The following is a 144,179-nucleotide window of genomic DNA, read 5'->3' as shown; positions in this document are numbered from 1 at the left end:
AAAATAAACTAATGAAATCTTGCCTTTTGTGACAACATGGATGGGCCTAGGGGCTATTATGGAGAGTGAAATAAGTCAGATAGAGAAAGACAAATACCATATGATTTCAGTTATCTGTATAAGCTAAAAAACAAAATGAATGAACAAGCGTAGCAAAACAGAGAAACAGAATCTGAGATACGGAGAAAAAACAAGTGGTTGCCAGAGGGGAGGAGGGAAGGGGGGATGAGTAAAAATAGATGAGGGAGATTAAGAGGTACAAACTTCCAGTTACAAAATAAATGAGTCACAGGAATGAAATGTATAGCATGGGGAAAATAGTCAATAATAATGTAATAGCTTTATATGGTGACAGATAGTAACTAGACATCATGGTGATCATTGTGTAATGTAGAGAAATATTGAATCACTATGTTGTGCACCAGGAACTAACATAGTGCTGTAGGTCAATTATGCTTCAAAAATGAACAAACAAACTCATAGAAAAAGAGATCAAAACCAGAGGTGAAGGGCTTGCCTGGTGGTGCAGTGGTTGAGAGTCCACCTGCCGATGCAGGGGACACGGGTTCGTGCCCCAGTCTGGGAAGATCCCACATGCCGCGGAGCGGCTGGGCCCGTGAGCCATGGCCGCTGAGCCTGTGCATCCAGAGCCTGTGCTCTGCAATGGGAGAGGCCACAACAGTGAGAGGCCCGTGTACCGCAAAAAAAAAAAACAAAACAAAAAACAGAGGTGGAGAGTTGGGGGAGGGGGAATTCAATGAAGGTAGTCAAAATGTACAAACTTCCAGTTACAAGATAAATAAGTACTAAGGATGTAATGTACAACATGATAAATATAATTAACACTGCTCTATGTTGTATATGAAAGTCGTTGAGAGTAAATCTTAAGAGCTCTCATCACAAAGAAAAAAATCTTTTTTCTTTTACTTTGTATATATCTGAGATGATGGGTGTTCACTAAACTTATTGTGGTAATCTTTTCATGATATATGTAAGTCAAAATCATTATGCTGTACACCTTAAGCTTATACAGTTCTCTATGTCAATTATAACTCAATAAAACTGGAAGAAAAAAACAAAGTACACATACACACACATGATTAACTATAGCCCATGACACACTTTCTCTAACACTGAGCCTTCATGTTTAAACATTTTAAATCAAATGTGGTTTAAATAAAATTGGATACTTTAAAGTTTAAATAAGTTGGTTGATGTTCCAAAAAAATTTGAATTCTATTCACTATCCCTGTTTAATGTTGAAAACCAGTAAGAATTCCAGTCATGCTAATTTTATCACAAGCTCAAAGCAGTAAAGCCTGTAGATGATATAATTTGGTGAGTAGTTATTATCTGAATGAAAAACTGCTTTGGCTAATATTCTAAATTTATTTTTGGTCACTGTAATAATAGTTTCCAAGTGATAATAGAGTTAACACTATGACCTCCCATGAAAATGCTGAGTGTCCTAAAGGAGCACAATGCATTTACAGCTTGCTGTGAGTCGAGAGATGGGGGGGAGGGTAATTTTGTTTTAATAACAACTTTCTTTATCTTGATATTTTCTTTCACTGCCCTTCCCATTCAAGTAGACAGACTATCCCAAGAGGGCTGTAGCAACCACCTAGGAGCCTCCTCCTGGCTTTGGTTTCCAAAAGCCTGAGGCTCTACCTAGGAGGTGGTTGAAGAGAACTGTTGTGAACTGAATGTTTGTGTCCCCCCAACACACACACACCCAAATTCATATGTACTGAAACCCTATGCCCCAGTGATGGTATTCAGGGGTAGGGCCTTTGGGAGGTAAATAGGATTAGATGAGGTCATGAGGGTGGAGCCCTCATGATGGGATTAGTGCCCTTATAAGCATCATGAGAGAGCTTGCTTTCCCACTCTGCTCTTTGCCATATGAAGAGACAAGGAGAAGTCTGCAGTCTGCAACTCAGAAGAGCATCCTCACCCGACCCCAGCTATTGCTGGCACCCGACCTTGGACTTCCAGCCTCCAGAACAGTGAGAAATAAATTTCTGTTGTTTGTAAGCCACCCAGTCACCCAGTTTATGGTATTTTTGTTGTAGCAGCCAGAGATTTAAAAATCTCTTGTCTTAAAGACAAGGACTTAGCCAAATTTTAGAAGAAGGAAGACTTTCCCTGAAGATCAAACAAGTGTTCCTTAGACTGTAGGAAGGGGAAGTGATGAGGGTACAGGGCTCAGTAGATTCCTAAACAGGGGTCCCTGCAGCATGCTTCCTGCCAGAGCCAGCAAGACCCCAGAGAGGAGATGACTGGTCTAGGCAGGCACCTGACTGTTGACCCCACAGTAGTGGGAGAGCCCCCAGACCTGAAGGACCCCTGTGGACAGGAACAGGGGCACCCCTGTGACATGCTGCACAGATTGATCACTGTAGCTCCTCCCAATAAATCTCCACAGACTGCTTTTCCAACAAGGTGGGAGCAGCCGCTGAAGTATTGGCTGGCACTAAATATGGTTGTTTGTTTGCTTGTTGTTTTTTTGTTTGGGGAGGGTTTGCTGAGCACATAGAATTGAATTCCCCAAAGTTAAATATGTATATGATGTAACTCCCCCATGCTACCCAGAAAGGGGTGGAAAAAATGCTCATAGCTACAGCCAATGGACACTACAGGCAGGACAATTTGGCAAATCCTATCACCAGCTTTAAAGCATGCAAACTATTAGACCCTGTACCTCTACTTCTATAAATCTATCTTAAATAATCCATCTGTACCAAATACTAAATCAAAGATTTAGGAACAAGAATGTTTGGTGGAGCATTGTTTATAATAGAAAAATATAGTAGGAAGCACCCGAACTGTCCAGTCGCTGGGTTGGATCAATCACGTGAAGTTGAAAGCTCTCTCAACTGACCTAACTGGACTGACCCTCTTTTCCTCCATAAAATCCACTGACTGAGGCTGTGGTCCCTCCGGGGGGCCAGTGGGCTCTGCAGATCAGTGCACTCAATACTCCTGCTCCCACAGCTGAGGTGTGTGTTTACTAACAGCCTGTGGGATTGTCCAAAGTGGTTTATGGCAGTTGTACCGGTTATTTGCATTCCAGAATATACTTAAATATTATGCAGACTGATGCAATATGGGTGCAGAGAGAAAGACTTCATTTCTATGAAAACTACTGGAACAGAGCAGGACCCTATGGGAGCCTTCCCAGGACAGAACCCCTCTATGTCCACTGCCTGCTTTTTGTCTGTAGAAAAACTTTAGTCAAAGAATAAATTTAATCAGAGAAGTGAGAAAACACAAAAGCCAAGGAAAACAAACAAGACCAAATAATAATAGTCATTAAATAAAGTCAAGAACTTTTAGTTCCTCCTCAAGGACTATAGATAATATTCTGAGCCGTATCCTTTGAGCTGCTTTTTAGATACTGAAGCCCCCACCAGGTGGAAAAAGTTACCTACATGATGACCAGACAGTAGCCATGACATCATCTGCCACAATTCCAAGAACTGGCCTCAAAGAAATGGGAACAAACTAACCCTGGAACTAAAGACTATCTGTACTTAAGCCAATCAAGATGACGCTGATCAGACCACTGCATGACCAATTTCAAGATGACGGTCAGAGCTGACTGTGCTGTTCTGCCTGTAGCCTCCTCCCTCACCCTATACACCCCTGAATCTCCCTTAAAAAGCTCTTGCTCACTGATCAGCAGTGGGGCATTGTCCTTTGAACATGAGTCCACCCTCTCCCCTGGCTGCCAGCCACCAGAATAAAGCACACTTTCCTTTTCACCAACCTTGCCCCTCAAGTACTGGCTTTCAAGCCGTGAGCAGCTGGACCTGTATTTTGGTAACACTACCTTGAAAGCCTTGGAAGGGCTTCGTAAATCATAGTTCTATAGCTGTGGAATGAGATGTGGGTGAGAATAGTATACATGAGTGAGAAAGATTATGAGAATTTTGCCCCAGGATTGCTTGGCTGTGTCTTTTAAGTTCTTACCTCACTTTAAAGACACAGAAATTAGAGGTATAGATGACATTATGGGTATGGTCTAGGTTGAACTAGCCAGCATAGTCTTAAAGAAAAGCCCTGGACTCAGTGCAAAAGACTGGTGAATGAATACACATCCTTATGTTGTTGTTTGAACTAAAATTTATAAGGTTATATGTGTAAAAATTTCTAGGATTCCACAATCTCATCAGCTTTTTCTATGGATTAAGCCACTGCTGAGGCCTTGGATGAGAGGGACACAGCCACACATTCATAGAACAGAATGTTCTTTGGTCGTTAAAAAGGAAATTGCAGAAGAATGTTTTTCATATGAAGGTGTCCTTCACAGTAAATTGTTAAGTGAAAGATTCGGCTTAAAAATACCCATAGTATACAGCCATTTGTATAAAAAATACATGTGTATTAAAAATTTTAAATACCTTTTAAAAAATGAGTGGTGGGAATATAAGTGACTTTTCTTCTTTGTATTTTCCATATGTGCTTGTATGTCTACAATAAATACTTTGTGGGAAAAAATTACAATAAAAGCACATTTTGGTTTAGAGAAAATGCACATCTACACCCAGGTCCCAAGAGAGAGAAAGGAGAGTGTGGGAAGGATGTTGATCGAGGGGATGGTACTGCACAAGGAGCCCGGGAGATGGGGTGGGTGCCCTGTGCCAGTGGCCTTCTCTCCACCCCCTGGCACTGCAGGTGTTCAATAAGAGCTTGCTGATTGATTCATTTTCCACTGAATTTGCTCACGGACTCAGGGTTGGCTAGGCGCAGCTAGGCAGTGATCACTTGGGTATCTCATGCAGTGACAGTCGGATGGCCATGGGGCTGGGGTCATCTCAAGGGCCACTTCACTGAGAGTCTGGCACCTGGGCTGGGAGCTGGAAGCCGGGGCTCCTTGGCAGCAGCCCCTTCTCCTCTCCTCTTCCTCCTCCTTCTCCCCTGGCCCCCTCCATGTAGGGGTACCTGGACTCAGCTGGCACCTGAAGCCTCCCTGAGTGAGGGCCCCATGACAGCTGCGTAGAAGCTGTTTGGCCTTTTATAACCACCCTTTGAAGTGATCATTTCATCCTACTCATAGATGCAGTCGCAAAGGCCCACCCTGGTTCAGAACAAGGGGACATAGACCCCATCCCTTGATGGGAAGGATGTCGAAGAATTTTCGGCCATGTTTCAAACCCAGCGATTCCAGGTGTCTGCCACACCCCTGGTCTGTACAATGGAGGGAACCGGCCCAGACATTGATCCTCTCTGCACTCAATTCATCTACCTTCTCTCTCCTCCTCTCAGCCCCCCTCCCCAACTTGCAATTCTGTTCCCATCCTGACTAAACTCAGCTCCTCTTCTAGATTTAACACCTGCTGCAGGTTCCCTGGGAACCTCTGCTTCTTTTCCTTCCCCCAAATTCCCCCAACTCAGAGCCAGGTTAGATGCATCGCTCTGTGGTTCTGGACCCCTTGTACATATCTCCAGTGCAATGCCAGCCAGCAAACACCATCACCACATTTGCCCTCTTACCATCTCCCTTCATGGAGCAGCTCTACGGTATAGCCAGCCCTCAGATCCCACAGGCCCAGCTCTGTCAGACTGGCTCCCTGCAAGCTGTGGGATCTTGAGCAAGTCATTTATCCTTAGTTTTCTCATTGGAAAAAATAAGAATGATAATCTCACCTATCTCAGAGGACTCTGGTGAAGCTTCGCAGAAATGATGGATGTCAAGTCTTATATGTGCTCAGTAAATGTCTGCTATTTCCAGCTGTCATTGTTATTATGAATAATTGTCCCTGAAGGTAGGGACCATGTCTGGTGTCAGTCAGTCTTCCCTGGAGCCCTGCCCATCCCCTGGCACACAGAAAAGGCTCTGTAAATCCTTGTTCTCCCTTTTCTAGTTTTTTTCTTGTTGTTGGTTCTCTTTGGAGATTTTTGGCAGACTCTTGACCTTTTCCCATACCTGGCCCAACCCGTGGTTCAGAACAGTCGCGTTAGCCCTTTACAGAATTACCTTCACAGTCCAAGTTACAGCATTGCCAATTACAAGGATGTCCTACTGGTTCCTAATATAGATTTAAAATATTTAAAATCCTGCATTTCTATTTATGCCTAGACCTTTCTGGCCCCTGTCTGAGGTGTCTTCTCCAAATATACAATTCTAGTGGGAAAGGTACAATTTTCCCAAAGGTTCCAACCTACCGTCCACACAAGGACTGAACTGTAGGCTGGGGTCCTTCAATAGGAGGACCCTGGAAGGAAGGAAGCTGGTTGCTCAGAGTTTGTCAATATACTCACGAGGACTAGTTACATAATTTGTGGGACCCAGTGCAAAATGAAATTACATGCCCCTTGTTCAAAAACAGTTACTAATTTCAAGACAGCATCAGCAAAGCATTAAGCCAACGCTGGGGACCTTCTGAAAACCTATGCAACTCTACAGGTCATACGCTCATGAAGTTGGCCTTGATATTCACCTGAAATCAGCAGAAGAGAAAAAAAATGCAGTCATTGAAGATAAAATGCAATTTCATCGAAGATGAGCCTCAGCAGTTAAATTTGCTTTCACTCCAGGAGTGCCCCCTTCCTCTGACTCCCATCCCATGCCTCCCACCTCTCGCTCCCTGCCCAGGTTCCAACCGCAGTGGCCTCCTTGGAGCACCTGGAACATGCTTGTTCTTTCTTGGTTCTTCCTGTCCCTTCGGTCAGGACCACCTTCCCAGACTCTTAACACAGCTGGTTGCTTCTCCTCTTCAACTGTCAACTTAAATCACCCCCACGGCCTGCTACAGGCACCCTGTGATTGTTCTGTACCCTAGAACCTCCTTTATTTCCCTCAAAACCCTTATGGCCATCTGTATTTTTCAGTTTATGATCTGTCACTCCCACCGGAGTGTGGTCCCCTAAATGCAGGAAATCTTGTTGACCTTGCTTACTGCTGATTCTCAAGTAATCAGAACAAAGCCTGGCATGGGGAGGGGGAAGGGATAAATTAGAAATACAGAATTAACAGATACACACTGCCATATATAAAATAGGCAAACAACAGCAATTAACTGTATAGCACAGGGAACTGTATTCAATGTCTTATAATAACCTGTAATGGAAAAGAATCAAAAAAAAGTGTATACATATATATATAACTGAATCACTTTGCTGTATACCTGAAACTAACACAGTATCATAAATCAACTATACTTCAACTAAAAAAACCCTCACATAGGAATAAAGACACAGACGTAGAGAATGGTCTTGAGGACACGTGGAGGGGGAAGGGTAAGCTGGGATGAAGTGAGAGAGTGGCACGGACATATATATGCTATCAAATGTAAAATAGATAGCTAGTGGGAAGCAGCCGCATAGCACAGGGAGATCAGCTCGGTGCTTTGTGACCAGCTAGAAGGGTGGGATAGGGAGGGTGGGAGGGAGGGAGACGTAAGAAGGAGGGGATACGGGGATATATGTATACGTATAGCTGATTCACTTTGTTATACAGCAGAAACTAGCACACCATTGTAAAGCAATTATACTCCAATAAAGATGTTAAAAAGCAAACAAACAAACAAAACCCTCTCATACATATCACAGGAGTTTGTAGGGGGCTGAATAATGACCTGCAAATATATCCAGCTCCCAATCCCTGGAAACTGTGAATGTCCTTATATGACTAAATGAAGCTTTACAGATGTGACTGAATTAAGACGTCAAGATGGGAGGGATTATCCTGGATTAAACACATGGACCCTCAATGCTGTCACAAGTGTCCTTTTAAGAGGAAGGCAGAGGGAGATTTGACACAGAAGAGAAGACCACATGACAGAAACGGAGGGAAACAAGAGTCTGAAAGATGGAGGAGGAGGCCACAGGCTGAGGAACACAAGTGGTCACCCCTGAGCCTCCAGAGGGCTGCCAGCACCTTGATTTTGACCTAGTGAGACCCCTTTAAGACTTCTGGCTTCCAGAATTATAAGAGAATAAATTGGTGATGTTTAAGGCACCAAGTCTGCAGTAATTTGTTGCAGCATCCATAGGAAACTAATACAGTGTCCAATAAAAATGTGCTGAATAATTGATGGTTAAGTGACTCTGTGGTAATTCATTCAGTGAATATTGTCCAGAGCTTCCCAAGTGTCTAGCAACATACAAAAGGGGTTAAGGATAGCTCTTGCCCTCAACATGCTCAGAGTCTCATAGAGAGGCTGTCAGAAAACTTGGAAATAATCAGGCGAAAGTAGAGAGCCATACAAGGCCAGAACACATCAAAGCACTGAATTGGCAATGCTTGTCAAAGGATATTTTATCCCCCTTATTTTTCTTTATGACTACACCCTGTCCTTCCTTTCCAATCGCCACAATCTTTGATGCCTTTCGTTTGTTAGTTGACTACTCTCTCCCCTTCTAATGTCTAAGCTCCATTCAAAGTATGAAAGTGTCTATGTGTCAAAAACCAGATGTGAGACAGAATTCTATACCAGAAAAATAATCTCTAAGTTGATTGCTAAATTAAACATACAGGTCAGGGCATATAGTTACTCAGGGAGGAGAGCTCTGTGTCGGCTCCAACTTTTGCGGTGAGAATCGAGGGGCAGGTGGCACTTGTAGTGGGTGTTTGAAGACCTTTGGGCATGGACTGAACCGCTGGGTGGGTCCTGGCCAGGGTCAGCATATTAGTCCCCTAGGACTGCTGAAACAAAGAACTACAAACAGGAAGGCTTAAACAACAGAAATGTATTGTCTCCCAGTTCTGGAGGTGAGAGGTCTGAGATCAAGGTGTGAGAAATGTTAGTTCCTTCTGGAGGCCCTGAGTAGCATCTGTTTCAGGCCTCTCCCCTGGCTTCTGGTGCTTTGCTGGAAATCTTTTATGTTCCTTGGCTTGTGGCAGCGTAACTCCGATCTTCACGTGGCGCTCTGTCTGTTTCTTATCTCTGTGTCCAAATTTTCCCCTTTTTATCAGGACACTAGTCATATTGGATTAGGGACCCTCCCTACTCCAGTGTGACCTTGTTTTAACTAATTCCATCTGCAATGACCCTCTTTCCAGATGAGGTCACACGCTGAGGTACTGGAGGTTGGGAGTTCAATGTGTGAACTTTAGGGGGACACAACTCAGCTCATAGCAGCAAGGGACTCCTCTCCTGCCAAGCATATAGTGGGGACCCACTGGATTGGCCCATTTTGCCCTTGCTGTGGGCACCTCCTTGCATCTGTCTAGAGGACCATTCCACAGGCTTGGCTTTATTCAGAAAGTTTTCTTCAGTATCTCCCCCTATCTTTGTTGCCCAGAGCAGAACAGAGCTGGGCTGCCCAGAAGCCACCCGCACCAGCACCACAGCCCTTTCATCGTGGGACTTGGCCTCAGCAGACTCCCCAGGGAGGAGAGCTATTGCAGTGGCTCTGAGAGCTTTCAAGTGGAAATTTCTTACCCCGCTGGGGACAGCTCACCTTCAAGCTCCAATTCGAGGAGGCAGCTCCTGGGGCTTCTTCTGACTCCACTGGCTTGGGTCTCACCTCCTTCTTCTGAGAAGCCCTCCCCAGCTGCCCCTGGTCTCCCAGGACCCCTCCACAGGTGATTGGTGTGTGTCTCCTCACACCCCTTCTCATCCCACACACTCATCACAGCCTGTTGGCTTGTCTGCTTCCCCACAGGACAGTGAGCTTGTGGCAACAGAAACCAGGTGTCAGTCACTGCTGTGTGCTTGCACCCTGCCCAGAGCCTGGCCCCCAACTGGGCCAGGGGACGGCAAACTACAGCCCATGGGCCCAATCCATTCCACTGCATGCTTTCATTGGCCTGCAAGGATGATTTTTACACGTTTAAATGGGTGGAGAAAATTCAAAAGAAGAATATTTCATGACACAGGAAAAGGACATGAAACTCAAATGTCAGTGTCCATAAATAAAGTTTTATTGGAATACAGCAATGCTCACTCATATATTGTCTGTGGCTTCTGTAAAAATTTTTAGCTTTACTGAGGTATAATTAACAAATAAAATTGTAAGATAGTTAAACGGTACATTGTGATGATTTGAAATATGTATACATTGTGGAAGGATTCCTCCCATCTGGTTAACCAACACATCCATCACGATATTTATATATACGTACTTGGTGAGAACATTTAAAGTCTACTCTCTTAGCAAATTTCAATTATACATACAGTATTAGCAACTATAGTCACCATTATGCATTAGATTACATTATACAATAGATCCTCAGACTTTTTTCATCTTACAGCTGAAAGTTTGCACCTTTGTACCAGCCTCACCTTATTTCCCCCACCCTATTTGCCCTCACCTCCACCCCTGTCTGGCTTCTTTAGTGCTACAAGGACAGAGTCAAGCAGTTGGGATGGAGACCATCTGTTTCACAAAGCAGAAAATATTTACAATCTGGCCTTTTACTGAAAAAGTGTGCCAACTCATTTCCTGGACACTCAGGAGACATGTTGACCGCCAACTAAACGATTGGATACGTGGTCTCTGGCGCTCACGCAGCTCAGGCCACCTCGTGCTGTTAGCTATTTTTATATGTGAGATCCTGGGGGCAGGGACTGGGTCTTCTTTTCCTTTTTTGGCTCCTGCACAGGGTCAGCAGGTCTTGGAAAATGTTGATGCTGATTAGTTGCCTCAGACGTCAGGGAGCAGGGATGCTGAGGATAATGTACTGCACACTGACACCTGCTCATCTTAGAGGAAGGTGTAGACTGTCTACACAGTGAAACCGCTTCCGTGAACATCAGTGACCACTTCCTTCCAGTCTGCTTAGAGTCTGAGGTTGGAGAAGCCAGAGGAGAAGGGTTCTGAGACGCTGAGGCTCCCTCACCTCGAGGTCAGGCATCCAATGTCTCCGCTCAGGGAGAAGCGATCCCTCCACGCACTTCGAGAAGGGGCGTGAGGTCCACAGACCTGCAAGAAGCACGTGGCTTGGGGGTGGGGAAGACGAACACAGCACCAGGAAGAAAGTGTGGACTAGATACTGGCAGGGCTGCACTGAAACCTCATCTGTGATTCTTCCTAACTCTGTGACTTGATGCAAGCTGCTGTTTTCTCAGCTGCGAAGTGGAGACAATAAATCTCTCCCCCTTACGGGGCTGTCCTAAGAGCTAAGAGACACAATTGTGTGTAAAAGGATGTTGAGAGATTTCCCATATCCTAGGAATTGGAACCAATACTCAGTCACTCATTCAATAAGTGCTTATTGAATACCTACAATGTATCAGGCACTGTTCTAGCCTTGGGAGATATTTCAGTGAACAAAACAAAGAACATAACTTCGCGTCCATTTCATTCTCTGTGAGGCTGTAAGCTATAGAATTCCCAGGAGTACAGGCACAATGACACACACTCTGCTAGCTCCGGAGCCATCCCAGCACCTGCTTGCTCCTCTCTCAGGGACACCTGCTTCGTTGGGAGCAGGTGACTTTTAGCCCTGTTACCATCCTGTGGCAAAGCTCTGGGTCTCTGTGTCAGGTTGATGGGAAGCGAAGGGATGATAACGGTCTCTTTTGGATGTTGCACCTCCCCGGAAATGAAGGGGAGAAGTAGCTCAGGGGGGCCTCTTTTGTGCAACTACACAGTTATGGCATTTCTAGCTCCACCAAAAGAGCTAATGTTCGGCAAAATCTCTATCTCAAGAGCCGATTCAGGGAGGCAGAATTGCCATTTGAATGTTGTCCTCAGGACTCTTTTCCATGCACTGGTGGCTCTCACCCTTTGCACAGCCCCACTCTGTGACAGCAGAATGTTGAAAAGGGAGGAGGTTGCACTGCCAAGGGGTCTGGCACCAAAGGCCACATACAAGCTGCACCCCATAGACGCCCAAGAGATGAACTCACTCCCCAAGCAGCTGTGCAGCGGCTGCCGTCTGACATGGCCTTCTCCTTAAAGGTTCGAAGTTGAATTCCCAGTGCGCTGGAAGGTTCCACGTCTCTGGAATCCTTTTCCCTTCCTAGCTTGCTCAAGTGGAGTGCATTGAACTTGGAGGACATAGTTTTTCGAAGAAAGAAAGAGAGAGAAAGGAGGGAGGGATGGATTGAGAGAGAAAAAGAGAAAGGGTGAGGAAGGAAGGGAGGGAGGGAGGGGAAAGAAAGAACAAACTAGTGGGAGGGAGGGACTTTTGTGTGTGCGTGTGTGGTACGCGGGCCTCTCACTGTTGCAGCCTCTCCCGTCGTGGAGCACAGGCTCTGGACGCACAGGCTCAGCGGCCATGGCTCATGGGCCCAGCTGCTCCGCGGCATGTGGGATCTTCCCGGACAGGGGTACGAACCCATGTCCCCTGCATCAGCAGGCGGACCCTGAACCACTGCGCCACCAGGGAAGCCCAGGGGAGGGACATTTTAGCTTAGGTCTCCTCAGGCTGCACGTGCCTCACATTAAACATGGGACCTTGTTAGCAGAAGTGAACTCCATCTCTTGGATTCTTGGCCTCACCCAGAACTCAGGTCCCAGCACCTGAATATTTCCAGGAGTTTCTGGGATGTCTTTGTGAAGGAAGAGTTGGTCCTCTTTGCAGCCCAGTGGTGGCTGCCCTTGTCCTCATTGTTAGCAAGCCCCATTAGGAGGGAGGCTGCACCACTGGCTAGGGGCCACAGCAGGGGACCTGCCCACGCATAGCTGTGTCCTGGAGGCTGGCCTCAGAGCCACCACGTCTGCATCCGAGGCTGCAGCCTCAAGTACGCAGGTACCTCCAGGGCCCAGGGCACCTGCTGTCAATGCAGGGCTGTGGCAGAAATAAGGAGGCTGCGCTCTGTGCTCTTTCTTTACCCCTGAGAGGGACGCTGAGGATGATGTACGGCACACTGACACCTGCCCATCATAGAAGGTGTAGACTGTCTACACAGTGAAACCGCTTCTGTGAACATCAGTGACCCCCTCCTTCCAGCCTTCTTAGAGTCTGAGGTTGGAGAAGCCAGGGGAGAACATTTTCATTCTTTTACTGAGGTGTGACATAAATACAGTAAAGAGCACAAATCTTCAGTTGATGAGGTCACTGCTGTTCTGACCTCTGTCACCGTGGAATCCGTCACCTGTTCTTAAAACTTTGTATCAAGGGGACCATGTGATGTGCGGTCTTTCATGGCTGGCTTCCTCTCCTCAGCCCGTGAGATCCATCGTGTTGTCCATCAGTTCACTGCTTTTCCTTCGCTCTGTAGAGTTTCCTAGCAAGAGCGATCAGACTGCTAGGTGCCAGAAGCAACCCGCCCCCGACCCACCATGACGGTGGAGAAAAAAGTGATCTTCCTTTGCCTCCATCCTGTGGCGGCAGCTTCATAGGGCCACTCAGAGAGCTTGATTTGAGTTTTGGAGCTGGAGGGGAACCCAGCGAAGCTTCTAAAGGTGAGGGACTATCCAGTGGAGAGAGGCGGCTGCCTTCACAGCAGAGGAAGACGCTTGAAGGTCAGAATCTTGTCAGTAGAAAAGGGCAGGGGTGGAGGAGGACAGAAAGGGAGCAGCAGCTCATCATGGCAGTTGCCCCAGGACCTGCACTTTGCAGAGTCTTCCTCCCTGAAGGCAGACCCAGGGGAAGCCACCCTTCTGAGCACCAGGAGGGTCCTAAGGCATGGCTTAGTCAACTGGCATTAAACTCTAAAAAGTGCGTGAGGCTTATGTCTCACTGTCACCAGCGCTTATCAACCTCACCTATGATGGAGACCAGAGTGGACTCCTCTTCAGCTGTTTCACAGTGCTCTGCAAGTTTCTTTTTGCCTCTCTTCTGACTTCTCTTCTCCTTGAGGACCATTCTTTCTATCCATTTAAACCTCATTTGACTTCTCTGTAAATGGTCAGTGTACCCAGAAGTTCATGAAATGTGATTCTTTTCCTCTTACACCTTGCATTCCTCAAACAGCCCTGCTTGTGATTAACATCCCATGTTTATAATCCCCCTTTCTCTGCCCAGGAGTCAGGGATGCAAGTAGACCCAGCTAGCAACAGCCTATCCCTCCCAGGGCAGCGTCATGGCCAGGTAATCATCAGGCCATGACCAGGTGATCGACTGATAAATAACCTGGTTCATATTCTTATACTAGGATTTCAAAGAAAAAGAGATTCTTTGAAAGTCATTCATATACTCTTGACTGAAGCATAGGTCTCTTCTATCTGGGTAGATCATCTTCTTTCATCTCAAGACTTTGAAAGAGAAGTGGAGGAAATGAGAGGGAGAAAGGGGACAGCCTCCTATGGCGCATATCAGATGAATCAACCCCAGTAATCATGGAGTGTCGTATGTCACAGCCAAATTGCTCTCACATTCATAGGCTTCATTAATTCATTTTGCAAATATTTATTGAGCATGTACTATAGGCCAGGCACTGGAGATAGAGTAATGTGTTAGTCTGGGTGTTTTGGGTAGATGCCAAAACAGGATTAGCTGTGCAAGAGATTCATTAGGACACGTATGGGGGAGAACGAGAAGGGACCCGATGGGAGGCTGGGAGAGAAGTCAGACCTCAATGCAGGTCTGATGCCAGGTGAAGAAAAGACAGGGAAGTGTGAAGGTTAATTTTATGTGTCAACTTTGCTGGGCCACAGTACCCAGATACTTGGTCAAGCATTAGAAGTTTCTGTGAAGATATTTTTTAGATAAGATTAACATTTAAATCAGTGGACTTTGAATAAAGCGGATTACCCTCTATAACGTGGGGGGCTGCATCCAATCGGTTGAAGGCCTTGATACAAACAGACTGACCTGCACAAAGGAAGAGGGAATTCTGCCAGCAGATGGCCTTTGGACTCAGACCACAACTCCTCTCTGGGTCTCCAGCCTGTTGTCCTACCCTGAAGATTCTGGACTCACCAAACTTCCGTAACAGCGTGAGCCAATTCCTTAACAATAAACCAATCTCTGTCGTGCACACATTTGCGCTGTCTCTCTCTCTCTCACACACGCACGCACACGTCCTGTTCGTTCTATTTCTCAGGAGAACGCTGACTCATCCAGGAAGGAAGGAAGGTAAGAAGGAAGCGTCTTAGACTGAGTACAGTTCTAAGAGGGTTTGGCAAGGAACTGTTTACAAAGGTGTTGAAAGCCTGAAGGAACAAAAAGAGGACACTGAGGTAACACAGAGGTGAGTAACTAAAGGCAGCAGCCACAACCTCTGGAGGAGTAAAAGGGGGGAAATGGTGCTGTGAAAACCTGGGAGCTCAGAGCAAGGCCCCACAGACTGGTGGGATGCCAAGGTGTCCCCTCCACAGCTGATATTTGGGTTCCTGAGGAGAGGGACATCCTGGCACTCAGGTCTCTGAGGAGGGGTCTGAACCTACTGGATGTCTGGAAGGCCGAGAGAACATGGCCCAGTGGATAAAGGAGTATGGCAGGTTCTGGTACTCCTAATGCAACATGGCGAAGCTGCCGCTGGGGGTACTGAAAGAAATTGGAATCCGGACCCATAACTTCTGCTGCTACTAGAGAGACACTAACAGGAACTGGGAACAGGGAAGGTCTCTTCTCCTCCCCTCCTGCCTCCCAGTCTCCCTTCAGTGCCTCCCATTGGTGGAACCGAACAAGATTGACAAGGGAGTCTGGGAAATCGAGTTTTCAGAATCCTAGCTCCAATATCCCAGAGCACAATATAGAAGGGTGGGCTTAGGACTGAGAGCCATTAGGTCAATAATGCCAGGAAGCATTAAGGAATTAGTGAGAAAAAGGAAAATCACACATGGGGACAGAAAATGGAGACAGGAACAAGGCTCCTTTCTTCAGAAATGCCGTGAAGGGCGTCCCTGGTGGCGCAGTGGTTGGGGGTTCGCCTGCCGCTGCAGGAGACATGGGTTCGTGCCCCGGTCCGGGAGGCTCCCACATGCCGCGGAGCGGCTGAGCCCGTGAGCCATGGCCGCTGGGCCTGCGCGTACGGAGCCTGTGCTCCGCAGCGGGAGAAGCAACGGCAGTGAGAGGCCAGCGTACCGCAAAAACAAAAACAGAAATGCCATGAAATCTTCCACATATACTATGGGAGAGCATAAGTTTGTGAGTTGTCGTTACCCTTTTATTTTCCTTGGCCCTCTTGAAGAATCCAGTCCATTCTCATCAGGCACAACTGAATGTGTTACGTGGTCCCACACCATTTCCTCTCACGTGTACTCCCAGGATTGAAGTCTCAATGTGTCTGCCATTCCATCTGTATCTTTATAAAGCATCTTCCCACACAACGCTATAGCTTATCGCTTCTCAAGACTGGAGCCTTGTCCTCTTCCAGAAATGGAAAGCACAGGTATGTGAGCCAAACCCTCAGAATCAACTACGCTCTTGAAGGAGATAAAGCCCTTCCTCCTGATCACCACAGTGGCCACACCCATGACCGAATCCTCCTCAAGACTCATGCAGAGTGCCTCAGGCCATTGGTTGGAATGCTACGGCCTACATATAACAGAAGACCCAACTCAAAATATTTTATTATTATTTTTAAATATTTATTTATTTATTAATTTTCTTATAAGTCATCCATTTTATACACATCAGTGTATACATGTCAATCCCAATCTCCCAATTCATCCCACCACCACCCCCCACTGCCCCCCCGCTGCTTTCCCCCCTTGGTGTCCATACGTTTGCTCTCTACTTCTGTGTCTCAATTTCTCCTCTGCAAATCGGTTCATCTGTACCATTTTCTAGGTTCTACATATATGCATTAAAATATGATATTTGTTTTTCTCTTTCTGACTTACTTCATTCTGTATGACAGTCTCTAGATGCATCCACATCTCTACAAATGACCCAAATTCGTTCCTTTTTATAGCTGAGTAATATTCCATTGTATATATGTACCACATCTTCTTTATCCATTCGTTTGTTGATGGGCATTTAGGTTGCTTCCATGTCCTGGCTATTGTAAATAGTGTTGCAATGAACACTGGGGTGCATGTGTCTTTTTGAATTATGGTTTTCTCTGGGTATATGCCCAGTAGTGAGATTGCTGGGTCATATGGTAGCTCTATTTTTAGCTCTTTAAGGAACCTCCATACTGTTCTCCAAAGTGGCTGTATCAATTTACATTCCCACCAACAGTGCAAGAGGGTTCCCTTTTCTCCACACCCTCTCCAGCATTTGTTTGTAGACTTTCTGATGATGCCCATTCTAACTGGCGTGAGGTGATACCTCACTGCAGGTTTGATTTGCATTTCTCTAATAATTAGTGATGTTGAGCAGCTTTTCATGTGCTTCTTGGCCATTTGTATGTCTTCTTTGGAGAAATGTCTATTTAGGTCTTCTGCCCATTTTTGGATTGGGTGGTTTGTTTTTTAATATTGAGCTGCATGAGCTGTTTATATATTTTGGAGATTAATCCTTTGTCCGATGATCCATTTCCAAATACTTTCTCCCATTCTGAGGGTTGTCTTTTGGTCTTGTTTATGGTTTCCTTTGCTGTGCAAAAGCTTTTAAGTTTCATTAGGTTCCATTTGTTTATTTTTGTTTTTATTTCCATTACTCTAGGAGGTGGATCAGAAAATATCTTGCTGTGATTTACGTCAAAGAGTGTTTTTCCTATGTTTTCCTCTAAGAGTTTTATAGTGCCCGGTCTTACATTTAGGTCTCTAATCCATATTGAGTTTATTTTTGTGTATGGTGTTAGGGAGTGTTCTAATTTCATTCTTTTACATGTAGCTGTCCAGTTTTCCCAGCATCACTTATTGAAGAGACTGTCTTTTCTCCATTGTATATCCTTGCCTCCTTCATCATAGATTAGTTGACCATAGGTGCATGGGTTTATCTCTGGGCTTTCTATCCTATTCCATTGATCTATATTTCTGTTTCTGTGCCAGTAGCATATTGTCTTGATTACTGTAGCTTTGTAGTATAGTCTGAAGTCAGGGAGTCTGATTCCTCCAGCTCAATTTTTTAGCCTCAAGACTGCTTTGGCTATTCGGAGTCCTTTGTGTCTCCATATAAATTTTAAGATTTTGTGTTCTAGTTCCATAAAAAATGCCACTGGTAATTTGGGATTGCCATTGGTAATTTGGGATTGCATTGAGATTGCATTGATAGGGATTTCACTGAATCTGTAGATTGCTTTGGATAGTATAGTTATTTTCACAATATGGATTCTTCCAATCCAATAACATGGTATATCTCTCAGTCTGTTGGTATAATCTTTCATTTCTTTCATCAGTGTCTTATAGTTTTCTGCATACAGGTCTTTTGTTTCCCTAGGTAGGTTTATTCCTAGGTATTTTATTCTTTTTGCTGCAATGGTAAATGGGAGCGTTTTCTTAATTTCTCTTTCAGATTTTTCATCATTAGTGTATAAGAATGCAAGAGTTTTCTGTGCATTAATTTTGTATCCTGCAACTTTACCAAATTCATTGATTAGCTATAGTAGTTTTCTGGTGGCATCTTTAGGATTCTCTATGTATAGTATCATGTCATCTGCAAACAGTGACAGCTTTACTTCTTCTTTTCCAATTTGTATTCCTTTTATTTCTTTTTCTTCTCTGACTGCCATGGCTAGGACGTGCAAAACTATGTTGAATGATAGTGGCGGGAGTGGATATCCTTGTCTTGTTCCTGATCTTAGAGGAATGCTTTCAGTTTTTCACTATTGAGAATGATGTTCGCTGTGGGTTTGTCATATATGGCCTTTATTATGTTGAAGTAGGTTCCCTCTATGCCCACTTTCTGGAGAGTTTTTCTCACAAATGGTGTTGAGTTTTGTCAAAAGCTTTTTCTGCATCTATTGAGATGATCATATGATTTTTATTCTTCAATTTGTTAATATGGTGTATCACATTGATTGATTTGCGTATATTGACGGATCCTTGCATCTCTGGGATAAATCCCACTTGATCATGGTGTATGATCCTTTTAATGTGTTGTTGGATTCTGTTTGCTAGTATTTTGTTGAGGATTTTTGAATCTATATTCATCAGTGATATTGGTCTGTAATTTTCTCTATTTGTAGTATCTTTGTCTGAGTTTGGTATCAGGGTGATGGTGGCCTCATAGAATGAGTTTGGGAGTTTTCCTTCCTCTGTAATTTTTTGGAAGAGTTTGAGAAGGATGGGTGTTAGCTCTTCTCTAAATGTTTGATAGAATTCACCTGTGAAACCATCTGGTCCTGGACTTTTGTTTGTTGGGAGATTTTTAATCACAGTTTCAATTTTATTCCTATGATTGGTCTGTTTATATTTTCTATTTCTTCCAGGTTCAGTCTTGGAAGGTTATACCTTTCTAAGAATTTGTCCATTTCTTCCAGGTTGTCCATTTTATTGGCATAGAGTTGCTTGTCGTAGTCTCTTAGGATGCTTTGTATTTCTGCAGTGTCTGTTGTAACTTCTCCTTTTTCATTTCTAATTTTATTGATTTGAGTCCTCTCCCTCTTTTTCTTGATGAGTCTGGCTAATGGTTTATCAATTTTGTTTATCTTCTCAAAGAACAAGCTTTTAGTTTTATTGATCTTTGCTATTGTTTTCTTTGTTTCTATTTCTTTGTATGGGTCTTGTTTTGTATCCATTCAGCAAGCCAGTGTCTTTTGGTTGGAGCATTTAATCCATTCTCGTTTAAGGTAATTATTGATATGTATGTTCCTATTACCATTTCCTTAATTTGTGGGGGGTGTTTTTGTAGGTCCTTTTCTTCTTTTGTGTTTCCTGCCTAGAGAAGTTCCTTTAGCATTTGTTGTAGAGCTGGTTTGGTGGTGCTGAATTATCTTAGCTTTTGCTTGTCTGCAAAGCTTTTGATTTCTCCATCGAATCTGAATGAGATCCTTGCTGGGTAGAGTAATCTTGGTTGTAGGTTCTTCCCTTTCATTGTTTTAAGTATATCATGCCACTCCCTTCTGGCTTGTAGAGTTTCTGCTGAGAAATGAGCTGTTAACCTTATGGGAGTTCCGTTGTATGTTATTTGTCGTTTTTCCCTTGCTGCTTTCAATAATTTTTCTTTGTCTTTAATTTTTGCCAATTTGATTACTATGTGTCTTGATGTGTTTCTCCTTGGGTTTATCCTATATGGGACTCTCTGTGCTTCCTGGATTTGGGTGGCTATTTCCTTTCCCATGTTAGGGAAATTTTCGACTATAATGTCTTCAATTATTTTCTCGGGTCCTTTCTCTCTCTCTTCTCCTTCTGGGACCCCTATAATGCAAATGTTGTTGCATTAAATGTTGTCCCAGAGGTCTCTTAGGCTGTCTTCATTTCTTTTCATTGTTAATTCTGTTCCGCAGCAGTGAATTCCACCATTCTGTCTTCCAGGTCACTTTCCATTCTTCTGCCTCAGTTATTCTGCTATTGATTTCTTCTAGTGTATTTTTCATTTCAGTTATTGTATTGTTCATCTCTGTTTGTTTGTTCTTTAATTCTTCTAGATCTTTGTTAAACATTTCTTGCATCTTCTCGATCTTTGCTTCTATTCTTTTTCCAAGGTCCTGGATCATCTTCACTGTCATTATTCTGAATTCTTTTTCTGGAAGATTGCCTATCTCCATTTCATTTAGTTGTTTTTCTGGGGTTTTATCTTGTTCCTTCATCTGGTACATAGCCCTCTGCCTTTTCGTCTTGTGTGTCTTTCTGTGAATGTGGTTTTTGTTCCACAGGCTGCAGGATTGTAGTTCTTCTTGCTTCTGCTGTCTGCCCTCTGCCCCCATATAACTTCTGAAACTTTCGCGCTGCACTAGTCTCAAAGCTCCCACCCCTGCTCCTCAGGCCGGGTCCCCATGGGAGGCGGGGCTGCATCTAACTCAAAATATTTGAAACCAATTGTACTCAACACTGGCTGTCCATTCAAATCAACCAAAGAACTCTTAAAAAGACATCTTGCCTGGCATAAAAACAAGATTGAGAACCAATGACTAAAATAATAAAGGGATTTATTAGCTCATATAATATGGGGTCTGGAGGAAAGGCTAGGGATGGTTTATTTAGCAATTTCAACAAGGCTCATGAGGGAGCTGGGAAGGTTCTGTCTTTCTGTTCTGCTGAGGAGGGCATCCTTGGCATAATGATTTGTTTCTTCATCTTTGTCTTCTCATGGTCACAAATTATATGCAGCAGCTCCAAGATGCTCCTCACACAACAATATCTAAAGATGGGAGAGAATGACTCTTTGAGCCTTTTTTAGTATCAAGTTTATCTCGTATTTTAGTGGCTGCAACTGGGTCACATACTTATCCTTAATCTAAGTACTGGTAAAGGAGATGGAATTATATGCCTGGCCTAATCTAACCAAGACCCATCCTCTGCATCTGCAGAGGGGCTTAAAATACAAAGCACAGAAGGAAGAGGGCCATGTCTCTTGGGTAGGCAGCCAACAGTGTCTGACACCATTTACCCAGCATCTTCATGGGCTCCTTCTCTGGCCTGTCGATTCTACATAAAGCCTTTAAGTAATTCTAGACCCTGAGTTACACACAGAATATAATTCTCATGGAATTTTTCATGGAATTACGGCATTTATAGGGTAAGGCCTCAATGCAAAGTCTAAATGCTAATGAAATCTGGGTTTTCGCAAACCTCACATACTTCCAAAGCAACTGGAGAATATCGCTGAAGCAGGAAGATTTGAAGAGTTTCAGATTACCGAAAGAATTCTCCTTGAGCAGTAATACAGAAAATGTGCTTTAAACAGTGGCCAAGTGTAAGCACCAACCTAATTCTTGGGCTCAAAGTTTTTTATGTGACTCAGGTGTTGTTGGTTTCTGGAATCATCTCCTGGCAATATATTGTGGCATTTATTCCCTGGCACATCATAGAGAAAGGCTTTTTTCTATGAAAATTGTTTTCCTAAATATGACCCATCTCTGCAGAGGCAGGCCACTTGGAAGGTAATTGATTTATACGTGCTCTTCAGAGACGTGTTGAGGTTATTCAATAAGATGATAGGAAAGACAGAGCCCCGTACTTCTAAAAATGCTACATGTAGGCAAGTGCTGAGTGAAATTGCATTAAAGCTCCCAACATTTGCAGCTTCTTCCTTCACATTGCCCTTGGGCGGAGATAAGGACTTCCACAGCAATTGCTATCACTACCTTGTTGGCCTGCACTTGAAAAGAAAACAGTTTTCTTCCAAAATAAAACACCATCTGATTTAGTAGAAACAATGACCAGTTTACCACTAGGGAAATATTTTTATTTCAGAGGTTGGCCACTGTATAATTTCCTTAAAATCCTTAGAGATGTGTTATAATGATATTAAGTCCAGGAAAAATAAGTGATTAAAAGGTGGAATGGCCAGATATTTAGCGACCAGTCAACTTGGATGCAGAATGACATCAAAGGCATAAATTACCAAATTCCATCCAGTGACTCAGAGCCCTTAAGGATAGCCAGAGTGAGTATCAATTCCATTCTCTGACTTTTATTTGCCATCTCACATGCTAATAGATAAAATTAGCAGCCATTTAAAATTAAGAGTTAGGAAAGTAACGAATCTCTTCCACAGACAACGTAGTAGATCAAGGGTCTTGCTCGATGGTTGGTTCTTGATCACTTAACCACTTAACCACTCAGTTTTCTAGAGAGTAAAAAAGAACAATGACAAGGAGAATAACTTATTACCATGGGGGTGAGAGATACATCGATGTTTTTTTAAATCAATGATCTTTATTAAGCGCCTGTTACATGCTGTATACTGTGCTAGCTCTTCTGGATACTATGGTAGACCAGTTAAGACATGGTCCCTCCTCTCATAAGGGTTATGATATAGTGAGGAAGATAAGCATTAATCAAACACACAATTAAATGTAAAGTCCTAAACATAATAAGTCCTCTTCTTAGGAAGAGGAAGACAGTGCAAGGAAAAAAAAATCGTATGAGAATTAAACTTATCTGAGGAGATCAGGAAGGTTCCCTGAGGAAGAGACATTGAACTGAGATCTGAAGGAAGAGAAAGACTTAATTAGGTAGAAGGGTAGAGGGAGAATGCTCTGGCAGAGGTAGAAGAGGACACACACACAAAAGACAAAAAGATATATGATGCTTGCTGTAGTTAAAGTTGATGCTAAGTAGCTATGACAAAAGACCCCCAAAACACAACTCACATGGGAGCAATTTATTTATTTCTCTCTGTAACAGCCACCTAGGATGAATGGAGCTCTGCTCCATTAGGTCATTCAGAGACTCAGGTTCCTTTCGTCTTGTTGCTCAGCCATCCCCCTAGAAACACAGGGTGTTCTCCTTATCTACATAAAGATGGTTCACCACAAAAACCATATCAGCATTTCAGCCCAAATCAAAAGAAGAAAAAGAAGTCACTAGCAATCACCACTGGAGAGGACTTAATCCCAGAGCCAGATGCAGCTGCAAGGGAGGCTGGGAAACGTGGCAACCAGCAAGATGGCCATGCACTCTAACAAAACTTATCTGGCAGTGAGAACAAGCTCTATGCTAAAGGGGAGAGGGAAAGAATGGGTATCAGGATACAATAGCCTCTTCCACAAAGCAAAAGCACTCCCAGCATGCAATGCTATTTTCATTGAACTGGCGAATATAGGTGAATATCAGCTGTTGCCTTGGTTCAGTTGAAATGACTACAGCATGAAGATCATTTCTTAATTTTATAAGCTTCCTAGAAGTGTCCTTGTTGCAACTCCCCATCTTTGCAGATCATGAATGAAGCATCGAGGAAGGAGCTCCCAACACTTTTTACCATCTATGAAGTGCATACTATGTCAAGCACTGTTATGTGCTTTGCATACATTATCTCATTTGAACCTTATAGCAATCCAGTTTATAGATGAGAAAGCTGAGGTAGAGAGAAATTAAGATCACATTAGGTCACATAACAGGCATATGATGGATTAGAACTCAGATCTGATTCTAAATTCCATGCTTTTAACAGGTACACTGTGTGACTGCTCCTAGAAAATATGACTCTGATGAAGGAATTTAAGAACTAATGCATAGTCTATATCCAAAAGAAACTAACCCACTATACTGAAAAGATATCTACACCCCCATGTTCATTGCAGCATTATATACAATAGCCAAAACATGGAAACAACCTAAGTGTCCATCAATGGATGAATAAATAAAGAAAATGTGACATATATATAATGAAATATTACTTGGCCATAAAAAGAAAGAAGAAATCCTGCTATTTGCAACAACATAGATGGGCCTTGAGGGCATTATGATAAGTGAATTCGTCAAACAGAGAAATACAAATACTGTATGATATCACTTATATGTGGAATCTAAAAATAATTGAACTCATAGAAATAGAGAACAGGTTGGTGGTTGCCAAGGGCAAGGCAGTGGGGGTGGGGTGGAAGAGTTGGGTAAAGGTGGTCAAAAGGTAAAACGTTCAGTTATAAGATTAAGTTCTGAAGATGCAATGTACAGCATTATGACTATAGTTAACAATACTGTATTGTATATTTGAAAGTTGCTAAGAGAGTAGATCTGAAGCTCTCATCACAAGGAAAAAAATTGTAACTATGCGTGGGATGGATGTTAACTAAACTTATTGTGGTAATCATTTTGCAGTATATACATATATCAAATCATTACGTTATATGCCTTAAACTATTACCATGTTATATGTCAATTATATCTCGATAAAACTGATGGGGGAGGGGAAAAACAAATTGACGTATGACTCGGCAAAGAACAAGGAAAATAAAAAGAACTAATACAGATATAACTGGTTAAATTCTTTCTATTTTATGTCCTGAGGAATATTCTGGTTTAGACATCTGACTTTTCGTTTCTTTACCCTTAAATGCTGGCTTATACCAGGTACTGGACATTGAATACTGATTTTTCAAGGAGTGAAACTCTCAGAACTGATTGCTTCTAATTCACTGAAAGAAAGAAATTTAACCTTTTTTTTTTTTTTTTAGCCATTCAAAAGTTCTCAACTTCACTTCTTCAACAAACATTTACTGATCATCTATTTTAGGCACAGTGTTAAGCACAGGCTACAAAGATTAACATGGCCCAGACCCTGCCCTCAATATGCTCTCAGCCTTACGGAGGCAAACACACCAGCAGGTGTTGCCATTAGCAGTACTGCCATGATACAGTAGTCAAGGACACTAAAGACTGTGTGGGAAGCAGGATACGTGCTAAGGACAGGAAAGGCTTCACAGGCAACATGTTATTGGAGGAGTCTTGAAAGGTGAGAAAGACTTAACTAATAGAGAAAGACAAGGAAGGCCTATCAGGCAGATGGAAGAGCATTTAGCAAAGGCACAGAGGTATGACATATATGGACACCTGCTTTACAACAAAAGCCCTATGGAAATTCAGTAGAGAACTGATGGTCTTTTTGATCATTGATGCTGAGTCATGGGATATTCATATGGGAAAAAAAGAACTTCAATCTCTACCTCCCACTGTACACAAAAATTAATTTATGATCGATCATAGAACTAAATGGGAAAGTTAAAACGATAAAGTATGTAGGAAAAAATGTAGGAAAATATTTTCATGACCTTGGGGTAAGCAAAGATTCCTTAAACAAAACACAAAAAACCCCAGTAACTTAAAAAAATTTGAAAAATTGAATTAAATTAAAATGTAACACTTTGGCAAAAACAAACAAAACATTGAAAGAGTGAAAAGGCAAGCCACAGGCTGGAAGATACACATTGTATCCCGCAAAGAGCTTGCATCCAGACTGTAGTATGAACTCCTAAAAATCAATAAGAAATAGACATAATGGGCAAAAGAACTGAACAGGCACTTTACAAAGAAGAATATAAAAGTGGCCAATAAAATGTGAAAAGGTGTTTAACATCATTACTCATCATAGAGGTACAAGTTAAAATCACAGAGAGATACCACTACCACAAGGAGATACCATTATACTTTTAAGTGGTTAACATTTAAGATTAGTAACATCAAATGTGGGCTGCAAAGTAGAATAACTGGAACTTTATTTTGTTCTTGGCGGGAGTGTAAATTGGAGCAACCAGTTTGAAAAAGTGTGGACAGTAACTACTATACCTAAACATACATACATTCTATGGCCCAGCAATTCCACTCCTGGATCCATACCCAACAGAAACATGTGCACCAAAAGATTTGTACAATAATGTTCATAGCAGCATTGCTCATGGTAACCAACAACTGGAAACAACCCAAACGTCAATCAGCAGAAGAAGAAATAAATAAATTGTGGTGCAGTCATATAATGGAATACTACTCGGCAATGAAAAATAATAAACCAGCATACCATATTGAAAGAAAGAATTAAGACACAAAACAACACATGCTGTATGGTTGTATTTATATCAAGGTCTAAAGCAAGCAAAACCAATCTATGGTGATAGAGGTCAGAATAGCCGTTATCTTTAAGGGGTACTAACCGCCGAGGGACTAAAGGGAGCCTTCAGAAATGACAGAAAGGGCCTATATCTCAATCTGGATGGATACACATGTATGCATATATGTGTGTAAACATGTATCAAGCTGTACAATTAATATCTGTGCACTTTACTTGAAGGGACACCTCAATTTAAAAAGCATTTTTTAAGTCCGGAGGTGTGAAACCACCTGACAAGTTTGGGGATTATAAGTGCTCTGGACTTATTAGAATGTGTGGTGCTGAGGACAGTACGGGAGGAGATTCGTTCATTTAACGAGTGCCAGGTGTGGTGCCTACTATGGGGCTCTAGCAGTCTAGACTCAAGGGCTACTGCCCTCATGGACACTGCATTTTAATGCAGGAGAGAGCAATAAGAAAAATAACCAACAAACATGTGATTTCAGGTGTAATGAAAAAAAACACACGAAATCAAGGTAAAAAGATAAGCGTGACAAGACTTGCTATTTTCATGAAGGGAGGTCCAGGAAGCCCTCTCTGACATTTGGCCCATAACCTGCAGGAGCTGAAGGAGGGAGCCATGTGGACATCCGGGGAAGAGGGCTCCAGGTCGAGGGAATAAGAAGTGCAAAGGCCCTGAGGTGGGCTATGGAACAGTGCAGAAGCCAGAATGGCTGGTAGAATGAGAGAGAGAGAAACGGTAAGGGATGACATTAGAGAAACATCAAGGGGCTAATCACAAAGACTCTCCAGGACCAACCAAGGTAAGGGCCTGGGATTTCAGCCTGCATACACTGGGACTCCGTGGGGGTCAACGGGGTGCAGAGTCTGAGCAGGGGAGTGACATGACCCAAATTAGGCTCTCTGAAGCACGTGGAAGCAGAAAGACATGTTGGTACATGACGGGAAAAGTCAGCAGGGGTATATGGTCGTTAAAGACCTTATAGCCAGGACGTTACTTGCTCAGATTCATATTTTAGAAAGATCCCTCTGGTGGGTGTGGAGAATGACCCTGAAGTGGAGAGTGGGTAGGGAGGAGACTGTTGGCAAGGAACCAGGTGAGTGGCCATTAGAAGACCCAAATCTTCCCCAGGATCAACATTCTAAGCATCTATAAACAGCTTGTTCTAGACAGATGGGTGTGCTGACGAGTTGGGAGTTCTGGTTAACAGGATGCCCGATGCCAGAGAGCTTTCTCGACAGAATCCGCACAGCAAAATGACAGCACGCTTCTCAGCCCTTCCTCACAGCGTTTTACACGGAGGCAAAATGAACAGCTGCCCGCGACGTGGACTTTTTCCCCCTTTTCTTCAAACAAAATAGTAACCGGAGCAGAGCACAGCAGAGCCGGGAGGGTCTGGCTGATCTTTTGGGTTTAGCCCAGTTTCCTAGCTCCTAGTCACTCCCATGTGCCCATGAGGAGCTGGTTTATGGCACATGAATGAAGACCAGCTGTGAGCGAGGCAAGCGAAAGAAGGGTCATTATCATAACATCTCATCTGAATTTCATTCTAGCGTGTCCAAACAACAGAGGAAAATTGAGAGATTAAATTCACTGAGAGTCAAATGGAGCTTTCTCAGTTTCAAAGAGATGTTGCAACTCATCACTGAAAAAATCACAGAGGCCTGGGGGCAAACAGCCATTTGCAAATACCACCTGTCAGAGAAGACCTCTTTCTGGGTTCAAGCTCAGGAGTTTAGTGTAACATTCAAAGGAGTGCAGTACAAATTCTTTATTGTGCTTTCTGAGGGGGGCTGGGGAATAGGTTTTAAACATTGAACAAGTATAAGCAAACCAGAATACTGCTTATTACACTCAAATGCTGTAGAAATAATACGAAAGGCGCTCCCTTTCATCTGAAAAGCAGGGAGCAGTGGGCTGGCTATAAGAAAATAACAGGGAATTCGGAGTTGGACAGATCTGGGTTCACATCCCAGCTCTACCATTTATCAGCTGAATGACCTTTGGAAATTTATTAAACCTCTCTGAACCAAGTTTCTTTCTGTAAAATAGGGATAAAACGCTTACCTTTCAGGGTTGTTGAGAATACTAAACTAAAAAGTGCCCATAAAGCATTGGACACATAGTAGGTACTCAATAAAACAAGATATTTAAACAACACCTTACCATCTACATAATGCTTTCATATGTGTAATTGTATACACTCGATAACAACAAAACGTATTGGAAACATCAAGTAAAATGGTCATTTTGAATATTCCTCCACCAGACCTCCTACATGATGCTCCAAAGGCCCATTGTCACAGGACCTTCTTCCATGTGAGACCTCATGCCAGCCCAGGAGGCATTCGCAAGAGTCTCCAGGTCCCCAAAGGCCTTCAAAGGAAATAATGAGGTCTCAGGAGCTATCGTTGGTATTTTAAGAAAAGGCCAACAAAGGCTTTGCCTTGTATAAATCTGCACAGACTATCTAAAAGGTCAAGTGTTATTGCTTCTGTCTGGAATTAAGACAGTCCAGGTGTTAACTCATACTGAGCAGGACCTCAGATTCTTTGCCAGACATGTTCATGTCTTTGATGATTACAGATAAGCAAAGTGAATTATACATTTTTTCTCAGATTGTCTTAGTACATTCAGGTGACATAACAAAATACCATAGACTGGGTGGCTTATAAATAACAGATATGTATTTCTCACAGTTCTGGAGGCTGGGAAGTCCAAGATCATGACGCTGACAGATCTCTGGGGCTGGTGAGAGCCCGCTCCCTAGGCAGCTATCTTTTCTCTGTAATCTCACATGGGAAGGGGCAAGCAATCTCTCTAGGGCTCTTTTATAAGGGCGTTAATTCCATTCCATTCTGCCTTCATGACCTCATCACCTCCCAAAGGCCCCACCTTCTCATACCATCACCTTAGGGGATAGGATTTCAGCATATGAATTTTGGGGGATACAAACATTCTGGCCACAGCACAGATGAAATTTTTCTTATGGAAGCCAGAGGTCAGCTGGGGCCTCCCTGCTCCTCTGAGATCTGGGGAAACCTGGCTCAAGTCTCTCAGTTCCATAGTGTGAGAAAGTCCAAGGCCATTGTTGAGGTGTCTGCAGATCTCTGGGGCTTTGGTTCCCATAATGACCTCACTCTCTGTCTCCCGTGCTGCCTCCTCTTTGACTCCATTTCAATCTGGGGCTAAATCGCCATTTACACACACATACACTGTCCACTCACAACATGCGTGGATTTCGTGAGTTTAGTTGACCTCGCTAAGGTTTGGGGGTCAGAATGATGGGGGTCACGGGCAAGGACCCCTCCTCCCTCTGACTTCACACTAAAACCCCCTTTCTTTTCTGTCTCCCTCTTGCCTCCATTCCTTTCTCATTTCTCACCTAGTCTCAGCCAAGAAATCTAGCCACATCCTTTGTAGCTAGAGCATAGCTTCTTTCTCCCTCCAAATATGGCTCTCTTCCTCCAATGAATGGCAAGAAATAAAAAGTTTTCCCACTTAATTAAGCTTAATATAAATTTCTTTGAGGAAAATCATCAAGAAAAGGGGTCTTTGCAATCAACAAATGGACAGAAGTCCTAAATAGACATTTCTCCAAAGAAGACATACAGATGGCCAAGAAGCACATGAAAAGCTGCTCAACATCACTAATTATTAGAAAATCAAAACTACAGTGAGGAATCACTGCACACCAGTCAGAATTGCCATTATCAAAAATCTACAAATGATACAGGCTGGAGAGGGTGTGGAGAAAAGGGAACCCTCCTACACTGTCGGTGGGAATGTAAATTGGTGCAGCCACTATGGATGTTCCTTAAAAAACTAAAAATAGAGTTACCATATGATCCAGCAATCCCACTCCCGGGCATATATCCAGGAACAGTCTAATTCGAAAAGATACATGCACCCCAATGTTCATAGAAGTGCTATTCACAATAGCCAAGACATGGAAGCAACCTAAATGTCCATCGACAGATGAATGGATAAAGATGTGATACCTATATGCAATGGAATATTACTCAGCCATAAAAAAAGAATGAAATAATGCCATTTGCAGCAACATGAATGGACCTAGAGATTATCATACTAAGTGAAGTAAGTCAAAGACAAATATCATATGATATCACTTATTTGTGGAATCTAAAAAAATGACACAAATGAACTTATTTACAAAACAGAAATCGGCTCACAGACATAGAAAACAATCTTATGATTACCAAAGGGGAATGGGGGGGAAGGATAAATTAGGAGTTCGGGATTAAGAGATTCACACTACTATGTGTAAAACAAATAACCAACAAGTACCTACTGTATAGCACAGGGAACTATATTCAATATCATGTAATAACCTAAATGGAAAAGAATCTGAAAAAGAATATATTTTATATATATAACTGAACCACTTTGCTATACACCTGAAACTAACATTGTAAATCGATTATACTTCAATAAAAAAAAAAGAAAGAAAAGAAAAGGGGTCTTTGCAAACAGAAATATAGGAATTGTTAATCTAGGGCAGTGGTTCTCAAAGTGTGGTCCCTAGACTAGGAGCAAGGGCATCACCTGGGAACTTGCTAGAAATGCAAATTCTTGGCCCCGCCCCAAATCCTTGGAAGCAGAAACTCTGGGGATAGGATCCGGCACCTTTCATTTTAACAAGGCCTCCAGGTAATTCTGCTGTGTACTAAAGTTTGAGAAGCATTGATCTAGAAGGAGGAGTTTGGCTGTAACAAGGTGGGGATTCCAAACCCAATGCCCATAGAGACAGGCGGTAATAGAAAGGGTAGTAGGCAGAAGGGAGTGTGGTGGAGATGGGAGTGAACTGTGGCTGATTTTTACCATGTGAAAAGGGAGATCCAGGATGGTCAGTTTTTCTAAATTTGTAAGAGAAGACAGAAATCTGAATTTTTATGTGCAATCTCCAGATGTTTAAATGTTAGCAACAAATTCGTTTTGTCCTTCAAGTTTGATTCAAAGGCTTGCAGGCGCTGCCAACATCATCTCCCTGTTTAAATTAAGAATCACAGGTTTCCAAGCCATGCTCCTGGATCTGCTACTTTCAGTTCAATTTTTAAAGCACAATTAGAAATGGAAAAGTAAAAAGAAACAGAGACTCTCATTTAACGTGGATTTTGTGTCAAACTTTAAAAATGGGTTTTTACGTTAATACGGGACTGTGGAGTAAAGAGCACATAAAATGGCAGTGAAATGGCAGTTGGACTAATGTAAGGTATTGTTTCTAGGCAGCCTTTTTATTTCTGTCCTTATTTTCTCAGAAGTCACCAGGGAATCCGTTTCGTTCCCCATATCATGTTTAAAGCCAGGCTTATAGAATATATGCAGTGCTCAGCCATCGCCATGGCAACCTATCTTCTCCTAATTCCTTTTCTTTTCTAAAAATAAAGTGCCCTTTCTCAAAGTATCTATTACCAATTTTTATTTAAATTTCACTTTTTGCAGAAGTTCTGTCTCCCTTTGACCTGAAAGCTATTTTTGTTTTGCTCAAGAAGAGATGGTGATAACACACATTCTGGACATGACTATCAGCTATCTCCAAGTGTTACATTAGAAGACTAATGAGAGCTACAGACACTGGCCGGGTTGGAGGGTGGTTTTAAAACAACCCCACTGATTTCATAGAGGGGGTCATGGTCATCTTCTTATAGTGCAGAAACCACTTGGAACAGTGTTTCTCCAGTCCGTTATTATGTCTGCTGCTTCCAAAGAACAGTATTTCTACTACATAAAAGAATATTCAGACAAAGAGATGGGCTGAGGACCCAAAGCCCAAACATCTGATGGTGAATGGAGCCTTGGACACTCACTCCTTTGATCCGTAACCAGAGAGTTCTCTCTCCTTGGTTCCTTGCCCTCGTTGCAGGCTTTCCTTTGCCTGCAGAGGGGTCTTGAGGGTCCGCTTCTGAGCCATTAGAAGAGCTGCAGGGGAAGGAAATGTTGAACATCAGCCTAAATTCTGCAGCCTTTGTACATCAAAGACCAGGCCTTGATCAAAACGCCCATGAAAAGTGATTGCTTGGAACTTCTGCACCGAAAGGGAAACACTCTATTAGACTGTCCTTTTTGGGGCCATTTGCCATGCTGAGATGCTACAGAGATGCTACAAAGCTTGGGTATTGTCATGAGATAAGATGAAAAAATCTGCCCAAGACAAAAAAGACACATGGCTGGGATTCCTGCCTTCTGTGAGTCCACACCCAAACAAGGCCACATTCATGTGTCCAAGCAAATGAGCAGAAGATTTCGGAAAGTCACGGAGGCGTCCGTGCCTCTCGGGAGGATGTGTGCTCGGAGTTTTCTCCACCGTTGGCGAGCCATCCACACTCCTACCTCTGCATCTCTACCATGGCCAGCCTGCTCCTTGACTCCAAGCCTCTCTGTCAAGTCTGTGACGGTGAAAAAGGTGTGTTTCACCCTGCCAAGCTAAGTAACCAAGGCAGAAATGGGAAATGTGACTGATTCATTTACACCATAAACAGTTTGTGTTTGGGGCACAATGGGTCTAATGAGAGTCTGAAAGCTTGCCCATTACAGATAATACAGGGTTAGCTGAAAACATTACTTTCTTTCTCTTCCGCTTGTGATTTCAAGGGCTAGTCCTGTCCAACATTCTGTCCTACTGTAGTGTTGTTCACTTGGGTGATGGTCCTTTGGCACAGCTAATCTGGAGCCTGAGCTCTGTGGTGTCTTTGCTGAGGGAATGTCACCTCAGTAAATGTCACACCCGACTGTGTGCCATGGCTTGGGGCCAGGCTGGACATGATGGGTCAGCCACTTGGGACTCAAAACAGATGATTGAGGATTGCTTCTCTGGACTAGACAGCAGTCAAGAAGTCCAGGGCAACAACTGGGGTCCTGACCATATCTTCAGATGGACAAGTTGCTACCGCAGAGGGCACTAAACTGTGGTAGTGGCACTGGGCAATCCAACCATGAGGAGGAGAAAGTCCAGGTCTGGGACCTTGCCCTGTGGGAGGGTGGGGTCACCAGCGCAGAAAGGAGGAATGCACCGCGCTCTGACCGCTTCCCCCTGCGTCTCATAGCCTGATCCCTAAAGGTGCAATCACACACTCACCAGCCGCAGCTTGCCTTTCGCAACACTTTCTCTAAGGTCTCATCGTAGGCCTAATAATCTTCATGTTAATACTTGATCTTAAAAACACTCGTTGACCCAAAAGAATGCAAAGCGGGGCTCAGATATTTGTACACCTGTGTTCATAGCACCCTTATTCAAAATTGTCAACAGGTAAAGCAACCCAAGTATTCACCAACAGATGAAAGGAGAAACAAAATGTGATACATACATACAGCGGAAGATCATTCAGCCTTAAGAAGGAAGGAAATCCTGTCACATGCTACAAAATGGATGAACCTTAAGGACATTGCGCTAAGTGAAATGAGCCAGTCATAAAAAGACAAATACAGTATGATTCCACGTATATGAAGTACTAGGGTAGTCAAATTCACAGAGACAGAAAACACAATGGGGCTTTCCAGTCGCTGGGGGAGGAAGAGAATGGGGAGCTATTGTTTAATGGGTACAGAGTTTCCATTTTTCAAGATAAAAGGAGTTCTGGAGATTGGTTACACAACAGTGTCAGTATACCTAACACTGCTGAACTGGACACTTAAAAACGATTAAGATGGTAAATTTTATGTTATGTTTATTTTACCACAATAAAAACAAACAAAAAGGAAAAAAGCACTTGTTGAGTAATTCCCCTTTGTTTCCTCAGCTACTCCACTGAGATGCACTGAAGCTCTGGTCCTGATACCAGAACTGCTATTCATAAACCCAAAGACACTGTGAAGCTCACAAAAACTTCCTGAGCCTGACTTTCTTCATGGGTACTTGGGAATAATAATAGTGACCCTGGAGGATCATGTGAGAAGAGTTCTGTGAAATAAAACGTGAATAGCACTTAAGAGATAATGAGGATTATGAAGCCATTATACCCCACACACCACGTAGCACAAGATCTCGCATCTATTAAGGGTCAAACGTAGGAAATGAAGGGATGGATGAAGAGGTGCGCCCCGGACAGCCACTGACCCACTGTGTTGAGACAGAACAGTGAGGTTAGTGAAATTGGTCTTCAGGCTCCACCTGGGTACCTGGTTTGGGTATCTTCCTACCCCCCTAGACTCTCAGTGCTCTCATTCACCCCTTCCCAGAAAATTAGGTAAAGTTTTACACTCAGATCTCCGTTCACAGATAGCTTCAGTCTCGTCTGCACTGGGGAGAACAGAGCGCTTACCCAGAAGAATAAATGCCGATGATGGAAGTTCAGGCACTAACGATAGCATAATGTGGAAGACGTGCTGGGGTAGGGGGCAGAAGAAAGGATTGTGACTTCTCAGCAATCTTTGAATCACAGCACACAGGCAGATGCTAGGTCCACCACCGTTCTGCCAATGGGGAAGTCAGCAAGGAGAAACAAGGTCCTTATCTGTAAGTCGTGCCACCATTCTGGTGATAAGCATCACAGCTTAGGGTTAAGAGCAAGGACACAGGAACCCAACTAACTGGATCTGGATTCTGGCTCTGCCACTTAGCAGCTGTGTGGTCTTCCACTTATCATTTAACCTCTCTGTGCTTTTCAACTTTAAAATGAGGATGGTGAAAACAGCACCCACCTCATAGGTTTGTCATAAGGATTAAACGAGTCTTTACTTGGAGAGCTCTTGGCACATAGAAAGTGCTCTATAAATATGTTAAATAAAGCCCAGGAAAATTTGTAGCCCCCAGATCTATTCCCTGGCTTCTCCATTTGCTCTCCCTCCCCATTCCTCCTATCACCCTCATTCCCTGTGTGGAAAATGTACTCCCCACTCATGCCCTGACCACAAACAGATAAATCTTTCAGACTAGATTCCTGGCTGCTAATAAAGCTGGCTTTCAGACCTCATTTCCTAGTTAGTTGCCTTATTTAGAGACCTTGTCAATTTGCATTACATAGAAATAATGCAATAGGACTTCAAAGCTAGTTGGAACCATGCCCTGCAGCCCATAGCTCTGAATCGTCCAAAGTGGATTGGGATAATCGTAAATTATTTGAGAGCATGAAACTTCTCCTTTGCCGATTCTCTTATGATCACCGGGCTAGGACACTTTTGGGGGTAACTGTATAGAAATAAATGCCAAAAGTGTGCTATTTTCTAACTACAGATGGAAGGTGAGTTGAAATTAAATGTTTTCATCATAATGATTTGGGTTATCCTGTTGTCATCGCTGCTCTTGTTCATTTCTTTCTCCTACTTCTTTTCTTATTTTTTTAATCTAATAAACCTGTTTGAGTTTTAGATAAAATAGTGAGAATGCACAAATGCAACCTGCACCCAAATTTTAAAATATATGTATTACAAGCCCCTCGAAGCCTCATCATGACCCCTTCTAGTCGCTACTCCCCCACCGTATTTCTAAGGGCACAGAAGAGTTTGGACTGTTTTGATACTTTACATGAGTGGAATCTTACACAATGTATGGTCCTGTGTCTTTTTTCACGCCACATTGGGTTTGCAAGATTTGGCCACTTGATTGTTACGTGTGGTTGTGGCTTGTTCACTCTCACTGCTGCATAGTGTCCCGCAGCGTGATTATACCACAATTTATTCATGTATCCTAGTGCACGGACATTTGTGGAGTTTCCAGTTTGGGGCTGTCTTGAATAGGGCTGCTAGCAACCTTCTGATACATGTCTTTTGGTGAATGCGTGTAATCTATCTTGTGGGTACGGTTGTTTTAGCTCCCCCTTTTTCTAACAAGCCTCCCTCCATTTGTCGCAGTGAGGCAGGGTAGCCCAGAGTGGGTGGAGGGTAGGAGGAAGAAGGGAAGGGGGACCCTGACTGCCTGACTTCCAGCCTCCACCTCCCTTCTTCCCCACCCCATCCCTCATACTTGGGGTTCTGTCCTACCCCAGCCGGTGGCTGCCTTCCTGCTGACGTGCTTTCCTGCAGCTCCTCCCTGGAGCTCCAGCTCCTGTGCAGAGGGGCTGCCACAACCTCTTTCACTCCCCTGCAGGTCAGAGCTCCTGGGACCTCAGGTGAGTCCTCTGAGGGCAGACTCCCAGCTCCGACCGACACGCTGGCCTGTCCCTGTCTTCACTAGATGCCATGATTCTCCTGCTCTGCCAGACTTCCTTCCATCCCTCATAGCTGTGGCTCCCGGGCTTTCATCACCCCAGCAAACTTGTCTTAACCACTTTTAGAGTGTAGGATTTGGGGTCAGGATATCTAGATTTAAAATTTGGTTCAAGGTTCTAGTTGTGTGATCCTTGCAAATGATTTCATCTCTCTGCATCGCAATTTTCTCATCTGTGTTAACAGTAATAATATACACTGAGCTCATAACATGACTGTTGAGTTAAATAAGATAATACCTTTATTATTCTGGTAGTCGCTATTACCTATGCTCTGTATTATGTATGCTGCTTTTTGCCTTCTAAAGACGAATCGTTTTAATTCTTCAAAATCAGCCAGTTCTTATCATAAAAATTACTCTGATAATGCTATGGAGAAGTAGTCACAATCAGTCTGATTCTTTTGCCCTTTTTTGAATAAAATGTAAAGGCAGAGGGGTTGGGAAGTATTCACGATATACTGTTACATATTTTTAAAGAGGCAGGATAATAATTTATATATATACATACACGTAGTTTTCATTTTAGAAAAATCAAAGAAATGTATAGAGAAAGACACTGCAAAGAAAGATATAAAAATATAGCAATATTTCTCTCTGGATGGTGGTATTCTGGGTGATTTTTATGATATCCCTTATATTTTTCTATAGACGCTGATATATATAGTTACACATATATATGTAAAGACATACACTTTTATACACATATACACATAAAACAAGCCTAGTCTGACCAATGGAAAGGAAATCAAATTAATGGGCTGGTTATCTGAGGGTGGACTCAGGAAATGGTTTAGCATTAGCCTCCTGGGTTTCACTTGCTTTTTCTGTGCAGAACCAACTTGGGTTGCTGCCATGCAATGGGGGTGAGGAGTAGTGGGTTTGGCACCCAGGTGACTCATTGGAACACCTCTTGGTACCTGCACCATTTTGACAGTAAGTATATGAGTGCAGCAAGCCCAACCTGAGAAGGGTAACAGGGGCACAGACCCCTCAGGGATGCAAATCTTAGTCAGACCACCAGGCAAGCCATCCAAGAAGCAGAGGTGCTGGCTGAGGGTGAGAGGAAGCTGAAATGGATGGTAGAGAGATGATGATGAATAGCAGTCATGATTCTAAGACGAGATGCAACAGCAAGGACTCTAGCTTGTCTTCCTCACCTTCCTCTTCTAAGCTTCCCCCTGGAAAGAGGCCCCCTGAGCTGTGGAAGGAGCTGCTTCCAGAAAGTACATGAAACGTGGATCTCACTACACAGGGTAGTTGCTGTGATGCATCACCTATGTCCCCTTTCGGGAACGGCTTGTGGTCCATCTTCTGGGAGTGCTGTTGGTGACTGCCTTTAGCTGTCAGCCCTTCAGGACAAAGAAGTGACAGCACCAAATATGTGTTTTAGAAACATTTCTCTGACAGCTGTTAAAAAGAATAATCTAGGGCTTCCCTGGTGGCGCAGTGGTTGAGAGTCCGCCTGCTGATGCAGGGGACGCTGGTTCGTGCCCAGGTCCGGGAAGATCCCACAGGCCGTGGAGCGGCTGGGCCCGTGAGCCATGGCCGCTGAGCCTGCGTGTCCGGAGCCTGTTGCTCCACAACTGGAAAGGCCACAACAGTGAGAGGCCCGCGTACCGCAAAAAAAAAAAAATAATCTAGATCTGTACACATCCACACAGAGAACTATCCAAAACAAATCTTGAGGGTAAAACTCAGAATGTAGAAAAATATATCTAGAATGTAACCATTTGTGTAAACCTTGGAACACATACCAAACACAGCCATATATTGCTTGGATATCCACATATATGGATATATGTGTGTGTGTGTGTGTGTGTATCAAGATATACAAAATGAACACAATAGACACATTTGCGTTCATTTTGTACATTTTCACATGCGTAAATATTTTGAATTAGGTTTTTTTGTTTGTTTTGTTTTTCTGCTGTATAACAAGTAAGCCCAGCACCTTAGGGGTTTACAATAACAAATGTTTATTTTTACTCACATTACTTGGAGCCTGCAGGTCAGCCATGGCTCTGCTCAACTCTGCCAGGCTCTGTTGTACTGTGATGAGCTATGTCCTGCCTCTAGGAAGACCAAGAAGATGAGGAGGTAACAAATTACTGTGGGAAAATAACACGGACTACTCTACACATCAAACTTCCGAGGGCAATTGCCCCTGGAAGAGCAGGAAAAATGAAAAAAGGAGTTAGTGAATAGAGGGGTTGTTATCTAGAACTGTGGCATAATTTTAGGAAAGGTTGGATGCAAATATGACAATTCTGGATGACGGAAATAGGGATGATTGTTTAATTATCCTTGGGACTTCGCTTTCTACTTTTGCAGAAATGATAGATTGATCTGGGAAGACATTAAAGATGGAGTTGGGAGGGGGCTATTAGGAGGTAGAATTCCAGGTAAAATGATAAAGACCTGAACTATGACAAAGCATAGAAATGATATCATGGGGACTTCCCTGGTGTCGCAGTGGTTAAGAATCCGCCTGCCAATGCAGGGAACACGGGTTCAAGCCCCGGTCCAGGAAGATTCCCCATGCCGCGGAGCAACTAAGCCCGTGCTCCACAACTCCTAAGCCTGCGCTCTAGAGCCCGCGAGCCACAACTACTGAGACCGCTTGCCGCAACTACTGAAGCCTGAGTGCCTAGAGCCCGTGCTCCGCAACAAGAGAAGCCACCGCAATGAGAAGCCCGCGCACCGCAACGGAGAGTAGCCCCCGCTCGCCACAACTATAGAAAGCCTGTGCACAGCAAGGAAGACCCAATGCAGCCAAAAAATAATTAATTAATTAATTTTTAACAAAAGAAATGATATCATGGAGTTACTTAAAAGCTAGAGTTCACGAGACTTGATGATCAATTACATGTGAAGAGTGAGAGAGAGGTGAGTCAAGAATGCCTCCAGAGATGAATCCATGGTGATGGCAGGGCTCCCGGCTCAGGTGTCTGGGTGAAGGAGTAACCATTCTCCACCCCAAGAAACAGAGGAGAATCAGGTCATCAGGTGGGTGGGCCAGGAGGAGGTGATGCCTGTCATCTCAAGGCTTGGTTGATAACTCTGAATCATTATGATTTTACTTTTTTCCCTGTTCATTTGTTTACTTATTTGTTCCTTTGCTTATTCTTTCCTACTACTAGTTTACAAACCAGGGGTACATACATCTAACTTTAACTGTTATTTTTTATAACAAGGCCCTTCACTTGAGGCTGTGAGTTCTGCAAAGATAAGGCCAATGAAACAGTGTAGCCTGGTCAGGAGTGAGTTGCTCTGAAGAAGAAAATGACCACAGTGACAATTCAGTGACTGACCAGCACATGCATACTGCAGACTTCTTAACTCTGCTTAGGACATTCCTTTACCATAACTAAATACATGTATTTGTTTATTTGATATGAACTTGGAGCTTCTTACAGAGAGATGCTTCCATGAGAGCCTGCTAGACAGCAAAACAAGTCTTATAATTTAGAGTCTCAGTCCTTGTGACCTTTTGATTTGGGTTTCATATTTGAAACCACTGTTCATCTCTCTCTGTCGTTTTATCTCACCTTCAGCCAGTCTTGAGGGAGTCCCTCTGCCCTTACTCCTAGGACTTCCCAAAGGAAATTTTTAAACAAGCCAATCAATATTTAATCTCCAAATTGTGAAGAAAAAATCTCTCCAACCACTTCACATGATGAAATAACAAACAAAAGAAAAATAAATAGCTGCATTTGGCATTATGTATAGAAATAAATCCTAAACAACAAAAGGATTACTTTTTCTGATTAAAAGCCAGCCTGACATTGCATCTGGCCATGACTTAGTTCTTCCTCAATCAGCTGTGCTTGAGGAAGAGACTAGAAGCTAATAGCTAATTCTCTACCCACCCTTCCGTTTCCATCTTTCTCCATAGCCCTTCTCCACGATCACCTGCATCTCTAGCTCATTATTTGCAGAAATGATAGATTTCCGCAGTAAAGTGCTCTAATCTTACTCCACTTAAAAACGGTACTGGAAGAACCAGTGGTCCTAAAACTGCCTGGAACTCACCTGCTGCTTCCATCCCAGCAGTACGGAGAACATAATAGAAGAAATGCCGGGCTTGGAGACCCAGTCTCTCCTTTCCATTTTGTGGTTTTGAGCAAATCACATAACCTTTCAGAGGCTTGATTACCTCATCTGTAAAATAGGGAGGGTGATATCCACAATGCAGATGTTTTTATGAGGATCGAGTGAAATAAAGTATGTGAAAGTGCTCGTGTTTGTTAGAGCAGAGCTTCTCAGACATGGATTTGTGTACCAATACATGGGAATGGAAAACAGGCTCATTCTCTAGGTCGGGGCTGGAGCCTGAGGTTCTGAATGTCTCACAATCTCTCCAGTCACACCAAAGCTGCTGGTCCATAGACCATAACTTGAGTCATAGGCTGTTTTCTGTGCTGTCCATTATGGTAGCCACTGGCCATTTGTGGCCACTGAGACATAAATTAATTTAAATTTAAATTCATTTAAAATCCAGTTTGTTAATTGCAGTAATGACATTTCAAATGTTCAATAACCATCGGTGGCTAGTGGCTCCCATATTGAACAGCACAGATCTAGAACATTTACATCAATACAGGAAGCCCTACTGACCTTTACTGTGTTAGAGCATCACAGAGATGTTAGAGAGCCGTTCGACAACACTCAGACTGTATGTACTGAGCACGTTCCATGAGCCAGAAAATTTTCTAGGCCCCTGTGACATAGCAATGAGCAAAATAGATAAAATTCTTGCTCTCATGGAGCTTACCTTGTAGTGATTATTGATTTGAAAACATAAGAGATCATTATTAGATGGACGTAGACATGGCTGCTGTCCCATAAATAGACTCTAACTTTATTTTATGACAGCCTCGCAGTGGAACTCAACATTCCGTTATATCTCCCCAGAGCACAGCCACTCAGATAACCATAAGTGAAGAATTAATCTGAAGATTTTACTGAAGATTTCTTTTTTTTTTTTTTTTTTTTTGCGGTACGCGGGCCTCTCACTGCTGTGGCCTCTCCCGTTGAGGAGCACAGGCTCCGGACGCGCAGGCTCAGCAGCCATGGCTCATGGGCCCAGCTGCTCCGCAGCATGTGGAATCTTCCGGGACCGGGGCACGAACCCGTGTCCCCTGCATCAGCAGGCGGACTCTCAACCACTGCACCACCAGGGAAGCCCTAAAGATTTCTTAAAAGATGGTAAGGGGAAGTTTATATTACATAACAGAGAGCACTTTTACTATTAATTTTCTTTTTCATTTTTCAATTACACAGGTGGTAAATGACAAATAGGATTTTACCTGCTTCCCACTCCTAACCCCCGCAAAATATCCCATATATTTCTTCCTAAGTCTTTCTCTTCCTGGCCACCCACTACAGAGATCTCCTGCAATATATCTCTTTTTTTATGATCTCTGCCCACCTCCTCAAGGTGTGCATCCCTATACCTCTTACTTCTCTGGGTCCCACAACGGCTTTAATTAGAGCAAGAGCCGAAGTCCGCCTGCCCTCACATTGTTGACAATAGAACACTGATGGTGTGCTGGGGCCAGCTCAGAACAGCTCACAGGAGCCAGCAGTGAATATCTCTTCCCAACTCTGCATTCAGTGACCTCACATTGGAAAGCTCGCAGTTGGCCATGGTGGAGGTATTTACACCACAGCAATTGGCACATGCATTAAATCAGGGCTCCCTCATTTCCCCCACCCCCAGAGAGCCAGTTGTTAAACATTTACTAGCACACCACTGGGTGCAGAAATTGTGGGGAGATGACATGGTACCCAATGTAATTTAGAATTACTTGGAGGACTCTTATTTTGCAGTCCCAGATGCTTCTTTCTCTTTGTTTTCTGCTATGGGGTCTGACCTGGGAAACCTGCCTCACTTCTCTGAGGGGGACCCTTCCTGACAAGATACAGGAGAAGCAGCCAAACATTGCTTGGTTCAAATGGTTCAAAGTCACCATTCCATGGCTTAAGACAGTGTGATCTCCAGTGCCAGAAAAGATACCAGGGAGATAATGAGACATGAACCAACACCCCACACACATCCCACTCCTGATAGGCTGCACCTCTTACCTGTCTGCATGTGTGCTTCCGTGGGTTTGGTGGTCAAGCCAGTTGAACTCATTTCTCCTGTGAATATTAAACTGAAAACCAAAAATGTGCAGAGGTGATAAGGGAAAACTGGGCTTACTTTTCGTATCTCACAACTGTCCTCAGTGGGCCATAACCATCATAAGAACACTCTAGAAGTAGGGAACACCAAGAACTAGGTGATAGTCACCTCTGCTCAGAACCGGGGTTGGGGGTGAGGAATTGAACACAATGATGTGAAAGTCATTTGGGAGACTGACAGAAGCTCTGGGTGTGGCAGCCCCTGGGTGAATCAGCATGCTTGTAAGAATGTATTAGTGCTACGGGGCGGGGGGGAAATGTCTTTATAAGGTGGCCCTCTTAAAGGTAGATCCAGACATAGCATGTCAACATGGAACTCCATCTCTCTATGTCTCCATTTTCCTATCATGAAATAGAAATAACAGTACTTTCCACATAGAACTAAGATAAGGTTTAAATGAGATCACATATGCAGAGCACTTAGAACAGTGTCTGGCACATAGGAAATGCTTAAAATATGTTAACTGTTTGGAGCTGTGATTGTGGTTTTTGTGCTTGTCTTATATTCTATTTGACCAGTAGGGTACGGTGCCAGCAGCATCCTTGAGGACTGGAAAGTCGCTGAGATGATTAGATGTGGACAGAAACAGCATTGATGGCTACAGTCAGTAGATAGATAGCTATTTTAGGCAGCTCAGGAGGCTATGATAAAACTACCATTGACTGGGTGGATTAAACGACAAACATTTGTTTCTCACAGTTCCAGAGCCTGGGAAGTCCAAGATCAAGATGCAGATTCAGTGTCTGCTGTAATCCCTTCCTGGTTTGCAGACAGCTGCCTTTTTTGCTGTGTCCTCATATGCCTGAGAGAAAGAGATTATCTCTCTGGTATCTCTTTTACAAGGGCACTAATCCCACTCGTGAGGGCTCCATGTTCATGACCTAATCACTTCCCAAGGATCCCACCTCCAAATACCACCACATTGGAGATTAGGGCTTCAACGTATGAACTAGGTGGGAGCCTGGGGCACAGACATTCAGTCCATAGCAAAGGCAGAGTCAGAAGTCACCTTATCGTGCAGGCCTTCCCTAACCACTGCTAAAATATCACACGCACACACAAACACAGATCACTGTCTTCCCTATTCTGCTATGATATTCATCACCTCCTGAGACATTATAAAGTTGTTTGTTTGGGGTCTTCCTTTATTGTCAACCTCCAACCTGACTACGAGCTCCACAAGGGCCAAAATTTTGCTTGTTTGCTGCTTTATTTCCAGAGCCTCTAAATGGAGCTGGCAATACCAGGTCTCAATAAATAGTTGTTGCCCAAAGGAATGAGCGAACGAATGGGCATAGTGTTCTGTGCCGTGGTCCAGTCCTTAGGGAAAGATGAGTAGTGAACTTAAAAGGAACAAAGAATGCCAAAAGGGGCACTTTTTTCAATCAAAAATTCTGTGTCATAGGGGAGCAGGGTCATATGTGGCAATAAGTTTGGGGCAACGAACACAGCCATCTCCAGAATAAAGTAGCAGAGTGTGGTATGGGTACAAGGCTGCTTTTGTGACATCCGCAGAGCCTGGGGATGGAAGCAACAACAGCGGCAGGGCTGGGTGGTGACCTAGCACCAGGAGAGCATTCCGACTCATTAGATGGCAGTGGCAGGCCTTTTTGCAAGGGCAGAGCTGGGACTCAGACAGCTTTAACAGCTAAGGCCGTCGCCTTCAGCTGGCACATCATGGTGGAGCCAATAGCTCCTGTGGATGATGGCAGCAGCACCCTGGATGGCAGGTGCAACCATACACTGCAGCACCTGAGCTTTAGTGGGTGCCAGACCCTTTAGTGGCAGAGCCAATGGGAAAGCCACAGGAGCACCAGCCTCAAAACTCCCCGGGGCAGGGCTTCCTGGTGGCGCAGAGGTTGAGAGTCCGCCTGCCGATGCAGGGGACACGGGTTCGTGCCCCGGTCCGGGAAGATCCCACATGCCGCGGAGCAGCTGGGCACGTGAGCCATGGCCGCTGAGCCTGCGCGTCCGGAGCCTGTACTCCGCAGCGAGAGAGGCCACAACGATGAGAGGCCCGCGTACCGAAAAAAAAAAAAACTCCCCGGGGCAGAAACCACCAAAGAGAGCTCCAAAGAAGATCCCATCAGCTGACAGATGATACCCAAGAGTAGTGCGTTCATGGATAGCAGCACTCGGAAATACTCCAGAAGGCCCACGGGAATATCAGGAGGGTATCTTAGAGAGAACTGAAGACCCCGTAACTGTGCAGGGGGCAAGAGCCAGAGGAACGCTGGTCTTGTTGATAGAGCCCTGGTACAGAGGAGAACACTGGGATTAAACGTCGTGCTTGGATCAAACATTGTCTGTCGTCCATAACCACCTTCGTATGCTCTCAGCAAAGCAGAAAAATTCCATTAGGTTCTGCTGACAAGAAGCACACACCAAGGCTAGGAGTGGGGAGGAGAGTAGATGCCATTTCTTTGCTGGTCCTGTTAGTAGTTAACCAGTGGGAAGGCAAGGACCACGGGCCCCTTCTGGGGCAGCAGCAGATTTCTGCACTGTCTGGACTCTAGGGAACATCATGCCTCGCTGCTTTCTGCTCCCACAGCACCTCCCAAGCATTTTGTGACCTAACTCCTACGTTAAATTTCTCTCCACCTAATATCCTAGAGGGATTTCTGTCTTCTGACTGATAACCCTGACTGATAAAAATATGTATCATCCATTTGTTTAATGGTTTATGGTTTTTTAAAAAATCTTTTAATTATCTTATTTAAATTCTATAACAATTCTGTAAGGTTGCAAGGACGGGGATCATGGTGACCATTTTTATGTGGCGGATAGAAAAAGAGAGACTAGCAGGAACCTCATTGCAGGTCCTGTCTTTTCTTCTGAACAGCTGAGTGATTATGGCCCACTTACTTAATCTTTCTATGCCTCAGTTTCCTTTCCACATGAAGCAATTGGGCTAAAATCATTAGCTTTCAAACAGTTTTTATTGCAACTCACAAAAAGAAAAATATTTTATATCACTACCCAATACTTACATCTGCATGTATATAAAAAACTAAAATTATAGTTTCATGAAATAAGATGCTTAAGAATCACAATGTACTCTGATTTTTTTCTATTTATTCTATTTATTTTTTAAATGCTCCTGGTAATTATTATGTACTGAACGTGTGTGTTCCCCTCCAAATTCATATGTTGAAATCTTAACCCCCAATGTGATGGTATTTGGAGGTGGGACCTTTGGAGGTAACTAGGTCATGTAGATGGAGCCCTCATGAATGGGGTTAGTGCCCTTATAAAAGAGACCCCAGAGAGCTCTCTCACTCACTGTCTCTCTACCATATGAGGACACAGAGAGAAGTCGGTGGTTTACAACCCCAAAGAAGGTTCTCACCAGAATCCAAACATGCTGGCACCCTGAGCTCGGATTTCCAGCCTCCAGAACTGTGAGAAATAAATTTCTGTTGTTTAAGCCACCCAGTCTATCTTAATTTGTTTTAGCAGCCTGAACGGACTAAGACAGCAATCTACTACATAGATTTCAAAACCCAAATACTTGGGAAAAGTAACATCCATTTCCTGAGTCTCAGTTTCATCATCTGTAAAATGGGAGAAATAATACCTCCTTTATAGGGTTATTGAAAGAATTAAGTAACGACTAATTCTGGCTCAGGTTTTAGCCCAGGGTTGATGCTAGATTTATCCCTGAAACCCAACTGACAGGATTAGATCATACCTGGTAGTATGATTACATTAAAACAAAGAAGAGGGTATGAAAACAGCCCAGGGGAAAAAAAAGAAACCTTAATTGTTTACAATATAAGAACACCAGCTCTGCCAAGTAGTTCAAAACCTCCCCTTCAGTTGCCAGGAATTCAACGTAGAAACACTCCTGAGGCATTATACATGCTTGGGCATGTAAAGTTGAAAGGAAAACAGCTCATATTGGGAATGGATATCATACCATCAAGCGGTGTGCCAGTATACATGTAAGTGAGAAGTAGTCTTATTTGACATGCTTACGCAGCATCCCACTGGGGTATTTTACAGTCCAAATGTCTTTACAGGTTTCTAGTTGCCAAATACCTGCCTTCTGCTTAACGGTAATGTTATTTCAATAGTTTTGCTCTCCAAGAGGTTGTGAGAAAATTGGATTTTTATAAATCAGCTATCGTCCCCGCACTGGCTTAAATTATAACTTGCAGAGGTTTTGTTTCTAATTCCTCATTCGTTTTCAACCCTAACACTTCACTGAAAGTGTCACTGCCTCCTCTAACCTACCTGCATCAGTCAGAGTTCTCAGCTGAGAAAAATAGAAAACATTCTAGCAGTTTACACAGAGAAAGGAATGTATTAAATGATACAAGGTCACTTAAGGAAATTCCTGGAGAGCTAGACTCACATCTTGTTTTATTTCTTTAAGAGTACATACTGTGGGCTTCCCCGGTGGCGCAGTGGTTGAGAGTCCGCCTGCCGATGCAGGGGACACGGGTTCGTGCCCTGGTCCGGGAAGATCCCACATGCCGCGGAGCGGCTGGGCCCGTGAGCCATGGCCGCTGAGCCTGCACGTCCGGAGCCTGTGCTCCGCAACAGGAGAGGCCACAACAGTGAGAGGCCCAGGTACCGCCAAAAAAAAAAAAAAAAAAAGAGTACATACTGTTATGGGCAGTTACTTCATTTATTTGTTTCCAATTAATTGTTGGTCTTCTCCTTTTGGAACATAAAAGCCATGAGCAGGAATCTTGTCTGACCAGCTCCCTGCACCCAGGACAATTGATGGCATACATTGGGTGTTTAATAGGTATGGACTGAATGAATGATTTAAACCTTAAAGGGTAAGTAAAAGTTTGTAAAGAAGGAAAATAGGGACAGGCATTCTAATCTGAGAGAACAGAAGAGTGTGTGTAATTAGCACTAATGAATAAAACAGCTCGACACTTCGAGAAAGAGGCGAAATGTAGGTAGGCAGAGGTCAGGAGAGTCCTGTGTGCTGTGCTGAAGAGTGGGAACTCATTCCTGCGGGGAGTGAGGAGCCATTGGTAGGTTCTAACCAAAGGTGAAAGGAAATACACTGAAATGCGACCAACCTGCAGAGATAAAGACAATGGAAGGAGAAGGTACTTAATGTCAGGCTGAAGACCTTGGATTGGATCTGTTACAGGCACTCTTAAAAAGCCAGGTCATTACATGGGTTTGGCAGACACTGTGTAAGATGCTTTGGGGTAGAGAGAAGCTAGAATCAAGGAGACTAATGAGGAGATGCACATATCCCAAACAACATGTCACTAGGGTCTAAACAAAGATGGTGTAATTTACAATGAGAAATAAGGAGCCACGAGACACTTTAAAGAACCAAGAGGATCTGGTAACAGATCGGCTATTGGAGTCAAAGAAAATGACTGGGTTCTGGTGAGACCTCTTTTCCGGACTGCAGACTGCTGACTTCTGCTTGTAACATTCCCTGGCAGAAAGGGGGCTGGAGAGCTCTCTGGGGTCTCTTTTACAAGGGAGCTCATCCAATTCATGAGGGCTCCATCCTCATGAACTAATTACCCCCCAAAGACCCCACCTCCAAATACCATCACATTGGGACTAGGGTTTCAACATATGAATTTGGGGGGGACACAAAATTTCAGTCCATGGCATTGGCCCTGACCCTCCCTTTTCTCCCCTGGCTCCTCCTGCCTCTCCTTGGAGCCTGGTTCTCCAGCCATCCCTCCATTTCTGTGGTCTATCTCACATCCTTCAGATACCTTCACTTTCCACTCAAGTTAACCAGACTTATTTCTACTATTTGCAGCCAGGAACCCTGACTATCCCAGCACCTAATAAAGAGATTTATAAAAATAAGTCAAAAAACAAAAACAAACAAAACCCAAGATATTTGATTGTTACCTGAAGAACTTGAAGTTGTGAAAATAAAGAGAGAAACTTCCTTCCAAGCATATAGTAGTTGCACCTATACTTTAAAAGGCTCCCTGGCAGAAATCCCTGTATTCAGAAGGAATGCTCACAAAAAACAGCGGCTGGAATAATAGTAAGATGCCAGCCCATCCTGCTCCAATACTCCTTATATTCCTGTGGTTTAAACCAGAGCAGTAATATCCAAGTCATTGTATGGAATGGATACTGATAGCAAAGAGCTGAGATGTAATTCAAAAGTCATAGAAGACCCCTAGAGATAAAAGCTGGGCTGTTATATGGCAGCCAGGAGAGATAAATTGCTACAGAACGTAGAAGTTAAATTCTTAAAAAAAAAAAAAAAAAAAAGGTGGGGGAGGGAAGGTACTTAATTGGTACAGTATATGATGGGACGTGTCTTCTAGGATTTAATAAAGTTTAGATTATGTGAATCAAATTGTGAGGCCATTTGCAACATCAAGTTACTAGACAGCGTTTTTCAAAATGACTCATGTTACCAGGAAGGGCTGTAGCACAAATGATTCCCTGCATTATCCCTGAAGGGGGTTCTGCTGGTCAGGAAGCAAAGCTCCTGGAAAACCTATTACATGTATAAAATATGGGTTTGACGGTCCCTTCTAGCAGTGGGGAAAAGAAGAAACTTAGTGAACATAACAAAAAAGCAGGTGAAGGTGACCACTTCTCATCATCTCCTGGTCCATCTCACACCTGGGTTTCTGCAATGGTTTCCTAATGTCTCCTTGTTTGTGTTCTTATCCTTTTTTTTTTTTTTTTTTGTGCTCTTATCCTTTATGTCTATTCTCATCACAGCAGCCAGAGTGATCCTTTTAAAACCTTTATGATTCTAATCAAACCCTCCAATGATTTCCCACCTCACTCAGAAAAAAAAGCAAAGTCCTTACAATGGCTTAGAAGACCCTAATGATCTGTCAGTATCTCCCTACACACACCCACACACACACCCACAACCACACCCACACCCACACACACGCCTCTGACCTCACCTTGTGCTGCTCTCCCCCTTACCCACCTCCAGCTGTTCTGATCTGCTTATTGCTTCTTGAATAACACCAAGCTTGAGCTGTTCCCTCTGCCTGGAACCCTCTTCCCCAAGATACCCACTTAACTTCTTCCATCAACCTTCCTTAAGTCTGTGCTCAAATGTTATCTTCCTCACCAGCCCTACCCCATCCTCTCTATTTAAAATTGCAACTTGTGGACTTCCCTCGTGGTTCAGTGGTTAGGACTCTACGCTTCCAATACAGGGGGCAGAGGTTCGATCCCTGGTCGGGGAACTAAGATCCCACATGCTGCGTGGCATGGCCAAAAAATAAAAATAAATAAAATCGCCACTTTCTGCTCCCCTGCACACTCCTGACCCCTTTCTCATGTTCTATTTTTCCCTCATATGTGTCCTCTCCTAATACACTATATACTTTACTTATTGTTACATTGATTTATTATTGTCTGTCTTCTCTTCTTGAACCCAATAAGTGCCATGTTCACAAGAATTTTGTGTATTTTTTCCTCTACTGTATCCCTACAGCTTAGAACAGTATGTAGCATTTAGAGGATGCTCAAAACAGGAATGAATGTCTCAGGGGAGATATACAACCAGGCAGAGAATAGAGAAAGTCTTCCTCAGTTTTTAAAACTCTAAGCCACTAAGCAATAGGAAGGGTAGGGTGTAGACAAAACGTTTGGAAGAAACTTGAAAGGGAGAAGGATTCCTCCCTGCTCACTTATTAGAAAAGTATTTGAGGGCATTGAAAAAGAGTGATGAAAGCAGAGAGTTTGGTGAGTTCTGGAGAGTGAAATCTATGTCTTGCCTTATGGACTCAGGCCTCAAGACCCCTGAGGGGGATGCCTGGGTGCTGCATCCATGTAGAAAGGACCAAAACAGCATCTCAGAGAAGCACACACCCACGAGCGAGCAGAGCAGCAGAGAGAGGTACAGGACCAAAGATTGCCACGTGGACAGAAAGGAGGGATGTCTCAGTGACAACCTGTGTCCCCAGATGTCCCCTCCCCAAACCTGACAGTATGAAACCAATCCCTCCGCAAAGCCTTCATATAACCCTAAGAAAGTGAAGCGATCCCAAAAGACATTAAATTTTCCCACCATCCCATTGGGATAAAAGTAGAAACCATAACTAAGTTAAGCTGTGTAAAAATAAAACTCTATTTCTGCATGCCAAAGCTCTAACCTGCCTTATTTTATTTTATGTCAAAACAAGCACTAATATTTTAAGGCATGGAATGAATTTTAAAGACATTTTGATCATGTGCCAGGCAGAGACCAATTTTGTCCCCAGGAGTCTGGGACAGGCACTCGGCTTCATCCTCTGCTGACCTTGTGTGCACTTCTGTAGGGAAAGCAGAGAAGCGTTAAACACTGCACGCAGCTGAGTAATTGCCATGGCAACCAGAGGCCCATCACCTGAGCTTTATTCCAAACTGCTTTATCAGGAGTGAACTGCAGACAATCTCAGAAAATGAAAGATGGATATTCATATTCTCACTCTCTCTTTTTTTCCTCCTTTCTTGTGTTTTGATACTGGAGTTCTAAAAGTGGCCCATCCCTTCCCCTCCTAAATTATTCTCAGTGCCTTTTATTTCTGTCTTTGATGTGCCGTCTGATTCATGAATGTTCGTGCTTGATGAGGTGAGGGATTGGGATAGATTTAGCACACGGCAGTTCCTTGGGTGTGACCCCCCGTGTCACATGTTGGCAAGGCTGGCAGAATGACGGTGTGTCTCTGCAGAGGTCACACTGGGGCAAGCACGTCTTGGTCTGTTGAAGGGGATCCATGACCCTGTCACTCTACTGTCTGGAGGGGACCATAACCAAGATAGAAAAGTTGTCATGTCAGGCAGTTTCTGGACTTGAGGTGGCGTTAACGAATAAATGACGACTTGTCGACCAGATCTTTTTGTGGGTTTTTTTCTTTCTGATCTATCATTTAAAGTGGAAGGCAGTAAACACGAAATCATGTGAAATACGGTTCAGGTGATGGGTTCTTCCGTTGCTATGGTGATAACTCAGCTATGAGTCAATGTCCCTTCTAAAAACAGTTCTACCACCTTCATAAGCCTAAGAATCGACTACAGAGCATGTCTAAAATGTTTATTCCTAGGACCCTTTATTCCCCAGGATCTGATTCAGAAGAGGTAGATAGGGCCCAGGAATTTGTGTTTTTAAAAAACACCTTCTCCCCAAGCGGATTTTCTTTCGTATGGTCTTCAGAACACACTATGAGAAACAATACTTCCAAAAGCTGCCCCTGTGAGTAAGGTTAGTCTCCACCAGTACAGGTGTGGTGACATGCCAGCGGGTACCAGCTGATTTGGAGGCAGAAGAGCACGGCTCCAGTAGGGTCTGCTACTTAAGTGGGTGCCCTTGGGCTAGTTATGACCTCAGTTTTCTCATCTATATTTCCTTTATGCAGGGATACTTGGACTACTTATGAATGAATAGCTAATACAAAATCACTAACCCCTGAATATCAAACGTATACACGGGCAGGCAAAAAAAAAAAGTTAATTCTAGTCTGGTTTGTATGAAAATAGACATTATTTTTTTCAGAAACGTTGCAATAATGATTTTTCTCAAGTGAAAGGAAAGTTCAGTCTCCTAACTTGATGTTGAGATTGCGTAAGAAATGTGTTTTTATATCTCTGAGTCTCCAGGGCAGGTGTGATAAGAAGTAATATAGATTTTATGAAAACTTTTATTACTTTGCCTTAAGGGGATATACATATACATTTTGGTGTGGAAGATGTAAAATCATTACATATATGGTTACATTGGGCTGCAGAGAAATGGACGGAATTGATTTAATTGTCGGAACTGAGCTAAATCTGTCGCTAATTATCCCTTGAAAAAGAACAACCTTATAGGTCAGTTATAACTTATAGACAAAATTATGGGTTTCAAACAGAAAAAAAAAAGGAATCATGGAATTTTAGGTTGAAAAAGACCTAAGAGGTCCTCTATTCCATTATTTACGTTCACGGATACTCAGAACTACCCAAATTATATTGTACTAGAGTTTTATCTTGCTGATTATAATGAAATAGGTTTCCCTAGTATTCAAATATCTTTGCCATTCAGGTTTTATTTATTTGTTTGTAATTTCTTTGCTTTTTAGTATTTGGATTTGACTTCTATTTTTCAAACTCCATTTGGGGTTTTTTGTTTTGTTTTGCTTTAGAGAATGGAGTCAGATGAAGCAAGTTGTTTGGAATAATAGAAAAACAAGCTGATACCAGGACTGTGGAAAAAAGAAAGAAAAAACAATTTTTTAAGGGATAATAAGGCTGTCTTAGTCACCTTGAGCATAAAACACCATAGACTGGGTGGCTTAAAGAACAGACATTTATTTCTCATAGTGCTTGAGGTTGAGAAGACCGAGATCAACGTGCCAGAAGATTCCATTACGGATGAGGGCCGTCTTCCTGGCTTGCATAGGCTGCCTTCTCACTGTGTCCTCACATGGCAGAGAGAGAGAGATCTCTGGTCTCTCTTTCTCTTCTTACCAGTCCCATAGTGGGGGCTCCATCCTCATGATCTCATCTAAATTTAATTACCTCCCAAAGGCCCTATGTACAAATACCATCATATTGGAAGTTAGGGCATCAATGTATGAATTTAGGGGGAGCATAAACATTCCATCCATAACAATGGCCTTGTAGAAAGAGCATTTGATGTGGCTCAGAAGACCTGAGCTTACTGTTTCTTTTCTCTTGACCTTCCCACAACATCTAATGTGACCTGGCTTAGGAATCGTCTTCAGCTGGCAGATCTGGGTATCACCTTCCCTGGCCATTGATGACCTCAAGCCAGGCCTTTCAACATTTTGGACAATTACCTTATCTGAGACACAAAAGGGAAGGACTGAACACTCTGTATAAGTTCTCTGGCTTCCAAATGCTATGACTCCATGATCAGCTAGTGTCTAGCTCCTGGTAAGCCCTCCAAAATGTGACCAAATGAATGAATACATGGATTGCGTGCCTATGGAGAAAAAGAAATCCTCTGGCCTCTAGGAGCTTCCCAGATCCTTTATCAAAAGTCACAATTTTGAGATAAAAGAAATTATCCAGTTGAGAAGCACAACTGTTGAGGTAGACATACAAAATTGTTTTGGTGGAAGACGTTTCCACTTCTTTCCTTTTAGCAATTGCTTTTTTACATAAATCCGAAAACCAACACATTTTCCTGAATATTTGATAAAGCTTACTGTTTCTTTTCTGTTGACCTTCCCACACATCTAATGTGACCTCGTTTAGGAATCAACCATCTTCGGCTGGCAGATCTGAGCATCATCTTCCCTGTATTTCATGCTGGTCTTGTCTGAATCTCTGAGCCTCTTACAAACCCTGACATTTACCTAGATATTTACCATCAACACTCCATGCTTTAGTTAACTCAGTGCTTGAAACAACACTATATCATCTTCAGATGAGCTTTCCCACATTTTTTGGGTAAACAACTGTAAGAAAATATGCCTGTAATTGGTATTTGAGTTGTGCTGAAGAAGAGATCCACAATATAATACGGTGCCTGGCATAGAGTGAGCCTTCAAGAAAGGTTTGTTGAACGAATAAATAACTGGCATCTAAGTATTCTTACCAAGATCTCTCTTTCCCCACTGCCTGCAAACATCCCTTCACTTGCTGGCCATGCCTGCCCCAGAACTTGGAGCCCATGTGTTCACCACACACAAAGAGGTGGGCCCCAATTTTACACTGATTCCGCCATACCTCTAATAGCACTTATTCTTCCAGCAGGATTGTACTTCTGCCATGTGGACTTCACCATGAACATGGCCCCTGGCTGGCAGTGTATTCTTCCTTTGAGTCAGAGCTTTTCATCAAGAATATAAAAAAGAGAGTAAGGAAGAGGTTCATTTTTCCAGACCCTGTAGGGTGTGCAGCCAGTACTTTTCCAATTTGCAGAAGGGAACATCAATCTCTATTTTATTAGAATACCTTTCCTGTCATGGCCCAATGTGCCCAAAGCACCATTCTGTCCTATACAATCTACCAAGACTTTTGCTCGTAAAAGTACCTTAAAATTCTCTTTCAGAGAGGACTGGCCCCAGTAAGGTGATGGGAAGTAACAGACTTCATTCAGAGGCTTAGACCATTCATTATACCCATGCACATCATCCCCTATGGTGGGTTAAATGGTGTCCTCCAAAAATTCATGTCTACCTGGAACCTCAGAAATTTGGAAATAGGGTCTTTGCAGAGGTAATTAGTTAAGATGAGGTCATACACTAGTAGAGTGGCCCCTCAGTCCAATAACTGGTGTCCTTATAAGAAGAGGAGAGGACACATACAGACACATAGGGAAAGAGGCCATGTGACAATAAAGGCAGTGACTAGAATGAGGCAGGTACAAGCCAAGGAATGCTGAGGATTGATGGCCACCTGGGAAGAGGCCTTCAGAGGGAGCATAGCCCTGCGGAGAACTTGATTTTGGACTTCTAGCTTCCAGCACTGTAGGATTCCCCAAATAAAATTATATTGAGGTAAGACACTATTGTTCTGCATTCTGTACCATGACACCACTGGCCATCAAAAGCTGGGACCATTGCGAAAGGAGGAGAAAGAGAAGGAAAGAGATCGAGCACACACTGGCTCAACAGAAAAGCACTGAGCTAGATATTTAGGACGTAAACATACATAATCTTATTTACTACCCAAATCCAAACCCTGTGAGATAGTTTATCAATTTACTATGCTTTCAAGAATCAGACAAATTTGATAGATAAAAAAGGCAGTAAGGACATATGTATATTGAATAATAAAATAAATTAAATAGAAAAAATTATTTGTACATTAGAGAAAGAGAAAAAAATCTGATATCTCTTATGTAGAGAATAGACATTTTTATGTCCATGAACACATATCAAATGTAAGGTAAGTCTCCCTGAGAATTTATAACCAGATGCCACAAGTCACAAGAAGAACTGTGAACAAAGAAACTGGTCATCACATAGGTAGATCTAAGCAAGCATTAGCAACAGTAGTAACGAATGACTTTTTTGAGAGATAGAGATACAAGGTGAGATTAAAGTACTTGTAACATGCTACCACATAAAACTGGAGGATTTTGAAGTATGCAGGGAAAGGGTGGAAATATTAAATTTAAAATAGGCTTAAATTGAGTATGTCTCTTACTATTAAGAATAACTGCTAAAGACACAGAAAGTGATTCTGAAACTTCCAGATCAGTAGAGAGAAGCTAAACGGAATATATTCTCCTCAAGGGCAACTTTAACTCATCTCTGCCTTTCAGTTCACACCACAGTGAGAGCGAGCCAGCCAATGGATTTGCTACTCCCCGTCCCTGCAGTTGAGGCAGGAGGGGTGGGGGTAGTGTCACGCCCTTTAAACAGTGTCGGAGCAGATTCTTCCCAGAGAGATCATGGACCTTAACAATATGCCTGTTGCATATGGTTGAGTGATGCTGCTAATGTGAGCCCCCATGACTATAAAGATTGTCTCTGTATTAAAAGCAAATAGAAGATTTTGATTTCCCAAGAGGCACCTACACCACAACTCTCAGGATGAGATTAACTTGCAATAAAAAAAAAAAAAAAGAATACGATGTCCTCCACTATACATACACCTACACACACACATACACACACACACACACACGAATGCACAAAGAAACCACCCCACAGAACCCCGAAGGTGTAATCTGTGTGGCACCATGTGGGCAGAAATGGATGTGTGAGCGAAGCCAGCACAGAAAGTGTCTCCAAACACTTATGCATCCTCCCACTGCCTTCCAAAAACATTGTGTTGCATTTACAGCTTTGAAACTGTAATTAACACTTTTACTCATGGGAGAGTAGGTCCTGAGAATTTTAACAGGACATACTAGAAACAGATTCAAATCTCAATGAGCAAAGGTTTACCAGAAGGATAAACCAAGTGCAGCCACCATTTCCTGGTCTCCTGGGAATCTGGAGACCAGCATGGGCGTGGGCCAACCTTTCTTTAAATCCTGCTGCCATTGTCGTCATATCCCTCCATCAGATTGGAAAATTAAACCCCACCGAGTACAGCTCTAAGCAATACCATGGTGAAAGCCCCCAAAGTCTATTTAAATGACTAGGACCTAAAACCTTCTGGCTTTCTGCTCTAACTTCGCCAGCCACTCTCATGGCTTTGGGATTTGCAAGAGCGGTGTCCCTCCCGCGATGCTTGTGCTTGGTTGTCCAGGTTCGTGCTGCTCACCGCATGACAGGCCAATAAGTAGACAAGTTGCTGGGACAGGGAATAGCGAGCAGACACAGAAGATGGTAGACGACTGTCCCAAAGAACCGTCTTGCCCAGATTTGTACGCTAGTTTCTTTTTAGGGCAAAGAGGGGGAAGTAAGGCTGTAAAGTGAAAAGGCAATAAGCTGTGCAAATATTTCCTCATTCCGGCCAGAGTCCAGAGGGGATGTGTTCATTTCTTCTTTCCTGCAGCCATTCACAGCCATTCAAACACCCTAGTCGGGAGGTTTTCTGTGAGCTAAACGAAGGTATTTTAACTTAAGGCTCAGGCATGGGAGGCAGAGTTCCCAGAGTTGGGCCATTATGTGTACTTTAAGCTATAGGCAACGTTCCTTTAGTGTAACAAAAGCAACAGAAAACAAAGGTAAAAGTAAAAGAAACAGATCCGTTATGGAGTCAGGTTTGTTCTTCAACTGTTACAGCAGCTTTCAGGGTGTGAGCTCAGGGATGCCGTGGAGCAGGGGTCCCCAAACCCCCAACTTTGCTTTGCACAGCAAGCAAAGCTTCATCTACCGCTCCCCATCGCTTGCATCCCCTGAACCATCCCGCCCCGCCGCCCCCGTCCGTAGAAAAATTGTCTTCCATGAAACTGGTCCCTGATGCCAAAAAGGTTGGGGGCCGCTGCCGTGGAGCTCTCCTGGGCCCCAAGTAAGTCTCATGTAAGTCTGCCATGATGTCTGAAATCCCATGTGAAACTACAGGTATTTACTTAGGAGGGAGAAACACATGAAGTGTTATGCATATGGCATAATCTTGGAAGAAGATGCAGAACTGGCAGATTTGGGTAAAAGGACATAAAGGTCCAGAACAGGAGACGCTGCCGAACAGGACAGGATAGAATCCTGAGCCCTGAGCATGGGGGAAAGGAGGCTGTGTGAGTCAGAGGGGGAGGTGGGGACAGGAAGGTGCTAAAAAAGGCAAACCTCACCCACTTAATTCTTCTACATAGAACTAGAAATAAGAAGGATAGAGTGTGGGTACTGCTGGGGAAACCACAGGTTAAATTATAGACCTTTGCCCTGGAACAGTTGCTTTATGTGAAGATGTGAGAAATATATTATTTTTATATTAAAACAAATAGAGATTTGCTTTGGGGATAATTGCAAAATCCATGTGACTATTTTTTTATTGAAGTATAGTTGATTTACAATGTTTCACGTATACAGCAAAGTGATTCAGTTATCTATCTATATACACAAGTGTGTGTGTGTGTGTGTGTGTGTGTGTGTATGTTTTTTTTCAGGTTCTTTTCCATTATAGGTTATGACAAGATAGTGAATATTTTTCCCTGTGCTATACAGGAGGTCCCTGTTGTTTATTTCTTTTACAGCAAAATTGAGAGAAAGGTAGTACAGAGATTTCCCATATCCCTTCTGCCCCCAGATGTACACAGCCTCCCTCATTTTCAGCATCCTTTTCCTTTTATATATAGCACAACAATCCAAACTATTATCCAGAGGTGGAAAGAGTTGAGGATGTGACGCTCTTTGATGGTAGGTTGGGGAACGTCTTTCAACGCACATCATTCAAACTCCAGTCCCCACACTTGAAAACTGGTTCCTAGTGCACAGACTTGATAATTTGCACTATGTAATACATGCTGAGCCACGTTCCTTGGAATCCCCTTCTGAATTCCACAGACAACCTTGCTGCTGGCCACTCAGCCTGTTTATATGTTTTGTATGTGGTTGTGTGTATTTGTTAATCCCAAACTCCTAATTTATCCCTTCCTCTCCGCTTTCCCTTTTGGTAACCATGAGTTTGTTTTCTATGTCTGTGAGTCTATTTCTGTAAATAAGTTCATTTGCATCTTTTTTAGATTCCACATGTACGTAATATCATATGATATTTCTCTTTCTCTGTCTGATTTACTCCACTTAGTATGATAATCTCTATGTCCACTATTTTAAAGAGAAAAACCCAGGAGGCTCCAACTTCAAATGTCCTGCTTACGGTGGACCTCTTGGGTGGTGACCTGGACTCAGATTTTCTCAGCTCAGTCACCTCCCCTCCTCTTGCTACTGAGTGTCACTATAACACCTGGAAAAGCTACTCGCTGATGAGCTTCATGAATGTGAAACTAAGAAGCCTTGTGCTGGGAAGCCATATCAGAGCATAGCTCAGTACTAAGAACACAGGTTCTTTTCAATCAAAGTTCTTGAGACATTTTTTTCTAACTGAAATCCTATCAGGGACTATAAAACGAAAGTAAGCCTGCCGTAAGCTTGCACAGGTCAGAATGCAGGGTTTGAAACACAGCCCGTTTCTGTCAGAGCCATTTGGGGTCTTCTGTTTCTTCCTTTGGAATCAATGAACATCCTCCATGCTTACTCAGTGTGATGTATCTAAAGATGTACTCAGACCCACTTGAGGTAACCGTGTTTCTAAACACAGGTCTCCTTTGCCTGGAAAGTTTAACACATGCAGCTTTGCCTTTCAGTTCATCTCTGTGTTATTAACAGTCTGCGTGGTTGGGAAAGTGGAAATGAATGGTGTAGAAGGGAATAGAAGACCTGTTGTTAAGTCCCTAATCTGTCTCTTACCAGCTATGTGACTTTAGGTGGATCATTGTATCTCTCTGAATTTTGTTTTCTCATCTGGAGGATGGGGATATGAATTGCTGGGTTGCTAGCCCCGCAGGGTTGCTGAGAGGATCAGAGAAGATCATGAAAGCACTGTGTGACCCGTAGAATTTGTGGAGCCCATTCTGATGGGAGACATCTCATTGTTTGTGGACCATCTGTTCCCTGTCACACCTCATTTCTCAAATTTGTGAGGAGCTACCAACTCGTCTTCTACTTTTGCTAGTTTATCTGTTCTTAACTGGTTGAAAGAAGATAGCATGCCAGGATGCTGAGATTTCCAGCTATGCCTTTTACTATCTAGGTATCCTTGGGCAAGTTATGTAACTTCTCTGAGGTTTTCACCAGGAAAATGGGAGTCATAATAGTTAATGTGTAGAACTGTAAAGATTACAAGCAGCAGGCACTTGGTACATAATAATTACTTATTATTTTGATGTCCTTTCTCCCCACCTCTGTTCACAAGTATTTCATGAGGGTCTCAAAAGATGGCCTAGATCCTTCAGTTTAAAACCCTCTCTCAAGGAGTCTGGGACACCTCTCATTGACACTGTACTGGATATCTCCCATTTGAGTTGTATTAATAGGTAGACTCTTTAATAGATATAGGGCTATTTAGGTTATCTATTTCATCTTGAGGGATCTTCTGTAGTTTGTGTCTTTTGAGGAATTTAGAGGTGAAAGTGCTCTTAGAAACCATGTAGCAAAGTGGTTCTCAAAATTGAGGGTACATCAGAATCCCCACAGCCTACCCCCAGACACTAGTTGTAACAAATATTATAATGGAGAAAACTGTAGTAAGTATTAATGTTTTTCTTTCCCCCAAATTCCTGTTTCATGAAATGTTAAAATATTACATAACTCATAGACTCACTTTTGTGAAAAGACAGAAATCTTAAGAAAACTATTTGTTGCAAACCGTAATTAATGAAGTACCATCTGTGATATTCAGTGTTCTTTGCATAAGCTGTGACTAGGCTATTTTTCATGCTTTTTAGCACTTATGGGAAAGAGAAAAGTGTGTAACCAAGCAGAAGTGTGGCATGAACTATCTGATTGGCTACATATGCAATGCAGTTGAGAGATTTTTGTCTATTACCTAGTGTAAATATATTCATTTTCACACTCTTCGAGAAAACTTGATTTAAAATCTATATGCAACTCTATATTCTCCAACTAATCCTAAACATTGTCCCCAGGTCAATTCTTACAGAATACCTGCTTCCTTTTCAACCCTCAGGTAAAAACTCCTTAACTTGGGATTCAAAACCTTCTCTGTGCCAGTCCTTCCTGAGCCTCCAAATCTAGCTCTCATGACCAGCCTACTCTTGCTGCTACTGTCCAGCTCCCATCCAGCCAAATTCATGTTCTAATGGCCCCCAGAGCCCCGCCTGGAATGCCTCTCCATAGTCTATCTCTGCTCTCTGGTTGTCAAAATCCTACTGATCCTTCATCCAGTGTTTTCTCCCATATGCTCTCAATCCTTGTTATTTAAAAAACATTTATAGAGCTCCTAAACTTTTATAACCTTAAAGTATTTGGGAAAAAAAAAGTATGGCACTTCAGTTAACTGTGATATATTTATTTTTTAAATCAGGTCTATTAAAGTATAATCTACATATGGTAAAACTGACTTTTTTGTAACGGTGTAGAATTCTATGAGGTTTTATGCTTTTTTTAAAAAAACTTTTTATTGAGGTATAACCGACATACAACAAACTGTAAATGTTGAAAGTGTAAAATGTGATAAGGCTGACATACATATACATTGATGAAACTCTTACTACAATTAAGATAATGAGGGACTTCCCTGATGGCGCAGGGAAGAGTTAAGACTCTGCACTCCCAATGCAGGGGCCTGGGTTCGATCCCCGGTCAGGGAACTAGATCCCACACGTATGCCACAACTAAGAGTCTGCATGCCACAACTAAGGAGCCGGTAAGCCACAACTAAGGAGCCCGCCGGCCACAACTAAGGAGCACATGTGCCGCAACTAAGGAGTCCATGAGCCGTAACTAAGAGTTGGTGCAACCAAATAAATATTTTTTTTTAAAAAACACATCATTAAGAAAAAAAGATAATGAACATATCTATCACCCCCCAAGTTTCCTCATAATCCTCATAATCCCTCCTACTCCTCCCTGTATCATCCCACTCCTCTCCCCAGGCAACCAATGATCTGCCTTCTGTCAATATAGATTAGTTTGCATTTTCTACAGTTTTATATAAATGGAATGATATAGCATGTGCTTCTTTTTGTTTGGCTCTTTTACTCAGCATAGTTATTTTGATATTCATCCATGTTGCACATATATCAATAGTTCATTCTTTTTCATTGCTGTATAGTATTCCATGTGTGGATATGCCACAGTTTATCCATTCAGCTGTTGATGGACATTTGGATTGTTTCCAGTTTGGGACTATTACAAATAAAGTTGTTATAAACAGTCATGTCCAACTCTTTTTTTGAAGGTACGCTTTCATTTCTCTTTGGTAAATACCAAGGAATAGGGATGCCTAGATCATATGGGAGGTGTAAGTTTAACTTTGTAAGAAACTGCAAAACTGTTTTCCAATGTGGCTGTACCAATTTACACTCCCACTGCCAGAATATGATAGTTCCAGTTGCTCTACATGCTAACCAACACTTGGTATGGTCTCTCTTTTTAATTTTAGCCATTCTAATTTAATTTTAATTTGCATTTCTTTAATGAATAAACATATTGAACATCTTTTCATGTGCTTATTTGCCATCCATATAGCTTCTTTGGTGAAGTGTCCATTCAAATTATTTGTCCATTTTTAATTTGTGTTGTTTTCTTATTGCTGAGTTTTGAGAGCTCTTTTTCTGGGTGCAAATTCTTTATCAGATATAAGATTTGCCAATATTTCCTTCTAGTCTGTGGCTTGTCTTTCCATTCTCTTAACAATGTCTTTCAAAACGCAAAAGTTTATAATTTTCATGATGTCCAATTTATCAATTTTTCCTTTTTTGGAGTGTGCTTTTGGTGCTATAGCTAAGAAACCTTTGTGTAACCCATACTCACAAAAATTTTCTCTTATGTTTTCTTCTAAAAGTTTTATACTTATAGGTTATGCATTTAGGTCTATCATCCATTTTAAGTTAAATTTGTATACAGTGCAAGGTATGAATCAAAGTTGGGTTTTTTCTGTTGTTTTATTTTGTTTTGTTGCATTTGATATTTAAGTGTTTCAGCATGCTGAAAAGATTATCCTTTCTTCATGGAATTGCCTTTGCACCTTTGTTGAAAATCATTTTCCATATACCTGTGGTTCTATTTCTAACTTGCTTTTCTGTTCCATTGATCTATTTGTCTGTAATGATGCTAATACCACCTTGTACTGATTATGGTAACTTTAAAGTAAGCCTTGAAATCAGGTATGTTAGTCTCAAATTTGTTCTTTGTCAACATGTTTTGACTATTCTTAGTTCTTTGCATTTCTATATGAATATTACAACCAGCCTGTCAATTCCCACCCAAAAAAGCTGGGATTTGGCCTGGGATTGTATTGAATCTATAGATGAATTGGGAAGGAAATAACATATTAAGAATATTGAGTCTTCCAACTAATGAACATAGTATATCTCTCCATTTATTTAGGTCTTCTTTAATTTCTCTTGGCAATATTTTTAGAAGTCTTGTATATATTTTGTTAAATTTATCCCTAAACATATATTTTTGATGCTGTTATAAATGGTATTGACTTGTAATTTCAATTTCCATCTGTTAATTGCAAAGATATGGAAATACAAATGATTTCTGTATATTGAGATTCTACCCTGCAACCTTGCTAAATTCACTTTTTAGTCCTGGTAGCTTTTTGTAGATTCCATAGAGTTTTCAACATAGACAATTATGTCATCTGTAACTAAACATTGTTTTATTTCTTTTTCTTGCCTTATTGCACTAGTTAGAACATCTAATACAATGTGACTAGAGGTAGTGAGAGCCAGCAATCTTGCCTTATTCATGATCATAGGGGAAAGCACAACTGTATCAGTTTCTCACCATTGACTATATTAGCTACAGGCTTTTTGTAGGTGCTTTTATCAAATTGAGGAAGTTCCTTTCTATTTGTAGTTTGATGAGTGGTTTTTTAAATAAAAAATGGATGTCAAATGCTTTTTCTCAGTTTATTAAGATGATTTTTTGTTTGTTTGTTAATATGGTGACTTATATTGATTGACTTTTGAATATTTTAACAACCTTGCATTCCTGATACAGGAGCTTAATGCTATAAATGTTCTTCCAAGTACTACTTTAACAGATTACCACAATTATTTTTATGCTTTGTTTTCATTTTCATGCAGTGCAAAATAATTTCTAATTTCCGTTTCAATTTCTTCTTTGACCCTATATTGTTTAAAAGTGTGTTATTTAGTTTCCAAATATTTAAGGGGAGGGGTGTTGAAATATCTTCCTGTTATTGATTTCTAATTTAATTCTATTATAGTCATAGAGCACACTTTGTGTGACTTAAATCTTTCTAAATTTGTTGAGATTGACTTGATGACCCAGAATACGGTCTACTTGGCCTTTCAAATTCTTGATGCTGTTATACTGGTATTGATTTATAATTTCAATAGAAATATGTTTAATATGCATTTGAAACTTGTTGTTGGGTGGAGTGTTCTATAAATGTCAGGTTGATACTGGTTGTTCAAGCTTGCTATACTCTTACTGATATTCTGTCTTCTTGATATACCAGTTACTGAGAGAGGTCTATTCAAATTTCCAATTATATTTGTGGACTTGTCTATTTCTCCTTGCATTTGTTTTTGCTTATGTCCTTTTGATGAACTGACCCCCTTATCACTATCAAACAGCTTTTCCTATCCGTGGTAATATTCTTGGCTCTAAAATCTACTTTATCTGATATTAATGCAGAATTTCAGCTTTCCTTTCATTTGCATTAGCATGGTATATCTTTTCGTGTACTTTTACTTTTAACCTATTCATGTTTTTATATTTAATGTGTGTGTTTTGTAGGTAGTATGTATCTGGGTCTTTTTTATCCAGTCTTAAAATCTCTGCCTTGTACTGGGGATAGTTACATTTAATTTAGACCACGCTATGGACTGAATTGTGTGCCCCCAACCCCCAACCCCTGCCAAATTCATATGTGAAACCCTAACTCCCAATGTGGCTATCTTTGGAGACAGACCTATAAGGAAGTGATTAAGGTTAATGAGGTCATAAGAGTGGGGCCTTAATTCAATACAGCTGGTGTCCTTAGATGAGGAAGACAGGACAGAAATTTCAGCCATGTGAGGACATGGCAAGAAGGCAGCCACCTACAAGCCAGGAAGAGAGATCTCATTAGGAACCTTGATCTTGGTCTTTCCAGGCTCCAGAACCGTGAGAAAATAAAATTCTGTTGTTTAAGTTCATATAATACAATTACTGATGTGGCTAGGTTTAAATGTACTGTACTACTTGGTTTCAACTTGTGCCATCTCTTCTTTGTCTACTTTTCCCTCTTTTCTGCCTTCCTTTTCTTATTTTGATTTTTTGTTTGTCGTTGGTTTTCATTTAGAGGATACGGGGAGGTGCAGATATATTGTTGTGGGACTTCAGAGATAGGTGACACCTAATTAGGAAGCACTTCGTGAGGGAGCTGGATCCGAAGGGGTCCTAAGCTTTGGACATACAGAGGTTGAGGTTAGGAGCATCCAAGGCTGACAGAAAATCACACCCCAAACCTCAACGGTGCACCGAATATTCTGAGAACTAACACTTATGTTTGGCTGGCACAAAGGTGACATAAAGGAAATAACGTAAAGGGTGGAACTGAAAGTACGTTTGAACCAAATGCTGGCAGAATGAAAATACCTGAGACATCAGTTCAATTTATAACAAACTCCATTTGATTTAAGTACTATATATGTTTTTTGAAATTTTCCAAAATTAATAACTTGCCTAGAGTCTCCTCAGCCAACACCTAATTTTGAAAGTCTTTTCATGGGAAGAAAACGCACTTCTCTAACTTTTCCTTTGTTTACTCTGCCACTAGCACCCTAAATTATTACTTGCACCTGAGTTTTACCTATATATGTTTTCCCCTAGATAAGAAAAAAATATATAATATCAGTCAAAATATAATACAGTAGGTAGCTCTGAAATAGAAAATTAGTGAGAATGACCAAGCAATTCCTACAAGAAAAGTAGGAGTCTGCAAGTCTCTGATCTGGTAGGATAGCCTTTTAAAAAGCAAAAAGTCTTCATTACATAATATGAAACACTAAAACATCTGTTAAATTAAAAAAAATTTTTTAATTGAGATATAACTGACATATAACATTATGTTAGTTTTAGGTGTACAATGTAACAATTCAATATATGTATATATTTCAAAATAAGCAACATAATAAAGCTAGTTAATATCCATCATCACACAGTTATATTTTTTCTTGTGTTGAGAACTTTTAAGGTCTATTCTCTTAGCAACTTTCAAATATACAATATAGTATTATTAACGATAGTCACCATGCTGTACATTATATTCTGATGCTTTATTTATTTTATAACTGGAAGTTTGTGCCTTTTGACACCCTCCACTTATTTCACCCCACCCCTCACCTTCCTTTGGTAACCATCAATCTGTTCTCTGTATCTCTGTATCTATTGTTGTTTGTTTGTTTTTAAGATTCTACACATAAATAGAATAATATTGTATTTGTCTTTCCCTATTTACTTCACTTATCATAATGCCCTCAAGGTCCATCCATGTTGTTGCAAATGGTGGGATTTCCTTCTTTATGGCTAACTAATATCTATATCTGTATATATCACATTTTCTTTATCCATTTATTCATTGATGGACACTTAATGTTTCCAAACCTTGGATATTGTGCATAATGCTTTGGTGAACATGGTGGTGCAGGTATATTTTTGAGTTAATGTTTTCATTCCCTTTGGATAAATATTCAGAGGTGGAATTACTGGACGTATAATAGTTCTATAATTAAGTTTTGAGGAACCTCCGTACTATTTTCCATAGGGGATGCCTCAGTTTGCATTCCCACCAATAGTGCACAAGGGTTTGCTTTTCTCCATAACCTCACCGACACTTGTTATTTCCTGTCTTTTTGATAATAGTCATTATAACAGGTGTTAGATGATATATCATTGTGGTTTTTGGTTTGTATTTCCCTGATGACTAGTGATGTTGAGCACCTTTTCATGTACCATTGGCTATCTATGTCTTTTTAAGAAAAATGTCTGTTCAGATCCTCTGCTCATTTTTAAATCAGATTGTTATTGTTTGGTTGGGGTTTTTTATATGAATTATTTATATATTTTGGATATATGGTTTGCAATTACTTTTTCTCATTCAGTCGGTTGTCTTTTCATTTTATCAATGGTTTCCTTTGTTGAGCAGAAGTGTTTTAGTTTGATGTAGTCCCACTTGTTTATTTTTACTTTTATTGCTTTTGCTTTTGGTGTCAGATTCAAAAAATCGTTGCCAAGACCTATGTGAAGGAGTTACCGCCTGTTTTCTTCCAGGTGTTTTATGGTTTTCAGGTCTTATATTCAAATCTTTAACCTGTTTTGAGTTAATTTTTGTGTATGGTTTAAGATAGTCATCCAGGTTCATTCTTTTGCATGTGGCTGTTCAGTTTTCCCAGCACTATTTATTGAAGAAACTCTCCATTCCCACTGTATATACTTGCCTCCTTTGTCATAAATTAATTGACCATCTTTGTGTGGGCTTATTTCTGTGCTCTCTATTCTGCTTCATTGATCTATGTGTCTGTTTTTATGCCAATACAATTTTGACCACTATAACTTTGTAATATAGTTTGAAATCAGGAAGTGTGATGCCTGCAGCTTTGTTCTTCTTCCTCAGATTGCTTTGGCTTTTCAGGGTCTTTTGCAGTTCCACACAAATTTTAGGATTGTCTTATTTCTGTGAAAAATTTCATTGGCATTTTGATAGGAATTGCATTGACTCTGTAGACTGCTTTAGATAGTATGGACATTTTAACAATATTAATTCTTCCAATCCATGAGTGTGGAATATCTTTCCATTTATTTGTGTCTTCAGTTTCTTATATCAATGTCTTATAGTTTTCAGTACACAGGTCTTCCACCTCCTTGGTTAAACTTATTCCTATGTATTTTATTCTTTTTATGAAATTGTCAATGGGATTGTTTTCTTAATTTCTCTGACAGCTTGTTGTTAGTGTATAGAAACACAACCGGTTTTTGTATATTGACTTTGTATCTTGTAACTTTACTGAATTCACTTTTTAGTTCAAACAGTTTTTTTGGTGGAGTCTTTAGGGTTTTCTTTATATAATATTATGTTATCTGCAAATAGAAACAATGTTATTTGTTCCTTTCCGATTTGGATGCCTTTTATTACTTTTTCATACCTAACTGCTCTGGCTAGGACTTCCAATACTATATTGAATAAAAGTGGCAAGAGTGGGCATCTTTGTCTTGTTCATCATCTTAGAGTATAATTTTTCAGCTTTTCACTGTTGAGTATGACGTGAACTGTGAGCTTGTCATATATGCTCTTCATTATTTTGCAGTACATTCCCTCTATACTTACTTTGTTGAGAGGTTTTTTTTTAATCACAAACGGATGTTGAATTTTGTCAAATGCTTTTTCTGCATCTATTAAGATGATAATATGATTTTTATTCTTCATTTTGTTAATGTGGTGTATCACGTTGATTCATTTGCCAATGTGAAACCATTCTTGCCTCCCTGGAATAAGTCCACTTGATCATGGTGTATTATCCTTTTAACATACTGTTGACTTTGGTTTGCTAATATTTTGTTGACGAGTTTTGCATCAGAGTGATGATGGCTTAATATTGTTAAGATGGCAACAGTCCCCAAATCAATCTACAAGCTCAACAAATTCTGCTGAGGGAGGAGCTTCAACATAGTGGAAGAGTAAGACATGGAGATCACCCGCCTCCCCACAAATACATCAGAAATACATCTACATGTGGAACAACTCCTAAAGAACACCTACTGAACACTGGCAGAAGACCTCAGACCTCCCAAAAGGCAAGAAACTCCCCACATACCTGGCCGTGTGGATGACAGGCTCATGGTGCTCCAGCCAGGTGTCAGGGCTGTGCCACTGAGGTGTGAGAGCCAAGTTCAGGACATTGGTCCACAAAAGACCTCCCAGCTCCACGTAATATCAAACTGCGAAAATCTCCCAGAGATCTCCATCTCAACGCCAAAACCCAGCTCCACTCAATGACCAGCAAGCTACAGTGCTGGATACCCTATGCCAAACAACTAGCAAGACAGGAACACAACCCCACCCATTAGCTGAGAGGCTGCCTAAAGTCATAATAAGGCCACAGACACCCCAAAACACACCACCAGACATGGACCTTCCCACCAGAAAGACAAGATCCAGCCTCATCCACCAGAACACAGGCACTCATCCCCTCCATCAGGAAGCCTACACAACCCACTGAACCAACCTTAGCCACTGGGTACAGATAACAAAAACAATGGGAAATACGAACCTGCAGCCTGGGAAAAAGAGACCCCAAACACAGTAAGTTAAGCAAAATGAGAAGACAGAGAAACACACAGCAGATGAAGGAGCAAGGTAAAAACCCACCAGATCTAACAAATGAAGAGGAAATAGTCAGTTTACCTGAAAAAGAATTCAGAATAATGATAGTAAAGATGACCCAAAATCTTAGAATGGAGGAAATATAAGAAACATTTAGCAAGGACCTAGAATAACTAAAGAGCAAACAAACAGTGATGAACAACACAATAAATGAAATTTAAAATTCTCTAGAAGGGAATTATTTGTAGTGAGGTGGATGGACCTAGAGTCTGTCATACAGAGTGAAGTAAGTCAGAAAGAGAACAAATACCGTAGGCTAACACATATATATGTAATCTAAAAACAAAAACAAAAAATGGTCATGAAGAACCTAGGGGCAAGACGAGAATAAAGACGCAGACCTACTAGAGAATGGACTTGAGGACACGGGGAGGGGGAAGGGTAAGCTGGGACGTAGTGAGAGAGTGGCGTGGACATATATACACTACCAAATGTAAAATAGATAGCTAGTGGGAAGCAGCCGCATAGCACAGGGAGATCAGCTCGGTGCTTTGTGACCACCTAGAGGGATGGGATAGGGAGGGTTGGAGGGAAGGAGATGCAAGAGGGAGGAGATATGGGGACATATGTATATGTATAACTGATTCACTTTGTTATAAAGCAGAAACTAACACACCATTGTAAAGCAATTATACTCCAATAAAGATGTTAAAAAATAATAATAATGAACAAATTCTGTTAATGGATATGAAGTTTCTATTGGGCATAGCAAAAGTGTTTCTAAATTGATTATAGTGATGGTTGCCTAACTGTGCATATGTTAAAAGCCATAAATGGCACACTTTAAAAGCAAGAATTGTGTGGTACATGAATATTACCTTTAAAAACTGTTACGTTAAAAAAAAGAACAACTCTGGATTTGTTAATGACAGTCATTAATGACCTCAGTGAGAGCAGCTGAGTAGTGGTAGGGGTTGAAGCCAGACTGAAGCGGGTCAAGAAACAAATGGAAGATGAGGAAGTGGGCAACAAACATCACCTGCCCTTTCAAGATGTTCTGACAAAGGAGATAATGGAGTTCTAGAAAGGGGAAGGTTTACAGGGACTGTGATGTTTTAAAAAGGAGAAAGAGAGAAAATCCAGTAGGGAGAAAATGTTGGAGCCCATAGAAACTTGAGTTTCAAACACTGGAAGAAGATCTATCTTCTCTGATTTAAAACAGGAAAAAATTTTCTTCCTAATATCTGTCTAAATATGACCTTTCCTTCCCTAAGATAACGTGATGGCTTTCTCCAAGAGTTCCCATCATTTACATTTTACCAATTACTCCTTATTAGTCAGGATTCAGGTAAGGGAAAGTATCACATTGCAAGAAATATAGCCTCCACGGGTTATAATTTAATCATTATGTAATCCTTATTCTTTTATCTCCAGAATTGGGCTTTAACACTGAGGACGTAAAATGACAGCATCTCTCAAAAATGTTAAAATTTTAGTCAGCCAAAAATAGGACTAAGGCCATCAATATGGAAGGATGTACAACTGTGGTTATTTTCAAATCAATAAACTTTTTCCCCTAATATCTGAGCCTAGATAACCATTTTAGAACTCTGGAACATATCCATAGATCATTCCAATTTGCCTATTCCCTAGAATTTAAAACTATCCAGTAATGGCCTTTTACCAAAACTTAATTTCTGGGTTCATTATTTTCCAAGACTGAGTCCTCCTGTGGTAGTTCTAAAATCTTTGTTATTTTTCTGAATGCTTAAATTCAATTCCAGCTGAAAGCTCTTGATAAAAATCCCTTATATTGGTCTTCCCTGGTGGTGCAGTGGTTAAGAATCCGCCTGCCAACGCAGGGGACACGGGTTCGAGCTCCGGTCCGGGAAGATCCCACATGCTGCGGAGCAACTAAGCCCGTGCGCCACAACCACTGAGTCTGTGCTCTAGAGCCCGCGAGCCACAACTACTGAAGCCCGCGCACCTAGAGCCCATGCTCCACAACAATAGAAGCCACCACAATGAGAAGCCTGCGCACCGTAACGAAGAGGAGCCCCCACTTGCCGCAACAAGAGAAAGCCTGCACGCAGCAACGAAGACCCAATGCAGCCAAAAATAAATAAATAAAAAAAATTTTAAAGCCCTCATATTAATAAAGAGTTGGTGGTGGAAACTATAGTAATGTGTTATCTTTATTAATTTTCCTATTTCTAGGCCATAAATTATATCCTGATGGGTGATCTGATCCAGGGAAATACCATTCAGATATGTAAAAGAACAGTGGTACCATAGGGAACTGGTTCAGATGTGACCCTTTTGGAAAGGAAGAACTTCTAACCTCAGCAATTATTCATTGTAGGCAGCCTTCTTGCCATATCTCGTTTTCATCAGCTGGAAGCCCAATAATGTTAGTTTCGGCTGAACAATTTATATATGGATAGAACACTTTTTTAATCATGGTAGAAGACAATTGTTAACCTTCCTGATATAGAAACGTTGGCACAGAAGCCAGAAGTTATACGGTCCAGAAATAATTTTGCTACAAAATATATGTAGCTTCTGATGCAGTGTTATGTCATCATTCTGCCCTTAGCCATCCTGACTCATTCTTTGCATTGGTGTTCACATTGAATTAACATAAATTCAAGACAAAAATCTCTCCATATCACCTTAGGAATGCTGGCTCATTAATTTTTTTGCTGTGTTAATAGTCCCTTATAATTCAACTTTACTAATGCATGTAACATTCATTTTAAACAACAGTAGCTTTATTTACAGGAGAAACACTAAGAGGAGATTTGACATAGTAGTTAAGAACACATACTCCAGGGCCACACAGAAATCTGCTGTTACCCTTATACCCATTCCTTTATAAATAATGTGCATTTGGCTCCCGAGTATGTGCTCTTAACCACTGTATTAAATGTGCATTTGAATCCCAGCTCCGCCATTTAATAGCTTTAGAATTTGGGCACGTAATTTGACTGCTCTGTACCTCATTTTTTTCATGAGTAAAATGGGAGTAACAGCATTTCGTAGGACTGCAATGGGAATTAAATGAATTACTCCATATCAAGTGCTCCAGAACAGTGCTGGGTACATACAACACCCTCAGTAAACGCTAGCCACTGTTATTAGTTCTTATTTTAAATTAACTAAGAAAATAATTCACAATATAAAATTTGAACCTAAATATTGCATACAGTTTAGGAAATCTGATCGCGCTTGAGGAAATTCTCGCAAGCTGAACGAGCACTGGCGTATCATGGAGAACCAGGGGAGGTTCAAGCCTGAAGTGTAGGAGCAGGTCTTGTTTCCAGCCTTACCAACCAGCAGTGTGACTCTGGGCGTGGCCTCCTCCTGTCCCACGGAGAGATTCATCTACATAGTCTCTGAAATTACTTCCAGCCTCAAACAATCTATTCCTTGAATTCACATTTTTTGTGTTCTGTCAGCTAAGTAGTACTATTTGTATAATCTGAACAGAAACAAATAAATACCTGTAAAATAGTTTTCATAAAGTTAAAAAAAGGTAAAGTAACAGAGATAGAGCCCAAAGCCCAAAATATGAATGTGAGCGGCCTTGGCCCTTTAACGCATTTCGTTGTATGAACACTTCAATGAGAATTCCACTAAATGCTGGAGAGGAGAGCCTGTCTAGGATTGTACAACGCACAGTATTGGGTCCAGCCTAGCCTTCTCAGGGCTGACCACAGGGGACTTCTGGCCTATGACTCCATTTCTAATCCTGATATTCTTATACTGACAACATGACAGCCCATAAACAGCTTCTCAGGAAAAAGCAAAATTGATCATATATCATTTCAAATAAAATTAGAATAAAGACTTGATTTCTAAGACTCCTGGACTTCTGGAAAACTTTTTTTAACTGAGATGACTGAAACAAAAACTCCTGAAAAATAACGGAATGACGGTGTTTTATACACATTTATTTTAAAGCATAATATATAAGAAAAAGTAGAGTGTCTCACAAAGCATTTGATAAAAAATAGCTTTAAGTACAAATTTTAATCTCCAAAGTCTCTACCAAGGATAAGTATATACAACTTTAGTCATAGAAGTGCAATTTTAAAGGCAGATTTCAGACCTCTTAAGCTACATGATAGCTAATGGCCAGGACATTAAAAATGTGCATTCATAAAAATTTGAGGAAATTCGTGAAAATGTTTTGTAAACATTATAAACAAACATCTACCATATAATGTGGGAGGTTTCATAATCTGCTTACAAATGCTTAAATCCTGTCTTTTATAACATTATCTTATAAAGTTATTATTATAAAGTTTTAAACATTCTGGTTTAGATTTCCTTATGTCACATTCGCTAATATCAAGCACAGGTCTGTACTACACATATATATACACTACTTTTTCCCTTGCATAATGTTCCTCCCTAAGAATATCTTTAGTCTGAGGAAAACTCAGAGCATAGCAAAATGCTGCTTTAACTGCTTAATTAAATGTTGAGTGTCCACATGATCTGGAAATGCTGCTTCAGACTTTTGAGCAGCAATGTAGCTCCTCTGTAGATCTCCCATCTGTAAGAAAGACCAGACCAGAATAAGACCACAGAATGAGAACCAGAAAAAAAAAAAAAGACATAGTATCTGCACAATGCAGAAACCCAAGGTGAATTGCTTAATTGTGCTACTTTGATTTAAAATTTTTTTCACCTAGATTACAACTCAATCTTGAAAAAATATGAGAAAAGTAAAATAACCAATTAATAAATAATTTCTGCTCTATTACAGTTGTCTAATATGAATTCATAAACCTGTGTTTTCTTTTCCTGTCACTGATAGTTATCATAAAAATAAACTGATATCTGCATGCTAAAACAGCCAGCTCGGTAAGAAAACTATTTGTAATGTACCACAGACAATGACATATTTTGATTAGGGTATTATCTTTTAGACAGAAAATTCAAGTAAAAACTATTGTATTTAAGATACAATAACATGTTCTGGGAGCTTTTAAGTGGTTGCTAACACAGTAATGTTGGGCAGATAACCTGGTTTTAAAAGTTTATAAAGGACATATCTGATTTTCTTTTCTTTTTTTTCTTTTTTTTTTTTTTGCGGTACGCGGGCCTCTCACTGCCGTGGCCTCTCCCATTGTGGAGCACAGGCTCCGGACGCGCAGGCTCAGCGGCCATGGCTCATGGGCCCAGCTGCTCCGCGGCATGTGGGATCTTCCCGGACCGGGGCACGAACCCATGTCCCCTGCATCGGCAGGCGGACTCTCAACCACTGTGCCACCAGGGAAGCCCAACATATCTGATTTTCAATAAACTTTGTGTTAAAGTCCAGTCTCCAAGGAAAACACACACAGTAACCGAATCCATATGAATGTATCTTGATTCATGTATACATTTCTACAAAGAGAAAGCTTTTTAGTGTGTACACACCAAAAAAAACCAAAACAAATCTAGATCATTCACTTCTGGTAGTTTTTTGGTAACATGCATATGAATTAAAAACGTAAGTTTCCTTTTTTAAATCATAGCATTTCTTTTCAACATGCAATTTTCTCTTATGGAAATGTAGCCTTTGGCTTAAAGAAATATTTCATTTGCATTATATATTATTAAAATGTAATAATAGTCCTGAAAGAAAGTAATCAAGGCTTCTTTGTGGCTTAACTAAGTGGCAACACAGTGCAGTGGAAAATATGTGGGAATCCTTGGGAGCTGGGCATGAGTTCTGCCATGGGACTCCAGGGAAGTCTTTTAAGTTCCAGAAGCCCTGGGTTCCATTAGAATATAAGCTGCATGAAGTACAGGTTTCTGTTTTACTCATTGCTAACATCCTCTGTGCCGACAACAGTGCCCGGTACGTAGCAGAGGCTCAACAAATGAAACATCAGTTGCATGAAAAAATGAGTAGGGGAGGTAAGTGTTACCTACATTGCAGGGTTGTTGAGAGAATTAGCGGTTCAGAGACCACCTGGAACAGTGGCCAGCACTTAACACGCACTCAAAAATGACAACTTATGAATAACAGCTTATTTTATTTTTAAAACAGAAATGAAAGTGCAAATGACTTCACATTCATGCTATGAAAAATGATTTTTATAATGTCTTTTGGTCTATAAAGAAAGAGTCTTTACATCAGCAAACATTTTTAGCCATTTCCTTATCCTCAAAACTCACCTTCCATGTTAAAGTAAGGTTTCCAAGTAAAAGTCATTAGATGACTTTTGTTTGTTTCCTCTTATTGTTAAAATGGCACATGATTCCTTTTAGCTCTTGGATGTTAACTGACTTGTAACACAGTATCAGTGGTTGCATTTTTCCCGTATTGTTCATAGCTAAAACAGCTTTCACTAATATCCCTAATTTTACAGCATGCCAGACTTGATGGCAATATGACCTACAAATAATATACAGGATTTCCTTGCTGCAAACGCTAATTACTAAATCCTTCCCAAACCAGGAGTTAATGAATAGTTTTTCAATGATTAAATGTCATATTTGAAAACATAAAATAATTCTTCTGCAATCTATAATGGTGTTAAGTTTAGCTAATACTCAGTGATAAATATACTTAAAGTGTATTAAACTGTCCCTCGAAGTGAAGACATATGTGTACATAATAATTAAGTGTTGAAAAAAATAATCTCTCAGAAGTTATGGGTAGAATGTCCTTATTTAACTGCACATTTTTTTAAAAGCAAGAAATAAACAGGTCAGATGATAAATTGACAAAGAAAGAGAATACCTTATCAGAAACTGTTGCAAAATTAAAATGCGGTTCATACATGTGGGGTGCTAAAGATGAAGCAGTTTGTAACAGTGCTCTTGCCTGTGTTAAAAAAAAAAAGGAAAGAAAAGAGAAACCAAAGCTATATGAGCATATATTAGCACTGTATTTGTGATTTTTTTTGTTTATTTTGGTAAAAGAATACTTTACCCAGGATAGGACTTTAATAAACATAACCCTGTAATAAATAAGATGAATTCCTCATGAAATACAACTTACTGATAACCAGGAACTACCTATATCTTGCCAAAATTATATTAATAATAAAATGCTTCAAAATATGGAAAAAATGATGGAATCCAAAAGTTATGTGAGAAACACTGATCTTACAAAGTTTATATTTCAGTATGATGTACAATTGAAAAATAATGCTCTCAATGCTAAAAAGTCTTATTAATCTAGTTTTTGTTGATGTTGATTGATTTAGTAGGCTTCTAATTACCTGTTCTCTAATGCAACAACAAAAACCACCAAAAAACCATTGTAAATTCAAATCCCCAATTTCTGTGCTGGATGACACTGAGCAAGCATTTATTATACTGCTGACCTGAAAATGACAACTGAAGGCGACTGAAAATGACAAGCTTTCTGTTCTCTAAAGTACTCAAAAGACAAAATTCACATCATTTTTTTGTCCCCTCTAGACTCAAAGGATCACACATTGCAGAGACCACTGAGAGACACGAGATGCCCGTACACTCATTGTTAAGATCACAAACTCAGCATTCCAAGCTGCCGAACAGCCTTTCAACTTGTAGCCGATCTTCTATGTATGACCTTGAGGACAAATTCTTTTATCTTTTTTTAATGGAAAATAAATAATAGTTTAAATAGGATAGTGGATATTAAATTTTGTTTTATGATTTGTTATTTTTTTTAATTGAGCTATAATTTTTAATAATAATGAAACCCTTCACCAAAACATTTCAAATCAATTGTATGCTGGAGAAACTACAGTAGGTAGGAGGGAAAGAAAATCACCAACATGGAAACAGAGAAAATCATAAAGAACACTTGCTTCAAATGGACACAGGCAAAGTTCTATGACAGAACAAGTTCCCAGTTTAGGGTAGTTAGTTTTTGTTTAAAAAATACAAATCCATCTTATTTACTTCGGGAAAATTTTGTGAAACAAAGGCAGCATCCAGTGACGTTTCTTTGCTTGTTTTATTAAGTTTATCAATGTGCTTAGGAGACCAGGCTGGAGGTTAACATCCTGGCATGCTGCTCACTACGTCTGTGACCTTGGGTAGTTACTTACCCTCCTCTAGTCTGTTTCTTCATCTGTAAAACAGAGAATGTAATATCTATCGATGTTGATTGCCATTAATATTGTATGAGTGTATTCAGAATTTTAAACTTGTTATGTAAATAATAACAGTAATAATAAAACAATTTATTAAGCATCTATCCTGTGCTTTTACTACACCAAGGGCTTTGCATGCACGATCTGCTCATCTTCACAAGGACACCTTCGGGTCAGTACTGTTATTACCCTATTTTATTTATTATCCACTCATTCCACCAATACTAAGCACCTACCAAGTGTCAGGCAATGTTTTCGATACTGAAAATATAGCAGTTAGAAGACAGAGAAGGTCCCTGCTTTCATGCAGCTAGCATTCTACACTCTACACATAAAGATGAAAATATCTGGTAAAATGTTAAGTATTGTGAAGAAAAAAATAGTAGGAGATGTGATAGCACCTGAGGGCTCCTTTAGACTGATGTTCAAACAGGTCTTTCTAAAAAGGCGGTAATTAAGCTAAGACCTGAATGATAAAAAGAAAAGAGTCATTTCAGGATCTGAAAGTATTTTCCAAAGGCACTACAGTAAGTATAGGCACTGCCCAGCAGCAAGCAGCTAATGTTTCTGGAAGTCAGTAGTGAAGGAGTAGTGGCAAAAGATACAGTCTGGCGGGACCCAGAGGCTAGATTAGGTGGGGCCCCGTAGGCTAAGGTTTGAAGTTCAAATTTTATTCCAAGTGCAGGGAGAAGCCTTTGGAGGATGCTAAGCAACGTAGTAATAAAATAATCTTGTTTTTAAAAAATATCCTCTAGGCCAGCGGTCCCCAACCTTTTTGGCACCAGGGACCGATTTTGTGGAAGACAGGTTTTCCACGGGCGGGGGTGAGGGAGGGGGGCACGGTTCAGACGGCGATGCAAGCGATGGAGGCGATGCAGAATGGCAGATGAAGCTTCACTCGCTCAGCCGCCGCTCGCCTCCTGCTGTGCCGCCGGGGTCCTAACAGGCTTCAGCCCAGGGGTTGGGGACCCCTGCTCTGGGATGCTCTGAGGGAGATGTATTATAGGGTGCGCCTACTTGCTGATGGAAGTGGAAACAAAAGCAAGAGCTAGGAGACCCTTGTAGCCACCCAGGCAGGAGATGAGAGCAGCTTGGAGAAGGGAGCCGGGAGGGGAGGACTGAAGAGGTTGGGGGTAGAAATGACAGGGCTCACTGCACAGCACGGAGGCAAAGGGTGGCAGGGAAGGCACTCAGAAAAGACAGGTTTCGAGGGTGGGTCCTAGGATTTCGGCTTGAGCAGCTGGATGGCGGATGTGGGGCGGTGTGAGTGGTGGAACAGTTCACGAAGACAGGGAAGCCTGGGGAGGTGCAGATTTGTCCTAATAAAATCAAGTGCTCTATTTTGGATACTGAAAGGTTAAGTAACTTGTCCAAGGTCACACTGCTAACATGTGACAGAGCTGGGATCAAACCCAGGCCAGTCAGACTCCAGAACTCATTTTAAAATTATAATGTAAAGAGAGCTGCACGTGACAGCTTTTCTTTGAAGAAAGAAGACTGTCCACAGTAACCCAGTAGTTCACTGACCTGTTCGACGTGGCCCTTCCGCATCTCCAGCACGGCCAGGTTGTTGTAGGCCTCTGCGTGGTTATTGTTGTTGACCAGAGCCAGCCTGAAGCACTGATGGGCCAGATTTGTATCTCCTATTCCCTACAAAAGAAAAGCACAAACTCGTACACACAAATCCATTCACTTCCCCCTGCCACCTCCGTCCTCCTTTCCTCATACAAATCTTGTGGCCACCACAGAATAAACAACATAGTACCAACACAGGAGTCAAGTGTGAATTGTACATAAGAGGATTTAACCTAAGAAGATAAAATGAGCGGCAGTGACCCCTAGCAATCTCCAAATTGCTACAAAGACTGTAACCAAACCTGGATTTCCAATATCTGAAAACTTCTTCAAACTAACATGTGGCTACCTTCTCTATTACAGAAATTATATTACAGAAACACCATACCACAGCTACATGTCCCAAGTTGTACCAGACGTCAGCTATCTCTTCTTCATTTTCAGCCAGAGAAAGGGCACGTTCAAATGAGGTCAGAGTCATATCATACTGCTGGGCATAGAAGCAACAGAGCCCCAGGTTGTTGAAAAGCTGGCAGTTATAGACACCCATCTGCAGGAGTCGCCTTTTGGAAAAAGAGCACACATAGTTTGGTGTCAGACCAACTTTATAAATATTAAGACATATTTTTTACGAAGTTAGAAATGAATTCACTTTATAATTTTTAATACCCTCCAAAGAACACAAAGTATTATAGTAAATGAAAAATATTTTAGAGCAAATACAAAAGCATGTCTTTTGTAATGGTACTAGTCATAGGAAATGCATCCAGAGGCAAGGTCAGAAATAACTTACATCACTTTTTTTTTCCCCAAAAGCTTTGTTAGAGAATCAAAATAATCAATAAATAGTCACATAAAGTAAAACCCACACATTTTTGCCTCATACAGCTTTGGTGCTTGTAGGTAAATTTCTAAGAGCTTCTAGTCAAATTTGAGGCCTGTGTTTAGCATTTACCACCAAGTTTTCAGCTGAGTTGGATGCTGTTTTTGGTTATTTGTATTGTGTGGTTTAGCTGCATCTAACGACCTCCGATGAGCTTCTACTCAGGAAGACAAGATTGTCAGAGGATCCCCGTGTTATCCACTTAGCTTTCACACTGCAGCTCAAAAACCTCATTTTGCTTCTATGTGTCATTAATCCCAAAGGATGAGAGTTCAAATAAGCATATGAAAATCACCCCAGCTGCCCCGAGGAACCCATGGGGGTAGGCGAGTGGAGTCAGCTGTATGTGCACAGGCTATATTCATATTACTGTTTTTTGCTTCAACATATATTTGGAAAGAACTCTTGTCAGCTGCCAGTTATCTCCTTGTATACTACCCAGGGGCTAAAGAGGAAATCATAATTTAAAAATTAATTTCAGGAACCATCTATAGGATAAAATAAGTACGTGTTCAAAGAACCAGTGAGAATAATTTGTTTAGATTTTGAAAAAATATTTGGACAAGAGTTGACAATACTTCACAAAACCGGAATCCTGTTTAAGGTCCTCATCAGGATTAGGGCCTGGGGCCCACTGCTCTTTGCAAATCACATGACTATTTTACCTTCAGGGTCTTGATATTATGTACAGTGGTATTAATGGAGGCAGTGATGTGGAAGTGCTTCTAGGAACTGTTAACCTGTTATTGGCGGATAACAAAACGGCCAATTTATACAATGACAAGGTGTTTAAAACTCAGGCAATTATCCAGGTGTGTTTCTGCAAGATGCCAAATACTTGTGCATTTCCAAATTATTAGATATAGCTTTAATATTCATAAAACATCTGGGTGCTTGAATTTTTAGTCTCATAGACATGGCCTAAACATTATTTCTCTACATTTTCATCCCATCTTTATTACTGTTGCATCACTATTTCATAGGAAAGCAGTTCTACAAATTGAATGTAAAGTGTACCTGTAAAACCGGAGAGCTACTTCTGGTTGATCAGAGTAAAAATGGTTGCTTCCAATGCATGCAATGGCTTCCACATGAGTATTGTCCTGTTTCAAAACCTCTTTGTAGTATTCAGTGGCTGATGAAATATTGTTCATTTCCTATTCTCCATCAAGACAGAAGAGCAATACTGTATTAATATTGGACAAGAAATTATTTTTATTCTGACTGGTTTAGATTATTTTATTCAATTAAATATTTATTAAGAGCCTACCATATGCCAGACTCTGTTCTAGGCCCTGGGGACACAATGTGAACAATAAGATAAAATTACAGTCAGCCCTCTGTATCTGCAGGTTCTGTAACCACGATTTCAACAAGCCACAGATCAAAAATTTTCAGAAAAAAATTCCAGAAAATTCCAAAAAGCAAAACTTGAATTTGCTGCACTAGCAAGTATTTATATAGCATTTACATTGTATTTATAGCTAGTTATATAGCATTTACATTGTAGTAGGTATTATAAGCAATCTAGAGATGATTTAAAGTATACAGACGGATGTGGGTAGGTTCTATGCAAATCCTATGCCATTTTATATACGGGCCTTGAGCGTCCATGGATTTTGGCAACCAAGGGGTCCTGGAACCAATCCCCCCTGGATACGGAAAGACGGCTGTACTGTCCTCAAGGAGGTTACATCTGGTAGGAAGACAAACAAATGAACAACTATCTAAGAGGAAGTTCTTTCAGTTTTTCACCACTGAGTATGATGTTAGCTGTGGGTCTGTCATATATGGACTTTATTATATTGAGGTATGTTCCTCTATGCCCATTTTCTTGAGAGTTTTTATCATAAATGAATGCCGAATTTTCTCAAAAGTTTTTTCTGCATCTATTGAGATGATCATATGTTTTCAGTATTCAATCCGTTAATGTGGTGTATCACATTGATTGATTTGCGAATATTGAAAAATCCTTGCATCCCTGGGATAAATCCCACTTGATGATGGTGTGATCCTTTTAATGTATTGTTGGATTTGGTTTGTTAATATTTTGTTGAAGATTTCTCCATTTCCTCTAAGATCAGGAAAAAGACAAGGATGCCCACTCTCACCACTTTTATTCAACATAGAGTTGGAAGTCCTAGCCACAGCAACCAGACAAGAAAAAGAAATAAAAGGAATCCAAATTGGAAAGGAAGAAGTAAAACTGTCACTGTTTGCAGATGACATGAGACTATACATAGAAATTCCTCAAGACACCACCAGAAAACTACTAGAGCTCATCAATGAATTCAGTTACATTACAGAATACAAAATTAATACATAGAAATCTGTTGTATTTCTATACACTAACAACAAACTATCAGAAAGAGAAATTAAAGAAACATCCCATTTACCATTGCGACAAAAAGAATAAAATACTAGGAATAAACCTATCAAAGGAGGTAAAAGATCTATACTTGGAAAACTATAAGACACTAATGAAAGAAATTGAAGATGACACAAACAGATGGAAAGATATACTATGTTCTTGGATTGGAAAAATAAATACTGTTAAAATGACTATACTACCCAAGGCAATCTACAGGTTTGATGCAATCCCTATCAAAATAGCAATGGCATTTTTCACAGAACTAGAAAAAATAATTTTAAAATTTGTATGGAGACACAGAAGACCCTGAAAAGCCAAAACAATCTTAAGAAAGAAGAACAGAGCTGGAGGAATCATACTTCAGACTATACTACAAAGCTACAGTAATGAAAACAGTATGGTGGACTTCCCTGGTGGCCTAGTGATTGGGATTCTGGGCTTTCACTGTGGTGGCCCGGGTTCAATCCCTGGATCCCTGGTCAGGGAAATCCCGCAAGCTGCACGGTGCAGCCAAAAACAACGACAAACAAACAAAACCAGTATGGTGTTGGCACAAAACCAGACAGACATATAGATCAATGGAACAGAATAGAGAGCCCAGAAATAAAACCAGGTACTTATGGTCAATTAATCTACCACAAAGGAGGCAAGAATATACAATGAAGAAAAGACAGTCTCTTCAATAAGTGGTGCTGAGAAAACTGGAGAGTTACATGTAAAAGAATGAAATTAGAACATTTTCTCACACCATATTCAAAAATAAACTCAAAATGGATTAAAGACCTAAATGTGACACCAGAAACCATAAAACTCCTAGGAGAAAACATAGGCAGAACACTCTTTGACATATATTGTAGCAATATTTTTTTGGATCTGTCTCCTAAAGCAGGGGTCCCCAATCCCCAGGCCATGGACCAGTATCGGTCCGTGGCCTGTTAGGAACTGCTCCACATAGCAGGAGGTGAGCAGTGGGCGAGCGAGCAAAGCTTCATCTGCAGCTCCCCATTGCTCCCCATCACTCGCATTACCACCTGAACCACCCCCCCGCCCCATCTGTGGAAAAATTATCTTCCACGAAACTGGTCCCTGGTGCCAAAAAGGTTGGGGGCCGCTGTCCTAAAGCAAAGGAAATAAAAGGAAAAATAAGCAAATGGGACCTAAATAGACTTAAAAGCTTTTGCACAGCAAAGGAAACCACTGACAGAATGAAAAGACAACCTAATGAATGGGAGAAAATATATGCAACTCATATGACTGATAAGTGGTTAGTATCCAAAATATATAAACAGCTCATACAATTCAACATCAAAAAATAAACAACCCAATTAAATAATGGGCAGAAGACCTGAATTGATATTTTTCCAAAGAGGACATTCAGATGGCCAACATACACATGAAAAGATGCTCAATATCATTAATCATCAAAGAAATGCAAATTAAAGCCACAATGAGATATCACCTTACACCTGTCAGAATGGCTGTCATCAAAAAGACCATAACTAACAAATGCTGGCAAGGATGTGGAGAAAAGGGAACCCTCGTACATTGTTGGTCAGAATGCAAATTGGTGCAGCCACAGTGGAAGACAGTACGGTGGTTTCTCAAAAAACTAAAAATACAACTACCATATGACCCAGCAATTCCACTCCTGAGTACATATCTAAAAAAAACAAAAACAAAAACACTAATTCGAAAAGATTCATGCACCCCAAAGTTCATACAATTGCTAAAATATGGAAATAACCTAAATGTCCATCAATAGATGCATGGATAAAGAAGATGTGATTATACACACACACACACACACACACACACATAATAGAATACTACTCAGCCATAAAAAAGAGTGAAATTTGCAACAACATGAATGGACTTGGAGTGTATTATGCATAATGAAATAACTCAGAGAAAGACAAATACTATATGATGTCACTTATATATGTAATCTAAAAAATACAACAAACTAGTGAATATAACAAAAAAGAAAGACACAGATATAGATAACAAACTAGTGGTTACCACTGGGGAGAGGGAAGGAAGGATGGGCAAGACAGGGACAGGGGATTAAGAGACACAAACTATTATGTATAAAATAAGCTACAAGAATATATTGTACAACACAGGAAATATAGCCAATATTTTATAATCATAAATGGAGTATAACATTTAAAAATTGTGAATTATTATGTTGTACACCTATAACTTATACAGTATTGTATATCAACTATATCTCAATTAAAAAATTACATCTATTAAATTTATCACCAATTTCATCAATACTATTAGTATTATGAAAATGGTTTTGACCCTATAGACTCCTAGAAAGGACTTCCCCAGGAATCTCTGAACCACACTTTGAGAAATGTTGATAATTAGAATGATTTGGGGGCCTTTCTTCCCACTCATTCCCTCATTCCCATGAGGCAAATGAGTATGGCTGTCTCAGCCCCTTCTGGGTCTCTTTAGAAGTCAACTTTCCTATAAGATGCCCACATTCTCTGCCCTGCTGTGTAGAGCAGGCTCTCCTGGGTAGGGTACACTCATGTCTGTGACAGGATGGATTAGTCTGTGTAACTCAGAGATAGAACAATATTAAGTCCTTTTGGTCATAATCTAGAGCCACATGCTCCAATTCTGCTTTTATCAATAATAAAATTAATGGTTTATCCTCCATTTATGTGAATCTTGTATCTATTTTTCAGTTGGTTCTCAAATTGGAGAAACAGGAGTGTTATTTACTAGTCCCATAAAACCCTGATATAACGTCCACAGATTGATCCAAACTCATGCTTTATATGTATTTTTTTCACATGCTTTATATTTGAAATTCTTATTCAAAGTGCTTCCAGGATTTGGTTCCTAAAGAGAAGAGGCTTTTTCATTCATTGCTTATAGCTGAAAAATACCTAAACTTTTTTCAAAACACAGGGATGTTGATACATTTGTTAGTTAACTCTGAGTTAATTTTCTCCTGAATTCTACACTGCTTTTATACACAACTCTTCCACGTTAATATTTTAAGAACACAAGAACCAACTGAAAAGTATAAAAAATAATTTCAATAGAAGTATATTTTCTATTTTTTGGTAAAACAAAAGCCTTGTAAAACTAAAAGGAAACAACAAATGAGTATCTGAACTCACCACCCTGTAATCCCCACCCCTATACGTACAATAAGTCCTTCCCTGACATGGGCTGTTTGTGTCCTCCCAAAATTCATATTGAAGCCCTAATCCCCAATGTGATAGTATTTAGAGGTGGAACCTTTGGGAAGTAATTAAGACATGAGTGTGGAGCCCTCATAATTGGGATTAGTGCCCTTAAAGAAGAGACACCTGAGAGATGATCTCTCTCTCCACCATGCAAGGATAGAGCAAGAAGGTATCCAGACCAGGAGGATCCCTCACTAGGAACTGAAATGGCCAGCACCTTGATCTTGACTTCCTAGCCTCCAGAGCTGTGAGAAATAAATTTCTGTTGTTTAAGTCACCCAGGTTATGGTATTTTGTTATAGTAGCCCGAGCAGACTAAGACTTTCTCCTTCCAAAGAATAATCTTCACACTCAGGATGTGACCTGACCAGTGAGCCTTAATGGCCCCATGAACCATGGGGCCCCCTGAACATGACTTATCTGGTTTCCAGGGCAACAGCACCCCACAGTACAAGGCTTCATTCAGTGTTACAGCTGCCAAACTTGGTGTATTAGTCTGCTTGGGCTGCCATAACAAAATACCATTGACCGAGCGGCTTAAACAATAGAAGTTTATTTTCTCACAGTTCTAGAGGCTAGAAGTCCAAGATCATGGCGTCAGCATGGTCAAGTTCTAGTGAGGACTCTCTTCCTGGCTTGCACCTTCTCACGGTGTCCTCTCATGAGAGAGAGAGAAACAGACAGAGGGAGAGGGCTCAAGTGCTTTCTGTTGTCTCATCTTATAAGGGCACTAATCCCATCACAAGGGCCCTATCCTCGTGAGCTCATCTAATCCTAATTATCTCCCAAAGGCCCTATCTCTAAATACCCTCACATTAGGGGTTAGGGCTTCAACATATGAATTGTGAGGTAGGGGGAGGGGACATGACTCAGTCTGAAACAGGTGGTAATGTCCAATTCAAAGAAGACTCCAGCCTCAATGATCAATTGTTTCAAGGCTTTCAGTTCTATAAAATTACTTTAGTAGTCTGTATCTGTTAATCCCATACTCCTAATTTGTTCCTCCCCCACTCCCTCTCCCCTTTGGTAACCCTAAGTCTGTCTTCTATGTCTGTGAGTCTGGTTCTGTTTTGTACACCTGAAATTAAGATAATATTGTAAATCAACTATACGTCAATAAAAAAGAAAAAAAAAGAACATTTTAGAATGCTTGTATACTTGATTGATGGGCATGGACTTAATTTATGTATTCTCTAGGAATTTTAGACTGAAACTAACATGTTTTTGACAACCTTACATGCAGTTTTTCAAACGTGTTATTATAAAATACGTGCTGATGTTAAATAAATTTAAATGCATGTTTCAAAATCTCATAAGTAATTACAAATAGCCTCTAAATGGCTTGTACCAATGTACACTTCCAGCAACAATGTTCATACATGACCTCTGTTCCTCCACACCCCTGACAACCTTAAATGCCACGGAACTTATTCATCTTTGTTAACCTGATTAAGTAAAAAATGACATTATTGTTTGAATTTTTATTTCTTTAATCATTACTGAGGTTAGACATTCAACACACCAGGTATTTACATTTCTTTTTCTGTGAATTGTGGATTCGTGTCTTTTGCCAGTTTTCTTATCCTGTCTCTTGTCCTTTTATTATTGGTTTATGTGTATGAGGGGCTTGGATGGGAAACCACCCTCCTGGGCTCAGGAGAGCTGGAGACACAACTGTAGCCTGGGGATCCCTGGACACCGACCGTTTTCTCCTTCTGAATGCAATGAGCCTGTGCTGATGCTGAATTCAGCTCAAAACCCAGCGAGGCCCTGTGTTTATAAACATTCCCTTCAGAGGAGAAGCACAGATGGTTTGGTTGAGTTGTTCCAGATGTGTGTTAACCGGCGCCGGTATGAAAGGGCAGCGGGGTAGCTGAAATGCAGCTGGGGTTTGGCTGTTGTCTCGTCTCTGGGGGGACTTTACTGGCGTGCAGACGGTCAGCAGCCACTGTGTGGGCTGGAAGGACAACAACGGTCACACTGTGATCTCACCTCCACAACTGCTCTGAGGAAATACCGAGTTTCCGTGTTTACATGCTTGACCAAAATGAGAATTTATAAGTGTGTGTATGCACAGGCATGTGTCTTCTCATCCAATTGTCTTCCATCAATTGGAAACCACCTGAAACCCAGCAATTGTTAAGCAATGTATAAACTGAGGAAATGAAAAGAAGCCCTTTTTTCTGTCCCAGGTATGGCAAATATGTGCCCTGTTTGATATTTTTACCTTTTTTTGTTTGGGTTTGCTTTTATTGGTATTTTTGATTTTACAATATAGAAAAGTTAACTTTTACATTCTCAAATTTGTCAATTTTTTTCTGTTATGGCTTTCTGACTTAGTATCATGTTCAGGAGGGTCTTCCCCATTCCAAGTTTATACAGATAATTCATCTGTATTTTATTCTGGAACATTCATGGTTTTAAATCTTTGAGGCACCTGGTAGCAATGGGTTCTTTTAGTATAAGAAATCATTACTCATCCAGCTCTATTTCTAAACTACTAAATAATCCAATTGGTTTAATAGACAATCTTAGCACATAAATTTTCATATGTATGAATAAACACAGATTCTATTTTTGTCCTTTAAATAATATCTCCAAGCATATAAATGTCACTTCAAGTGTATAAACAACCGTGGTATCATTTAAGTGATTTTATAGTAGCTATTAGTGGTTATTTTTGAACCAATTCACAGAATATTAACTCTAATTAGATTTTTAGTTATTTAAAACAAAACTGCAAATAAGGAAATGAACTTTGCAATGATCCTCAAACTCTGTTATACTTCAGAATCACCTAGTGAGCTTGCTAAGCAGACAAAAATGTACATCCCACCTTCCAGGACATCTGATTCAGAAGGCAGAAAATGGGCCTCACTCTCAAAACACTCCCAAAGTCACTTCTATTCACAGTAAAGTTCAAGGACCACAAGAATAATATTTCCTAGGGTAATGTTTCTCATTCCAAATACCTTTTAACATAGAACAATTCAAATAAGGTTTACCATACAAAGATTTCCAGTGTATTCCTTTTCTCCTTATGTGACAATGGATTGAGGGTTAATTACTAAAGTTTGTTCCTGAGCGTTGCAGCCTACACAACATATGCCTTAAGGGATTTCTGCATGTCTATCATACTTTTCTCTGGAGGGATTCTTTCCCTTTATGTTCTTTTTTTTAATTTATCACTTTCATTTTGGTCTTGTTTCTTCTAAATGAACATGTTGTGCTGCCTATTGTTCATTGCTTGTTCTGTACAGAAACTTGTTTAAAATGATTTATCCTTGCTAATTTTATTTGGTTGTGGTTTTAATTTCTCTTGGGGCCTTTTGTTTATTCATTTGAAAGGAAGACCTTTATTTGAACTGTTCTATGTTAAAAGATATTTGAAATTAGAAACATTTAAATCCCTATCTCATACCATTCTCTATACCCTTCTATATGTTTGAAATACTTCATAATAAAAACTTAGTTTGACTAATGCATACACTAAAATCTCTTATTCTGTTGGTAAATCACAGGCTAACAATCATAATTTTATAAACTGTTATCCTTTATAAGACCCCAAGGGACTATGACCTTACTTAAGTAGCATATAACCTCAATTTTACATCAACTTTTTGAAGGATATGAACCTTACCTCATAGATCCTGGCAATTCCACAAAGTAGGGCTACTTCTCCTGGAAACTTATCTAAGCCTTGTTTGAAAAGATTTAAAGCAGTCACAGGTTGATCCAATGAGATGTAAACCTAAAACCAAGATACATTTCGATAAAAGTACTGGTTCTTAAAATAATAGCATTTGTTATGACAAGTTTATAATTATTGCTTAGTAACAAATTATCTCCTAGATATTATAGTAAAAAAATTTCAGAAATCTGTTGGATTAATTTCCAATAATGATACTATACTTTTATCTCCACATGTTGTATATGAAACATTCATTCATTTATTCATTCAGCAAACACTTACTGTGGACTTACTATTGTCACAGAGACTGGCCAGGACTAGAAAAGAAAGGATCAAGGGAAAATCTTTCTAGGATGGAACAGACATAAGTATATCTATAGGCTGGCACTAAAGACCAATTATGAGGCTGATTTTGAAGATGCTGGAGAAACAGGGGACGACCCATGGAAGAAGGTCTGAGAAGGAGCAGCCGGGGAGAGCCTCTGGAGATGGCGGTTTGGGAGAAGGACCCTCAGAAATAGAGGAGAAACAGATTTGTAGGGTACAGGGTCAGGGAGTTGAGAGGGCTGGCACTTGATAGTTTTTGCTTAATTAGTAACTGGAACATTAGCGTGGATAAACCATATACTTATTAGGAATTTCTAAAATAAAAGAATTATAGTTTTATGTATAGAAACATAAGATTATGACATTTTTTTACTTCATGATCTTGGATCCTCTGTTTCTTCCTAAACATTCAGATTGTGCTTTGAAGAGGCCCAAATGGATACACAGAAAACTGCTTGCAGTGTTTACTGCTAAAGTGTGCGATTAGAGGGAAGGGTATGGATGAAAACTTTTCAATTATTACCTTATATGCTTCTGAACTGCTTTTTAAAATATAGTGAGTATATAATTCCATATACCAAGTAATATAAAATATTTAATAATTTTTAAATTAACAATCTAAAATTTTAAGAAATAATGTGGTTCCTAAAATCTGCTTGGTCTCTATTACTGAGCAATAATTCCTTCACATATTAAAGAAAATAAGTAAATTGTACCTCTATATAGTCACGTAGGCAACAGTGGATTTGAACAAATCAACTTATGAAAAAATAGTCAAATTAGAACTATTAAATATGACTCTAGTCATATTTAACAAAAGTTAAAAAGTACATTTTTTTTAACCACGTGGCAAGTGATTATCAATTAAGATGATAGTCAAATACTGTGACCTGAGTTATAATTTCAAGCTGTCAGAAAAGTTTACTGTGATGTTTAGAAAACTCTTTAAGAATTTTAACATATAATGTATAGAAGATACTTAGAACCAGATAGTTTCAAATATTTCTGAAAAACCACTATAAACATACTAAGATTATCACAGTAAGTTTATATCGCAGAACTTCCATTTTGTTTCTTTTTAGTATGCAAATGTTAATACCATATTTTTTTGAATTTTCTTTTATTTATTTTTTTATGCAGCAGGTTCTTATTAGTTATCCATTTTATACGTATTAGTGCAATACCATATTTAGAAAGTAGTAGCACTTCCTTTTACATCTCATCTTCTTTTCAACCTCCTTTACCACACCTTTTTTTTTTTACCACACTTCTTAAATTTAAAAAATTCTTAAAGATATAGCAAGATGATATCCTAACCACCACTTCAACAAATGTTCCTTTAAAGTAGCCTTGGTGAGGGTAAAGAAGTAACTCTATTCCAATACTGAAAATTCTAGATGGCCCTTCACTTCTGCTGTGGTTTGTGGATGGCACTACAGGGCAGTGAGTCAGCTCTGGAATCAGGAATTCCTGAGTTTGAATGCTGGCAAATAGCCATGTGAGCTTGAAAATCTTAGTTACCCTCTTTAAGTCTCCCTTTCCTTAAGAGTACAAAGGAAATGTTAAAATCTGCCTTGTGGTGTTCCTATGAGGGTTAAATTGCATATGGAACAGACCCGATAGAATACCTTACCACTGAGTAGGTGCTCAGTAAATGGGAAATATTGTTTTTGTAATAATGCCAGAGCCAAAAAGTGAAGGACCTACATAAAAACAATCCCTGCTCTCTATAGTCTGCTTAGGTGGGAGACAAGTGTGCTGCAGAAAAGTGCCTCTCTGGGGCTTGTTATCCATAGAGGTAGTAAGCCTGTGGCATTTTCTTCTGTTCTAATGGGCAATATTTCAAAGGTGTTGTCTTATTTTTCACGGCAATCAATTTTTCCTGAGATGGATATTCTCTGTGTGTTCTCACCTTTTCCCTTATTATTAAAAAAACAAAAACGTAAGTCTGAACACATTAACTTGTCAAATATTCCTAAAGAAACTGGTAACTCTCCCCATGCACTTGTCAGAATTTAAACATTTACGCTGAGAAGACAAATTCCACTCAAATTAAGAATACTTACTTTTGCCAAGTAGAGAAATGTATCTACCATTTCCTGCTGCTTCAGGGCTGATTTAAATTGTTTTTCTGCTTCACGATACATTCCTAACCTAAGAACAGCCATTTAAAAAATTAGACATTCAATTTAAAATAAATACTACAGCATTTATTCATACCTTGAGGATATGAATTAGAGACAAATTACATCTAAGAGTAAGCATGTAGCAAAGAAGGTGGTGTTATACACACATACATATTAACATGTATGTTTATATAGTTTAGGAAAAAGATTCCTGTTTTCCCATATTCACTGCCTAATGCTTAAATGGTATGTAGAGTCTGTCTGAAGCCTAGTCACAGCAGGACTCATAGCTGCCAGGGAGCAAGGTCACACCAGTTCACCACCCAAAGAGCTTATGATCAGCTGACATATGTCACATGACCTCAATAAATGCTTAGAGCCTCCATTTGATTGGAAGAACTGAAGATGACATTTCTTTGAAAACATCTGCTTTGAGATAAAAGCCCATTTTTTTAAAGTGAGGTATAATGACATACAACATTATATTAATTTCAGGTGTACAACATAATAATTTGATATTTGCATATATTGCAAAATGATCATCACAGTAAGTCTAATTAACATCCGTCACCATACATATGTTAATATAGTTACAGAATATATACTTCATTTTGTTAATATAGTTACAGAATATAGATATAGTTACAGAATTTTTTCTTGTGATGGGAAATTTTAAGGTTTACTTTCTTAGCAACTTTCAAACATGCAATACAGGATTAACTATTGCTGCAATGCTGTATGTGACATTCCCATGACTTGTTTATTTTATAACTGGATGTTTGTACCTTTTGACTCCCTACACCCACTTGCCCACCCCCTACCCTCCAGCTCTGTCAACCACCAATCTGTTCTCTGTATCTATGAGCTTTGTTCTTTATCTTATTTTTTTAGATTCCTCACACAAGTGAGATCATACAGTATTTGTCTTTCTCTATGAGACTTATTTCACTTAGCATAATGCCCTAAAGGTCCATCCATACCATTGCAAATGGCAAGACTTCATTATTTTTCATGGCTGAATAATATTCCATTGCATATATACATATATATACACACACATATATATATATTACATATATTTCTTTATCCATTCATCTGTTGATGGACACTTAGATTGTTTCCATATCTTGGTTATTGTAAATAATGCTGCAATGAACATGGTGATGTAGATATCTTTTGAGTCAGTGTTTTCACTTTCTTCAGATAAATACCCAGAACTAGAATTGCTAAAGCATATGGTAGTTCCATTTTTAATTTTTTGAGGAAGCTCCATACTGTTTCCCATATGGCTGCACCAACTTACATTCCCACCAACAGTGCATGAGGGTTCCCTTTTCTTCACATACTACCAACACTTGCTATTTCTCATCTTTTCAATTATAGCCATTCTAACAAATGTAAGGTGATATCTCATTGCGGTTTTGGTTTGAGTTTCCCTGATGATTAGTGATGTTGAGCACCCTTTCATGTACCTGTTGGCCATCTGTAATGTCTTCTTCAGAAAAATATCTATTCAGAGCCTCTGCCCATTCTTTAATCAGATTTTTTTTTTTTACTATTGACTTTCATGAGTTTTTTTTATATATGTTAGATGTTAACCCCTTTTGGATATATGATTTGCAAATATTTTTTCCCATTTGGTAGGTTGCCTTTTCATTTTGTTCATGGTTTCCTTTGCTGTGCAGTAGCTTTTTGGTTTGAAAAAGTCTCACTTATTTATTTTTGCTTTTGTTGCCTTTGCTTTTGGTGTCAAATCCAAAAATTCATCACCAAGACCACTGTTAAGGAGCTTACTGCATATGTTTTCTTCTAGGAGTTTTATGATTTCAGGTCTTATATTCAATCTTTAATCCATTTTGAGTTAGTTTTGTATATGGTGTAAGATGGTGATCCATCATTCTTTTGCATGTGGCTGTCCTACTTCCCAACACAATTTATTGAAGAGACTGTCCTTTCCCCATTGTACATTCTTGACTTTTTATAAATTTTTTAAATTAATTAATTTATTTTTGGCTGCATTGGGTCTTCGTTGCTGCATGCGGGCTTTCTCTAGTTGCAGTGAAGGGGGCTACTCTTCGTTGTGGTGCCTGGGCTTCTCATTGCAGTGGCTTCTCTTGTTGCAGAGCACAGGCTCTAGGCACACGGGCTTCAGTAGTTGTGGCATTCAGGCTCAGTAGTTGAGGCTCATGGGCTCTAGAGTGCAGTCTCAGTAGTCATGGCGCGAGGGCTGTTGCTCTTTGGCATGTGGGATCTTCCCAGACCAGGGCTCGAACCCGTGTCCCCTGCATTGGAAGGTGGATTCTTAACCACTGTGCCACCAGGGAAGTCCCTCTTTTGTAAATTTATTGACCACATGTGCATGGGTTTGTTTCTGGGCCCTGTATTCTGTTCCATTGATCTATGTGTCTGTTTTTATGCCAACAGCATACTGTTTTGATCCCTATAACTTTTTTTTTAATTTAATTTAATTTATTTTTTATGCAGCAGGTTCTTATTAGTTATCTACTTTATACAATCCCTATAGCTTTGTAATTTGGTTTGAAGTCAGGGAATGTGATGCCTCCAGCTTTGTTTTTCTTTTCAAGGTTGTTTTAGTTCTTCAGGGTCTGTTGTGGTTCCCTACAAAGTTTAGGATTGTTTGTTCTATTTCTTTCAAAAATGCCATTGTAATTTTGATAGGGATTGCACTGAATCTGTAGATTGCTTCAGGTAGTATGGACATTTCAACAATAATTCTTCTAATCCATGAATGTGAAATATCTTTCAATTTACTTATGCCTTCATCAATTTTTTTATCAATATCTTATAGTTTTTGGTGTACAGGTGTCTCAACTCCTTGGCTAAATTTATTCCAAGTTATTTTATTTTTTGATGCTATTGTAATTGGGATTGTTTTCTTAATTTCTCTGATAGTTTGTTATTAGTGTACAGAAAGCAACAAATTTCTGTATATTCATTTTGTATTCTACAAATTTACTGAATTCACTTATTAGTTCCAATAGTTTTTTGGTGGAGTCTTTAGGATATTCTATATATAGTATCATGTCATCTGTAAACAGACAGTTTTACTTCTTCCTTTCTGATTTGGATGCCTTTTATTTCTTTTTCTTGCCTAAACGTCTCTGGATAGGACTTCTAATACTATGCTGAATAAAAATGGTGAGAGTGGGCAACCTTATCTTATTCCTCATCTTAGAGCAAAATCTTTCAGATTTCCACCAATGAGTATGACTTTAGCTGCAGGCTTGTCATGTACGGCCTTTACTATATTGAGGAACATTTGCTCTACACCCGCTTTGTTAGGAATTTTTACCATAACTGGATGTTGAATTTTGTCAAATGCTTTTCCTGCATCTACTGAGATGATCATGTGATCTTTATCCTTCATTTTGTTAATGTGGTGTATCACATTGGTTGATTTGCATATATTGAACCATCCCTGCATCCTTGGAATAAGTCCCACTTAATCATTATTATGATCCTTTTAGTGTAATGTTGAATTTGATGTGCTAATATTTTGTTGAGGATTTTTGCATCTATGTTCATCAGTGATATTGGCCTGTAATTTTCTTTTCTTGTGGTGTCCTTATTTGGTTTAGGTATCAGGGTAATGCTGGCCCCATAAAATAAGTTCAAAAGTGTTCCCTCCTCTTCTATTTTGTGAAACAGTTTGAGAAAGATTGGTATTCATTCTTCTTTGAATGGCAGAATTTACCTGTGAAGCTCTCTTGTCCTGAATTTTTGTTTGTAGGGAGTTTTTAAATTACTGATTCAATCTCCTTACTAGTACTTGGTCTGTTCAGATTTTCTATTTCTATGACTCAGTCCTGGAAGATTTTATGTTTCTAGTAATGCATCCACTTCTTCTAGGCTGTCCAGTTTGGTGGCCTGTAATTGTTCATAGTAGTCTCTTATGATCCTCTGTATTTCTGTGGTATCAGTCGTAACATCTCCTCTTTCATTTCTGATTGTATTTATTTGAGTACTCTCTCTATTTTCTTGGTGAGTCTAGCTAAAGTTCTGTTAATTTTGTTTATCTTTTCAAAGAACTAGTTCTTGGTTTCATCGATCTTTTCTACTGTCTTTTTAATCTCTATTTCATTTATTTCTGCTCTGATCTTTGTTATTTCCTTCTTTCTACTAACTCTGGGTTTCATTTGTCCTTCTTTTTCTAGTTCCTTGAGGAGTAAAGTTAGGTTGTTTATCTGAGAATTTTCTTGTTTCTTGAGTAGGCATTTATTGCTAGGAACTTCCCTCTTAGGACTGCTTTTGCTGCATCCCGTAAGTTTTGGTGTGTTGTATTTCCATTTTCACTTATTTCAAGGTATTTTTTGACTTTGCATAAACCCATTTTTAAACTTTAAACAATTTTGAGGTAAACAGTAATTGCCACTCGAGTAAAACAGCTGTACCGTTTTATTATTCTACAAACATTTTCTTTTCCTTTTTTTGTATCTAGTCTATGAACTTCAGACTTGTTCCTTGCCTAAATATAACTGTTCTGGTGTCAACACGCACTTCTTCTGCCCAGGGAAATGAAATCAATCATTAAAGCGCACTTCAGCCTGTCTTTAATAGATCTGTTGGGTTTTCTCATAACTACTCATCCCCAGACATCTAAGAGCTACTTAGCACTTTATGACAGTGCTTTTATTTTGTAAAATAAAGTCAAAACAACATACAATATGGTCCATTATGTTACTTTCATTCTTGAAAGAATAGCTTTGTTCTTTTTTCCTAACCTAAGCCTCAAGTACTGGCATGGCTATACCCAGCTATTTGGGACAACGGACAATGTGGGACAATGGACAATGTGGGACAATGAGGTTAAAAGTGACCCCAAAATCTGGCCTAAAGTTAGAGGATGTGTGATGTAGTAGAAGCCCCTAGCACTTCAAAGGTCCCACAACTTTTACAAGGAGTATTCATAAAATGTTATCAGAGAACTCTGAAGTTCTGAAGAACGGCTTTATATTTATATACAAAGCTTCAACTGAACATTCAAGTCTTAAACACATGGCTGAAGTTCAGTCACTGAATTCCATGAACACCTAATTATCCATGAGAGTCTATATTTGTAACTAAGTTGTCTCTTTCGAAAAATGATTTAAAAGGGATCACAATAACAAGATACATGTAAAATAAGAATATGAAAACAGAAATAGATTTATAAAAAAAATGGAGAATAAACAAATTAAAAAGCAAACAAGCAATCAGAGCTATTGAACCACCTGGAAACCAAAGAAAGGAAAGAATGAGTCATATGTGTTTTATTACTGTACCCTTAAGAGATCATTTCTTCTAGCCCTATCAAAAAGGAATTTATCACATGGGTTCCTGTGCAGAGGAAATGGAGTGGCCACCGTGTGTAAAGAAAGTCTAGGAATAATGAAAACATCAGTCAAGTTCACAAACACAGGACAATATCAAAGAATCAGAGTCCAGAGATGATCTCCACCAACTGCCAACTTTTTCTCCCCAATTTAATTCAATAAACATTGTCAAGGATCAACTGCATGCACATTTAATGATGGTAAGGAGTTGCAAAAATGAAGATAACAACCATGTTCTGAAGGCACCAGTAAAGATTGAAACAAAACATATTGTAAAATAAATTTAATTGCATTATGGCCAATGAGAAAAAAAGTGTTTTGATAGCACAGCGGAGGAGCAAACTAAGTTTCAGCGGGGAAGTAACAGGCAAGATTTTGACAGCTAGATAGGATGGGGTGGGGGTGAGGGAATATCTCTGATGGAAGCAAACTATCAGCATAAGCACACAAGCAGGAAAGTACATAGCATGTCAGGGGAGTGCTGAGTTGTTGGGTTTAATTGAAAAGGAAAACACAACAAGGAATGAGAGAAGTAACAGAAAAGTGAAAAGCTGTAGACTGGGACAAAGTCATGGGTGCCACACTTAAAATCCAGACTTCATTTCAGAGATAATGGAGATTAACCAAAGAATCCAACAAGAGCTGTTTTTTTTTGCAACAGTTACTCTGACAGTGGGGTATACAGGAAGGATTGATGGGACAAGAAAATGGAGGCAGAAAACCCAGATAAGTACCTAATGTAGCAATTCAAACAAATGACACTAAAAGCCAGGATTAAAGCACTGGTGTGGGAATGGGTAGCAGTGGAGCAACTGTAAGAGATACTGCAGAGGAAGAACCAGTAGAACTTAATGATCAGGAACAAAGAGACAGAAGTCAATATGGGGCTACATCCTCTGGCAATCCATCCTTGACATCTTTCTCTGGGCTCCCACTGCACCCTGCACTTGCTTCTATCATAATGGGAACCACATTTATAATTGTTTCCTGTTCTCTCTCCTCCATTCAAATGTAAGCCATTTGAGCAAATGAATAAATGAATGAATGCTGAATACATAATAAGACAAGAAGCTATTAAGGAACAGAGGAGAACAATAATTAATATGACAAAATATACTCATTTAAATGCCATCTTATATGGATGGCAGAAGGAATCCAAGTTGTGCTTTTCTCTCATTATTATAGATTTCTGAGAGTTTTGCTTAGAAGCTCAAGATTTCAAGCTTGTCTTCAGAAATTATATTCATAAGAGTTTAATGTTATAATTGTCCAAAATTACCTTTTAGCAGAAAATACTTCCTCAATCTAACAGTAGGAAAAAATACTTCAGAGTTCTATGTGAAATATCTAAATGGAAAATCGTCTTAATTTCAATAGTAGAAGAATAAGCATCCTTTTTATTCTATTTATATATTTCCTTTTCCTCACAGTATTTAACTAATAACTAAAGTTAATAACCATCGAAGGACACTCACAGTACCTAGTCTACCTTGTTTTTGAATAATAAAACACATATTTATCTTTATAAAATATAATTTTTCATTTGTCACTATTTTTCAAATGCTCCAAGTGCATTTCAATATCAAGCAATCATTTCAGATCCTATTTACCAGTTGCTATATAATATGCATAAATTATTACAACTTTTTTAATCTCTCAATTAATTTGCTTAAAAATGTGTTTAAACATTAAGTAAATTAGTGTAAGACAATTTAGATCCTAGAGAAACACCATGGGATTGTGCAAATAGTAAAAGAACTGGCATCAGAAAGCTGAGCTCAAATTCTCGTTCTGTCACATACTAGCTACATGAATTTGGGAAAGTCACTTTATCTTTCTGAGGCTCAGTTTCTCACATCTGGACAAAGGGCTAATAATAGCAACTATATCCAAAGTGCCATAAGATTTAAGTGAGATAATGTAATGTGTGGACAAGCTATCTCAACTATAAAGCACTTTACAGACGTGAGGCATCAGTAGAAATAAAAACTTGATGGGGAAAGAATCTAAAAAAAAAAAGTGGATATATGTGTATGCATAACTGATTCACTTTGCTGCACACTTGAAACTAACACGACATTGTAAATCAACTATACTCCAATAAAAATTAAGAAGGAAGGAAGGAGGGAGGGAGGGAGGGAGGGAGGAAAGACTTGAGAGCCAAGAGGAGTGGAGCGAGAACGAACAGACTCAATTCTAGTCCTAGGTCTGTTACTGACTAGTTCCTGATGCAAATCACAACCTCTCTCTGGCCTCAGCTTCCTCGTCTGAAAAGGAGTGTTGGATGTGATGGTCTCAAAGTTTCCCCTTCCCAGCTCTAAAATTTTACTATTCTAAAGGTGTCAGTTCTTAGTGCCATCATGTGATTGCTAAGTAAATGCTTCCTCACGTAAGCCAAAGACACAGTTCTCCTTTCTTCATGAGGAAATCTATCCCCCAGAAAAGGTTACCAGATTTGAGACTCTAAAATATGTTGCTGCTTCTAAGCCTTTCCCAAATAATCAAAATTTTACCTGTAGTAACATTTTCCAATCTGCACTTTCCACCACCAGTCCTTGTACTGAGAATGCTCTGTGGAAAGGGCAGCCAAATCCAAAGCCTTTGAAAAACAATTCATTTTAGATTAGGATTTTCTTTTCTAACAATAAACAGAAACAAAAAATAATGAAATAAACCATATAATTAGCATCAATCAAAACATGCATTAGAAATCAGACAGAAACTCAAGCTGCTCATGTCTCCAGATGGCCCCACCAATCTTCCCTAAATAAATAATCAGTTCCAGACCAGAGGACTGACAGCAGATGAGAAGTAAACAGTGATCAAAGGGAAGCAGATGTACAGTCTATTTGAATACAATTTTAATATACAAGGTACGAAAATGGTATTTAAAAATCCGTCAGTTTTTACCCTCTCCCAACCAAAATGCCTCCAAACCCAGTGGGAGTCAAGCCTTTACCACGTAAGGCAGGCCCAACAGCAGGCCCCACTTTAACGACAGGTGTAGAGAAATAAAGAAAGATCAAGTATGCAGATAGAAAAAGGTTTGAAAACAGGGTCATGAAGAAGAGTGAAAGGAGCTGGGGTACTTGGGTAACCGCCGTCTTTTAACAACCATCATTCCATTATTCTGACATTACCTCACATGCCAGTAATTCTAAAGGTCAGACTTTCATTCGCTGCAGACTGAAAAAGATCTTCTTAACTGCTTTTGCATTTTACATGTGTTTATCCCTTTCTCTCTAACGTCTTCTAGTTTGTTCCTTCTAGTGATTATTTAAGATCAGACAAGAGACATCTCATTAGGAATTAGGATTCTATACCAAAAAAGTGGAAACCATTTGGACAAAGAGGAAAGTAAGTCAATCTTTATACAAATTCAAAGCTCACAGAAATCTGAAGCTCATATAAAGATTTGGTGAATAAAAACTCAGGTTATTAGTTTAAAAAGAATTCTGGTTTTTTAATAATACTTGTTATTCTTTCTCTTAAGGTTGAAAACCTTTTATTCTTTAGTCAGTGTTAACATCATGATGATATCCAACAGCTCAGTTAAAGTAACTCTTAGATTTTCAGTTCTATAATCTCAGAATGCATCCCATATTATTGCCCATTTCTTAATATTAACTCTTTTCTGAAATGAATGCCAGAAGAGCTCCTTGAATCTCCTACTGCAAAATAAATAACTTTCCTTGTGTTCCGCATCTTCCCTCGCTCCAGGGGAGACTTCTAAATGTGCAAACTATTTATAAAGGAATGGTGTCACCATGCTGAGGTTCTAATGGACTTGAAAAATCAACACCTCTACTTGAAAGCTATGGAAATTAAAAGCACACTATGTTCATATGCTTATTTTTCTTTTTTCCCCCAAGCAAGAGGTAAAAATGGAAGAGAAAAATGAAGAAAAAAAGTATAATTTCAATTACCGTTATCTCTGGAAATACCAGAGAACCATATTTCAATCAGCTCAGTTCAGGAGTAAATTGTAAATATCTGAATATATTCATTTTAACTTAATCCTTTAAAAGACCTGTTCCAGCGAATAGATCAGATTCACTTTCATGTTTAATATAACAGACCTTCTATTTTTCAGAAAAATGTCATTCTAAATTTTTTTTACACCTTCTAATTTTTCCAAGATTAGACTTAGTGCTGATTACAGGCTGCTGATTTTGCTTTCAGATATGGTTCCTATGTAGGACCCACATGTTTGTCTAAACCAATTAAGGAAATTAATATGATCACTGATGTAGAATAAAAATGGTCAAAAAAATTACATATTAATGATCACTCTTCATTTGAAGACTGGGGCTGCACTAGACAAAACCACTTGTGACTATTTCAAATGGACTCTAAATTCCCCGAGGACAGGCATCCACTTCTTAACACATCTCTGTTCTGCAATGTCACTGTGCGGTTAAGAGGCACTCAAGAATTATTTGTTGACTGAATTAATTCTATTCTTTACTTCTGACTTACGTTGAAAATAACTTAAGAACCAAACAAAACTGTCATAGTAATAAGATTCATAATTAAAAGCTATTAAAATTTTAAAGAGGTTACAGAGAGCTATATTTCTTTAAAGTCTTCCCCGGTTTTTTAAAATAAATTACTATATACTTATATTTAAGGATCTTTGAATAAGTCAATCAATCCGATATCTAGATATTAATAAAGACCTAGAAGGTCATAAATAAAAGGCGTAAGTTTATAAAAGTCCATAAGAACAGGGAACCTTGGCAGATCTCGACAACATGTTTGTGAATACATCCACCTGGGCGTCCCAGTGACCTTCCTAAGTAATAGTGCTCCAACCTCTAAAGTTTAAAAAACAGTCATCCTTTCACTATTGTTAGAGTTGCGACAACTTCAGCATGACGAAATTAAAGAGCATATGGAAATAAAGATTCCAGAATCACCAACCCACACGCCCCTTCAGTTTGTCAACATTGCCAATACTGCCCCAAGAAGGGAGAGGAAGGAAGTTATTAAGAACTCAAAGGCAGAAATACAGTTTTCCGTAGAACAAATTCTATTTTTTCAATGTAGCTGAAAAAACAACATTCCTCAACAAAATTATGTAAATGCCAAGATGCAGAACAACATCTTCAAGATGAATAAAGACATCATCACTATGACCTATAAACAGCATATGGTCTGTCAACTTTCTGAACCCATTGCCTACAACTCTTCCCCTTCAAAGACCTCACTCCAGCCACAGTGGCCTCCTCACTGTTCCTTAAACAATCCAAGAATGCTAATATTCGGGGCCTTTGCAGTTAAAGTTGTCTCTGATGTACGTGCTCTTCCTCCACCTAACCATATGGTTTGTCTCCCTTCATACAGGTCTCTGTTTAAATGTCTTTTCAGAGTGGACTTCACTGACCACCTCCCAGCCCATATAAAAGGACATCTTCCCCCATGTCATCTATTCTCTTACCTGGTTTCCCTGCTTTATTTTTATACTGCTTATCCCATGACATTTTATATATTTTTAAGTTTGCTAACTGTCTCTATTCCTTGCCCAACCGGAACGTAATCTCCAAAAGAGCAGAGATTTTGTCTGATTGCTTCACCTTGTAATCTCAGGGCCTAGGACAGTGCCTGGCACACTGTAGTGGCTCAAAATATGTTGGATGAAAGAATAAATGTCTCTGCAATAAATGAATTAATCTTCAAAAAGTCAGGATATAGCTTTATGATACTCTAGTAATTACAAATATTTACTCATTTATAAAATGGGATGGTATTTGAATGTTTCTTTTTAATGACAGTGTAACTACATGATTTTATATATCACCCTGAAACCCTCTGACCAGCTTTATACTGAGTGAAAATGGCATGTACTGACTTTTATTTACAGAAATGTGCATGGTTTCTCAGTTGCCCCAACCTTAGTTTTCTCTTTTCTCGATGTGACCACATCCACTATCACTTCATTATCGATAGCTCCCATACTCTGTGTATCTGGCCCAGGACCCCTATATTTTAGTGTCACAGCTTCCAATACATGCAGTGACATCTCCACTTGGATAGCCTTTCACAATTTCAAACTAAAAATGCCTTCTAGTGAATTATTCAGCTTCTTTACAAACTGACGTCCTTCCCTAATAATCCCATTTCTGTTAGTAAAACGGCCATTCTTCCAGCATCTTTAAGAGGCAAGTTTGAGCTGTGTCTTTCCTTTGTTTCCCATACCAAATCTAGCATCACGTTCTGTCACTTCTTTCTCTAAAATGTCTCTTTGACACCCCCATTTTTGAGAATGTGGTTTATTTATTTCTCTTTCCATACCTTGCTCCTGTTTTTACCCTTCTTTTACATTTTTTCCCACCCTTTCCAAAAAATCCTACTGATTTTATGGATTTTTACTAATATTATCCCCTGATTTTTCCCCTTGATCTTCGGTACCAATTTCACATTCTGGCAATTACCTTTTTAACTGTTTCATTATGTCAATTTTATTTCCTCAGCTAGATTACATGGCTTGTAGAGGCAGGAACAAATATCATATTTTTATTAGTTTTCCTAGTACATAACATAATGGTTGACACATAGAAAACACAATTGAGAAAAATGCTTTTGTCTTCCTGAATACTTAATATATAAGGTTTTTTCCTTGAAGAAGAAAATGACAGAAAATACTATCATTAGACACTGTAGAATTAACTACATTTGATTGGACAAGATCTGTGAAGTTACTGCTCATTTGCATATTAGTATGTTGAAAAATGACACAAATGGAGAAGTCCTGAGCATGTAACCTTAAAATTCTCCGTTGAAAGGCTACCAAGACGACTGATTATTGATTATTGTTGAAGCTGGTTGATGGTTGATACAGGCTCATTATACTCTCCACTTGCACATGTTTGAAATTTTCTATCATAAAATGTTAAAGGGGAAGAGATGGGGAACACTACAAAGAGACCAGAAATACATGTATTAGTAAACCTATAATCACTATATGGACCAAAGAAGAAAATGGATCAACAATGCTAACTATTAGTATCAAAAATAAACTTTAACACAAACATACTACGCAGCATTCTCAATTATCTATATCTTGCCCTTTAATGGAGGTCTACTACTCTATGGATCAGGCACAAGTCTTATGACTTCTATAGTTATACAAAGTTTCCTATTGAAACTGACAGTGGATTTGAAAGTATCAGTAAATCTCCAATCTTCATAATTCCATCTGTTTATAAGGTAAGAAATAGAACATTTCAGAATCTAAATCCCCAAAGTCATAAAAATCACATTAAAAAATAGCGCAAATTCAAAACTTACAGTCTTAACATCATTTTCATGATGAAAGATATACTCGAACAAAGCCTGTGAAGAAAAAAAATGCAAAAAAATGCATTAGCTTTTATTTTGACAAAGGTACTTTATTGTCATATCAAAACTCAAAGGCCATGTTGACAGCAGCTAGATTGAACCAAAATAACAAAGTACTGTAAAGTGCCTGGGATTTATAAGTAAAGGGTCTATCCACCATTTGTTACAACCATTCATTTTAAAATAAGGCTACTTATAACTGATTCCTGTTTTCACAGAGTACGAACTGGAAAGCTCAAATAATTCAGCAATTTTTTTCATATTACACATACTATTTTATCAGAAAGAGACAAATGAAAAGACCAACTTTAGGACTGTCATAAAACTGCATGTATTATACAGTGATTATGATATTAATAATGACACTTTAGACATGGGAAAATCTGGAAGTTCTTTCCAAAACAAAGTAGAGTTTAACTGTAAAGTAGGGAGTTTTTCCTTAATATGCAGATGCCTCTATGTGCAGCCAGGGCTGAGAATCATTATTCTAATACTGCCCCCAACCTATCTGGATAAATGAGCATTTACCAGACTACCTCTTGGTGGTACTACATTTGTCCATAATACCATTATTTTATACTTGCAAAGAGGCTAGCACCCCTGAAAGATATCAAGATTATTAACAGAGATGACCTGAAGGCAAACAAAAAAAGAAAAAAGAAATTAGGATGAGGCCCTCTTTAGAAAACTATTCCTAATCCTCCATTTGTTCTCTTATTAAAAAAATTTTAAAAAGTTATGAGAGCAGTTGGTGTTACCACTCCCATGAAAAGGATGTTATAACACCCAAGACAGTGTCAAGGAGTCACCAGCCACCCCAAGCAATATGCCAATATTAGAAATGAGTCCTGATAAGTCAAGGCAAGTTGGGAACCAAAGACAGAGAAACCTGGCATTATTTCTACAACACACTAAATAAGTGCAAAATCTAGCTCGTCTAAATCTAGTAACATAGACCAGGTCTGTCCTGGAAGCATCCTAATTTGAGGGAAATGCCTCTACTGACTACACTCCCTGGTTAGAAAACAACAATGGTATTAAGTAGCCATTCAGCCACCTCAAATAAATGGCCTAAAAAGATAAGGAATCAGATATTCCTCATAAAGGAAAGGGAAATAAGTAAAAGTTTATGATTTTGCTAAATGAAGTTGACCGGGTTGCTATCAAATAAGAAATTAAGAAAAACATCACTGGGGGGCTTCCCTGGTGGCGCACTGGTTGAGAATCTGCCTGCCAATGCAGGGGACACGGGTTCGAGCCCTGGTCTGGGAAGATCCCACATGCCGCGGAGCAACTGGGCCTGTGAGCCACAACTACTGAGCCTGCGCGTCTGGAGCCTGTGCTCCGCAACAAGAGAGGCCACGACAGTGAGAGGCCCGCACACTGCGATGAAGAGTGGCCCCCGCTCACCGCAACTAGAGAAAGCCCTCGCACAGAAACGAAGACCCAACACAGCCAAAAGTAAATAAATAAATTAATTAAAAAAAAAAAAGAAAAACATCATTGGCATTATTATAGTCTGATTCCTTTTTTGCCAACTGGCATTCCTTTTCCTGATTTAAATTTCAAGTCTGTATGGCTAGTGTCCTTTTTCATTTTCCCTAGAGTGTTTAATATTTACTAAATATGTTAAACACCAGTAGAACTGATAATAGGAATGAGCTCAGCACTCATGCACAGAATTCATAGAGATTACAGCTAAAAACCTGAGCTAGGCTTACACCAATTTCCAGAAGCTAACTGCTCCTGGCTCTGAATTATTCCATGCTCACCTCTAAACTTTTCTGTACTGGAAAGGTCACGAACATCCTCCTTTCTCTCCCTCTTCCTCTCCCTTCTCACTCTCTTATCACTTTTTCTCTTGCTCTCACTTTCTCTTTAATTTAGAGGAGCATTTAATGGTTAGAAGTACTAATGTAGTTGGCTTGCTGCTGTCTGGCTCAAGAAATCTTTATTGAGATGCCTGATTAATTACTAATTAGAAAGAGAACATTTTTTTATCTTCTTTTTGACAGTTCTAAAATCCTACAAGGATAGAAAATTATTTTTCTGAGAACAGTCCAAGCTGAAAAAGAAAAATACACACACATACAGATGATCTCCTAAACTTCATTGCCCAAAGATGGTGGGTAATGGGTAACATCTGCTTTCTTTGTTATAAATTGCTGTTCTTTATTAGGAGAAAAAGAATTTCCTATTATAATGGTATATATGCTTTATTTCTGATTGACTTTCCTTAACTCAATACTAAGAGAAATTTTAGATATTAGAATAATTAAACATTTCCATTTCAATCAAGACAAGGTCTTTTCTTCACAAATTTTTATCCATTTCCTGTAATGTTATGATAACATTTTGAACATTACTTCATAACATAAAATAATTTTAAGTACATACCTTTGCCAATTTAGGTTTCTGGGCATATTTTGTTAAATTCAGTCTAGATAAATTTATAAAAGGTCCATCAGGACTTGTAAGCATGGAAGCCTATGGGGAAAAATGATAGAACAAGAAATCTGAAACTTTCTCTTGAAACACAAATTGAGTTTAATGTGCATAAAATTATAAAGCCAACACAAGTAAAAAGAATCACCTTCAAAATTTTTCCATATAATTGTCTACTATAAAAATAGTGAAAAATGATTAACATAACATAAATTACTTTGGTCATACAAGGCTATGGTAAAGCTGACAGAATTTACCGTTCCCAGCCTGACAAATCTTCCAGATGAGCTGGTAATAGGGCGAGCTGTGTAGGCAGTTCTGGGTGTTCTGATGGCCTGTTCCATAGTGCCTGGCCTTCCACTTTGTGTGCTGGGTCTAAGGAAACCTGTAATGGGTCTTCCAGCTTGAGTGATTGGCCTGTGAAGATTGTAAATTGTTAAAATACAAAGAAGATCAATAAAGGAAGATTCTCATGCAGCCTGGTCAATATTTAGTGGCAAAGGGAATGAAATAGGAGTATACTGAACATACCTGACAGCTGGACTAGGCCCTCCTGTCTGATTAGTTCCAGGGAGTTTCAGAGATGTTCCAGGACCTATAAGATGAGATGGCAAATTCAATTTGTATATTATTTATTGATCTGTAAAAACTGTCCACTAATGCAATTTTCACAAATGTGCTAGCCTGGTGAAAAAGACATTAGTAACAGGAAATGTATCTAGAGAAATGTGTTTGAGATTAATATTTATTGAGTACCTATCATGTTACTTTTGTTATTACATTTAATCTCCACACTAATTCTGCAAGGTAGGTAGTACTAACCCATTTAGCAAAGGCTTAGAGATTTAAATAAACAGGTCAACCTGTTAGTAGAGCCAGCATTCAAACTCAAGACAGGCAGGCTCCAAAGCTCCAACACATCAAAATGACAGTTCTATACACATAGTTTATTTTTCATACAAACTTCTTCTCCCAATAAAAGATCAGTTATCCCCAATATTTGGAATTTAGATATTTTAACTCCAAAAGAGCAAAATGATAGGGAAAAAAGACATCTTAACATGAAACATATGTACTTTTTTTCTCAATTTCCACTGAAGCATTAAAACAGCTATTACCTTCCAAACATATATAAATGACTGATAACTGTCACAACTAACGAATTACCAGCAAAATACCGTATGTCATGGTAATCATCCAATACCATTCACAGCAGCACACCTGCAAGCTGGGACTAGGCCACTGTGACGATCCTGAGGGACAGTCACTGCCTAGCAAATCACTCCATCACCTCACACCATGCATTAGAGCAAATCATCAATTATTACAATGAAGTGATGTTTTCAAATTATCATTTTTTTAGAACACTTCTGTTGTTTGGATGCTTCCTGTGTTTAGACTCTCAGATAAACAATCTTTGATATATTAGATAAGCAGCTCAGATAGAATGCCTTTTTATAAAATATTTTAAAATGCATAATATAGCTTCTACTGAAAAATAGTTATACATCAATCTCACACCTTAAGTTTAAGAGAATATAATTGTGCCTTTGTACTATAAGGCAGAATAGAGGTAATATTTTTTCATGCATGTATGTGTCTTATTTTTATTATAAAAAAGTACACATAGAGAGTATTCCTCCTCCTAATGGCTTTTCATTTACTTAACTGAAAAACCAGTACTTACGTGGAACCTGAGCAATAGCATTTTCATCCAGTATCATTTCTGCAATTCCTTCCTGATCTACATCAATTTCATCTATGTACACCATTTCAGTTAGTGCTCGTGCTTTTAAAATCCAGGCTGCCTAAAAAGCATAGATAAGATAAAGCATGTCTTAAATTGCATTAGAAGTAGTGCATAGCCTATAGAAATCAGCCATCCTTTATTATTATCTAATTTTTTATCAAACATGTTTACCATACTTAATGCATGATACTAATTTAAAGGGCTATGTCCAGGAACTAATACAAGAAGGCAAGGTCATTATTAATCAAGAAACAATCAATAGATCAATTATCTAGTAAACAAAAGTGTGGTAATTACCTAGTAGTCTTGTAACATGCCTTTTTATAAGTGAAAGAAGATCTTTATAGAAAATTTTACTAGAATAATAATTTGAAAACAGATGAGTAAAGCTACAACCACGTGTTCTTTCTGCCTTTCTCCTTCAGGGCCAAGTCCTTCGTGAAGACTTCCCTGATAGTTTAACTCTGAACCTACTTCCCTCTTGTCTTTCTTAGAAAGCACTTTCTTTTATACTTCTATTATTATGTACTTACTATATTCAACCAACACTATAATTATTTGGGCATATGTTTGCCCTCTCTTCCCCCAGAACACAAGCTTTTTTACCTTGTTCACTTCTGAATTTTCCATCACACCTATGGTTTGTGTACACAATAGGTATTCCAAAAATTTTAACTTGAACTAGGATTAATTTTTCCCACTTCCCAATAACTAATCAACACAATCTTGGTTGCTTTGTGATCTAGCCAGTAGATCAGCTAGTAAACCTGCTAGAAAGTGGGGAAAAAAATGGAAAGGTAATTAAGGAACCCAGAAAATATCTCATCAGCTTTGCTTTACCCTGAGAAATTAGACGTAAAGGTGTGCACAATTAAATACCTTGTGAAATATTTAAAACTACTTTATCAGAAAAGTTTACCTTTCTGCTTCAATAGAAGCAGGGAGCAATAAAGCTTGGTGTCCTGTGGCAGATTTGGGGAGAAGGCAACACTTGAGGCAGCAGTATAGGACCGACTCTATACTACAGGGGGAGCAGCAGCAAGGGAAATCTGGAAAGGGGTTAGGCCTCATCATACTCGGAATCTGGCTGTGAAGCATGCTGCATGAAGGCAAGGGACCGAGGGAGGAAAAGATGGAGGCTACAAGAGGACCAGAGAGTCCTCACATAAGGATATCGAGATGCACTGAATCATCAGCGTGTATTTATTGAGCACCTCCTACTTATGTAGCACTGGGCTAGGTTCTGAGAAGGAAATGCGAGAAGATAAAGACATGGATCCTAATTTTCCTGAACGTATCACCTACTGGATTAAATAACAAGGCAAAGCAATGCACGATATGTGACAAATGAGCTACATGGAAAATGGTTTTACAAGAATTAGAAGGCAGAGATCCTTTTGTGGGCTAAAGTAATTGGAATGTATATTTTTAAAAATTTTTAAAGAAAAAGAATTTTTAAGTCTTCATGCTTTCCTTTTAATGGGAACAAAAGGAAATTACATTGTTGCCTTTGGTCCTCACCATGAGGTATTATCTCCCCTGTGTGAGTCCAGGTCCTCCCAGAAGCAGATGCCAAGAGGGGATTGAATGTGCAGGGCATAAGTAGAGACACAAATGTAGAGAACAAACGTATGGACACTAAGGGGGGGAAAGTGGTGGGGGGAGCGGGGGAGGGGAAGGGTGGTGGTGGGACGAATTGGGAGATTGGGATTGACATATATACAACTAATGTGTATAAAATGGATAACTAATAAGAACCTGCTGTATTAAAAAATAAATTTAAAAAATAATGTTGAAATAAAAAAAAGATATATATAATATCAGCTGTCCACAGAGCTTGTCATCACAAGAGACAGCCTACCACAGGGAAAAAAAAAAAAAAGAAGGCTGTCTTCACAATATATTTAGGTTCCTCAAGTGAAATTACATTTGATTAGATTATTGGGGTTTTGTCTTATACTTTTCTGGTTGAGGTTTACTGGATTCTTAACAGATAACTTAGAATAAAATATTTCAAACATTATGTGTAAATTTAACCCAATTGAATGAGAAGAATATGGACCCAAAGAACTAATTCTTTTGTTTAAAAAGTCAGTTCCAATTGGAACTGCATCTAACTGTGGGAGCCACCAAAGATTAGGAAAGTTGCCAGATTGATACAGCTATTCTCAGGGGTCAAGGAAGTCGTCGCTCATCACTGGCTTGGACTAACGGTTTTATTTAACTTTAAAGATGGAAATAAGTAATCCTGATTTAAGTCCTCACAGTTCCTATTGCCCTGCAAGTATCTGATGGCTTTAATTTTTCAAAAGGGCATATTCTTTGCTGAGCACCTCCGGTGGACAGAAGGAAGGACGGCAGCATTCTCTGTTCACACAGTAAAGCAGGATGTGGGCTTCACTAGTTCATTCCCATATTCCCAGGGAGCACCTACTGCATGCCGGGTCCTGGGAACAGAGATGAGTAAGTCACAGCCCAAGTTCTAGCTCATAAGAATTTCAGTGTTATGGGGAAAGTGCAAAAACGAAAACCTGGAACATGCTATAGAAGGACAAAGAAAGGCACGCAGCTGCCTTGGGGTGGAAGAAAAGGTAAAGGAGGACAGTTTGCCCCACCGCCAAGACAGGAGAGTGCGTGCCAGGTAGAGCGCATAGGGCAAAGGAAGGCCAGCTTGAGGGCTCATATGGAGAAACAAGAGTGTGGTAGAAGAATCAGGTTCAGCTGAGGAGAAGCTGCTTAAGAAGAAGCTGGAGAAAAAGGCAGGGGCCAGTGAGGGATCCTGTATGCCACCTGTATGCCATGATGAGGAGTTAATAAAGCTTCAGGAGTATGATTTGGAGTCCTAGTTAAATTGACTCTCTAAAAGTCAAGTTTTTATTATTACAGTATCATTTATACAGTTGGATATTAATTATCCATGCACATATTTTTAAAACTATTTTCATACCCATTCTGTTATCTCATAGTCCAATCCATCATGCTTCTTGACTTCTATCCTTCTACTAACCCCTCAAATATTAAGAAGGTGCAAATTATTTTACATCAGGCTAAGCAAAACATAGGAATGTAAATCCACTATTCCCTCCCAACCAAATGAATATATGCTTCAGAAGCCAAATAGGAAGATCTTTTTTTAAAAATTTTATTCCATAAGAATTCACTTTTTCAAAAAGGTAAATCTATATTTGTTTCAGTTTCTAAAACCTCATTATTAAGAAGTAGAAATAATGATGTGAATTTCTGATATTTAAAGATCTGCAATAAGATCTACTTGCACCATTACTTAATTTTAAATTTCATCAGTATTTGAGAATATTAATTTTCCTGACTTTCCTCCTTCTATCCTAACAAAAAATGACCTTGAAAATCATGTATCACTGCTTGATTAAACATCAGATTGTAGTCAAAGAACTGCTCTGGGCAACAGGAACAATTCTCGGAATTTTAATGCAAACATTTTATTTTGGAGGCAAGCCAAGCATGTTTTACAGCCCTAAATTCCTCTGCCTGTTTAAATTTTTTTAAAGTTCAAAACTAATCAGTGATTAAAATAAAATGCATACAATATTGTAAATCAACTATACTCCAATAAAAATTTTAAAAAATAAAATGCATAACAAAGCAAACTGGTAACCCTACACTGCCACTTGAATCTGAATAAAACTATAAACTGGTTTTTATCAGAAATACCTAAGTTGTTAATAAATGACAGGGTCATGCAGTTTATGTAGATAAATTTGAATACCTACGTATTGGAAGTCCTGTAAAATCGATAAATATAATAGATGCTTAGGAATTTTTTTTTAAGGGAAAAGCATAGATCCTCCCAATCTAAATGAGTAATCATCACATCAATTATTTCCTTTTTTATCTGCGAAACACAATCCCATCTCATTTACCTGCTGAGTTAGTCTATATACAGGACATTACTCTTGAGGCAACTGTCTGCCAGCTAACATCAGGAAAATACTGACTTCCCTGTGCTACCTTCTGTGAGGTTAATCCAATTTCAGTGATAAAAATAGACAAATTAAAAGGTTAAAACTCTACTGACTGAGTAAAGCAGGTTTACACTGTTTTGTTCCTCTTAATACAGAATGCAAGGCTATGTAAAGCCTTTTAAGACAGGTAAGAAACAATTTTACTAAGTTATTCTTAGAATAAAGCTACCAAAAGAACAGTCTGTCTAACCTGATTTAGACATCATGAGAATCAGTAACATGTGACACTCTGCCTACTCTATGAAAATGAAAATTTAGGCACAAAATGTTGAATTGTTATTGTAAAGCCTCATTTATTTTGAAGTGATAAAAACCTGCAAAAGAGGAAAGGCAAAAAGTGTGAATAGTGAGCTCAAAAGAATCCAGTCAGCCTTGTTCCCTTCTGATTCTTTTAGATCACTATCCAATTAAGTCTATAGTAACAGAGCAGGAAACGTCAAATACAGGTCCTTCATGAAGTCCCTGTGCTGGTCTGAAACTTTCAAATACCACTGAAAGTTTTCAAACCATACCAACAATGCAAATTATTGATGTTTTAATTTAATTTTAACTTTAATCAAAATCTTCCAAAATTACTGAAAACAAAAGGCACATTACTTACTCTATTTATACCTTAGGTGATTCTTATGACTTGTACATGTATTATACAAAAAATAGTTTTCCACGCTCTATCAATTTGGAAATCATGATTATGAACATTCCAATGACAAATGTCATCCTTTTAAAGAACAGAGTACTACATTTTAACCTATTTACCATGTTTGTTTGAAACTACACAGGCCTCCATCAGAGTATTTTGTATACTACTTTCTTCTAAAAGGTTTGATAATTACACATGTAAACCCCATGAGGTTCAAATTGTTTATTTATCTAAAAAACACTTAAAATTCACTCTTGCTTGGCAGGGCAAACCCCTGACAATATTTAAGTTCTCTGATTTACATCTCTCTCGTCCCTTCTCCTTATTCCCAGACTTACTGGAAACACTCTTGGGCTAAAAGCTTCACTGGCCAGGAGGCCCCCTAACCAGACCTCCTCTTCCTGGGTTCCCTTTCCACTCATCTACTGTCTCATCCAGTTAGCAGGTCTCTCTGGCAACCTCTCATGTCTAACAAAGTTCATTTGGTAGATGTGGCTGTCTGACCAAGTCTTTTCTTCCTCACAGTGGCAGGCACCTCTCTCTAAAAACAAGACCTTCCCAAGCAGAGTCGGCCTACTCTTTACTCAAGACCTATGATCCAATCCATCACAGTCCTTTCAGACACTCCTGACATCTTGGCTCCCTTTCTAAGCCTCTGACTCCCCTTGCCTCCGCCTTTATTTTTCTCATCCTCTAGGTCAATATTGGTCATTTCTATTTAAGCTACAAGTCTTAATGAGTAGAGTGCCCTAGTTTTACATCCACCGACACAAAGTATTAGAAATATAATAGTTTATATCTACAGAATGATTGGTAGATATAGCTAATTTTATAACAGCACAAGTAGATAGGCAGCAAATTTTCTAATCTATAGCAACAACTAAGCAATAGTAATTAAACTATTCTCTAAACTAAAGGTTGCAGCTAAACCTTTACCTGAGACACTGGCAATTCTGGATCTCGTTCCTGGAAAGCATTAAGAAGGTTGTAAACATTTTTAGGATGATACAGTATCTAAAATTAAAAGTCTTAATGACCAACCAAGTATTTGTAGGTGGATTCAAACTCATTCAATAAAAACCCAAACATGAACTTTAATCTTTCCCCAAAAGTGCCCTCACAAATTCTGTACAAGTAACACCCTATCCACTGAAGAGTGCTAAATTTTCTATGATCAGAAAATTCTAATTACTGTTACCTCATTTAGAGCACAGAGAAGAGATCTTTACATATTTAATGAATTCACAGTATCTCAGGAATTAAAAATACTTTTACAACTATACCAAGGAAGCTATTTTTATATTCAAAAACAAGTTCATAAAAAAAAAAAAAAAAAAAAGTTCATGGTGGTTAAAGCATTCAGACATTAATCCCTTGAGGAGGAGGAGGAAAATCCACATACTATAAACCCTTCTATTCCCCATAAACATAATGGGATCAGTGGCTAAAGATAAGAAATTAATTCTGACTGCAATGTCTGCCGAGAAATTTTTGTAAATAGACTATGTAATATATATCAGGGTCAGGTGCTGATAAACTCAGGGTTTTTTTCTGTCCAAAATTAAATAGAAATGCATTGGTTAAAAACACAGATTTATAACAAATTTATTTATAAAAGATCTACACTTTCACATCTACAGTCAGCAGCCTCTGAACACTCAATCTGCAGCATGTTTTACTGGGAAAGCTACTAAGAAACAGAAAAAGGAAAGAAAAAAAATCCTTGCTTTCCTTGCTTTCTACAGCTCTAAAATCCAAAAAGAATACCCGAAATATTTTTTAAAGGATATATTATGTGTGCAAGCAATGTGTAAACCATCTGGTCACCAAGCAAGGATAAGCAATTTCACATGACACAGAGTAGCAACAAGAGAGGAAAAGGCTAAACTAAGCTAGAAAGTGAGAGCCCTAGGGGGTGGGAGTTAGAGAATACTTGGCAATCAGAACAGAACACAAAACAGCAACTAAGAAGACACAGCAATTGGAGGTTTTCAATGCCAGCGTGCAGAAGAAAGAGCTGGAAAAAGAATAGATCCCACAATCCATATTTAGAGAAATACACTGATACAGGCAAAGAGATGACAGAAGAAATAACCCCTTCTATTCTTTCTTCTGTTTATTTGTATACGTGTCTAAATGACCCCCCATTATCTCATTTGAGTCCCACAACAACCATTTCAGGGAGGCAGGTAAGTGTTATTATCCATTTTACAGATCAGTAAACAAGTTCAGGGATGTCATGTAATTTGCTCAAGGTCACACAAAGAAGCCAGAGCTCTTTCTTGCCAGCCCACCTTGGAGATTAAAAAAAACGAGTTGGATACATAAGGCAAGATTGAAGGGTAAAGTGTAGGAGAGATACAAGATAAGTTTCATATAGAAACAGGTAAAAAAGTTTACCAGAGGTGATTGCAGACAGTGTTTGAAAAGGAAAACAGTGAAAGGAGACAGAGCCACGGAGAGTAAGTAAATGCTGGATGCTTGTTAGTCTGCAGGGAGATTCCTCCAGTGGCCCAAACTGACCCCGGCAGCTCAGCCTCAGAGCGCTCTGTTCACCAATGAACGCCTTCATGCTCTCTGTGTCTCGTCCTGCCCCGCAGGATCGCACTTACGACTTACCAGGCAGGTAAAGAACATTAGGGACCTGATGTGAAATGAGAAGAAAACGAGAAGCGAGAGGATGGAAAGGTGTAGAGACCGGTGAGGTGGTATGGATGGAAGATGGAGGCAAGGCTTAACCACGAGTAAGCAGAGAATACGTTAATTCCACAACATTCTCCTGGCATCCCTGGAACCCCGAGAGGCACTGAAAACATTCTATGTGGGAAGGCACATAATTAAATAAATTACAATACAATGTGTTAAATGCCATACTCAAGCATGGACCAATCACAGATGACTTAGATGGAGGACAGAAAAGCAGAACATAAGAGGTAAGGAAGTCAGGGTAAAAAGAGAGATTATTCTGGAAATGATTGTGTACCAATGATCTATGAACTATATTCAACATCATTTTATCACCAATTTCACTGGACACTTTCCTCACAGATGCTCTCCAGATTACCAACAATCCTTTCAGAAAAATATGACAGAATCCCACCTGCAAATATCTCTAGCTAAGTAGAGATAATAGCAGCTCACTTTTTTGATCACTTAGCATGTGTTAATGAACTTAACCCTCACAACAACCCTTTGAGGTAGGTATGTTATCATGGCCATTTTACGGATAATTCTGAGGTCAAAGTGTGCAGGCAGTATTTGAACCTAGACTCTCTCAGTCAAGAGCATGCACTTTGCTTTACATATGAGACCATAGCAAGGCCGGAACGCAGACTACTGTAGAGTGTGGGAAGACCAAGTCCAGGTATGGCTGGTCTGGAGATCCACCAGGAGCAGCAGAACGATGGAGGAAAGAGTCAGGATATTTTAATTTAGAGACAGGGCAAATTTAGTGATTTTGTTTTGTTTTGTTTTCTTTTGCGGTACGCGGGCCTCTCACTGTTGTGGCCTCTCCCGTTGCGGAGCACAGGCTCTGGACGTGCCGGCTCAGTGGACATGGCTCACGGGCCCAGCCGCTCCGTGGCATGTGGGATCTTCCCGGACCGGGGCACGAACCCGCGTCCCCTGCATCGGCAGTGGACTCCCAACCACTGCGCCACCAGGGAAGCCCAAATTTAGTGATTTAATTTTTAAATCACTAAGACCTTCATCTGGGTCTCTCTCAATTATAGTTTTTATGATTTAAATTAATCCACATATACAGGAAACCACAAGTTAGGTTCACTTGGTCTAGCAAATTATTTCCATGGGTATTATCAGCATAGTTTGAGTAGAAAGCATCAGGCCCAGGCCTAGAGTCAGAAAACCTGGGCTTGATCCACAGGGAGCCACTTAGCTGCATGACCTTGAACAACCTCCATTACCCAGTCCTCCTCTCAAATTAGAGCAATAGTGCCTACTTTATAGGATAGCTTTAAAAATAAAACCTTGAAGATTATTTCATAATTTTCAGAGTTCTTATACCACAGTAGTTCATGAAGTCTAAGGTGGTAGTACTTTCAACAAGAAGTATTAACCACACAGAATTTCTTTATAAATACATGTACATAATGAACAGAAAAGCACCCAACTCTCTATTACTTCCTTTTTCAGAACTCAGAACTGACTCCCAGTTATGGCACATCAAATTAAAACTTCCCTTTGAATCTCCGTGAAAGTACGAAGACAGGGAAAGTAGAGTGGCACTGCCTAGAACCAGCAAAAACTCACCAGCATAAACTTCAATTCACAGTAGTTTGCTTCCTTCCTTCCTCCCTAGGGTATAGCTTTTTCTCTTAGGTTGTTGCTATTACTTTAGGGAATCAAATCTCCAGATGATTCTGAATGCAACTTCCAAATTGCCACCAATGCTTACTCTGGCTAATGAGTCTGCCCAACTCTGCTCTTAAACTACAGAGTCATTATTCAGAATTTAGCAAAAACAGGAAGGAAAAGAATGTAAGAGAACAGAGAAATGAATGCATTTCAGAGGGTTTAGGGAAATCTAGTGACCAAGGAGCCAAGTGGGAATGCAATCTGTAAAATTCAGCAACGTGAACTGCTCTGCAGAGTACAGAATCAAAAGAATGCCTGGTTATAAGTCTCCATGCCCCAATGAGGAAATAAATTAGATAATCATACAGAAAGATGTTTATTTGGCTTGGATCACCAGATCATTGTCTCAACCAGCTACTAACGTACAGCTCACTGGGGACCCCTGCTTCTCGACCTTTCATCTAAGCCAGTGGCTTTCAGCCTTTTCTCCACCTTCAAACCATTGACAGTAATAACCCCCTCCTCTCTCATTATAAGCAGAGATTGCGGGTGGCAAGAAAAATGTAAATTACCCCCATTCGGATAAACAGCTAACCCTCCCACTCCCAGAATCACAGATTTTAACAATTTAAAAATCTATCAGAAATCTACCTCATTAAGTATATTTTAAAAAAAATCAACGACTACCTCTATGTTTTATGAACTGTTGAATTATACTGGAGCTAAAATCAGGGCTGCTTTTAAAGCCATGAATCTGACATATGGAACACAAAGAACAGTAATCAGATTAAGCAACTAATCAGGATGACCGACATGAGCCGTAAAAGCAAGCATTCCCTCTAGGTCATGTTGCTGCATGGAAGGCCATTTTGCATTTCTCTCTTTTATGCCTTATAACTTTTAACCACTTTTCTAGTCACGATTTAGAGAAAACTTTGACAAAAGATAGCACTTCTCTATGAATTGATTGTTCCTACTGTCTTTTGTCAAATGGGGAAACTACGATGATGAATTAACCAGTTATCCTTCTTTATTCTTAACTGATCAGAGCTTTAATGTCCTTCATGCTTACAGACCCTGCCCTCTGTTTCACACCATTCTGCATCTGGGAAAAGCAGTTCAGAATCCATCTTTTTCAGGAACCCTTCCCAAACATCATGTTATTACCTTCAACCTACCCTTCAGTCCTCCTGTATCCAAATAAAATTGTGTAACTCTAAGGAAACAAGCTGGTCCACAGTATATCATACCTCTCCAGCCAACCTGACTACTCTGACTTTGGCAAGAATCAAAACTAAATAAAATCCACATGTCCTAATAGAAAATACAAGGCACTAATTAAATATTTTTGATGATACTATACCAAAATGGTATCTCTTAAAGGAGAACTAAATGTAGAAGAAATAGTCTTAGAGGTGGGCTTCATTCCAAAAGGTTAATGTATCACCACCAAAACGTCTTTTTGAAGCTCCCTGGACCAGGTTATAAAAAGATTAGCAAATAGCAAATCACTTTAGAGAGGTTCTCCTCATCTGGGAGAAAAATAAGCAAAACCCAAAGTGAATATTAACATAAAAAACAAAAGCTATTTTTGTTCTAGAAAAAAAAAAGCAAGAGCAAAAATGAATCCATTTGGCACTCAGGAGAAATATTTTAATTTCCTTTCTCTTCCATGTGTCCAGGCACTGCTTCAAAGTCACTCATTTGTAATCAGATCAGTTGTGTGGCACAGCAATGGTAATTCAAGAAGCTGCAGAGGAAAAATATTCTACTTTAAAATGTAGAAGCCTCAAAGAAAAGCCCATGAGGCTAAAGGGGTACATGAAGATAAACCAGGGAAACCGCAGGGGCTGAGAGTCATCTGCCTCTGCTCTGATCACATTACCGTTAGCTTTTCATAGATTGCTAGTCTCTCCATTTAACTTCCTCCACTGAAACAAGAGTGTTGTGAAGAAATACCAATGATGATAATGACTATCAGAAACACTCTCCTGGAGGGATCCAGGAAGAATTTGCTCAACTGATTAAAAAAAAAAAAAAAAACTGACCCTCGAGATAAGAAATGAATTAAGAATGTCCATGATGCGATTACATGTGTATGAAAAGGTGAATACATATAAGAACCTATGGTGCTGAGAATTAGGATGGGGGGCAGGGAGAAGCAAAGACCACCAGGCAATTAGGGTGATCTCCATAAACAGAGTGGAAGCTGGCACACATAAATAACACCATCCAGATGCATATATGAATACGATCAAGGCACTCATTCAGCAAAATACATAATGACGGCACCTGTGTGCCAGATTCTGTGCCATTCCATACAGATCTGCCATCCTGGACTCATATTCTAAGAGAAAGAATGAGAATTTTCAAGCTTTTAATCAAAGGAACCTCCTGGGCTTCCCTGGTGGCACAGTGGTTGAGAGTCCGCCTGCCGATGCAGAGGACACGGGTTCGTGCCCAGGACTAGGAAGATCCCACATGCCGCGGAGCGGCTGGGCCCGTGAGCCATGGCCGCTGAGCCTGCGCATGGGGAGCCTGTGCTCCGCAACGGGAGAGGCCACAAAAGTGAGAGGCCCGCGTACCACAAAAAAAAAACAAAACAAAAACAAAACTTATGTTCCTGGTGAAGTGCTACTCGTCATTCTGAGAATATATATAGTTCCTTCTTAAATAAACTATCTCAGCATAACAAATAAAAAGGATTAGAAAGGGGAAAAATGTCATAAATTTCTTCTAGATCTGGTAGATTTTCTTCGGCAGCCTTTGATACTTGTAGGAGCTAAACATATCAACCCCTGCTTGTAACAATAAAACAGTAACAAAGAATTACATTAAAAAAAACATTTCTAGGATATTAAAATTAATTATGTATCACATTACGAAGTATTATTTCAAGTCCACAATAAATAGGACAGTGGAAGAGGCCAGGACTTAACAAGATCTGTTGCCATAATGATCTTAACCATGTCAGATGGTTAACCAATGACAACAGCAGTATTTCCCAGTATGATCCTGTATCTTTTATTCTTCACTACCATTATCAAAATAAGATCCACTAACCATTCCTTGTAACAAGTCTTAATTTTCCAAGAGGGCCAGCAAGGCCTAAAGGGAACGATATAAGAGGCCAAATAAAAAGATCCAAGTTACTGCCTTGTTTAGCTGTTAATTTTGGAGACTTTAAATGAAGTTCTTAATTTGTTCACCCTGTTCTCCCTAGGTACAAGGAAAGGGGTCAAGATCTCCGCTACAGCTGCTTCTTAACCATTAATAGAAACGCTGATGCTTTGCCTATGCAGTTCCCAAAGTGACAACATCTCCCCAGGATAAATTTGTACCTCTCCCCCAAAAAAGGAATCAGTCAGTGGTCGAGTAAGTTTCAGAATACTGTCTTAATCAAAATTAGGCAGGTTACCTTTTCTCAGGACTTCTCAGAGCCTTTAATCCAAGTACACAGATATGTCAAATTCCCATTTAGCTAAAAATCTTGAAAAAGGAACAGCACATGGGAAAATGTACTGGAAAAAGTTCAGAAACACAGAGTTTTGAAAAATTAGGCTACATAAGCACCAAAGAAGCAGCACAGGATAGACAAAGGGAATGGGCTTACCAGCTTTGTACCTTTGGACAAATTACTTCACCATGTGCCTCAGTGTGCTCTATCTGTAAAATGGGGGAAATAGTACCAACTTCCTAAAATAGCTGAGGATTAAATGAGATAACACATAAAACCCTCTGAATCAAGCCTGACACAGAGTAAATACTCAATAAATGTTACCTATTATCTTTGTTACATACTTTGCAAGGTTATTCTAAGCAAAGAAATACACATAATTTATAGAATATATCCCTGGCAAGTAGCAAGCACTCAATAAAAGGTCATTGAACACTGTAAAGTCCTGATCACAGTGTCTAGCACAAACTAAACCTGAATTGCAGTACTGAATGTCACTATGATTACATCATTAAGATTAGAGACATGGAAAACAAACTATGGTTACCAAAGGGGATAGCAGGGTGCGGGGGGGTGGTGGCGGTGGATAGATTAGCGGTTTGGGATTAACATATACACACTACTATATATAAAATAGATAACCAACAAGGACCTACTGTATAGCACAGGGAACTATATTCAATATCTTGTAATAACCTATAATAGAAAACCTGAAAAAGAATATATGTATGTATAACTGAATTGCTTTGCTGTACACCTGAAACTAATACAACATTGTAAATTAACTATACTTCAATGGTTTAAAAAAGATTATAAGGTCTTAACCATTAATAAAAACACTGCTGCTTTGCCTATAACACATTTCCTAATGTGACAACATCTCCCTAGGATGATAACAACAAAGATATCTGAGCCTCGCCCACTGCCAAAAAAGGAATCAGTGATCAAATAAGTTTCAGAACTATTGCATTCATCAAAATTAGGCAAAGTTTCTTTCTGCAGAACTCCTCAGAACCTTTAGTATGAATCTCTAAGTAGGGAATATACATTTCCCAAATGCATTTAATGAGGAAACTTTCTTTCACTGAGCACTCTTGGGACTGTTGTTCTTTGGAACACAGAATGGAAACTATCCTAACTCAACGGAAAAATAGAACAATGTCTGGTACATCACTAGCTTGTAACAAACTTTGGTTGTACAAATGTAAAGGGGTCCATATTTTGTCGTGGTTCCCAAACATATTTGAGGGTGAAATCCTTTTTTTTTTTTTAAGCAGCATTTGTGGGACTACAATGCCAGGAAACATATCTGGAAGCGTGCTTGTCTATGGAAATGCAGTCCTATTAACCAATGTGACCTAACACAAGCACAACCTAGTTTAGCATTCCTACTAACACAGATTGCTCTGTGGGAGATGTGCTATCTATCCGAAGGCCAAAAGATTCACTTTCATAGGTTATCCTCAATCCATTTGCTGGGCACTAAGGCAGAGCCTAGTGACAGTTTTCACGCCTCAGTTTACGGAACTCCCCCTCAATTTTCCTTTTTTTTCTAACATCTCCAAGGCAACACCACTAGAGGAAAAGCTGGGAAACTATAACTACATGGGTACGTTCTGCATTTAATAGACGTACTCACAAGCTACCAGAGTTCTGCTCTCCCTTTTTCTCCTTTTTTGTCTCTTCCAGGAACTACCTGACCCCCAGAGTTGTACCTCTCTTATACCTAGCATAAAAGCCTTTTCACTCACTTTACTTAATATTATACTTTATTTAAGAAACCCTAAATAAACTACTATAATCAATGCCATCTTTCCTTCTTTTACAGGAACTTTTTTCCCATCCCTCCCTCCTAATAATGAATGTATCTTATCCTCTCCTAGATTCTCATTCCTCTAATTTGCATTATTTGCCTCAAGTTGCACTCAAGCCCCAGCATCGAAGGTTCCCCACTCTTGGACAACAGTCTTAAGATGAAGCAGAAGGATTACACGTTTGATCAAAAGAAAAAAAGGCAGCTATTTCAACAGGGAGTGGGAAGTTACAGATCTTTATGTTTATACATAATGGTTTTAGAAATCAATATCGTACGTGCAGCGAGCTTAAGAGCCCATCCACATGCAAGTATAAAGGAACTAACAAAGTTCGTCACCAAATTGTTCCTTTAAGCGACGTCTGAAGGAAAGGGGCTGCTGAAGTTTGAGGAGGGGGCGGTCGTGGCACAGCACTCGTGGGTCCCGCGAGCAAGGACCCACCGGCCAAGGCTCCAGGGGGTTTCACTCCAGGTGCCTGTGCTGACCACAAGGTCAACCTCGCCCTGCGCCTTCTTCCCTGGAGACCCCTCCCGGGGACCTGGGAATCCCCCAGAGCCCTCAGCCTTATTGCCGGGATCCACAGGGCTGACGGGGTCCGGCCTGTACCTGGTCATAAGGGGACTTCTCCAGCATCTGCGTGCACAGGTCGGCGCAGAGCTGGAACTTCCTGCGCCTAAAATAGCTCCAGGCCAGGAGCAGCGGATCCATCTCCGAGCCCATGGCGGCTCCGAGAAAGACCAGGGCCCAGCTCAGGGAGGGCGGGGGACGAGGAGCAGGCGGCGTCCAGCCCTGCCCGGCAACGCGCGGGGGCAGGGGCCTTGCCAGAGAGGCGCCCCGCGTCGCGCCTGAGAATAGGAAAAAGAAAACCCACCTAGAGTAGAACTCAGCTATAGCACTGCCAAACCTTGGCTTTAAAAATCATATACTTTTAAAGACTACATATTTCATTAATTTTCTAGAAGAAGGAACCGTGGCTAAAGTAAGAGGCAGTGACTTAGACACCTGCAACTGGGGTCCTCCACCCACCCAGAGGAGGACCGGTTGCCTGGCAACCGAACTCTCCGCATACTCTGCCAGTCCCAGAAAAATCCCGAGAGTTGAACGTACGCCCGGTCGTTGTCATACTCTTACTCTTCAGGCATTCTTACCCCTATCACTTATCCCTCCGACTTTAAAAACACAAACATGAGAACAGTTTCTCCAATACCATCTCGCCCACCAGAACCCAAAGACCTAAATCCTAAAACTCCCAGTCTGTTTTTCTAAATCCCTCTCACCCAATCTCGGTGTCCGAATGAAAAGGTACATTGAGGATTGCTTAGTCCAAACCGTTCGTTTTACAGATAAGAAACTGAGATGAGCTCAGAGAAATTATTAAGCTAGTGTGGCGTGGAGTTAGGGAGCTGGATTGTAATCCAGATGACTACAAACTGTTAATACCATTTGTTAATTCCACGATGCCTAGGGGTTCTGGATTATAAATCGGTGACATTTTTGCCAAACAAAATAATGTACGAAAAAAAAATCTTTAAGGAGGTTTTGAAACACCATCTCCACGTACTTGTTGTTTGTCAAATGTTTACTTGTGCAGAGTGATTTCTTCAGGTACAATTCTGACTTTCCTCTAGAGATTTACACAGATGACAAATATCTTTTATGGTTAGGAAAAGAGAAGTGTGACCAAGCTAAGTCCAGGTTGACTTCATTATGGAGGACTAGGGGATATTTTTTCCTTGCCTTCTTCCTACCACAGTGAGAGAGGCAGGAGAGGAAAAGTTAACTCGATATTGAAGAACTTTCTGATCAGTTCTAAATCTCCTTTACAGATAAGAAGCAAACTAACAGCTCTTAGTAAAGATAAATCACTCGTAATTTTCTCAAACCACTAAGGTACCATAATGAAGACATTATATTGAATCCAGATACATATACATCTCATATATATCAAAATGAAAGCTTTCTAAAATAAAAAATGGGTTGTGAGTAGTTTTTTCTCCTTTACTAAGCAGTCATTCTTGAATTTTTGTATCTTGGAAGCAATTAATTATCAGGATTGTGATTATTCCAGTTACGTTTATTACAATTAGTCCATTTGTGCTTCCCTGGAGGTGCCTCTAGAAATGTAACCGGTTCTAATGCAGCAGCCCACTGTTTCTAGGGGTCAGGACTTTAGAACCATACATGTTGGAACTGGCACTTGGGCTTGATATTTCACAGGGTCCTTTTGTTTTCTGGTAAAATGTAAGTGGAATCTATGTAAGTGATTCTCAACCCTGGTTCCATATTAGATAGATTTTTTTAAGTAAACTATTTTAGAATATATTTAGATTTATGGAAAAGTTACAAAGATAGTACAGAGAGTTCCCATCTACTCTCCACCCAGTTTCCCATTGTTAACAACATTACTACAGTACATATGTCACAACAAAGGAACCTACATTGGTATATTACTATTAACTCCACAATCTATTCAGATTTCCGTAGTTTTCCCCTAATACCCTCTTTCTATTCCAGGATCCCACTTTGGATACCATATTACGTTTAGTCATCAATGTCTCCTTTGCCTCCTCTGGTCTGTGACAGTTTCTCAGACTTTTCTTGTTTATGATGACTTGACAGTTTTGAAGAGGGCTGGTCAAGTATTTAGTAGAATGTCTGTGGAGCTTTTAAAAATACAGCTGCTCACATTCCATTCCTAGAGAGTCTGACTTCAATGGTTTGATATAGGGCTGGAGCATTGGTTTTTTTGTTTTGTTTTGTTTTTGTTTCCCATGTAATTCTAATGGGCAGCCAGGGTTAAACAACCTCTGTGATAAGTTCTAAATGGTTTTGTATACATTGTGATTATCGTCAACTTCCTAGAGAAAAAAATGTGTGTGTGTGTATATGTATATATATATATATATATAATTTTAAGAACATGTAATTCATCTTAGCTTCTTCCAGAAGGCTGTTAATTTTTTTTCTTTCAGAAAAGTCAAGTGGACGAGAAAAACTGTAGAATCTTAGCACATTGCAGATTGTTAAGCATGTCCAAATGTGGCATAAAATGTTACTTTAAAAGGTTATAAACACTTGTTTTTTTAATCTTATTAATATGTGTATAGTTAATTTTATGAATATATAGATAGATTTTGTTACATATTTTATAATTACTAATCCATAATGCAGAAACCTTTTTGGTTTTTTTGGCCATGCCACGTGGCTTGTGGTATCTTAGTTCCCTGACCAGGGATTGAACCTGAGACCTCAGCAGTGAGAGCGTGGAGTCCTAACCACTGGACCTCCAGGGAATTCCCAACCATTATTTTTTTTAATGACATTCTAGTGATAGGAAAAATAGTAGATGTAACAGTTCCTGGTGAAGGGGGTGGATAAGAATTACTAGGGCTATTTTCCTACTGGAGAAAATGAAGCATAGAGAAACAACTTAACCTCTTTGAACGGGTCAATTTCACAATCAGAGCTAGATCTCAGTTCATGGATCCTTATCTTTTGCTTTCTAGCAACTGGATCTCTTTAGGTTAATTCCGTTTAAAATCAGATACGGAAGACAGTGTAACTTTAAATGCAAAAGGTTAAATTTTCTTGAATGTTAAATTGGAATCACTCAGGCCATTTAAACTTAAAAATAGAAATGTAACATGAGGTATTCTCTTGATCAACAGCTCCTATGCTTGGTGATAAGAATGCAGAGAAGAAAAAGACAGATCTGCCCCAAGGGTACTTATACATGAAGAGTAGTTACAGGAAAGAGCATTGGGCTTGTGATTAGACTTGCTAGCTGTGTTTTCTCAGGCAAATTAGAAATCAAGATAGGATGGTGATTAAAAAGTGGGCTCTAGAGCTAGATTTCCTATATTTGAAACCCTGTTTCTGCCATGCACTAAATGTGAGGATCTTAGGCAAGTGGTTTAATGGCCCTGTACCTCAGAAATGTGCTTCATTCATAACAGAATAAGTGTTTTCTGTATGCTTTAAGAATTTTAGATTCTGCTTTAAGAATTTTAGACTCTGCTTTAAAGAACAATGGGATGGATGAAATTCATAAGAAATGTTAAGAATACATAGTAAGTACATCTTTAACCTATAAGACACGTTAAACATAGATAGAATAAATAGACACTAATGGCTTTTTCGCAACGGGTTTGCCGCCAGGATACAGGTGTCGTGAAAACCACCGCTAAACCTAAGCAAAAATGGGAAAGGAGAAGACGCACATCAACATCGTTGTCATCGGACACGTAGATTCCGGGAAGTCCACCACTACTGGCCATCTGATCTACAAATGTTGTGGGATCGACAAGAGAACCATTGAAAAGTTCAAGAAGGAGGCTGCCGAGATGGGGAAGCGCTCTTTCAAGTATGCCTGGGTCTTGGACAAACTGAAAGCTGAACGCGAGCGTGGTATCACCATTGATATATCCCTATGGAAATTCGAGACCAGCAAGTACTATGTGACAATCATTGATGCCCCAGGACACAGAGACTTCATCAAAAACATGATTACAGGTACATCCCAGGCTGACTGTGCTGTCCTGATTGTTGCTGCTGGTGTTGGTGAATTTGAAGCAGGTATTTCCAAGAATGGGCAGACCTGTGAGCATGCCCTTCTGGCCTACACTCTGGGTGTGAAACAACTAATTGTTGGAGTTAACAAAATGGATTCCACCGAGCCACCATACAGCCAGAAGAGATACGAGGAAATTGTAAAGGAAGTCAGCACCTACATTAAGAAAATTGGCTACAATCCCGACACAGCAGCATTTGTGCCAGTTTCTGGCTGGAATGATGAAAACATGCTGGAGCCAAGTGCTAACATGCTGTGGTTCAAGGGATAGAAAGTCACCCATAAGGATGGCAGTGCCAGTGGAACCACACTGCTTGAAGCTCTAGATTGCGTCCTGCCACCAACTCGCCCAACTGACAAACCCTTGTGTTTGCCCCTCCAGGACATCTACAAAATTGGTGGTATTGGCACTGTCCCTGTGGGTCGAGTGGAGACTGGTGTTCTCAAACCTGGCCTGGTGGTCACCTTTGCTCCAGTCAATGTGACAACTGAAGTGAAATCTGTTGAAATGCACCATGAAGCTTTGAGTGAAGCCCTTCCTGGGGACAATGTGGGCTTCAATGTCAAGAACATGTCTGTCAAAGATGTTCGTCGTGGCAATGTGGCTGGTGAGAGCAAAAATGACCCACAAATGGAAGCAGCTGGCTTCACAGCTCAGGTGATTATCTTGAACCATCCAGGCCAAACCAGTGTTGGCTGTGCAGCTGTGCTGGATTGTCACCTAGCTCACATTGCCTGCAAGTTTGCTGAGCTGAAGGAGAAGATTGATCGTCGTTCTGGGAAAAAGCTGGAAGATGGCCCCAATTCCTTGAAATCTGGTGATGCTGCCATCGTTGATATGGTTCCTGGCAAACCCATGTGTGTTGAGAGCTTCTCTGACTATCCTCCTCTGGGCCGCTTTGCTGTTCGTGACATGAGACAGACGGTTGCTGTGGGTGTCATCAAAGCAGTGGACAAGAAGGCAGCTGGAGCTGGCAAGGTCACCAAGTCTGCACAGAAAGCTCAGAGGGCTAAATGAATGTTATCCCCAATACCTGCCACCCCAGTCTTAATCAGTGGTGGAAGAACGGCCCCAGAACTTTGTCCAATTGGCCATTTAAGTTTAATAGCAAAAGACTGGTTAATGATAACAATGCATCGTAAAACCTTCAGAAGGAAAGGAGAATGTGCTGTGGACCATTTGTTTTGTGTGTGGCAGTTTTAAGTTATTAGTTTTTAAACTCAGTACTTTTTAATGGAAAAAACTTGACCAAAAATCTGTCACAGAATTTGAGACCCATTAAAAAAGTTTAATGAGAAAAAAAAGAAAAAATAATAGACACTTATGTGTTAAATGTAGATTAAACTGATGAAACAAATGAGAGTGTTAATTTGTAGATAGAGAGTGATGGAAAGCAAAACCTTAAATGTTCACAAAGCATGGTTCAGCTTTACCTAACTCAAATTGGCCACCCACTAGTATCTACCCATTCTAGCCCACTTATCCTGTGGTTAAAGCATGCACTGCTGCCCACCAAGTCATCACCGAGCTATAGCTGTGGCCATGCATACTTGCCTTTTCATCTCTCCGGTAGAACAAGCATTTTGGGACCATGAACCTTCCACCTCTGAACTTGCTTGTTTGCCCTCAACTCTGGTTCTTATAACCACACGATCTGTGGTGTAGGCAGTTGAGGCAAAGAGTCAGGATATAGGAGCCTTAAGTGACCCACAAGTAGTGTGGTCATTCTACCTGCTTTCACTAAATGTCTTAACCTACCTATTCTCTTTCCTCTGGCTTCTCACTGTATGTTTTAAGTAGATTTAACAAACTAAATGATTTGAGCATCTTAATTTGGTTTATGAGCATTTCAGTTCCAGGACCTCTGGGATAGCCTGCTAGGTTGTATACTTAGAGGCCACCATAGCATTTCCCTACTACGTATAATATGGGGGTGATGATGCTGCTGAGGAGCAGGGTTATGATGACAATGATGATGATAATAGTAAATATTTTATGGGAAGGTTGTAGAGATCAAGTCAATTTAATTCAAGTAAGGCATAACTACATTGTCTTTTCAAAGACCATACAGACTCATTGGAGTGGAAACCAACAATATATGCAACCAGGGATCACATCAATTTTCAGTCAGAAAAGATTTATTACATGCTAGAGATAGAGCACTTTGAGACAACGTCAAAGACATTGAAGGTAGTTCTCATTTTCCCATTTGAGGAAGTGCTTGATAAATATCTGTTGATATTGATGTTGATGCAAAAAAAAATGGTTTTAAATACAAACTATGAGATGCCAGAGATACAGAATAAATAATGCATGTAAACAAATAAGTTCAATAAAACCTATCTGGGTAATGGTTACAAGTGAAGACACAGGACTGGGCAATTCTACTTCTGCACGCATGGTTGGTGAAGGGCTTTGCAGTCAGCAGCTCAGGAAAAGGTTTACAACAGCATGGAGCCATGTGACCAGGAAAGAAAGTGTGGAAAGAAAGAAGAGGCAAAGGTGGGCTGAATGTGACACATGATACAGTGGAGTTTGCATGAAAAGCCCCCAGAGAAGTTTTATAGGGGAATAAAAGCAACTTGACTAATTAAGAGTGAAGGACAGGAGATTGCTTAGGATATATGGCAGGAGTCAAGGTGTGAGAAGCTGGGAGTAAGGAGAATGGACAGAAGAGGCCGAAAAATGTTAAAGTAGAATCCATAGGACTTGGACACTTGATTGGATATGTGGAGGGCATTTGGCTAAGGAAAAAGAGAAATCTAAGCTAGCTCCCAGGTTTCCAGGTTGTGAGGGGGCGCCAGTCACCAAGATCAGAATGAAGGAGAAAGAATAAGTTGAGAAAAAAAGGGATTAACTTCAAATGGGACATAATGATTTTAAGTGTCTCTGGGACAGCCAGATGGAGATGTTCTGTTGATAACTGGAGACAGATACATGTCAGAAGCCATAGAAAGAGGTCAGGGAGAGAGAGAAAATTTGAGACTCATCTAATCATACGTCTGCTCACTGAAGGCAATGGAGAGGATGAGATACACCATGGAGAGTGTGTGGAATGAGAAGAGAGCCAAAGAAAGTACCCTGCAGACCCCCAGCATTCAGGGACAGCTAATGAAAAGAGGAAAGATGAACCATACCAAGAAGAAACAGTCAGAGATGTAAGAAAGCAGATGTAAGAAAACCAGGTGAGTGTGGCTTCATGAAGCCAAAGCACAGAGAGAATTTCAAAAAAGCAGAGGCATTTCAACCATGTTAAATTCTGAAAAGAGATGATGGAAACTAAAAGCTAAAAAAAAAAAAAATCACTGGATTTTGTCATTAGACATCAATTTACAATATTTGTCAGAGAAGTCAAAAGAGAATAGGCACAGAAATCTGAGTGCAACAGGCTGAGGCAAGAAATAGACATATAAATACAGCTTACACTTCCAAGGGACAGACACTAGTGCAAATGATTTTAAAATACTTGCAAAGCCACATGCCTATGTGTGAATTAATAGAAGTGTTATGCTTTTTGGCTATTTACCACGTAGTAGATGTTCTTTCAGAATTTTAAAGCTATAGAGTTCTATTACTGGCAGTTGCATAAACCACTGATTCTGGGGTGGAATTTTTCTCTAAAGTGGATAGGAGCCGAGGTAACGTGTTTACAGTCTTTTTGCTCAGGAAGAAGTGATACTTCCTCTTGGGTTCTTTACGGAAAAGTGAGCTCATTATTAGCACTAACATAAGAATTATTCTGCTTTTTAAGTTAAAAAGAAACATGAGGTAAATAATTCTCAGCACTACATAAGCAAATCACTACTTGATACTACTTAAAGGAGTCACTAACAGATTTATCTATATACCAATGTAAAGATGACTAACATTTATTGAGTCTTACTCTAGTTAGTAGTCTTCCTACTAGCCCTTGGTACTATTACTATCTCCATCTTACAGAGGAAGGAACTGAGACTTAGTTATCTGCTCAAAGTCATCCAGCTAGCGAGTGGCAGAATCAGAATTTGAACTCATTGACTCAAGATCCTACACCCTCAACCAAATGTGCAACTTGAACTTTTGAAAGTACAAATACTCTAGTCACACTGCATTTCTCCCTATTCTCTGTACACTTCATGTACTTTCAGGATTTTGTGCCTTTGCATATGCTGTCCCATACCTGCAGTGTCCTTATCTCCTTCCCCCATGCCTTGTGTCTGGTTGGTATAGATCCAAGCCAAATTTCAACTCTACTTTGAGCTCCAATTCTTCAAAGACCTGTCTGCAAGATACTCTCATTACTACAAACAATAAATGCTGGAGAGGGTGTGGAGAAAAGGGAACCCTATTACACTATTGGTGGGAATGTAAATTGATACAGTCACTATGGAGAACAGTATGGAGGTTCCTTAAAAAACTAAAAATAGAACTACCATGTGACCCAGCTATCCCACTACTGGACATACACCCAGAGAAAACCATAATTCAAAAGGGCACATGCACCCCAATATTCACTGCAGCACTATTTACAATAGCCAGGACATGGAAACAACCTAAATGTCCATCAACAGAGGAATGGATAAAGATGTGGTACATATATACAATGGCATATTACTCAGCCATAAAAAGGAATGAAACTGGGGCATTTGTAGAGACATGGATGGACCTAGAGGCTGTCATACAGACTGAAGTAAGTCAGAAAGAGAAAAATAAATATTGTATATTAATGTATATATGTGGAATCTGAAAAGATTGGCATAGACGATCTTATTTACAAAGCAGAAATAGAGCCACAGACATACAGAACAAACATATGTATACTAATGGGGAAAGGGGGGCTGGGTGAATTGGGAGATTGGGATTGACATATATACACTATTGATACTATGTATAAAGTAGATAACTAAATGAGAACCCATTGTATAGCTCAGGAAACTCTACTCAGTGCTCTGTGGTGACCTAAATGGGAAGGAAATCCAAAAAAGAGGGGATATATGTATATGTATAGCTGATTTGCTTTGCTGTACTAACAACTAACACGACATTATAAAGCAACTATACTCCAATAAAAATTTAAAAAAAAAACAAAACAATACTCTCAGTACTCCTCTTATAAAACTTATTGTGCTACATTGTAATGTCTGTCTCCCTAGCAAACTTTAATGTTATTTAGCCCTCTTCCAAAAGCCCAGCACATGGTGCATAGTAGTAGGCATTTCGTAGATGTTTGTTGAATGACTAGCTGAATAAACTTCAATAAATACTATACTTTTCTACTAAATGCAAAACTAACAGTTATATATATATATATATTTGTGTGTGTGTGTGTGTGTGTGTGGTACGCGGGCCTCTCACTGTTGTGGCCTCTCCCGTTGCGGAGCACAGGCTCCGGACGCGCAGGTTCAGCGGCCATGGCTCACGGGCCCAGCCGCTCCGCGGCATGTGGGATCTTCCCGGACCTGGGCACGAACCCATGTCCCCTGCATTGGCAGGCGGACTCTCAAGCACTGCGCCACTGGGGAAGCCCTAACAGTTATATTTTTAAATAAATAATTTAATGTTTGAATATACACTTTGCCATCTATTTAAATGTTTAGGGGACTAATTTTAACCATTTCAAAACTTAGTGCTATATAACGTTTTTCTTTAAAATGCCAAAGCCTCTGAAGATTAGTCCATGTAAGTAGAGTTTACCTAAAGCAATTTGAAAATTATTTTTCACTTGAAGGAGGTAAAAGTCAGTCAAACTGGGTTTTGTTCTTTATTTTTTTTAATGACCAGTTTAAAGATCTTTATGCATTTTAAGGTACTTTAATTATTGTACAAACTATCAAAAATTTTACTTATTTTAAGGTAATGGATATATTTTTCTAATGCAACTTTTCTCTTGTTTTTAGTTTTTTTAAAATTTTTATTGGAGTAGAGTTGATTTACAATGTTGTATTAGTTTCTTCTGCACAGCAAAGTGAATCAGTTATACATATACACATATCCACTCTTTTTTAGATTCTTTTTCCATATAGGTCATTACAGAGTATTGAGAAGAGTTCCCTGTGCTATACAGTAGGTTCTTATTAGTTATCTATTTTATATATAGTAGTGTGTCTATGTCAATCCCAGTAATACAACTTTTCTATATGTATAATTCCAATATTGTTAGATAAATTATTAAGATCTCAAATTTTTTCGGAAAATTTTATTGACACTTCATATGTTTTCTTGATACAATCCTCTTAATTTCTTATTCATTTGCCAAGCATTTATTGAGTGCTCACCTGTGCCAGGCACTTTCTAAACTATGGGGATACAGTACAGACTAGAGCAAAATCTCTCTCCTCTTATGGATGGGAGAGAAAGTTATAAATATTGGTAAACTAGGAATATAAGGACATTTCCTCATGTCCTTGTTAAAGTATAGCTATAGCATGTTAAAGTATAGCTATCTTAAACCACATTCAACAGTACGACCTTAGAAGCATCCCCAGTAAAATCTGGGATAAGACATGCTAGCACTACTATTATTTAATATTGTTCAGAAAATTATAGTCAATGCAATGAACAGAATAAGACATTTGGCTATTGGAAGGCAAAGCCAAAGTAATTATTATTTGCCAATTGCTGATAATTGTCTTTGTAGGAAATTTTGTTATACAGGAAAGCTCTTGGGCTTTTAAAAATATTTATTTAGTATTCCATAATTTATTAGACACTTTGATTCAGTGATTTTGAATGCTACCTTAATTATGTGCTAAATTATAGTATAGAATGAATGCTGTTTCTGGATTGTCTATTCAAGGCCATATATGAAGGTCAATATTTATGAAAGTATAACACAACTTTAATTACTACAGCTTATTTACAAATCTTCACATTTTCTCGTCTTCAAACTTATGTAAAACTTTATTCATAGAAAAGCTACTTTATGCAATGAAGTTAGTCACAATCTAATATTCCTGGCATTTCAAATATTTGAACAATAATTTTTCCTAGCCTGGTGGGAAATATTCTCTGAATACTCTGCTACTACCATTGTAATTTCCAAATTGAAAAGCACTGTAAAAGTAGTGATTTCCCTAAAAATAAATAAAATGCTTCTCAATTTCTGTACATGAGCTGCGTTTCATTAACCTCAAATTGCTGACCATCTGCCAAGATCCATTTTCTTCTTGTGGCTCTCCAATGAAGTCATCACCTGTTATTTTGGCAAATGTCTTAGAAACGTGAAAGTACAATTATTAAACATTCCGTTTTATTCTAAATTTGCTTGTTTCAGTCTGAATTTCACAGGCAATTACACATCCACTAAGGTGAGCATCTAGGTGTTCTAACGAATATTTATCAAGTCTCTCTGATTCATATCACATACGACAGCCTAAACAGTTTTAAACCAAACACATAAGGAGAGGCTGATTGCATTCAGTTTCTTTTTCCATCAAGCTTCTTGTACTCTGAAAATCGGATGCTGAAGTCTGGAAATGAATTAATTTTCAATAATTGAAGTAAGCTTAGAACTCTGCTGATATAAATTCTATTTATGTGACGATCACTTCTGGCTCCATGTCATACTCTTTCGATTGAACATGATATGAAAGAGTGCCTTATTTCTATTCATTGGTAAGTGGTCGTGCAGGTCCTTTTCAAATTATTTTTAAAAAGAAAAATAGACCTAGATTTTTTTTTTAGCTAAAATAATGACATTTTGATCAAACCAAAATCTACTTATCATATAGCATTTATAAACAGGGATTCCTGGTATAAATATTTAAAATGCAAACTAAAAGTACTGGTTTTTAAAATGCAATATACATTATATTCTTACATCCCTGCCTGCTATAATACTTTGATCTACCACAAGGACACTTATATACACCTATGACAGGAGGGCAATGTGTAATTAAATGTCTTTGATTTGGCGAGAGTACTGCTCTTTAAAAAAAATTAAGTTCTGTAATGCTCTAACACCACCATCCAAACTCCCTACCAAGGTCTAAAGGTCCTAGCTCCTGCCTACTTCTCTGGCCATATCTTACCCGTTCTGATTTGCTCACTCCACTGAAGTGACAATGGCCTCCTTATTGGTCCTTGACTGAGCTTAGCAGAATAGTGTTTGCTGACAGCCTCACTCTTCCCCCAGGTAGCCACTTGCTTCACTCTGTCACTTCATAAAGTTCCCCACTGAAATGTCACCTTATTAAAGAGGTTCTCCCTGCAAATCATTCCCAACTCATTTCCCTGCCACATTTTTCTCCACAGCACCTACGGCCACCTGATATATTTCATTTGTATGCATATATATATTTACTGTCTCTCTCTACCCTTACCCACTCTTTCCCAGGATGCAAGCACCGAGAGTAGAAAGTCTGCTGCATCCTCAGTGCCTAGAATAGTGTTTGGCACATAATATGTACTCAAAAAATACTTGCTGAAAATGGCTTTCTTTCCAATAATATTATACTTAATAATACAAGTTCTGGATCACTATTTGAGTTTAAAGATCCAACTATTAATTAGTATCTTGATAAATATTAAGACTTGGTAGTGTAGATTATTTAACTGAACATAAAACCTACACCTCTTCATCAAACCAAACAGAAAACTGTCATCTCAAGAAACTCTGCACCTTTATTCTATTCTCTTCACAATGCCTGGCCTTGGCCCTCCCTGCATTGTTAGATGCAATAACAGAGTGCTACCCTACAGTATTCTTACTAGATGGGTTTAGGAGAGAAACACAATGAAGAGGGAATCCAGAAGAGTCATCTGCCTAGCAGTCCTACCTCATTCACATCCTGACCACCCATCCCTGAACCCCCGCTGGCGCCTGAGAAGAGGAGGAATGGCTAGAGTTAACATCTCACTGCAAGGTGGAACATATTTTTGTCTTCTTGTGAAAGTCTCATATTTATACTTACTGGCATTCCCCTTTCCTTCCCTCATATTCTGAGAAATTTTCCATTTTACTCTGGAAGTTCCAAATTTTTAAGTGTTTATAGGGCTTTGAATTCCATGACATAATTCCTTTTCCTTAAGATACTGTGGCAAACTGTATTATTGTCCCCAGTTATTCATTCATCCCTTCTCTACAGGAAGATTAAACATCCACCCCCTACTGCCCTGTGACTTCCCTGCCCCCACTGACATTGGAGTCGGCCATGTGACTTGCTGTGGTCAATGGGTTATGAGCAGAAAAAATATACTCCATGTTTTACCAGAATCTTTAAGAGCCTTTGTGTGGTTGGCTTTTGCTCTTTTCCCTCTGCTTCTTCAGCCTGAGTTCTAGAATGAGATGACAGGGGGAGCAAAGGACAGCCAAGCGACAGCACTGCAGCTGACCCTCAAATGCCAACATGCAATGTGAACAGGAAAGAAATGTGATTGTTGTAAGTTCCTGAGAAGTTTGGGTCATTTGTTATTGCAGCAAAACTGACAAATGCTAATACGTTCACACTCATTTTTTTTCTCCCACGATTAGATTTTGGACATCCACTGATAGAAAGTTAGCAAGATGCAGCTAACTTCCAAAGGAAGAACACTGCTACATTTTCCTGAAGGGCACATGAAAAGAAACACAAATATATACCGTGTTCCTAGATAGGAAGATCAGATAGTGATAAGTTTCAGTTCTCTTCAAATTACCCTATAAATTCTGTGTGTTTTTAATAACTAGAATTATTGAGTCTGACAATCATCAGGAAGAACAGTCCCCTCCAAAATTGAGAAAGAATAATAATAAGGGGGGATTTGCCTTACAAGATATCAAAAACTTACATTAAAGCTATAGTAATCAAAACAAGGAGGTACTAGAACAGGTTCCCAAAGAGACCAATGGACTAGAATAGAGAAGCCAGAAGTGGCTGCAGATATATGACAACTTAACATACGACAAACATGGTATTTCAAAATGGTAAGGAAAAGATAGCCTTTCCAACAGATTGTGTAGGGGATAGTTAGCTTTCCTTCTGGGGAAAAAAAAATGAGTCAACTCACCAGTGTACAAAAATAAAGACCTCCTGGTTAAAACAAATTCCAAAAGTAAAAGAAGAAAAGTTAGAAAGCTTTTTTTTAATCTTCAGCAGGAGAAATTTTTACCAAACAGGCACAAAAACCCAAAAGTTGTCATTGAAAGACTGGCTTATTTGACTACGTAACACATTTTACTCCTATAAAGCAAAAGAAACCAAGAATAAAGTTTAAAAAAATTGTAAAACACATGACAGATAAAGTATAAACATATGCGGAGTTGATCCACCTCCCTGTTAATCAGAGAAATAAAAATTAGAGCAGCACTTATTTTTCACTCAGCAGGTTAGGAAAAGTTAGAAAGATAAAAATTGTGTTGGCAAGAATACGAAGAAAGAAACCCTTTCATCCATTGTAGGATTACTGGGAATTTTGACAACCTTTTTAGAAAATAACCTAAAGTTTAAAATAGAAAAAACCTTTGATCTCACTTTTGGAAATTTAGCTTTCAGGGGAAAAAAAGCATGCTTTTAATATATCTTCAATTTTTATAATGAAAATCAATGTATTAGTTTTATAATATAAATTTTAAAATTTAATATCACACTTCCAACCTCCACCCCACGTGCACCCCTATTCTTTTCAATAGCTTTACACATTCCAGGAATGTCCTCCTTCTCCTTTACAAGTTATCTACCTACCAAATTTTAGGCCCAGCTTAAATTGCTTCTACTCTCTAAATTTTTACTTATTCCTGCAGAGTATACTTGTGATCCTACCTTACACAGCAGTTTTTATGTCCCCAATTGAACATGGTTTTATAATTAAACTTTTAAAAAAATATAGTAGCATTGTCCCCCTATTAGTAGTCACTGCTGAATACACCTAGACCTGAGATTCTCAACCCTGGCTACCCACTAGAATCATCTGGTAGCTTTCACAAAATACAGATGCTCAAATCTCACTCAAATCCAATTAAGTCTGAGTCTCTAAAACTGCGTCCTTGGTATTAGTAAATTTTGAATGTTCCCTAAGTGATTCTAAGGTGTAGCCAGTGTTGACCACCATGACACTAGATGCTCCATAAAAAATTACTTGTTAGTTGACTGCACTCTTCCACTTTGCCAAATCCAGTGGCCAATCATAATTGATCTTTCAGCAGAATTTGACCCTGCTGACCATGCCTTCAGTCCTGAAGCTCTCTCCTTCTGGAACTCTACTTCCTCACTGGCTCTTTCTGTGTCCTTCATCAGTTTGCCTTTATCGCTCAGGCCTAAAAGTTAAGAGTACCCCAGCGTTCAGTTCTTGGGTCTTATCTCTCTATCAATATTTATCTGCTAGGTGGTATGATCCAGCCTCAGAGCTCTAAATATCATCCACCCGTTGTTTATATTTTCCCCCCAGACGTTTCTCCTATACCCCAGACTCATAAGAATCACTGGACATCTACACTTGAGACAAACAGGCATCTCAAGTTGATACATCCAGAATGAACACTTGATTTCCTCTCTGTACTGCTAAACCTGTTCCTTCTGAAGTCCTTCCAATCTCAGAAAATGGCCCATCCATCCTTCTAGTTGTCCAGGCCAAAAGCCTTACATATATATTTGTCTCCTCTTTAACACACCCATCCAAATTCATCAGCAAATCCTGTTGGTTCTACTTCCAAAATAGATCTAGAATCCACCTCTACCTAAACCATGTTGTCCCAGGCAATGTTGGCTATCTCACTCAGATTAGAAGCCAGAGTTCTTACACTAACTCATAAGACCCTACATGATCTACCCACTCACTGTACCCAGCTCTCTGACCTTATCGAATGCCATTTTATACTGGCTTATTGTACCCAAGTCACACAGGCTTCTATGCTATTCCTTGAACTGATCAAACATGGTCCCATCTCAAGTCACATGCACTTACTCTTTCTTCTACCAGGAATGCTCTTTCCCCAGAGGTCCATGTGAATATCTTCCTCCATCCCTCATGTCCCATATCAAATGTTACCTTATTAGAGTGGTCATCCCTGACCACCAGGACTAGCTACCTAACTTACAGGGCTCAGTGCAAAATGAAAATTCAGAACCCCTTGTTATCAAGACTTTCAAGACAGCAACCCAACATCAAACCAAGCACGGGACTCTGCTAAGCACGGGACCCTGCTAAGCACGGGGCCCTTTGCCACCACACGAGTCACACACCCATGAAGCCAGCCTCACTGACAATGTCACATAAAAAAGCAACTTCACTCCCACATTCCTTATCTCCTTATTCTCCTTTATTTTTCTTTGTAGAGACATGCATTTATGTGCTTATTATCTGTTTTTCCCCACTAGGATATAAGCTCTGTGAAGTCAGGGACTTTGTGTTTTATATGCTGTCATGTCCGCAGGATTTAGGACAGAGCCTGATACATGATAAACACTCAATACGTATTTGTTGAATGAATGAATATCCAATCACAATACATGTTTATAGGTTTTGAAAGAAAAGCACATGACTATATTTAGAAAGAAAAATAAAATTAGAAGTGTGAGCTCCTGTCGTTAAGAATGCAAGTAAGTGCCTAGTCAGTAAATTGCTTGCTTTCTAGGAAAAAGTTCAAAGCTAATACATATTTTTCTGTCACTTTATTAATTGCATATTAAGCCACTGACACAAAAGGAAGACAACAAATTTTACTAGCGTTTATATCATTTTATGTTTCTGTTACGTACATTAAGACAATCTCAATGATAATGTTTCAACCTCTTCTATGATATAGCTAAATAATATTTCACAAGAAGCAGTAACTCTTAGAAAAATTAATCACTGTTCAAAAATTGCGTCAGGGCTTCCCTGGTGGCACAGTGGTTAAGAATCCACCTGCCAATGCACGGGACACGGGTTCGAGCCTTGGTCCGGGAAGATCCCACATGCCGTGGAGCAACTAAGCTCGTGTGCCACAACTACTGACCCTGCGCTCTAGAGCCCGCGAGCCACAACTACTGAAGCCCACATGCCTAGAGCCTGTGCTCTGCAACAGGAGAAGCCACCACAATGAGAAGCCCAAGCACTGCAACGAAGAGTAGTCCCTGCTCACCACAACTAAAAGAAAGCCCACGCACAGCAACAAGGACACAACGTAGCCAAAAATAAATAAATAAATTTATTTTTTTTTAATTGCATCAGATAAGGTCAATAATTCAACAGTATACTTCCTAAGCTTTTCTTAAAGGTGCCTTGTGTTCAAAGGCTACAAACCCCTCAATATATGATTATGTAATGGAAAGCTGTCCCATGTTCTCTTCCTACTAAGGTAGATTATTTTTTTAAGTGATTTTTGACACTTTTTCTGAAATCCAAACTTAATACATCACATTTTATGTTTGTTATTTCTATTCCAGCAGGTGCATTCTGTGCTTATATGTAACCAATCCAGACTTTCATTCTATGGCACAGATTTTCATCTAGGTGTATTCCCGGTCCCTGTGTGTAATATTGCTTGAAAAAAATCTTTACTCTTCATCTCTGATAACAACAACAACATAATTACAATAAGTATTGTATAATTCCTTATGTGATTCTGGCCTCCTCTGTGATCTGCCAGTTCACTGGAACCTGAGTCAAGTTCACTTAATGTCTAACAAAGTAGGAGCAATCAATGCTATTGAATTACTTTACTTCAATACTTTGTTCTGTTTAATTCCTGTTTTGATAAGGCTTATCTTTAAATTTTTTTATTGAGATATAATTGACATATAACATTATATTGGTTTCAGACATAGAACATAATGATTTGATATTTGTATATGTTGTGAAATGATCACCACAATAAGTCTAGTTACCATCTGTCACCGTACAAAGTCAACCTTTAGGATTTACTCTCTTGGTGACTTTCAAGTACGTTCTAGAATATTATTGTCTGCAGTCACCATGCTGTACATTACATCACCATGCTTTATTTATTTTATAACAGGAAATTTGTGCCTCTTGATCCCCTTCCCCGTTTCGCCTGCTCCCCAGTCCCCTGTCTGGCAATCACCATTCTCTTCTCTGTATGTTACTTTTGTTTTGTTTTGTTTTATTTGTTTGTTTGTTTTGTTTTTAAAATTCTACATATAAGTGAAATCATACAGTATTTGTCTTTCTCTGACTTATTTCACTTAGCATAATTCCCTCAAGATTCAACCATGTTGCTGCAAATGGCAAGATTTCATTCTTTTTTACACCTGAGAAGTAGTCCATGTTATTTATATATCACATCTTCTTTATCCCTTCATCCATCGGTGGACATTTAGGTTGTTTCCATATCTTGGCTATTGTGAACAATGCTTCAGTGATCATGGGGGTGCATATATCTTTTCAAATTAATTTTTTGCTTTGTTTTGTTTTCTTCAGATAAATACCCAAAAGTGGAATTGCTGGATATAAGGTAGTTCTATTTTTAAATTTTTTGAGGAAACTCCTTAATGTTTTCCAGTTTTCATTCCCAGCAGCAGTGCTTGAGGGTCCCCCTTTCTCCCCATGCTCACCAACACTTGTTATTTCGTGTCTTTTTGATAATAGCCGTTCTAACGGATGTAAGGTGTGGTATTGACTTGCATTTCTCTGATGGTTAGAGATGTTGAGCATCTTTCCATTTGCCTGTTAGCTATCTGTATATCTTCTTGGGGAAAATACCTATTCAAATCCTCTGCCCATTTTTTAATCTGACTTTTATTTTTGCTATTGAGTTTTATGAGTTCTTGATAAATTTGAATATTAACCCCCCATCAGATACACAATTTGCAAATATTTTCTCCCATTCAGTAGATTGTCTTTTCATTTTGTTGATGGTTTCCTCTGCTGTGAAGAAGCTTTCTAGTTTAATCTAGTCCCACTTGTTTATTTTTGCTTTTGTTGCCTTTGCTTTTCAAGTCAGATCCAAACATTCATCAAGTCTGATGTCGTACGTTTTCTTCTAGAAGTTTTATGGGTTCAGGTCTTACATTCAAGTCATTTATCCATTTTGAGTTAATTTTTGTGTATGGTGTGAGACAGTGATCTAGTTTCATTCTTTTGCATGTGGCTGTCCAGTTTTTTTCCAACATCACTTATTGAAGAGACTGTCCTTTCACTACTGTATATTCTTGTCCCCTTTGTCATAAATTAATGGACCATAAATGCATGGGTTTATTTCTGCGTTCTCTGTTTTGTTCCCTTTTTCTATGTGTCTGTTTTTATGCCAATAGTGTATAGTTTTGATCACTATAGTTTTGTATTATAGTTTGAAATCAGGGAGGATAGGATTAATAGTTAAGCAAATCATTGCTTCCTTTTGGAAAACTCCACAGTTCCTTTTTGAAATGATTATATTGCATAAGTGCCTTCTTTAATTTACTACCTAATTTCTATAGCAATGTTATAATTTTAAAACTGCTTTTCTTGTATATACATTTTATAATCTAATTTCAACATTGAGTTTTCACCCTTCACTCTAGTCATTGACTCCAACCTCTGCCCATTTCTCTGCTTTTGGCTAATGCTCTGAATAACTGTTCAAAATTGTTCGAGTTATAATTAAAATTTTTTTCACAGTCTTGCTCAGGAAAGAAGCAGAGAAAAATCAAAGAACTCATTGAATAATGAGTTAAATGGACCTATTTATCCTGTAGTCTTCCAAGAATCCTGCGGCTCTACCACTGTCACTGTGTGAACCCTGTTGGAATATTGGTCAACAGAAATGATCAGATATTCATAGTGGTTACTTTCTATAAGCAAATTTTTATTTACAGTCCTGTGTATTATCTGATCTTTAAAAATTAACAGAAAAGGATTAAAAAAACCTCAGCAACAAAAATTAATTTTCAAGAAAGAATGTGTTTTAAGATGTGCCAATATTCAAAATGCTACATTGTGACCTTTTAAAAAAAATTTCAACCTGTAATAGACTAGCTGATTGTCCTTTGAACAAATTTAATTACTATAAGAGTGAGATTTTTATTCTGAGCATTCATAGAAAATGCTCTACAGAATTTAACAAACATCATTTAACAAACTGACTAAAGATGTTGTCACATGCAATTGTCAATCAGAGATTAAAATAATTATATTCTAAATCAGTAGTTTATAATCTTTTTATTACCCCTCAAATACCTCTCATGAATAGCATGGCTTGAAAGGGTATGTGTACCAAACTGTAGTTATTGTCAATTTATTTTCCAGTGCTTATGAATCAAAATTTCATATAAAAACTTTTAAATTAAGATACTAATTTAAACTTTTAAAACAAGATACTAATTAATTAACTGTAACTTTATAGAGGAGAAACCCATCAGGCACCACCTTAACCAAGTGGTCAAAGTTAGTATAACCAGTAAGAGAACAAATAGATATCATTTGCCTCTGGATATGATGTACTGAGATGGATAGAATATTGTTTTTTGTATTACTGCCAAAAATGTATAACCTGAATCTAGTAAGAAGGAAACATCAGATAAAACCAATTGAGAAACATCCTGCAGAATAACTTACCTGTGTTCCTCAAAAATGTCAAGATAATGGAAAAGTAAAGACTTAGAAACTTTTTCCAGATTAAAAGAGACAGGAAAATTAAATGCAACAAATGAATAGAATCCTGGATCAGATTTTTTAAATTCTCCTGTAAAGGCCGTTAATTGGACAATAGGCAAAATTTAAATGACTTGTAGATTAAACGATAGTAGTGTACCAATGTTTATTTGATTATTTTGATAATTATCTTATAATTAAGAGAATGCCATTTTTAAAACAAAATACACACTAAAAAAGGGGAATTCTGTCAACAAATTACTCTGAAAGGATTTACACACACATATACATATATATGTGCATATATATACACATATGTATGTACATACCTATATGTATATACATATTTCCATAAACACATATGGAGAGAGAGAGACAGAATGGTAACGAGAATATGATAAATGCTAATTAATATTCAGGGTATCAGGAATATGGATAAATATTAAAATATACAGGAATTCTTTTATCATTTTTATCTGTCTGAAATTATTTCTAAGTTAAAGTTAAAAATTAGAACACAAAAACTTCTTATTGAAATTAAGTAACCATTGTATCCAAGGTGAGATCCAGTCCAAAACAAGTTGATATTTTAGCTTGTGCTGGAAAGTATACAATTACCTTTTTATAGTTGAAAGATTATTACTTTCACAGACTTCTCATGATCTGAAGGCCCCAGAATGAGAAATTCTGCTTTAAATCATTTGTTATTGTTATCCAAATTACAGTACCTAAAATTTTTATAGAGCCTTAGAGGAATTATGCCTCTGCAAAGCTGACTATTTGCTTGCACACTGCTTTTAATGAATGTTTCATCAAAGACCTTCATCAAAAAAGTTTAACAAACTGTTTTTGAATTACAGTAACCATTAGTAAAAAGATTTTTTTTAATATACTAACCTTGTTTATGTGACCCTTCTAAACTCACTTATTAGCTCTGGTAGCTTTTTTGGGTAGAC

General features: G+C 39.6%; 2 protein-coding genes across 3 annotated transcripts; one reads left to right on the top strand and one right to left on the bottom strand.

Moving 5' to 3' along the window:
- Positions 1 to 72,752: 72,752 nt before the first annotated feature.
- On the bottom strand, positions 72,753 to 123,024 carry TTC8 (tetratricopeptide repeat domain 8). 2 transcript variants are annotated; one of them, XM_032624283.1, is made up of 14 exons: positions 122,792 to 123,024; positions 107,897 to 108,017; positions 106,741 to 106,804; positions 106,467 to 106,626; positions 106,162 to 106,251; positions 103,714 to 103,758; positions 98,937 to 99,022; positions 91,031 to 91,118; positions 88,587 to 88,697; positions 80,381 to 80,520; positions 78,869 to 79,043; positions 78,433 to 78,555; positions 75,558 to 75,641; positions 72,753 to 73,376 (listed from the first exon to the last, which is right to left on the bottom strand). In XM_032624283.1, exons 1-14 carry the CDS (start codon positions 122,903 to 122,905, stop codon positions 73,260 to 73,262), a joined length of 1,518 nt encoding a protein of 505 aa, XP_032480174.1. In that variant the 5' UTR covers positions 122,906 to 123,024; the 3' UTR covers positions 72,753 to 73,259. The 2 variants fall into 2 exon arrangements, with proteins under 2 accessions (XP_032480174.1, XP_032480175.1); XM_032624284.1 differs by lacking the exon at positions 122,792 to 123,024 and adding an exon at positions 120,528 to 120,547.
- A 3,298-nt stretch (positions 123,025 to 126,322) lies between these two features.
- LOC116749823 (elongation factor 1-alpha 1-like) lies at positions 126,323 to 127,793 on the top strand. The gene is given in 1 exon segment (XM_032624588.1): positions 126,323 to 127,793. A coding segment is annotated over 1 exon segment (1,389 nt). The 5' UTR covers positions 126,323 to 126,384; the 3' UTR covers positions 127,774 to 127,793.
- The last annotated feature ends 16,386 nt before the right edge of the window (positions 127,794 to 144,179 follow it).

Source organism: Phocoena sinus, chromosome 2, assembly GCF_008692025.1.
Source record: "Phocoena sinus isolate mPhoSin1 chromosome 2, mPhoSin1.pri, whole genome shotgun sequence".
In the NCBI taxonomy this organism is placed as follows: Eukaryota; Metazoa; Chordata; class Mammalia; order Artiodactyla; family Phocoenidae; genus Phocoena; species Phocoena sinus.
The sequence above is the reverse complement of the archived record's forward strand: the minus strand, read 5'-3'. Positions and strand labels throughout refer to the sequence as shown.

Bases quoted from the DNA above. Each gene is read 5' to 3' on its own strand.
- TTC8 (XM_032624283.1), bottom strand. From the start codon at position 122,905: ATGGGCTCGGAGATGGATCCGCTGCTCCTGGCCTGGAGCTATTTTAGG. The intron at 91,119-98,936 runs GTAAAATTTTGA...GGCTGTTCTTAG, and splicing joins ATTGGAAAATGTTACTACAG to GTTAGGAATGTATCGTGAAG. The intron at 73,377-75,557 runs GTATTCTCTTTC...TCTTTCTTACAG, and splicing joins TTGCAACAGTTTCTGATAAG to ATGGGAGATCTACAGAGGAG.